This window comes from Mustela putorius, unplaced genomic scaffold, assembly GCF_011764305.1.
Source record: "Mustela putorius furo isolate JIRA1106 unplaced genomic scaffold, ASM1176430v1.1 tig00000929_pilon_pilon_pilon, whole genome shotgun sequence".
NCBI lineage: Eukaryota > Metazoa > Chordata > Mammalia > Carnivora > Mustelidae > Mustela > Mustela putorius.
In genome coordinates, this window is record NW_025421520.1 from 5,566,761 (window position 1) to 5,688,656 (window position 121,896).

General features: G+C 54.5%; 5 protein-coding genes and 1 long non-coding RNA gene across 19 annotated transcripts; 4 read left to right on the forward strand and 2 right to left on the reverse strand.

Annotated features, from left to right (window-relative positions):
* The first annotated feature begins 31,165 nt into the window (after window positions 1-31,165).
* SMARCD3 (SWI/SNF related, matrix associated, actin dependent regulator of chromatin, subfamily d, member 3) lies at window positions 31,166-60,740 on the forward strand. Of its 4 annotated transcripts, none has more exons than XM_045086370.1 (14): window positions 31,166-31,269; window positions 33,057-33,197; window positions 54,452-54,663; window positions 56,368-56,410; window positions 57,227-57,349; window positions 57,473-57,595; window positions 57,846-57,941; window positions 58,095-58,196; window positions 58,418-58,579; window positions 59,332-59,429; window positions 59,547-59,682; window positions 59,972-60,094; window positions 60,223-60,324; window positions 60,565-60,740. In XM_045086370.1, the coding sequence occupies exons 2-14, from the start codon at window positions 33,159-33,161 to the stop codon at window positions 60,616-60,618; spliced, it is 1,413 nt and encodes a 470-aa protein (XP_044942305.1). In that variant the 5' UTR covers window positions 31,166-31,269; window positions 33,057-33,158; the 3' UTR covers window positions 60,619-60,740. The 4 variants fall into 4 exon arrangements, with proteins under 4 accessions (XP_044942305.1, XP_044942306.1, XP_044942304.1 ...); XM_045086371.1 differs by having other exon boundaries at window positions 31,205-31,269; window positions 33,088-33,197; XM_045086368.1 differs by lacking the exons at window positions 31,166-31,269; window positions 33,057-33,197 and adding exons at window positions 51,381-51,538; window positions 55,710-55,812.
* Window positions 60,741-60,871: 131 nt separating this feature from the next.
* On the reverse strand, window positions 60,872-66,556 carry CHPF2 (chondroitin polymerizing factor 2). 3 transcript variants are annotated; one of them, XM_004765974.3, is made up of 5 exons: window positions 66,449-66,556; window positions 64,754-65,944; window positions 63,770-64,334; window positions 63,016-63,198; window positions 60,872-62,322 (listed from the first exon to the last, which is right to left on the reverse strand). In XM_004765974.3, the coding sequence occupies exons 2-5, from the start codon at window positions 65,038-65,040 to the stop codon at window positions 61,015-61,017; spliced, it is 2,343 nt and encodes a 780-aa protein (XP_004766031.2). In that variant the 5' UTR covers window positions 65,041-65,944; window positions 66,449-66,556; the 3' UTR covers window positions 60,872-61,014. The 3 variants fall into 3 exon arrangements, with proteins under 3 accessions (XP_004766031.2, XP_004766030.2, XP_044942302.1); XM_004765973.3 differs by having other exon boundaries at window positions 66,384-66,548; XM_045086367.1 differs by lacking the exon at window positions 63,016-63,198.
* A 6,533-nt stretch (window positions 66,557-73,089) lies between these two features.
* Window positions 73,090-87,595, forward strand: LOC101683519 (ATP-binding cassette sub-family F member 2). Its single transcript, XM_004765971.3, is given in 16 exon segments — window positions 73,090-73,245; window positions 73,907-74,105; window positions 78,976-79,188; window positions 79,681-79,863; window positions 79,947-80,118; window positions 81,252-81,347; window positions 82,175-82,277; window positions 83,663-83,758; window positions 83,921-84,040; window positions 84,128-84,217; window positions 84,581-84,691; window positions 85,340-85,402; window positions 85,605-85,667; window positions 85,670-85,735; window positions 86,409-86,612; window positions 87,309-87,595. Coding segments are annotated over 15 exon segments (1,875 nt in total). The 5' UTR covers window positions 73,090-73,245; window positions 73,907-73,948; the 3' UTR covers window positions 87,447-87,595.
* Window positions 87,596-95,315: 7,720 nt separating this feature from the next.
* IQCA1L (IQ motif containing with AAA domain 1 like) lies at window positions 95,316-108,481 on the forward strand. The gene is made up of 19 exons (XM_013063259.2): window positions 95,316-95,395; window positions 96,032-96,359; window positions 97,302-97,421; window positions 97,742-97,927; window positions 100,066-100,137; window positions 101,294-101,502; window positions 101,978-102,062; window positions 102,508-102,624; window positions 102,732-102,807; window positions 103,258-103,364; window positions 103,940-104,023; window positions 104,118-104,176; window positions 105,109-105,191; window positions 105,347-105,454; window positions 106,084-106,283; window positions 106,728-106,814; window positions 107,087-107,264; window positions 107,633-107,871; window positions 108,380-108,481. The coding sequence occupies exons 1-19, from the start codon at window positions 95,385-95,387 to the stop codon at window positions 108,479-108,481; spliced, it is 2,451 nt and encodes an 816-aa protein (XP_012918713.1). The 5' UTR covers window positions 95,316-95,384.
* On the reverse strand, window positions 101,341-109,811 carry LOC106007188. Of its 8 annotated transcripts, none has more exons than XR_006608489.1 (9): window positions 109,719-109,811; window positions 108,966-109,577; window positions 108,740-108,876; window positions 107,726-108,066; window positions 104,745-107,272; window positions 103,474-104,257; window positions 102,441-103,249; window positions 101,943-102,067; window positions 101,341-101,426 (listed from the first exon to the last, which is right to left on the reverse strand). It is a non-coding gene; the product is annotated as an uncharacterized LOC106007188 (long non-coding RNA). The 8 variants fall into 8 exon arrangements; XR_006608490.1 differs by having other exon boundaries at window positions 107,726-107,832; window positions 108,031-108,876; XR_006608485.1 differs by having other exon boundaries at window positions 104,745-106,756; window positions 107,119-107,272; window positions 107,726-108,876.
* Window positions 109,812-110,035: 224 nt separating this feature from the next.
* On the forward strand, window positions 110,036-119,966 carry ASB10 (ankyrin repeat and SOCS box containing 10). Of its 2 annotated transcripts, none has more exons than XM_004765965.3 (6): window positions 110,036-110,315; window positions 111,140-111,407; window positions 114,738-115,257; window positions 118,020-118,133; window positions 118,388-118,573; window positions 118,717-119,966. In XM_004765965.3, exons 1-5 carry the CDS (start codon window positions 110,045-110,047, stop codon window positions 118,571-118,573), a joined length of 1,359 nt encoding a protein of 452 aa, XP_004766022.1. In that variant the 5' UTR covers window positions 110,036-110,044; the 3' UTR covers window positions 118,717-119,966. The 2 variants fall into 2 exon arrangements, with proteins under 2 accessions (XP_004766022.1, XP_012918714.1); XM_013063260.2 differs by lacking the exon at window positions 110,036-110,315 and adding an exon at window positions 110,420-110,960.
* Window positions 119,967-121,896: the final 1,930 nt, after the last annotated feature.

The following is a 121,896-nucleotide window of genomic DNA, read 5'->3' on the forward strand; positions in this document are numbered from 1 at the left end:
CTAAGAGTGCAGGGTTCTACAAGCAACCCCCTTCTGGTGTATTTTCTAGAACCATCTCTACAAAACTTGAGCTGAATAGGATTAGGACCCCTGTTCGTATTGACCCATAGTGTCCTATTTCCCCTGGACTCCCTTCCCCACAAAAGCAGGGAGGGAAAGAGCAGGACAGAATTGTCCCTGCACTCCTCACCACACACGATCCCTGATGATCGTTCATTGATCTGACACGTTTATTGAGTACCTACTACGTGCAAGCAGGATACTCCATGATCTAGTGGTAGGCTGCCATCCACTAGTAAAATCTGCCCTCTATTTCTCTCTTTGGAAAGGTTTAAAGAGGGGCGCCTGGGTAGCTCAGTCTGTCGGGCAGCCGACTCTTGACTCGGCTCAGGTCAGGATCTCAGAGTTGTGAGATGGAGCCCTGAGATGGGCTCTGCCCTCAGTGCAGAGTCAGCTTAAGACCCTTTCTGCCTCTCTTTTTGCGCCTCCCCCCACCTTCTAAAATAAAAATAAAGAAATCTTTAAAAAAAGAAGAAGAAATTCCTTTTTTTATTTTTTAAGAAGAAACTCTTAAACCTCTTAAACAGAAAAAGAATCCTGTGTTAAAAAGATAAGAAGGGGCACCTGGGTGGCTCAGTCGGTTAATTGTCTGCCTTCAGTTCAGGTCATGATCCCAGGGTCCTGGGATCAAGTCCCACATCAGGCTCCCAGGGAGCCTGCTTCTCCCTCTCCCCCTGCTTGTGCTCTCTCTCTCTGTCAAATAAATAAATGAAATCTTCTAAAAATAAATAAATTAAAAAGGAAAAAGAAGAAGAGAACCATAGGCCCAAAATGAGGTCACGTAGGTTAAGGCCCCAAGGTGGTAAACCAAGACTTAAAACCTAACCCAGCTGTACTTTCAACCTCCAGAAATGTGACCTTTAACCAGTCAACATGGGAATTTCCTGGTCAGCACTAGGATAGACCCCCCTCCCTCCACCTTGCCTAAAACAATGGATCCTTTGCCAACAATTTTATTTTCTCTACTCCCTCTCTGCCTTTGAAGACCTGCCTTTTTATGTAGTCCTTTGGTACTCTTGTTTACTTGCTGGACAGGATGCTGCCCAGTTGGTGAATTGCTTAATAAAACCAACTAGGTCTTTAAAATTTAGTCCATTGAATTTTTGTTATTAAACATCAGCAATGGGGTGCCTGGATGGCTCAGTCGGTTAAGCATCTGCCTTTGGCTCAGGTCATGGTCTCAGGGTCCTGGGATCCAGCCCCGCATCCGGCTCCCTGCTCAGTGGGAAGCCTGCTTCTCCCTCCCCCAGTCCCCCTGCTTGTGTTCCCTCTCTGTGTGTCTCTCTCTGTCAAATAAATAAATAAAATCTTAAAAAAACCCAACCAACCAACAAACAAAAACATCAGCAATAACAAACAACCATAGGATTTTACCCCCCAAATTAAAATAACCCACATTTATTTATTTTTAAAATTTAATTCAATTTTATTTAAATTTGATTAATTAGCATATTATTAGTTTCAGAGGTAGAGTTCAGTGATTCATCAGTCTTTTTTATTTTTTAGATTTATTTATTTATTTCTATATTTGACAGAGAAAGAGCACAAGTAGGCAGAGAGGCAGGCAGAGAGAGAGGGGGAAGCAGGCTCCCTGCAGAGCAGAGAGCCCGATGCCGGGCTTGATCCCAGGACCCTGAGATCATGACCTGAGCCGAAGGCAGAGGCTTAACCCAGGAGCTCCCCAGGCGCCCCTCATCAGTCTTACATAACACCCAGTGCTCATTCCATCATGTGCCCTCCTTAATGCCCAGCACCCAGTTACCCCATTCCCCCATCCACCTCCTCTCCAACAGCCCTCGGTTTGTCCCATAGAGTTAAGAGTCTTCTTTTGGGTGCCTGCCGCTCCCCTTGCTTGTACTCTTTCTCTGGCAAATAAATAAATAAATACATAATTTTTAAAGAGTCTCCTTTTATTTTTTAAAGAGTTTCTTTATTTGAAAGAGAGCATGAGAGAGAGAGCCCGTGCACAAACATCGGGGAGGGGCAGAGGAAGAGGGCGAAGCAGACCCGCTGCTGAGCAGGCAGCCTGACGTGGGATTCGAACCCAGGACCCTGGGATCATGACCTTGGCTGAAGGCTGACGCTTAACAGACTGAGGCACTGGGGCACCCTAGTTAAGAGTCTTTTACTGTTTGTTTCTCTCTCTGAGTTCGTCTTATTCTATTTTTCCCTCCTTCCCCATAATCCTCTGTTTTGTTTCTTAAATTCCACATATGAGTGAAATCATTTGATAACTGGCTTTCTCTGACTTAGTTCACTTAGTGTAATACCTTCTAGTTCCACCCACGCCATTGGCAAGATTTCATTCATTTTGACGGCTGCGTACTATTCCGTCACACACGTACCACATCTTCTTTATCCATTCATCTGCCAATGGACATCTAGGTTCCTTCCATAGTTTGGCTATTGTGGACATCGCTGCTACAAATATTGGGGTGCAGGTGTCCCTTCAGATCACTACATTTATATCTTTGGGATAAATACCCAGTAGTGCAATTGCTGGGTCGTGAGGTAGCTCTATTTTCAACTTTTTGAGGAACCCCCACACTGTTTTCCAGAGTGGCTGCACCAGCTTGCATTCCCACCAACAGTGTAGGAGGGTTCCCTTCTCTTCACATCCTCGCCAACATCTGTCATTTCCTGACTTGTTAATTTTAGCCATTCTGACTGGTGTGAGGTGGTATCTCATTGTAGTGGTTTTTTTTTTAAAGATTTTATTTATTTATTTGACAGACAGACATCACAAGTAGGCAGAGAGGCAGGCAGAGAGAGAGAGAAGAAGGGAAGCAGATTTTCCTGCTGAGCAGAGAGCCCGATGTGGGGCTTGATCCCAGGACCCTGGGATCATGACCTGAGCGGAAGGCAGAGGCTTTAACCCACTGAGCCACCCAGGTGTCCCTCATTGTAGTTTTTTCAATTTGTATTTCCTTGGTGCCTAGTGATGTTCAGCATTTTTCCATGTGTCTGTTGACCATATGTATGTCTTCTTGATCCATAAACATTTAAGATGTTCAACCCCTCCAGTAGTTAGAGAAACACAAATTAACCACAAGGAGAAATAATTTGGTCGCTATTATACTGGCATAGGTTTGAAAATATCCAAGGTTGGGGCGCCTGGGTGGCTCAGTGGGTTAAGCCTCTGCCTTCGGCTCAGGTCATGATCTCAGGATCCTGCCCCCGCATTGGGCTCTCTGCTCAGCAGGGAACCTGCTCCCCACTGCCCCATCGCCTGCCTCTCTGCCTACTTGTGATCTCTCTCTCTGTCAAATAAATAAATAAAATCTTAAAAAAGAAAGAAAGAAAGAAAGAAAGAAAGAAAGAAAGAAAATATCCAAGGTTGACAATGTAGGTAGGGGCATCAGAGAAATACACATTGTCCTACTTTGTTAATGAGACTATACGCTGGGACAACAGTTTGAGGGAAAATGAAGACTCTGAAGTTTTTTTTAAGTTTATACTTCTTGACCCATTAATTCCCCCTTTTAGACTATCACTAGGACCTAGGCCTCAGCCTGCTGAGATTGTCAGGAATTGTGGAAGACTTTGATCACATGGCCCCAACACTCTCATCTTTATTTTTCATTTTCATTTTGGAAAAAATTCTATTTTTTTAAAGTAATATCTATACCCAACATGAGGCTCAAACTCCCAACCCTGAGATGAAGTGTCCCATGCACCATCAACTGAGCCCGCCAGAGTCCCCCACTCCCATTTTTAAAGAACAGGCTCTTGGAGTTCTGTTCCCGCCACGCTTACCTGTGCCAAGAACGGGGAGAAGATCAGATGCCTGTCTCAGCCACCGGTGCCCAGGGCTCAGGCTCTGCTTCTCACTCCATTTCTGTCCTCCTACTCCATCACACACACGGACACATGAAAGGGAGAAAGAGCACTGAACTTGAAGGTGACACCTGTGTGGCCCCTTAGGCTCTTGAGGACATGCCCCATTACAGGCCTCGTATCCCCTCTGTTCCCAGGGGTCAGATTAGATGACTTCCCTGAGCTCCCTCAACTTTAACCCTAGCTCTGCCCTCAAGGATCTTATAATCTAGTAGAGGAGACAGGAGATCTATCTTAAGTCATGCAATTGACATTTATTGAATGCTGCTAGGTGTTCAAGTGCAACTACCTAAGTAACACGACCTCTTTCCTCTAGAAGTTTACAATCCAAACAATGGTCCAAAGTAGGAGGTGACCATTGCTGTGAAGGAGGTAGAGAATTCTCTGCAAATTCCAGGAAAAGAAGACACATTTGTGTGAAGCTAGGAAGAAATTTTAGTTAAACAAAAATAGACAGTGGCATAGGCTAGGTGCCCAATGAACACAGGGATTAAAAAAAAAATGCCTTTGACATAATAAGCAATATATATTTGGTCTCTGTCCCCCTTCCTGGTATGTGACTTCCAAAACCTTGGAATCTCTGCAGTGACAAGTGTCTTTGTAGATGTGAAGGAGATGGCTGGGGGCTCCAGGATAAACCTCCTGATGGAGGCTGGTTGTCAGGGGAACCAACTTCCCAATGCCACCCTCCAAGATGGAGGAGAGAAGGGTTGGAAGTTGGGTTAATCATTAGTGGCCAATAATTTCATTCATTGAGCCTAGGACATGAGGCTTCCATTAAAAAAAAAAGTCAGCAGGGTGCCTGGGTGGCTCAGTCCATTAAGTGTCGGCTCAGGTCATGATCTCAAGGTCCTGGGATCAAGTCCCACGTCGGGCTCTTCGCTCAGCGGGGAGTCAGCTTCTCCCTCTCCCTCTGCCTGCTGCTCTGCCTACTTGTGCTCGCTGTCTCTCTAATAAATAAATAAAATCTTAAGAAAAAATAAGCAAGCCCTAATTGAAGGGGTTCAGAGAGCCTCTAGGTTCCTGACCCTGTGGGGATGTCTGGGTGGGGGTGGGGGGGGGGTGGGGAGGGCGTGGAAGCTCAGCACCCTTTCCCTAAGGCTGGCCCCACCCATCTTGTTAATCTGGCTGTTCTGACTTGTATCCCTTTTGAGCCAACTGTTAATTTTTTTAAAGATTTTATTTATTTATTTATTTGAGAGAGAGAAAGAGCGAGGGGGCGGGTAGCCCGATGTGAGGCTCGATCCTAGGACTCTGGGACCATGATCTGAGCCAAAGGCAGGTGCCCAAGTGACCAAGCCACTCAGGCATCCCATAAACTGGTAATCTAGTAAATATTCTCTTTCCCCAAGTTCTCTGACTCGTTCCACCAAATTAGGCAACCCGAGGAAGGGATGATGGGAGCCTCTGATGGAAAGCGAGTGGGTCAGGAGCACAGATGACAGCGTGCACTTGTGATCAGCGTCTACAACGTGATGGGAGCAGTGGTGCGGGACCCAGCCCTTCACCGGTGGGTCGAGATGCTCCGTCCAGGACTGGATTGAATTGCAGGACGCCCAGCGGGGATCACAGAGAACTGGAGAATTGCTTGGTGAGGAAAACCCACACACCTGGCTTCAGAAGGGCCACGTGTGGAGTAGTCTCCCCTTTTGGCCCACAGCCAGCCTACGAAGAGGCCACGTATTTGCCTGGCCTGAAGTATTCAAAGAAGTTTCACACAGAAGCTGAGACCGGAGAGCTTCTGGAGGGCCAGCATTTATAAGAAGCTTGAAGGTAGGGGGGCGCCTGGGTGGCTCAGTGGGTTAAAGCCTCTGCTTTCAGCTCAGGTCATGATCTCAGGGTCCTGGGATCGAGCCCCACATCCGGCTCTCTGCTCAGCAGGGAGCCTGCTTCCCCTTCTCTCTCTGCCTGCCTCTCTGCCTACTTGTGATCTCTGTCTGTCAAATAAATAAGTAAAATTTTAAAAAGAAGAAGAAGCTTGAAGGGAAGCTCTCCCATGGGCAAGGGCAGATCCATTTTGGGGGACCCTGAAACTAATAGAATCTGGGAAGTCCCTTTATGAAAAAGAATACAATGATTACAAATACGATATTAGGGCTGAAAGTAAATATCGGCTTAGAACGAGAAAAATAATGTTACCGACTTTTCAGAGTTGAAACATACTGCAAAACATAAAATCCCGAAAAATCAAAAATCAAATATCCTCATTAAGTCTCTGCTTTGAGATTTTTTCTTACAGTTTTTGGCTGTAAGTCGTTTGACTAGCTGTTCCCTGACAAAATCTGATCAGAGAAATTGGGAAGATAGTCTTTCCTCTAGCACGGTCGATACAAATTTAGCGATTTATTAATTTAGAACAGTTTCCAGCAGCTTCGGTGCCACTTACCAAGGGACTGCGGCCCAGCTCCTCATTTCCCCCGGCTGCCCGCTGTCGGGGGTCGGGGTCGTGCGGACCTGGAAATGCCGACCGCCGGCCGGCCGCCCGCTGTGCGCAGCGCTGCCAGCAGAGGGCGCTGGAGGGCTGCCGGACGAGGAGGCTTCCGTGTCCCGGTTTGGGGGCGCGTTGCTTCTGGCAAGATCCTCCAGCACCTGGTCCAGCGAGAGAGCGTTAGGGCAAGTTCTGAGGCATGACGCCTCCCTATGGATGGTCCTCTGGCACCCCAGGCCGCAGGTTTCCAGCAAGTGCGGCCGACCTGGCACCTTGGGGACTTCTCTGCCATGCACTGAGCCACGCTCTCTCGGATCTCAGCCCTGTAGAGGGACCTCTTCATGGATGCTCCGCCCCCCCCCCCAACCGCGATGGCCGCTGGCAGGGTCTTCTGAGCCCGTGTTCTTGAAGAATCCTCTTCACTTCTTCCTAGCCCATCCCTTATTACTCCTATGCCCTGTTCAAATTAATTCCTTATGTGAAACCTTCCTTGTTCAAATGGCTAGGTGGTTTCCATCTCCTGGCTGGACCCGGAGCAAGACGTCTTTACAAAGCATTGCTGGGGATTATTATCATAAATGTTAAGGATTTTTTTTTTTTTCCACATTTGAGGAAATCTCTATCAGGTTTCATGTATGAGTTCGAAGGTTGCAGTGCATTTCAAGTTATTTTTTGCTCTGGGCTAATCTTGAAGCCCTTTAAATTAATGACTCACTAATCAAGGTGTTAGGGACAGCCTCCTTGAAGGAGTGCGTAGGAGTTTTATCTTTCTTTGTCAATGTCTCCGTTTCTTGTCAAAATTAGCAAGGAAGTTACATCCTCTGGCAGTGTGTTCATACGACTCATTAACTGGATTATCAAACAATCCCCCCACCTATTCATAGCTTCTATTCAAACTTTATCCCTCCCCCTAAGTTAATTAGTGCTTTTTATGCAATCTGAAAGTTTTTTGTCACAATTTGCTTCTCAGTGTCAGAATCATTTATATTGATTTTATCTCCTTTTTATCCCTTTGGTTTCAGGTCTCACTAATTTTAAGCTGAATTTAAAGACGATAAGAGAAGGTATCCTTTATATACATACAAAATCTAGAGTCTATAAGTTCTCACTCTTTGTATTAAAATGTTCCACAACAATTTTTTGAAATTACAGTTAAAAGGCCATGTTCCTGTGTCACCAAAGACACCATTCCCAGCAAGAAAGGGGAGACATGTTCATTGCATGTCGTTGTATACTCTGCTCCAGGACTGTAGGGAGGACACATCCTAACATCGTTTGCTACAGACAAGTCAGAACTTAAAGTTCTGTCTGGGCTGAGGGACCGAAGCTCTCGTGGACACAGTAATTCCCCCGCATCAAAAGTTCTTCATCTGTCTTAATATGTCTCTCTTCACAGATCAAGGGAAATCCTTTTATCGGGCAGAAATCCCTCCTACTCTAGAAACAGAAAATGCCAGACACTCACTGTGGCAGCCACAGGCAGGCTCAGAGAAAAATCTTCCTTGGGTTAGCCACACCCTCCTGGGCCTCCGTGGGAAGCAGGTGGCTGAAGGCGGTAAAGGCTGTGTGCCCCTGACATTCAGCCACCTCCCCTTTCCAGAGGTAGCTGTAGGAGTGGTTCTGCTGGCCCCAAATGACAGAATATGGTGGAGGGAACCTTATGTGACATGCAAGGCAAGATCATACAAGTTTCGTGGACTTCTGTGCTCTCCTGGGACGCCAGCCCAAGCCAGCCTGTGCAGAGCGACCAGATGAAGAGGCCATGTGTAGGAGTTCTGGCTGACGGCCAGTCTCAGCTGTTAGACCTTATGTGATCGAGGAAGCCTCCAGATGATTCCAGCCCTGGCTGCCAAGTCCCCCAGCCTTCCAGTCTTCCTGGCTGAGAAGCAAAGACTACTTGCCGGTCTTTGCCTTGTCTGAGTTCCCAGCCCCCCAGAACCCAGGAGAATCTGTCTATCTATCCATCGAGCTAGCTGTCTATCAGGGTAGGCTCCCTGCCCAAAGTGGGTCTTCAACTCACAACCTTGAAACTGAGAGTCTCATACTCTGCTGACTGAGCCAGCCACGAGCCCTGAGAGGAAAATCTTGTGAGGGAGCCCAGGGAGCTAGAGGTGGAGGAGGGGACTTTCTGAAGGGACAATGATCCTGAGTACCCAGGCGAGTCCCCCTTGAACTCCTGTTGGGGGGACAGCCTTCAGAGCCAGCCCCTGAGTCACAGAGCAGGACCAGAAAGGACAGAGGATGAATCCAGGGGTGCGGCAGGGACACTAAGAGAGAAACCCACCCCACGGGGTGTGGAATTGAGACCGTGACCCACGTGAAATCCCCCACGGAGGGCCGAGAGCAGGGATAGCAGGTGCCTCCCCAGCAGGCTTTACTGGTGCACGCCGCACGGCACCACTGTGGGCAATCCTGGGGAAAGGCCCACGGAGCGCAGAGCTCAGTGAGAACCCCTCTGTCCCCCTCTCTTCTCTCAGAGCCTGGGCACAGCACTCACGGCAGATCTGTCAAGCTGCAGCCTCCAGACAGGAGGTTCGAGGGCTTTCTGGCTGCTCTGATGGCGGCTGCACCCACACATCTCAGAAGGAGGCGCGTGGAATACTAAAAAATTTAAGTACTGCAATCAGGACTCCGAAAGTAATGGAGCTGGAATTATTGAGGGAAATTTACAAGTTAAATAACCTAAAAGGCTGCAAATGCAAATGACACTAAATTAGCAGGAACTTGGGGGGCACAAGAATGACTCGTCCTTTCTCAAAAAAGAAAGTGGTCAGAGATGCAGTCACAAACCAGGAAGGACGGGGGCCAAGCCCCGTTGTTCCCCACGTGGCATCTGTGCGTAACAGGGTGCCTAGCACTCTGTGCTCCTTGGTTCTCATAACAACCAAAGATACCCCCTGCACACGGGCGTGCCCTCAGCACACGCGGCTGGGAAACATGAGGACTGCGTTTCCCCGGTGGAAGAGGACAGCTCTTCCCATCGCAGCCCCCTGACGACTGGATGGATGGCCGAGCTTTCCACACTTTGGGCTCGAGGCTTCTCCCACTCACTGCAGCCTCACCAGCCAGTGGTTGGTGTCGGGACTCAGTTGATCCAGTCCCTCTGTACCTCTCCCCATGCCCTTGTCCTGGGGGCCGGCTGGGGCTGAGGCTGGACAAGGGCTTCAGTCCCACGTGCTCAGGCCTGAGACCCCAGTCTTGGGGCTGCTGCCCTCTGCTGGCTGGGCCGGGACACAGCCATGGCAGGCCCGCGGGCAGACAGGCCAGCCTGGCAGGCGGAAAGCGGAAACCAGCTGATGCTTTGGGCCTTGCCACAGTTTCCTGGGGCCATGTTCATGAGAGCCCTGAACTTGAGCGGCCTAAACAGCAGAGAGATATTGTCTTCCACTTCTGGAGGCCCAAAGTCTGAGCTCCAGGGGTCCACCGAGCTTCCTTTCTCTAAAGCTGCCAGGGAGGGGTGGGTTCCAGGGCATTCGGTGGTCCCTGGGGCTCATGGCCCCAAAGCTCCTGTTTTCACGTGGTGGTCTTCCTGTGTGTCTGTCTTTCCCCCTTTCTCTAAGGTCACCTGTCATTGGACTGGGGCCCACCCTGATGACATCATGCTAATTAATCATCTGCAAAACCCCTTTGTCAAATCAGGTCACATTCGCAAGGACTGGGGATGAGGACTTTGGGGGACCCAATTCGACCCATAACAGACGGCAAGTCTGCACAGAGGTTCTAGGTAAGCGCTACCCAGCCAGGGAAGGGAGGCAGCCACTGCCTTCCAGGAGCCAGCCCTAGCCTCAGGGGGTAAGCACCGCCAGGGCTTTAGGCAAACTGAGTGCCCGAGTCATTTCTCATGGGAATTAATATTTTATTTGGCTCCAGTTCTTCTGGGATCCAGCCGCCTGCCAGGGGCTGTGTCGGAGCTCTCCCGCAGGGAGGCGTCCTGAGGACCCTGACCCGGGAAATGCGGGTAACCAACATGGAGAGCAGTGGGATATTGAACAGACACGCAGAGCGGACACGCAGAGCGGACAGAATTGCTTTTGGCACTTACATTCTCAAAGTGAGCCTAAATGCCGATCCTAAATCAGCAAGCCGTCTGCTCTGGCCCCTCCTCCACCCCCCAGCTAGACACCCCATGAGCCCCCCCACCCCGGGGGTGCTGAAGAGCTGAGTGTAGGCAAACTTCAGAGGAAAGGCTGCCTCTCCTGCTGTGAGCACAGGCAAGCAAGCAGGAAAGAGTCCTGGGTGGGGGTCCAGAAATCTGGGTTCTAAACCCAGTTCTGTCACCAAAGAGCCGCTTGACCTTGGGCAGATCCTGAACCCCACCTGACCTGTGCTCAGTGGCCAGGTGGTTCTAAGGTCCCTGCCAGTGTGATGATTCCAACTCCAGGAGGAGGGCAGGAAGGTGGTGGGGAATGCTCACAAGGTGACTTCAGTTCCCGAGAGGAACCTTTACCTGCTTATCGGGCCTCAGCTGCCCAGGGCCTCTTCGATGTGATTGGGCTCAGGCTGAACACAGCAAACGCATTGTTTTCCCTGTGGGAAGTTTCAGATAACGAGCCGGGGCTCCACTACAGCCAGGTCAGGACTGGGCTCCACAATCGGGTCCCACCTCACCTTATCTTGATATTGCAGCCAGCCTGGCCTCCTGAGCAGGGTACAGACCCAGGGTACAGATGTGACATTTATATGCAGCTTCAGGGACGTCTGAGTGGCTCAGTTGGTTAAGGGTCTGCCTTCAACTCAAGTCATGATCCCAACTTCCTGGGATCCAGCCCCGCATTGGGCTCCCTCTGCCTCTGCAGAGCCCCCCCCACTTCTCCCCCTGCTTGTGCACTCCCGCGCTCTCTCTCCCTCTCCCTCTCCCTTCCCCTCTCTCTGACAAATAAATAAATAAAATCTTTAAAAATAAATAAATAGGGGCGCCTGGGTGGCTCAGTGGGTTAAGCCTCTGCCTTCAGCTCAGGTCATGATCTCAGGGTCCTGGGATCGAGCCCCATGTTGGGCTCTCTGCTCAGCGGAGAGCCTGCTTCCTCCTCTCTCTCTGCTTGCCTCTCTGCCTACTTGTGATCTCTCTCTCTGTCAAATAAATAAATAAAATATTTAAAAATAAATAAATAAATAAATGCAGCTTCAAACATATACACCAAGAGATAGCAGCAGCTTGTGCCTGGCCCTGTGTCTCTAGTCACTCATCAGTTTGAGGACCCCCAGAACTTGTTAATCTATAGGCTTACCATATACAGTTCTGGGAAATTTCTGCATGTTTTTGCAAACTAACTTCCTTCGTATTATATTCTTTGTTCCTTATTTCCAAAACTTCAATTTGGACATCCTGGATTTATTTTCTAATTTTCTCTCTTAAATTCTAAGAATTTGAAGTCATGAAACACAAAGCATAAGGGTATTTCAGATCCTTCTACAGTATAAAATTAGACCCACTCAAAAGGACATCATCATGAGTTTTCACCATACTAAGAACAAAGAGAAGACTAAACGCTTCAAAGGTGGGGGGGATACATTTAATGGGATGAACCCTAGATCAGAATGGCCTCAGACATCTGGTCAGTAACTGAATGGTAACTAGATGGTAGGCGTGCCTTCAGAACTCCGATGGAAAGCGATCCTTAAGCAACAGTTAGGTACCCAGCTAAGTCACGAAGCATTAGGGTAAAACAGACATGTTTAAACACTCAAGGTCTCCATTGTTCACCTCTCAAGCATCTATACTCAGGAAGCTGCTGGACAATATACTTAGTCAAAATGGGTGAACAAAGCAAGAAACGAGAAGAAAAGAGATCCAGGAAATGGGCTGCCACCCCAGGGAGAGGTGGAGGGGTCTCCAGGATGCCTACGCCCCCAGGCCCTGGGGTGCCAGCAGCTTTCAGCCCCTTTAGGTGGAAGCAGCCCAGAAGGCCCTGGGAAAGAGCTCTGCAGATGCCCAAATTAATAGGATACCTAATATATTTGAGTAAACCGGGAAGATTTCGGTATAAGACAGTTATGTGAGGGAAATGCAAAACAATCATTAAATCCAGAGTAAACGAAAAGTTATGGAAGAAGGAAAAAATAATTATGGCTCGTCTGGGAATAGTAGTTAAGTACTCTGTTGCCATAAACTCTGAAAATTGATCTAACCACAAATAAGCTACAGCTGGGAGTAGATGAGTAAGGCAAAAAGGGTGAAGGGGACCGGAAGTGCAGGGGTGAAAGGTGAAGGGGACCGGAAGTACAAATGAGTGGAAGGTGAAGGGTGAAGGAGACCGGAAGTATGGGGTGAAAGGTGAAGGAGACCGGAAGTAAAAGGGGGTGGAAGGTGAGGGGGTGAAGGAGAGCGGAAGTGTAGGGGTGTGAGGTGAAAAGTGAAGAGAAGCCGGGTTGTCTTCTTCCGTCCTCAGCCGGAAACACCTGAAATGGAAAAGCTAAAACCGTAAGTCTGTTCTTGAGCGATGTGGGGGTAAAGAGTGAAAGAATGGGCTGGAAGTTGAGGGCCTGCACTGTGGAGAACAGGCGGTGGGGAGGCGGGAAATGCTCTATGCCTTCAAAATGCGACATTCTGGTAAAATTACGGAAAGCGAGACCCTGACGGGATGACCGGATGTGCCGAGTGTGGAGGCCCGGCCCACCCGCCACCCTCAGGAGGCCCCGAGAGAGCGTGGAGCTCGGAACCCCACGGTCGCCGGCCCAGGCCGTCATCCGCACCCCACGACGCCTGGCGCCAAGCGGCCCTGTCTGGGGGTGCGGAGTCAGGGGCAGAGGTGGGCCCCGGGAGGGCAAGGTTGGCCCGGGTTGCCGAAGGACCTTCCGGAGGCCAAGGCAGCCGCGGTGGGCCGGCGCGTTCCGTGTCGGGGGATCGCGCTCGGTTCCGAGAGCCGGGCTTGCGGGGCGGGCGCTCCGAGGGCCCGGGGAGCGTCCGAGGCGGTCGGGTCCGCGGCGGCCGCCAGGGGGCGCCAGAGCCCGCGCCAGCTCGCAGCCTCCTCGCCGCCGCTTCCCCCCACCCCCAATCCCCGGACGCCCAGGTCGAACCGCGCGGGAGGGTCGGGTCTCCAGGTGTGTGTCTCCGGCCCCCAGCTCGGCTCCTCCAGGGGAAGTTGTCTCTCTGTGGCAGATTTCAAGGTACAAAAGCAGGCCGGACAGTGTTCCGTGTGTCCTGCCCCTCCACCCTGTTTGTTTCTAAAGCAGATCTCAGCCCATCGGTTCCTCTGCGCGTCTCAGTTGGGAACTCTATAAAATACGACTCACAGCAAATCGCAGTCGCTGTGTCGTTCCCACGAAGGTTGAGCAAGTCCTGGATCAGGAATGCCAGGAATGGGGAGGGGGCCAGGCGCTCCAGACACCACTGGGCATGGTTTCCTTTGGGGGAGGAAGCGCCGCCCTCCCCTGTGCCCACAGTGGGGTCCTGCAGAGATGGGCCCAGTGGGCACTTGGAGGAGCGGCTGCCGAGTCCTGGTTCTGCTCACACCTCCCCACCCAGGATCCACTGTCTTCTGCCTCCAAACGTTTTCAGTTCAGCTGGCCAGTGAGGGGAACATGACGGGTAACTAGTCCCTTCTGGGCTGTTCTGTCTCATCACATAAAGTTCGGTGCTGTTCTTACAGCTTAAATTCTGGGCAAGTTTCTCTACTCAGCTGGTCCAGTGTAGCTGAAGAACTGACCAGCCCATCTCTCCTACGACCCCCTCCGGAAGCCGACCCCCCCCACACACACACACAGTGACTCAAGCCGGGGACCAGGCCCACTCTGCTCCTTGCTTGTGTCCTTTTACATCTCCTCGTTGTGTGGCCAGTCACTCCAAGGACACAGGTGGGGGTGACAGTAAACACAGGCAGTTGTCAAGCGTTGCATTTCTTCCAGGTCTCCCCCAGAACACGGCATGGAGCTGTCAGGCAGCGCCGGGGCTCATGGACCTCAGGCTGATGCCTGGCTTTGCCCGACAAGCTGGCTGACCTTGAGCAGGCCACTTCACCTTTCCTGGGTGCAAGGCGGAGACAGTGGCACCAGGGGTAGCTTTCAAGCTTCAGGGGAAGTCCTAAATGCTGAACTCAATGCCTGGCCTCTCCCGGAACCCCCTCTCTGACTGGTCACTCACTCCGGGCATCTTTCGGCTCACTCCTTCGTCCCTCTGCACAAACGTGTGTTGACCACCTGCTGCATGTTAGGTGCTGGGAACGCCGAAGTGAGCAAAACTGAGCTGATGCCCATGCTCGCCCAGCTGGGTTTGAGAAGACGCGCTCCAGTGAGGGCCGAGTGAGTTGCGAGCGGGCAGAGAAAGATGTCCCAGCCTTCAGGAGGAGCGGGGCTTTCCTGGGTGAGATGGGCTGGCGGGTGGCCCCGAGGCCAGCTCCCCAGATCCGTTCAAGGCCAGCCAGGGGCACCCATGGGATTTCTCCTAACCCCCCACGCCCCATCTCCGGGGACAGGGTATCCCCGCTTGTTCCCTGCCCCTCTGGCCCCGCTGCCCCGCTCTCCCCTTGGTCTCATGCTGCGCTCTTCCTCCAGCTCAGGTGGTAGAAAACGGGGTCCTGGTCCTGGGGGCTTGAGGCGGCTCTTTGCAGGCCAGCGAGCTGGGGAGACACGGAGCCCATCAGAGCTCCTACCCGCCTCCCCAGCCAGTCAGCTGTGGCCAGCTGAGGTCCGCTGTACTAGAGGCCACAGGCCAGACCCCCAGCCGTGAGGATGCAGAGAGAAGGTGAGTGCAGCAGGCCCGGCTCTTCTCGAAACCTCCCAGCCCACCCCGGGGCCCATACAAAACACAGATGTGGAAACCAAGGCACAGGGAGGGTGGATCCGTGTCTCGCGGCTGCTGTAACACATCACCGCAAACATAGCACAACAGAAATGTTTTCTCTCTGGAGTCTGCCCTTGGGGAGGCAGAGCCATACTCCCTCCGGAGCTGCGGTGGAGAAGCTGTTCCATGTGCCTCTCCCAGCTTCTGGTGGCCGTCCTTGGTGGGTGGCCACATCACTTCAGTCTTTAAGGCTGGCACCTTCAAATCTCTCTGAGCTCTGCCTTCATGGTACCTTCTCCCCTGGGGCACATCAGGCTTCTCTGCCCCTCTCTTACAGGACATCTATGCTTATGTTTAGGGCCGGCCAGATACCCAGGATAGACTCTGGATTGTCAAAATCTCCAATTTAATCACATCAGCAAAGACTCTTTTTCAAATAAAATAACATTTACAGTTTACACTCATTAGGACCTGGTATCTTTGGGAGCCATTATCAGTCCACCGTGGGGAGATAAGTAACTTGCTCAATGTCATGCAGCTGATTAGGTGGTAAAGCTGATATCTAAACCCTAGGCTGCCAGACTGAAAACACCCATGCTCTTAACACGTTCTTATTCCCTGGTGCTTTGGAAGTTTCTATATAGGCGCCACCATCAAAAAGGCGTGCTGGTCCTCAGTTCTGGTCACCAGCCGGTCACATGAGTTGAGGGATGCTGAGAAAGCTTATAAGGCACTTCCTCTCCTGGCCTGTTGCAGCCCAAGTTAGTAATCCTGCTGAGAGCCCAGGGCACCTGGGGGACAATCTGCAGAGCAGCGGAGGCCATTAGCTCATTCAGTCACTTATTCCTTCACTCTATAGGGGTGTATCATTATAGATCTGGAGGGCCAGGGTCAGGAAACATCCCAAATGACTCATGGGGACTGGTCTGGGGAAAACACAGTGGAATTTTGGCAGAGAGGAGCGTGAAGACACGGAGGACCCTGTCTCCTCTTCTCTTGTATCTCGAACCCCAGAACCAGAAAGGGGGAGCAATGTAGGATCAAGCTGAATAGTGAATCTATCATTGATCATCCGCATCTGTTAATATCAGCAGAAGAGGTAACCAGACTGTGTGTGTCGTCTGATGGAAGAACACAGCCCTGCCTCACTGTGGTGCAAACAACAGGTTGTCTCCCTGGCTGGGAGACCCTTATGGGGCAAGTGACCCAGTTCCTTCATAAGCATGCACACACACACAGTCAGCCTGCAGGGTAGAAAAGACTTAACAGACGAAGCAATTTTAACACGTGAACTTTATTTGAATCTTGATTCAAACAAGCAAAGTATTTTATTTTTTAAAAGATTTTATTTATTTGAGGGCACCTGGGTGGCTCAGTGGGTTAAAGCCTCTGCTTTTGGCTCGGGTATCGATCCCAGGACCCTGAGACCATGACCTGAGCCCAAGGCAGAGGCTTAACCCACTGAACCACCCAGGTGCCCCAACCTGAGTATTTTTTGTGACATTTGTGAGACAGGCATTTAAGCACTGGGCGTTTGATAAAATTAAGAAAGTATTATTAGTTTTTTGGGTGTGATGATGGTATTAAGGTTTCATATTTTAAAAACTTATATTTTTATATTTATATGTTATTTATATTTAGATAATAAATTTGTATTTATATTTCTTTTTTTTTTTTTTCCCCTTTAAGAAGTAAACTCCCTGGGTGCCTGGGTGGCTCAGTTGGTTGGGCAACTGTCTTTGGCTCAGGTCATGACCCTGGAGTCCTGGGATCGAGTCCCGCATCAGGCTCCCAGCTCCACGGGGAGTCTGCTTCTCCCTCTGACCTTCTTCCCTCTCATGCTCGCTTTCACTGTCTCTCTCTCAAATAAATAAATGGAATCTTTAAAAAAAAAAAAAAAGTTTAAAAAAAGAAACAGACTCCCCACTGGGCAAGGAGCCCAATGTTGGACTTGATCCCAGGAACTCGGAACCATGACCTGAGCCGAAGGCAGACGCCCAACCGACTGAGCCACCCAGGTGCCCCATGTATTTATATTTCTTATGCATTAAGTACATATATACATGTCTGTATTTCATGTTTTGTTATTTTTATATTACTGTATTTAAAATATTTTGTATTTTGGGGGCACCTGGGTGGTTCAGTGGGTTAAGCCTCTGCCTTCGGCTCAGGTCATGGTCCCAGGGTCCTGGGATCGAGCCCCGCATCACGCTCTCTGCTCGGCGGGGAGCCTGCTTCCTCCCCTCTCTCTGCCTGCTTGTGATCTCTCTCTCTGTCAAATAAATTAATAATTTTTTAAAAAAATAAAAAATTATAAAATATTTTGTATTTTTATCATTTAAATTTTTAAATTTGTAATATTTTATAAATAGATGTTTAATGTTTACCATTAAAATGTCCTATATTTAATTTAAAAATTTTTTTATAAAAACAAACTTTTATAGAGATACACACTGAAATATCTACAAGTGAAATAATATGAAGGCCAGGGGTTGTCTTTAAGTGAATACAAAGAGGGGCCCCTGGCTGGGTCATTTGATAGAGTGTGCAACTCTGGATCTTGGGTTATGATTTCGAGCCCCATGTAGGATAGAGTGTTTACTTGCAAGAAAATACAAGGAAGGGGCAGTGGGTAAGAGCTGTGAGTTGAAGCTGAGTGATGGCTACACAGGTTCATTAGAGGAGCCAATCTACTTGTATATGTGCTTAATTTTTTTTTTTTTATACAAAAAAGGTAAAGGTTTAAAAAAATCAAAAGCATCAGGGGCATTCCAGGGCCGCTTAGAGATGTTTCTTTTTCAGTTCTTCAAACATTCCTGCTCCTGCCCCTTCCCACAATGGAGGGCATGGTCCTGTTCCCCCTGGGGCCACTAGGAGGTGCGTGCGGAGGCCCACCAGCTGGGTTGGGGTCTGGAGAGGCCTGCTCTAGACCGGGAAGGTAGGGAGGGCAGTGAGGGTGATAAAGTCCCTCGTCACTCTCCCGCCCCACCCCCCAGCACATTCCATCCTATCCCTTCGCAGCTTCTCCTTCCCAGGCACCTTCCTGGGAGGATTCTTTCTGTCGGAAGAGCAAGGAACACCCTGATAGAGGCAGGACTTGCATTTCACACCTCTTGTGGCCAGAGAGATCCCAGTGGGGTCCAGCCCCCCTCCACAGGTGCCTTAGAAGGTTAGAAGAGGGAGCTGCTTCCACACACCAGAAGTCTCCTAAAATTTTATACCGTCTAGGTTCAGGAGGAAGGGTGGTGATGCGTTTGGAGCTAACGGGTCCCTGGCTTGTGGCCACACCCACAAGTCTCCTTGGGCTTCTGGAACAAGAGAAATTAAACAACAATTAAATTTCTCATTTGAGAAATTAATTTCTCAAATGAGAAATTAAACAGAAAGCGTCTGTCTGGAAGCTTGAAAGCCATATTCATTCATTTCAGAAGTTAGCGTGTGGGGGATACACAGCAGAGGGTTCCATGCCTGTCCCGCAGAGAGCATGGAGAACGCCCCAGGCTTAGGGTGGAAGGTGCAGAAGGCCTGGGCTGGCCTCTGGCTGCAGGAGTTGCCACACACCAAACACAGGGCAGCCTGTTCGAAGCCAGAAGCCCATCCTTGGCTGCACCAGGAGGATATGCCGATATTCTATCTGGCTGCCAGCAAAAAACTGAAACAAAAAGTCCACAGCCTCTTTTGCAAATACAATGTCCAAAACTCAATAAAAATTTCCGGACACACACACACACACAAAAAGAAGGCAAAAGATGGGAACAAACACCTGACCAAAGATCTACAGATGGCAAATAAGCACATGCAAAGGGTGCTCACCCTCAGGAGTCACTAAGAAAAATAAATGTCAATTAAAATGCGGTATCACTACACACCCACTGAAATGACTACAGCAGAAACCCTGATGGTATTAAGTGTTGGCAAAGATGCAGAGCCACTGGAACTCACGCACTGCTGGTGACATAACCACTTCGGAATACAGCCTGGTATCCTTTTTTTTTTTTTTTTAAGATTTTATTTTTTTATTTGACAGAGACCACAAGTAGGCAGAGAGGCAGGCAACAGGCAGAGAGAGGGTGAAGCAGGCTCCATGCCGAGTGGAGAGCCCGATGCGGGGCTCGATCCCAGGACCCTGGGATCGTGACCCAAGCTGAAGGCAGAGGCTTTAATCCACTGAGCCACCCAGGTGCCCCTAGCCCCTGTTTATTTAAGAGGGAAATGTGTGGCCCAGCCACTCCTCATTTAGGTATTTACCCAAGAGAAATGAAAACATGTCCGCAAAAAGACTTACACGAGAATGTTCATATCAGTTTTTGTTTTTGTTTTCTTAGAGCCCCAAAGTGGAATAACTCAAATGTCCATCAACAAGTGTATCTCCTGGGATACTGCTGGGCAATACAAAGGAACAAGCTATTGATAACAACTATTACCAGGTGAATCTGGGAATAACTACGCTGAGTGAAAGATGCCGGACCAGAGGAGAGTGCATAGCATAGAATTTGATTTATGTAAAATTCTAGAAAATGAAAACTGATCTAAAGTGATCTGTAGTGATCACTATCTGTAGTGATAGTGGTTGCCTGGGGATGGGAGAAGGAATAGAGGGATGTATTACCAAAGGACACAAGGGAACTTAGAGGAGTGTATTCAAGTCCTCCAGAAAAACAACAAATAAATATAGAATATAATATAGAATATATATAATAATATATAAAATATATTAATATATATAAATATAGAATACTTGTAAGTCTGACTCAGGAATGGTCCTGAAAGACGGTGGTGAAGGAAAAGCCTCTCAGTAGATACATTTTGGCCAATCTGATAGTGTGCTTTGGAGGTCTACACTACCTAATGAGTTACAGGTAATAGATTCACAGGCTAGTCAGAAAACCTGGATGGTCAAGACCAGGAGGCTTGGGACCAGAAAACTCTGGGAAAGAGGTACATGGATGGAAGCCCCAGGATGAACATCATGTGAAGATCCCAAGGCATCATGGATGTTCCCATCTGGGGCACCACTGCAGAGCCCCCCAAGCAGAGGTGCTTGATAATCAAGCTGTTGAAATGGTCAGTCTACCTGTGAATGTCACTCAACCCATTTCCTCTGTCACCCCTGTGCATCCTCAGTAAGTACCCTTCACTAGGGCTAACAGAGATACCATCTCCATTGAGTTCCCAAATGGCTAACTACTAGCAAAGACCATCACCAAATCATCTATATTGGCACCTTCCACTGGGGGGTCAGGCCTACCACTTATATTACTCCTTCGCGGAGAGAACCAGCAGTCTGCTGTCTTAGGAAGGGAGTCCTGCTCCGATACAGACTTGCTTTCTCCACTTGGCAATACTTCTGCCAGCACCACCCCTTGAAGGTTTTCAGAAAGCCCTATTCATTGTCATGGTAACCCACACAACATCTCCAACCAGGGAGCACATTATATAGCAGAAGGCTTGGGGAGCTGAGTTCATGCCCGTGGAATTCACTGGTGTGTGCATAGTTATTGAGATACTCGAGCAACTGTTCGAATGGACTGGGGAGTGGCCTGCTGAGGGCTCAGTTGTGGCACCAACTGGAGCTACCTTCTTCAGGAGATCACCACATCAGTGTGGTACTGTTTCCCCCGTAGCCAGATTACACAGGTTCTCTTCTTTGACAGGGTATCCCTAGAGACGCAAATCAGTCTGGAGTGTAGCCTGGGGCAGAAGTGTTCGAGATTTGAAGACAGAGAAGATGTGACATGATCACTTAGGTTTGTGGACGTATACAAGGACTGGGGTGGAGTTGGAAGTGATCTCTCACGATTTCACCAAACAACCCTCTTACAGAACATGTTTCCCCCATAACGTTGGACTCTAGGTTTGGAGATCCTAGTGCACATGAAGGAACATTCCCTGGAGGACACAGTCTTGAACCCATTAAACTGGAAGCTCAGGTTTATGACTGGCCACTTTCGGGCTTCTCATGCTGCTGACCCAGCAAGCATTGAGTGGGGTTCGCTGTACTGGTCGGGTAGGACAAAATGGGGGCTAGGAAGCCCGCATCTGAGCCAGAGGATTTTCCACAAAGTCTAACCCGTAATCAGTACCTGATGAGACTTGCTGTCTCCTCTGGGTAGAGGCCACCGATTTTTTTCCTCTAAATAAAGGGCAAAAGCTCTCTGATTAATTTTCCATCCCTCCCTTGCCTACTTTGTGCCCAGGAGGCTGACCACTACAGACTGCATCATCCTGGCTTTCTCATCTTCCGGCTTTCAGTTGTATTTGACCAAACGGCACCCAAGCAGGAGATTGTAGGTTTGGAGGAAATGTAGGCGAGGGGATTTATCACGATTTTGACTGGTTGCTTGCCCCTACTGCTCCTGCTGGGCTGACTCTTCCACAGGGTTATGATAGCACCATTCGTCTGTCGCTTTGGTCTCCTTTTGGTGCTAGTGTCGGTGTTTTACTATTTTCCCTTAGCTGTCCCCATGTCTCATAAAGAGGCCCTTCATTAACTTTCTTAAATTAAACCTTCTTTCTGTGCTATAGACTTCCTGCTGGTGGCCTCACTGATCCTGGGACCTTTAGTTAATTCACCTTCACTGAAACATAAAGTTCATGGTGAGAGGAAATGGTAAGAAAGGAAGTTGTACAGGAAGGGTGATCAATTATGACAAGCATTGTATACTGGGGTAATGTAAGCTTCATGTGGCACTGAGCAAACGAACCTCTTTGTGCCTCTGTTTTATCACCTATAGAATAAGGATAATGACAGGAACATCTTTTGGATGACTGTAAAACATTTAAAACAGTGACACAGAAAGTGATTAACATAGTTAAGGACAGTGAATCCCTGCAAGGTTTTAAGCAAGCAAGTAACCAGGTCAGATTTGGTTATTCAAAAAGGTGTTCTGGAGGAAATGTGGAGAGGACAGAGCCTTTGTCAGTCATCAAGCCGAATGGAATAAGACTAGAGGCAGGAATACCAGTAAGGAGACTACTGCAATAGTCTTTGCAAAATAAGTGTGTGTGTGTGTATATATATATACACATATGTATGTGTATATATATATATATATATACATATATGTATATATATATGAACACATACACACATATGGAGCCTGGGTGGCTCATTTGGTTGGGCTTCCAACTCTTGGTTTTTGGCTCCGGTCATGATCTCTAGGATCATGGGATTGGGCCCTACGTTGGGCTTCACACTCAGTGGGGAGTCTCCTTGTCCCTCTCCCTCTGCCCCTCCCTCCCCTCTCAATTAATTAGAGCTTTTATAAAAATAATATATACATACAGATTTTTAAAAAATAAATATGTACATACATAATAAAACTAGGATGTACCATCCAAACAATTAAACTAAGGAGGAAAAATTACATAAGATGCAAGAAATAGGACTTACCACACAATACTAGCTAGGGACCTTTAGGTAATTCAGGTTTGCTGAAACATAACGTTGCAAGGTGAGGGTCATGGTAGAGATGTTCCCACTCCAGCTGCACACCTACACTGACTGAGGTCAAGAGAGAATCCTCCTAGCTTGCTGTCACTCTTCCACCACCACTCCCATCTTAATTCCTGATGACTTGAATATCCATATACAGGATACTTCCAAGTACGCTGACCTCGGTTGCTTCAACTCCTCTCCTAAAATGACTCCTCCACCCCCACCCCGCCCCAGACCATTTTCATGGTCTCACCCCTAGACCTTATTACCTTCCCATGCCTGAGTCACCATATCTTCTCCTCGCTCCCCCCCCCCCCAGGATCTCCTCCTTCATGCTCAAGATTAGCTGATGAGCATGCCCCTCATTTCACTGAGGAAATAGCAGCAGTCAGCAGGGAGCTCCCATAAGTTCCTTCAACTGTCCACATGCTTTTCCCTGCGGTTCTCTGCCAGCTCACCCCAGAGATCCCAGCATAATCTGCTGGTTGCAGCCTAGGCATGGGGGTCTTGAAATGTTTCCTGGATGATGTTTACATACATCCAACATGGAGAGCTGCTACTGTGGATGGGTGGCCTGTGCTTTCCCCCTTTACCTATTCCAGGAGAGTGTTCCTGAAGTCCTTTCCCTCCCAGCATCATTGATTTTTTTACCCTCTCCTGGCAACAAACATGCTGTTAACTTCCCCAATTTTTTTTAAAAGATATTATTTATTCATTTGACAGACAGAGATCACAAGTAGGCAGAGAGAGAGAGAGGAGGAAGCAGGCTCCCCGCTGAGCAGAGAGCCCGATGTGGGACTCTATCCCGGGACCCCAACATCATGACCCGAGCCGAAGGCAGTGGCTCAACCCACTGAGCCACCCAGGCGCCCTAACTTCCCCAATTTAAGGAAAACTTTTCAACCCCATTTCTTCCTCCAACTACTGCCCCACTTTTCTCTCTCTGTTAGAGCAAAAATTCTCTAAAGCATTGTCCATACCTGTGTCTGTAATTCCTTTTCTCCCATTTGCTTTCCAGATTTTGCCCCACAGACCTGCCAAAGCTGTTGTCCTCAAGTTCACCAATGGCTTCTTCATTGCTATTGTCGATGGCCAATGACCAGTCTTCAACTTTAGTGGCTATCAGCAATATTTAACACAACTCACTCCTCTCTCCCCTAGAATCCTTTCTTGACTTGGCTTCTAGGATACCACATTCTTCCTGTCTTCCTCCTAATTCGAGATGGATACATCTCAGCATCTTTTCCTGGCTTCTCATTATACCCAAGCTCTTAACACTGAACCCACCCAAGGCTCAGGATTTGGACTTCCTCATTCTCTTAGGGCACTTGTCTCACGGCATTAATGCTCCCTAAATGGTGACTCCTAAATGTCTATTTCCAGCCTAAACTCCAGAATCCTACGTCCAAATGCTACCTTGACATCTCTCTTGAATGCGTAATCTGTCATGTCCAAAATGGGGTTCCCGATCTTTTCCTCCAACACTCCTCCCAGCCTTTCCCAGCCTTCCAGCCAGGCTCAGGCCGATCCTTGTACCCATCATGACTCCTTTCTTCCTTCCTACCCATGATCATTCTGAGAACAAATGCCCTGGACTCTGCTTTCAAAATATACTCAGAATGCAACCTTTCCTCACCATCTTGATTACTACTTTGTGTTCAGACCTGCCATGGCCCATCACCTGAATGACTCAGATAGCCTCCGAGCTGGTCCCCCTGCTTATGGCTTTCCCCATACAGTGGTTGCTCAGCATGGCAGTCATATTGGTCCATTGTGTCCGTCTTTGCTCAGATCCTCCAGTGGTTTCCCATCTCATTCAGAGTAAGACACAAAGTCCCCAAAATAGCCTCCAAGGCTCTTTATGCCTCCCCACCCCCCGCCCATACACACAAATACCATTACCTCTGTGACCTCAGAGCCTCCCGCTACAGTGCAGCTCCTCTAACTCACCAGGCCCATAAATCCAGGGACTAAGGGGGGCCTTGGTGGTCCCCCTGCTCCCCATGGCAAACTTCTCATCTCGCTTCTCAGCTCCTGGGGTTTGTTTTTTTAAGATTTTCTTTATTTTCTTATTTTTTTTAAAAGATTTTATTTATTTATTCGACAGAGAGAAATCACAAGTAGATGGAGAGGCAGGCAGAGAGAGAGAGGGGAAAGCAGGCTTCCTGCTGAGCAAAGAGCCTGATGCGGGACTCGATCCCAGGACCCTGAGATCATGACCTGAGCTGAAGGCAGGGGCTTAACCCACTGAGCCACCCAGGGGCCCCTATTTTCTTATTTTTAAAAGATTTTATTTATTTGACAGCACAGGAGAGGAAATACAAACAGGGCAAGTGGGAGAGGGAGAAGCAGGCTTCCCGCTGGGCAGGGAGCCCCATGAGGGGCTCAGTCTGGGACTCCAGGATCAAGACCTGAGGCGAAGGCAGCACTTAACTGACTGAGCCACCCAGGTGCCCCAAGCTGTTGGTTGCTTCTTTCAATGAAAAAAAAAAATTTTTTTTTTTTAAAGTAAGCTCTGTGCCCAGCATGAGCCACGAACTCACCACCTCAAGATCAAGAGTCTCCTGCTCTTCCAACTAGGCCAGTCAGAAACCCCTAAACATTTTATTTGGGATAATTCTGCATTCACATGAAGTGGTAAGCCATTATACAGGGAGGCCCTGTGTATCCCTTATCCAGGTTTCCCCAGTGGTAACATTTCGCAAAACTATAGACAATATCGCAACTAGGACATCGTTGTAGGGGTGTATTAGGTACCTGCAGGTACTATGACAATCATCACCAACTGGGTGGCTTTCAACAATAGTAACTTATTCTCCCACATGTCTGGAGGCCAGAATTTCTAAATCCAGGCATAGGCAGAGTCCTACTCTCTTCAGAGGCTGTAGGGGAGAATTCGTTCCTTGCTTTTTCCAGCTTGCGATGTCTGGTGGGCGCCATCTTTCTCTGCTCCGCCTTCACATCACCTTCTGTGTATGCGTGTGCAACATCTGGCCTCTCTCTTACAAGGCCACTTGGGATGGCATTTAGAGCCCACAGGGATAATCCGGGATAATCTCCTCATCTCAAGATCCTTAATCTAATTGCCTCCGCAAAGATGTTTTTTCCAAATAAGGTAACACTTACAGGTTCCGGGCATTAGGATGACATATCCTTGGGAACCACCAAGGTGTGGCACCTTTGCATCATCCTGGAACTCCTCAGATTGCCTTTTCGCTGCTGAATTTTCTGGGAGGCTTTTTCTGCATCAGTGATGTGATTGTGTGATTTTTCTTCTGTAAGAGCTTCTTGATATGGTAGATTACATTGATCGAATACTGGACCAGCCTTCGAGGGCTGGGATGAACATCCCACATATTTTTCTTACCTGTTGCTTGTCCTTCCCATTTGAAGGTAAGTTCCAAACCTTTGTTCTGTGGTGTTCTTTGCTGTATCTCAGTACCTGTCTGATGAGGGGATTACAGAACAGTAGAGGGGGAGGGGAATTCCCAAGATTGTATTGAAAGGAAATTCCAGGATAAGACTGTGGGCGACTGGTCCAGACTGAAATAGGTCAGAAGGCTCCAGGAGAGCCTATAGAATCTGAATGCCTTGAGGGGACTTAGATAGTCCCTCGGCAGAGACTTGGGGTTGACTTTATAAGTATGTAGAAAACTAAGGAAACAATTTTTCAAAAAGAGATAATTGTTAGTGTTACAATGCCATAGTCTATTATATATATTTTTAAAAGATTTTGTTTATGTATTTGACAGAGACACAGCGAGAGAAGGATCACAAGTACGGGGAACAGCAGAGGGAGAGGGAAAAGCAGGCTTCCCACTGAGCAGGGAGTCTGATGCTGGGCTGGATCCCAGGACCCTGGGATCATGACCTGAGCCGAAGGCAGAGCAGCCACTTAACGACCTAGCCACCCAGGTGCCCCATTGCCATATTATTCTAAAAAGAAAGGAGCTATCAAGCCACAAGAAGAATACAAATGGAGGAAGCTTACATGCATATTACTTCCAGAAAGAAGCCACTCTGAAGGGTACATACTGTATGCTTCCAACTATGTGGGAGTCTGGAAAAGACAAAACTGTGGAGATCAGGGGTTGTGGGGAGGGGGGGAGGAATAGACAGAGCATAGAAGCTTGTTAGGGCAGTGGAATTATTCTGTATGATACCATGGTAGTGGATACGTCATTATACATTTGTCCAAATCCGTAGAATGAACAAGGAAAGTGAACTCCAATGTCAACTGTGAACTTTGGCTGATAACGATGTGTCAGTGTGGGTTCCCTGGTTGGAACAAATGTCCCATTCTGGTGGTGTGCCATTTCTGTAATGGGGCGGGGAGGGGCAGGGGTATATGGGAACTCTCTGTCCTCTCCACTCAGTTTTGCTATGAAACTAACATTGCTCTAAAAAATCATTTATTTTAAAAAGGCTAATCCTGAACTTTAGGGAAAACAAAAGTTGTCCGAGAAAGGAAGAGCACTCCCAGTTCAGGATCTGGCTCAGCCAGGACCAGACCGAGGTCTGGTCGAGCCCAAAGCTTAAACAGGATATCTTGAGGTTGGCAGGGCAGGAGGACTCTTGAAGAGAAGAAAAACACCAAATCAGAAATAAATCTAACTAAATCTCAGAGCAGTTTTTGGAATCTTTGCATTTTCCCTGTCCTCATGGGAGGAGGGTAGGGAGGGGTCTAGTTAATGATCACCTCCATTGTTAACAATTTCTTTTTTCTTGAAATGAGAGCCTTTAAGATCAACTCTCTTAACAACTTTCAAATATGAGATACAGTATTGTTAACTGTAGTCAATGTCTTAAACATGATAACCCCTATTTTTACGTGCTTTAATTGTAGTGAAAAACACACCACCTAAAATGTACCATCTTAGCCATGTGTAAGTGTGCGGTTCAGTGGCATTAAATACATTCACACTGTTGTGCAACCGTCTCCACCACCCGTCTCCAGAACTCTCTTCTTGCCAAACAGAAACTCTGTCCCCATGAAGCACTAATCACCGCCCCCCCCCCGCTGCCCCAGCTCCATTCCACGTTCTGTCCCCTCCAGCATTGGGACTGGCCTCTGTGATTGTACTCCAGCCCTTCTCCCTGGCATGGTGAGTTGTTTCCATGCATCGATCCCCCATCCAGTCAAGAGGTGTCTCATTCATCCCTGTCCACAGAGCCTAGTCCAGTGTTGGACACACCGTAAGACAAGCTGGGGGCAGAAATGCAAAACAAGTAAGAGAAGGTTGGCTTGCCTGGGAGGCTCAGATGGTTAAGCATCTGCCTTTGGCTCAGGCCATGACCTTGAGGTCCTAGGATTGAGCCCTGTGGGGGGGTCCATGCTCAGCGGGGCGTCTGCTTCTCCATCTCCTTCCTCTCCCCACTGCTTGTGTGCATGCGCCATCTCTCCCTCTCTCAAACGAATGAATAAAATCTTTTTTTTTTTTTTAAGATTTTATTTATTTATTTGACAGAGAGAAATCACAAGTAGATGGAGAGGCAGGCAGAGAGAGAGGAAGGGAAGCAGGCTCCCTGCTGAGCAGAGAGCCCGATGCGGGACTCGATCCCAGGACCCTGAGATCATGACCCGAGCCGAAGGCAGCGGCTTAACCCACTGAGCCACCCAGGCGCCCCACGAATGAATAAAATCTTAAAAAGAAAAAAAAAAAAGAACTGATGAAGAGTCCCATATGGGTTCATGATCAAAGGCACATAGCTCTGTGGCCTGATCTTACATAGTGGGTGCTCAGTGTAATTTGAAAGTATAAATGATGATATGGGTGATTTCTGTAAACTTTTACTTCTAAATTTAAAAGGTAAAAAGGAATACACAGTGGAAAGCAAGCCTCACTCTACCCATCCCACACTCCAGATCCTCACCAGAGGCCCTCCTTTCGTACCCTTCTAGAGGACTATATGTTCATATACATACGAACACACCAACACACACACACACACACACACACACACACGAGCCTGCTTTACGCAGTTCCGCAGGTCTCACTTTTTTCCACTTTCCTTATCTTCGAGATCCTGCTCTGTCAGTATGTAGAGAGCTTCCGCATTGTTTGATAGCATTCACTGAAGGATGTATTTATCTTGTCACCTGTTTATCCTGTCTCTTATCACCTGTTTACACCTGTCACACAATTTATTTAATCTGTCACCAATTGGCAAACATTTAGGTATTTCCAAGTTCTTCCTCTATGAGCAGTGCTGCAGGCAACAGCGGCAGGTCTCACGAATGGCTGCATTTGGCCCCTCATTTCCGGCCCTGTCCCACCCCACCTCTGGCTCAGCCTCTCCCCTGGCCTCCTAGGCCTCCACTGCCAGCCCTCCTGTGGCCAGAGCCGCCTCCAAACATTTACTAGACCTTCCTCTGCACCGGGCTTGTGCTAGCCCGACAACCCCGAGTCCCACTCTCCTGGAGATCCCAGTCCAGAAGGAAAGATGGACAAGGTATCAGTGACCTACAAACAAGGTATTAATACTGAGATAGAAACATGAAGCCCCACCTACCCGGGAAGTCGTAAAGAACAGCCAGGGGCTTAACCTTTGATAACTTTGTCCCTGATGGACAGACCGTGAGTAGGAGGAGGAAAAAGGGGGGCACGCAGGGTGTGGGCACAGGTAAGAAGAGGTAGGACTGCCCAGCTGGCCACCTGCATTGTCCCCTCTGGCCAGGCCTAGGCCAGCACTCAGCCTGCGCACTTGAGGCTGCCTCTCCCTGTGTCCTGCCTGCCTGTTCTCCCTCTGGGGGCCTCCTCTGACACACACACCCAGCCCCCCAACACACACACCCTCGTGTAGGAACCCGGTCACGTTGCCTCACTTTCAGAACGAACTACTTGTCCCATAGAAGGGCTTGTTGCACCAAGTTAATAACTGGTGGTGGGAGGGGAGAGAGCTTTTGGGGCGTGGGGGCGGGGGTGGAGACAGGAGGGTGTGTACCACCTCTGAACAGACTCCTCTGCCCACAGGAGTGAAGGTTCCAGCACTAACCTCAACACCAAGGTCTGGGTCATGGGAGGTCTTTCAAGCCCCTTCAGACCCCATTATCCACATGGCTTTCCATGTTCCCTGCCCCCGAGGTCACTGAGCAAATCCTTCCCCGCCTCAAAATATCCACTGCTCCTGTCCTTTCCCTGCATCTCCAAGAGTCCCTTGTTAGGAGATAAATGTTCCTAGGAAAGACGCATGGAACTGTTAGCAGGGACCCCGAGGTCCCTTCACTAGAAAGAACACACAAATACATTTGATCTAGCACATTACATAAGCAAATGTGGGTAGAAAGGCCACAGTGGGTCTGCTGAGTAGCCAAAGGTCTGCTGTCCTCTGGGGAAGGGACCTGAAAATAGGATGACAGGTGCTGAGAGGGGCTGGGAGGCGAGTATGTCTTCCCAGGCTGCGTGGGAGTTTCTGTCTGGTTCAATGGCAACCTGTTTTAAAGGGGGTGTAAGCAACATTACCCATGGAGAAACGAAATGTGGTTGACACCCATCCATAGGTTGCACCCATCCACGCAACGGAAGCTCGCTTCACCTGAAGAGGAAGGCAGTGCTGACACCGGGGACGGCGTGCACGAACCTAGAGGACGTGCTGTCCGGTGAAATAAACCAGTCACAAAAGGGCAAATGTGTATGAATATATTCATATGAGGTACCAAGAGTAATCAAAGTCATAGAAACAGAAAGTAAAACGACGGTGCCCAAGGTCTGGGGGGAGAGAAGATTTGTTTAATGGGCAGAATTTCAGGTTTCCAAGATGAAAGAGTTCTGGCGATGGTTTGCACAGCAAGGTAAATACACTTCACAGCGTTGACGGGTATACTGAAAAGTGGTGAAGATGGTGAATTTTGTGTTCTGTGTAGTTTAACACAATTAGAAAACAAAAAACAAAACCAAAAAAAGGCAGAGGTGGAAAAACCTCCAAGTCAGCTCATGTCAGAGGCAGCAGAGGCCCAGGCAGCGCTTGGAGCCCAGAAACCCCAAATGCCTCCAGTGCAAGGAGTGGCCCAGATGGGGCCAGGCTAGGCATCCAGGGCAGAGGTGGAATCTGAGGGGGCAGGACCCCACTGACCCGGGTTGCTATCACAGCTCCACCTCAGGGCTGCCAGGACTCTGCCCCCAAAGTCCTCACCTGCTGGCTCCTGCCTACGGGGGCTCCCACCAGCTCTGGACCTTGCCTAAGGCTCATCCTTTTTAGCAGGTCAGAGCTGACCCCCTACCAAATGCCAGGCGCTGTGCTAGCTGCAACTGGTGCTTCGACAGTGACTCCTGGGATACCCCATGGGGTGACCAGGGTTGGCTCCTGTGACTGCATGTGGGGCAAGGGCTAGTGCGTAAAGGTAGGAAGAGGGGTCGCCAGTCAGTGCCTGGCTCTGAGCCTGGAGTGGAACCGAGCCCCCCCCCCCCCCCCGCCGTGTATGTACAAATGCGCCTGTGAGCGCGTGTGGTACTGTCTGCGGTCACTTAGGATGCTCCGACGGTCTGTGTGGATCGGTGGGCGCCTAGGGGCCCCTACAGACCTGAGGATCATATGTGCACGGGCCGAGGATCACAATGGACTTGGCCAGGGCGGGTGGCGATGCTCCCAACGTGGTGATCGCACATTCGGATGGATGGGCGACGCTGCCTGATCCGATCCCTAACTCATTATTAAGCTCCTCGCTCTTTGCAGACGCTCCCTGCGCCTCCCCCGCTCCGGGCTGCAGCGGCGCAGGCGCCGGGCCGAGCCGAGCGCCGAGCGGGGAGCGGGCGGCCGTGCTCCGGGGCCGGGGTCCCGGGGGAGCAGGTGAGCGACCCGCGCTGCGCGGCCCCCAGGCCCTTTCGGAGACGCCGCCCGGCCGCGCTGCGCCGGCGCCCCCGCCTTCCCTGCCTGGCAGTACCCGTCCTGCCTCTGCTGGCATCATCCCTCCTTCCCCTGCCTGGCATCCCTCCTCCCCCCTGCCTGGTATCTCCTCTGCTCCCGCCTGCCTGGCATCCCTTCTTCCCTGCCTGGCATCCTCCTCCCCCCTGTCTGGCATCTCCCCCCGTCTGACATCCCCCTCCGCCCCCCCTGGCCTCTCCCGGCTCTCCCCACTGCCTGGCATCTCTCTGGTCTCCCCACTGCCTGGCATCCCTCCTCCCCCCTGCCTGGCATCTTCCTTCTCACCCCTTCCTGGCACCTTCCTCTTACCTGGCACTTCCCATTACCTGGCACCCCCCCCCACCGGCGCCTGGCATCGCCACCCCCTCCTCCTCCCCTGATCTCTCCCCCCCCCTCACGCTCTTCCTCCCCCTGCCTGGCACCTCCCCCACCCTCAGCCTGGTTCTCGCTTCCCCCACCCCCTTTCTTGCACCCCTTCCATGACTGCCACACTCCCATCTTACCTCCTCTCGGATACCTCCCCCGTCTCCTCTCTGCCTGGCCTCTTTCCTTCCTTCCCCTACCTGGTACCTTCCCCCCTCCCCCCACCTGCATTTCCCCTCCCTCCCTCTGCCTGGCACTCCTCCGCCTGGTACCCCTCCCTCACGTCTGGCACCTTCCCTCCTCCCGATCGCCTCCACCTACTCCTCCCCCTCGCCTGCCACCCCTCCCTGCCTAGCACGTTCCCATCCTGCTCCTGCCTGGCATCCTCTCCCTCCTACCCACTCCCCTGCCTGGCACCTCCCCTCCCCTGCCCTGCCTAGCACCTCCCCTCCTTCCCTCTGCCTGGCACCTTCCCTCCTCTCCCCTGCCTGGACACCTCTCTCCCGTTCAGGTTGTCCCTCTGTCCTCAGCCTTCCTGCAGGGCAGCCCCCCACCCCCGTGGGCTGGTAACCTCTCTCCGTTCGCGTCTTCCTCCTCTCATTGCTGCCCCCCCCCCCCACTGATCTGAGTAGCCTCCTGGCCGACACCGCCCACTGGGACCCTGAACCACTCTCGGCCGCCCCCATACCTGTAGCAACGCCTTTTCCTCATCCCCCACACTCCACCTGCTCAGGACTTGAGTTCACAATTGGGTCCTGAGGCCCCCCTGTGGCCTTGTGGCTGCTGCAGGAGGGCCGAAACCGCAGGGAGGGGCAGCGAGGGGCTGGGGGGGGGGGCCCTGAGCATGGTGGAAGGATTGAGAACAGGCCGACTCCAGGTGCCTGCCACCCTGGGATGCCCTCGGATGTCCCTTCTGGGACCTGAGCCATCCAGGTCCCCTCTGGGCCTGACCGTCATGCCCAGTGCGTCTGAGGCCCAGCTCCTCCCCTCCTCCGCTTATCCCCCAGTCCCCAAACCTTGCCTCCCCTGCCAGGCCGGGGTCTTGCCTGGGTTCTCTGCTCTGTCCTTCCAGCTCAGTCCCTCAAGACCTGGTCTTCGCTGACCGCTTCCTGCTCTCACACTGCTCCCGCCCCGACCTCCCCGCGAGCCCTCACTGGCCCTTGCCTGTCCCCTCCATCCGGGTCTCTTTCCACACATCTCCTGTTTGCTTTCTCAGACCTCCTTGTCACGGAGTTTGGTCCTCCCGGCCGACCCCCTCAGGCTTCCTCCCCAGCCCTCGGAAGTCCATGTGGACTCTGCCTTCGGGCCTCGGGGTCTGGCCGTGCCCTCCCACTGCCCTCTCCTTTCAGATTCTCCTCACAATGGCCCTTGGTGCTGCAGGCGCAGTGGGCTCTGGGCCCGGGCACCGAGGGGGCACTGGATGACTCCCCTGCTGCAGGACCCCGCCACCTATGACTCCAGGCCTTCAGCACCCACCCGCCGTGGTACAGGTAGGCGCTGCCCTCCCCCCCAAACCCAGGAGCAGGAGCCCTGGGACCCCACTGAGAGGTGCTGGCTCTTGGCCTCTGGTCATAACCAAAGGCCCCCTCTGGGCATTTCTGCCCTGCCCAAGGCAGACCTATGACAGTGCTTCTTCCTATCCCCTCCCACCGCTGGGGCCACCCCCGCCCCCAGACCCTGCTGACATCTTCCACCCTTGCACTGCCTCTCCTGAGGGCCCGTCTCCTCCCGGCTCCCTGGGTCCTGACTATCAAAGCTGTTCTGAGCCAGGAACCTGGTGGGCCTGATACCAGTTTTGGGGTCAGGTGAAAAGGGCCAGGGGCTCTGGGTTATTTCATTTCCTCCCATTCGCAGGCGCACAGACACACACCTCCCCCATTCTCACCTGCGTGTGCACACGCTCGCTGCTGGCCCAGGGGGACCCCGCTGATGCCCAGCACAATTTGGGCTCCCGAAACCTAACCCCAGACCTGCTTTGGCAAGCTTCTAAAATCCTTCCAGAACCCAGACAGGGGTTTGTTCTTCGCGGGAAGGGGAGGTGGTCTCGGGTGGGGGCCCCCAAGGCAGGCCTGCGACTCAGAGGCGCTCCAGGCCTGCGACTCAGAGGCGCTCCAGGCCCAACACAGGCAAGCTGGATGTTCCTGGGCCTCCTCTTGGCAAAGTACAAAGAGTGTGGCCAGGCTAGTACCACATCGGTGCCCCTGGTCCAGAAGGAAGCACCGAGGGCCTGGGTGGAAAGGCTGCCGGCCTCAGAGCCCCGTTCGGCTGTGGGGAAGGGCAGGAGCCGGGTCTGAGGCCTGCCCAGCCCCATGTGTCATCCTGGCCACATGACTAGTGGGAGTCTCCTGTGACAGACTGGGTGCTGGGGGGACCTAGTCCCTGCCCTCAGGACCCGAAGCCTGTGGGGAGCGCCCCAGTGGACCATTCAGGCCCCAGGGCTCTGAGGAGGGGAGAGACCCCCGAAAGGGGCAGCCTGTGGTGGGCTTTCAGGGGGCAGGGCTGAGTGAGATGCCGGTGGCTCTCCCAGCTGCTGCTTCCTCAGAAAGAGCGGAGGAACTCTCTTCTGCCTGGGCAGCTGGGGGAGCCCGGGGCTGGCACCTGTTGCTGGCCGCTGGGGGAACAGAGTCAAGGCCACGAATAAAGGTCCTGCCTCTTCCCCACAACCTGACCACTGCCTCAGGTTAAGCTTGGGCAGGCTCCCCAGCTTGCAGGGGTCGGTTTTTTAAAGCAGAGTCCTAAACAAAAGGTGCAAGCCGGTGTACTTCTGGGCAACTCGGAAGTTCTCAAAAGTCCTCCGGTGTCTCAGGGTGGAGACTTGTGGAGCAGCGGGGGTCCCCAGGGAGTCCCCTAGAGCTGGGGCTCTCCCGCATGGCGAGTCCTTGTGAATTGCCGCTGATTTGGGGTGCATTGAGCTGAGCCCTAAGCCGGCTCCCCGGCAGCAGGAGGTCGGTGGCCAGGGTTGATCCAGACCGTGCCTGAAGGAGGTGATCACCCCAAAGGATGGGCCGCAGGGGTGGGGATCCTTGGCAGGCGGGGGGGGCGGTTGGAGGCTCTGAGGGCTTCAGGTACATCCTGATGACACATGGTCACAAGGTGAATGGTCCTGACGCCACAAGGTTGGTCCTGACGCCCCCGGGGGGCCTCCCCATGTGAGGGGGGAAGGGGAAAGGTGCTGGAAGAAGCTCCTGGCATTTTGTTCTGGAGCCGCATTAACATGAAATTGGGCTTCATTCAGCATGTGCAGTCCCCGGCATGGAGCCGGCTTTGACGCTCTGCGGCTGGGGCACGTGCTGTCATTTGGATGCTGACAGGCCCCGTGCTTGCGTCTAGACAGCGCGGTGGGCGCGGGCCCAGGCGTGCAGCAGCTGGAGGCTGTCTTCACCCGGGCGCTGGCAGTGTGATTGCGAGTGAGAGCTCGTTATTAGGGAGCGTTAAGTGGTGGAGGTAATGAGCTGAAGGTGTCACCGGGAGGGGGTCCCGGGAGGCGGTGTCAGGAGGTGTCACGAGAGAAGGCTGAGTTGCAGACTCGGGGGAAGAGTGAAGGGCCCGTGGGCATGCAGCTGAGCGACTCCGGGGGAGGCCGGGGCTGTGGCCGGTGTCTCAGTTGGAGAGGGCTGCGCAGAGCATTGGTCACTTGCGAAGACCCTGCGGGAGACTGGTTGCTCACTTCAGCCTGGTCCACCTCCTGACCAGCTTCCCAGGCCGTGAAAAACCAATGTCTTGGTTACCTAAACTTCCAGGAAATCTGAGCATGTGTCTTAGGAGCCTGTGTCCCGCTCACGCCTTTCCTGGAATTTACAAACTTGGATCATCTCCCATGTCAGCCTTCTTTCCAGACCGAAGAACATTCTGGGGCCTGGAGCGAGGAGCCGCGTACCGTGGGGAGGGGAGGAGGCAGAGACAAGAAGATGCAGGAAAGCATGCCTGGGCTTCAGCTCTCTCCAGAAAGGGTCAGAGGCACTTTGCAGAGACACCTGTAGTGAGGAAATCAGGGCACTGGGAATACAGGGGACAGAATATATGTGGGAGCTGAGAATGACGTTAGTGCACAAAACACAAGCCTGAGGTCCCAAGATCCCTTCTGCAGTGAGAAAAATGGGCACACGTGTCATTTACACTGCCCAGAACGCCAGACCATTTGCTCAGAGACACTGTGATTTTGGGCACTTTGACCCCGAGAAGTGTCTCCTGTATGATGACGTGAGGGGCACACTGGGCGACAGAGCTACGTGCAGGTTTCCCAGGCCAAGGGAAAGATCCACGCAATAGTGTCCAGCCATGGCAATGTTGCTGGTCATGGTCAATGCCAAGATGTAAGTTAGAAGGACTAGAGGAAGACACTGCCCGCCTCAGGAAGAGCCCTACAAGCTAGTATTTACGATAGTTTTGAGAACTGTCAGACATCAGGAAGGTCTGTTTAAAATCGGGGACGAAGTAGAGTCACATTCCTGGGGAAGGGTCATATCCTCATAGGAACAGAGAGACCTCACCCAGCACCATGCCCAGCAGCGAGTCTGGGTAGAGGGCGGGTCCAGCCACTCGCCTTACAGCTTAGTGAGGGAGCCCGCTGAGAAGCGGGTCCTCGTGTCAGGGGCATCCCAGCTTCACTGCAGGGCCCACCGGGCTGGAGAAAGAAGCTTGAGTGTCAAGCTGGGATGCAGCAGGCGACCCTACACCCTAACTTGGGTTTGCTTGTCTGGGTTGTGGGATCAGGTAGAAAGGGGCTCCTTCCTGCCAACAGACGCAACCTAAAGGGAAGGGCAGGCTGCGGGGGCAGCCGTGAAGTCACTACCCCCGAACTAGAAGAGGAACTTGTCCAATAAATGTCAGACCCCCCACCCCCGCCCTGGGCCACCTCCTCAGGCAAGGAGACCCTCCCAAGGGGTGGGCAAAGTGGCAGGATTAGTCCAGAGTCTTCTCCCCGGAGGAGCAGAGTAGAGGGCTCCCCGTGAGCACATGATGACAAGAGCATGGGGTCCCCTCCCTGGTGGGGCTGGGGCTGGCCACAGTGCTGACAGCCGTGCAGAAGCTCAAGCCCATTCGACCCTCCCGGTTCCTTCTCTCTCCACTGGAACAATCCTCTCTTCCTTTGCTCTGACTTGATTTCCTAGACACATCTCAGTTCCATCCGCTTAAGTCTCAGTAATGCCGCTGTTGTCCCCTGCCTGGACCGCGGAGGGGGCCACTGAGTGGTGCCCAGCTCTCAGTCTGGGCCCCTCCTCACCGCCCACTCCCCCACCCCCCCCCACCACGCTTCCTGCTACGCAGACCTGATCTCTTCTGTCTTCCGTGTCCTCTCGGGCTTCAAGTGCCTGTCCTCATTCGGGGCTTTCCCACATGCTGTTCCCTTGGCCCGCAACACGCTTCCAGCTCCCTTCACCTGCCCAGATCTGCCCATCCTTCAAGTGTCGACTCAAATGCCACTTCTTCCAGGGACACTTTCTCCTACCCTGATGAGATATGAAGTCCCACCTACTTAGAGCTTGTAGCATGTACCCCAAATGGAAAGATTTCGTTGTAGTGCTCCTTAAAGGCACAGACCACATCTGTCTTGTTCAGCACAATTCAGAAAAATATTTCGTGTATGAATGAGGAAGGGGTGGGGCAGGCAGGAGGTACCTCTGACAGCTCAACTTAAGAGGACCCTGAGGAGCACCTCAATCAGTCAGTCCAACACTTGATTTTGCTTTGGGTCATGTTCTCAGGGTTGCGAGATTGAGCCCCACTTTGGGTTCTATGCTGGGTGTGGACCCCACTCAGGATTCTCTCTCCCTCTCTCTCTGCTCCTACCCTACTCTCTTGCTTGTGTGCTCTCTCTCTCTCTCTCTACCAAAAAAAAAAAAGAAGAAGAGGACCCTGAGACCCTGAGATCCTTCTTTTTTTTTTTTTTTTTTTTTTTTTTTTAAGATTTTATTTATTAATTTGACAGAGAGAAATCACAAGTAGACAGAGAGGCAGCCAGAGAGAGAGAGAGAGGGAAGCAGGCTCTCTGCCGAGCAGAGAGCCCGATGCGGGACTCGATCCCAGGACTCTGAGATCATGACCTGAGCCGAAGGCAGCGGCTTAACCCACTGAGCCACCCAGGCGCCCCTACCCTGAGATCCTTCTGTATGGTTGACCCTGCCCTCTCTACACCCCACAACCCAATGGTGGGCCATTTTTCCTACCCGCCTTGGCCTGCTGACACATGAGTCGCCCTTGGCCCATGCCTAGGCAGCAGTCCCTTTCCAAAAGGACCTATTCCCCTTGTTCACAGACACTCCTAAACAAAATTTAGTTGTTTGTTTTGTTTTGTTTTAAAGAGTTATTTATTTATTTTCGAGAGAGAGAGAAAGAGAGCGTGCCTGGGGGAGGGGAGGCGGGAGGGGCAGCAGGAGAGAGAGACTCTCAGGCAGACTCCCCACCAAGCACAGAGCCTGACACGGGGCTTGAGCCCCCCACGCCCCGCTCTGACCCTGGGATTGTGACCTGAGCTGAAATCAAGGTGGGACGCTTTACCGACTGAGCCGCCCGGGCGCCCCATCCGTAGTTGTTCTGATGGTGAGCGCAGTCTAACCTCCTGTGGCCCTGCTCTTGCCCGTTGGAGTTCTAGAGAATAAACCCCTTTCCGCTTCCATGACATCTGACTGCCTCTGAGAGGTGGTTGTCCACACTCCCTGCGTCTGCTCTCAGGTCTGGAACATTCGGGTCTGGCTTCCTCAGACGTTCCTCACCTGGAGGCCTGGGCAGGCTGTTCTCGCCCTTGGTGCCCGCTGGGAGAGCCGGAGTGGGGTAGGGCTGCCGGGTGCAGGCAGACAGGCTTTGGGGCTCCCCAGGCTCTGTTGGAAGGTGGGCTGTGCCCCTTAACAGTTAAGCAGACATGGGAAGAGGCACGTAGTTCTCTGAGCCTCAGTGTCTCCTGTGTAAGGTCTTGATGCCCCTTCTGGAAAGATCCACAGGGATGCTAAATACTGAGCACCCAGCTCCACACCCAGCACGTGGTGAATGCCAGAGCGCCCCTCGTTGGCCTGTGGGGTAAAATGTGGTGCTCGGCGTCCATGCGTCATCTGCAGACCCTGTAACCGTGTCCTCCCTGGTTCCAGGCCCAGCTTCCGTTCCCACCGCCCTTACACTGTGGGCTCATAGGGCCTGGAGTCAGCGAGCAGCCCCTGGGCCGTTCCTCCCCCCAGCTGAGAACTCCACTCTCCCTGCTCCCACGTCGTGAACTCAGGTGCAGAGTTGGGTGGTTAGCTAGAGCCGCCCACTGTCCAACCCTCTCTCTTCCTCAGCAGTCCCCCGAGACTCCAGAGCAGCTTGGGCGGGATGGAGACGAGCCAAGCAGGCCCTGGGCGGAAGGATGGCAACCAGTGTTGACTGAGCTTGTTGCAAGTTTTAGGAACTGTTTTAAGGACCTGTCATGGTTTAGCTGATTTATCCTCACCTCGAGACGATGAGGAAAATGCTAGTATTTTCATCATCATTTTCAAGATGAGCAACTAAAACACAGAGAGGTTGAGTAATTTCTAGTGGTTAGTGCAAGAGGCCCAGTTGGGCCACATCCAGCCCCCAGAGGTGTGTGGCGACCCAGACCAGATGGGCCTCAAAGAGACAAAGCAGCTAGCCCTGGTACCCCAGCACCTAGACCCAAGGTCAAAGACTAGTTGTCCTGGTGCTTAAAGCTCACACCACTCATTTACATTCATTGCTGGGTGCCTAGGGCTTTAGAGTTTGCAACCCCAAAATGGGGGGTGGGGGGTAAATTGGAGAAGTCCTGCCACTTCAAAAAGGGACAGCCCCTCCCCGATTCCATCAGATTGTTTCCAAGTATATCAGTGGGCTTGTGTTGCCAGATTTCCTTTTTTTTTTTAAAAGAGATTCTGGAAATCTGGCTTTTTAGGTGAAATCTCTCAATTCTTAAGATTTTAAAGTTTGGGGTTTTTGGTTTTTTTTTTTTTTTAAGATTCTCTTTATTTATTTGACAGAGAGAGACACAGTGAGAGAGGAAACACAAGCAGTGGGAGTGGGAGAGGAAAAGCAGGCTTCCCTCTACAGGGCTCGATCCCAAGATCCAGGAATTATGACCTGAGCCAAAGGCAGATGCTTAACAACTGAGCCACCCAGGTGCCCCTTTAGGATTTTTTTTTAAGATTTTATTTATATATTTGACAGAAAGTGAGAGATCACAAGCAGGCAGAAAGGCAGGCGGGGGCGGGGGGAGCAGGCTCCCCGCTGAGCAGAGAGACCGATGTAGGGCTCAATCCCAGGACCCTGAGATCATGACCTGAGCCGTAGGCAGAGGCCCAACCCACTGAGCTACCCAGGCGCCCCTCCCTTTAGGATTTTAAAAAAGTGTTTGAGAAAGACACTGTGTGGGCTACGCCAAACCTGTCGCTTTGCAGCTTCCTCCTTGGGCTCCTCTAATGCCGTCACCCGCCTTCGGTCTGCTCTTCTAGCCCTCAAGCCCAGAGCCCTAAGTCAGCGCTGCTATCCTGGAGAGCTCCAGGGTCCCAGCATCACTGGAGCCCAGGCTGAGAAAGACTGCATTGAGGTGGGGTCACTTTAAGCAGTCTCTTGTCATCGGTGAACTTTAAACAGAGCGCAGAGAGTCTTGTCAAAAATTTGAGGGTCCTCCCCCAGGTAGAAACAGGGATCCCGGTGACATGCTACTAGCCAGAAGGGCTGGAGGTAGAGCCCTCGGTTGCAGAATCCCCCTCAAAGACTGAGTGTTAAACCCAGAACAGTGGCTGGTGACAGAATTCAAGGCACTTTTGACAATCAACAGTGGGGACTGGGCAGTGGGGGTGGGGCAGGGGCACAGTTCAACGTCAAGCTGACAATAGCAGTGACAGTTGAGATCCTAACACGGTGGTCTGAGCCCCGCTTTTTTTTTTTTTTTAAAGATTTTATTTATTTATTTGACAGAGATCATAAGTAGGCAGAGAGGCAGGCAGAGAGAGAGAGAGGAGGAAGCAGGCTCCCCGCCGAGCAGAGAGCCCGATGTGGGGCTCGATCCCAGGACCCTGGGATCATGACCTGAGCTGAAGGCAGAGGCTTTAACCCACTGAGCCACCCAGGTGCCCCTGAGCCCCACTTTTGACACTAGTTTCCTGTCTGGCTCTGAGACAATCATTAGCCTCGTGTTCCTCATCTTTAAAATGGGTATAGTGGGTACGGTGATATTCAGCCCTTTAACTTCTGGGATGTTCAAAGAACTGAATTAAATAATGCAGACGGCACTGTTTGGTAGGCTATGAAAGCTCCGTGAAGATGTACGTGTGAATTTGGAGGTGTTTGACAAAGTCTCTCCCAATATCTTGAGCGTGACACATGAACGTGGGTGAATGTGCGGGTAAATATTTAACAACTGGCTCTTGACAGGGTGGGAAGGGGGAGCTGAAATCTGATTTGTATTATTTGCCAATTTCCCTGGTATAAATACTCCTACCACGGCTGATTTTAAACTCCCAACGTGACACTCCAGCTCATCACTGCCTGTTACTACCACTGAGTGAATCTGCTGCCAATTGAAGACTCAGCCCAAAGGTTGTAGATTGTCTGGAGAGAGGGCTTTGTCTGTCTGTCCCTTTCTGGTACGGTCAGCATGAACCTGGATGAAGGGAGAAGGTCGCGCTCATGGATCTATGAATGACTCACAGCGGGAAAGGATGCAAATGTATCAGATAGCTGAACTGAGACTCCCAGGATCCCACGCTGGGATAATGGGCTGATGCCTACAAGATGAAAATCAGCAGGAGTCAAACTATACGTCACCTGTTCTTGAATCCAGATAGGCAGCGTTAGAAATAGGGAGCGGGAGACCCGTCTCGGCACAGTCAGAGTAGAGAGGGAATGGAGGTTTTAATGGACGGGGAGTTCAGTCAGAGTCCAAAGTAGGGAGAGTGTTTGCCCAGGAGCGACGTGCTAACTAAGCGATGGCTTCGTTGGGGCCCCTAGGACTTAACAAGAACTCCTGCACGTCTTCCCCGCCCCCCCCCAATGTTTTGCTGCGCACAATAAGCCGGTGAGAGTGGAAGCGGCACTGTACCCATTTTACAGATAAACAGACTGAGGCGAAGAGAGGTTGATACAATGTGGCCCTTTTGTATTCCCGTCAGTCAGTGGTGGCAGAAAGACTCGAGCTCAGGAGGTCTGGCCCCTGGCCGGGCCCTGCCTTGTGCTTATAAGCACGTTGTTGTCAGCACCATGCTTTTGGTGGTCCCAGGCAGACCAGGGGATGCGAGGGGACAGGTGGGTGGCCCTGGGACAGGTGGGCCGGCTACACGAAGACCAACACAGGAGGAGGGAAGGCAGTGTTGGGAGGTGGGTGAGTCTTCTAGGGCTTCCTTAGCAAAGGAGCCAGCTTGGGGGCTTCAAGCCTGGAAATGTATTTTCCGGAGGCTGCTGGAAGATAAGGTGTCGGCAGCGGGCTCGGTTCCTTCTGAGGTTCCTTGTGAGGGCAGATCTGCCCTGGGCCTTGCTCCTTGACTTGCTGATGGCTGTCTTCCCCCAGTCACACATCTTCCCTCTGTCCCTGTGTCCTAAATTTCCCCTGTCCTAGGACACTGGTCATATTGGATTAGGGTCACCCTACTGACCTCATTTTAACTGCATTACCTTTGTAAAGACCCTATCTCCAAGTAAGAACACGTTCTGAGGGAGGGGGTTTGGGATTTCACCAAACAAGTTCAGTGGGGTAGGGGGGAGACACAATTCCACCTGTGCCAGGGGGACGATGATGGTGGCCTTTGGGATCTGAGCCCTGTCTCATGGAGGAGCGAGAAGTTAAGCTCTAGGCAGCTAGAACATCTGGGGGGGACCCAGGCTCATGCACCTCGAAAAGACCGAGGTCTTCTCGGTCCCTTGGCCTCTGGAACACGAGCCCCTCACGCGGCTGTAGCTTTCCCCACATGGAGCTGCGCGGAGCCAGCAGCACTTGGCACTGAGTGGTCACACAATAGGTGCTCACTAAACGTGTGGCAGGACAGCAGAGGAGGAAGGGGACAGGTGCGGGGGGAGGCCCAGCTTCTCCTCTAGATGCCTCAGCCCCGGCTTCTGAACCTCAGCTTCTCCTGGCCCGGCGGTTGCCCTGATGGATCCTTAGGTGTGAGTTCGTGGGCCTCGGTGCTTTTGGTGGCTTCTGAATGTCCCCTCCTCCACCTTTCCTGCAGTCCTTACCATGTTTGTGGGCCAGACACATGAGCTTCCCCTGTAGGACCTGTCCTGCATATCAATGCCACTTCTTGAGCTCAAGGAAGCTTCTAGGAGTTGGGGTAGAACGCAGGCTCTGCATGGGCTCCCAGAGTCACCAGAATTAGCCACTGTGAATAACTGCCCAGCAGAGCCCTCAGAGGTACCCTCGTGGTATTTGGGATGGTCCCGCACTGGTGGGCCTCTGAAGGCTCCCTGTTTTCACCTGTCTCCTAGGTGGGAACTGTTGGGCAGTAGGATCAGACCCAGAGATAAGGCAGGGCAGTGACAGCCACACCTGCAGGGTCAGAAGGGCTCAGCATCCAGGAGCTACTAATCGTGGTGAGGACTAAGTGTCTCCTCTGGGGCAGGCCCTATCTCCAGCTCTGCCCGTGCACGATTGCGCGCTAAGCCTCACATCTACCTGTGCATCAGGTGTAGGGCTTCCTGTCTTAAGAACAGGGGAGACGAGGCTCAGACTGGTGAAGGGACTTGTGCAAAGGTAGGAGCTGAGTGTGAACCCAGTACCGTTAGACGCTAGATCAGTGGTCCTCCACCCAGGGCATTGGCATCCTCCAGGGACAAAGGACAGCGCTGGGAGATATTTTTGTTTGTCACACTGGAGGATGGGGGAGGGGGGTGGGTGTGCTGGTTGAATTTCCTGGGTAGGGGTCGGGGATGGTACCAACGTCGCTATGTGAGACAGCCGCCGCAATAAAGAATTATCCAGCCCCAGATGTCAGTGGTGCTAAGGCTGAGAAGTCCTGTTCTGGAGTCTAAGCTCAGAGTCATCACACTGTGGTGCCTGTAGAGACCCTACCCAGGGCAGAGGGTTCAGGACCTGGGGGAGGACAGGACCCCAGAAGAACTGGAGTGATGGATAGGGCGTTAAAGCCTCATTGTCACAGCCCTGTCCTAAGACAGACTAGGTTGCAATGGCCAAAGCAAAAGCCCCGATCTGGGAGCAAGGGCAGGGCGTGAGGGTTAGCTAAAGGGCTACTGGGTGGGGACTCATTATGGGGGGGGGCACCAGCTGGCGTTAATTACAAAAGATTGTGGAAGCAGGGGCTGTGCACCCAGCAGGTCCCGAGACCATCGTCTTCCATCTGCTCCCTATTGCCTCCTCCCCGCTGAGTCTTCATGAGGCTTCTCGGCCATTGCCACAGCTCTTTGAGCCCAGGCGTAAAGGGTATGCTGTGTGGAGACACGGGAGAGGCTGAGCCTAGCTTTGAATGTGAGATCCTTGATCACACACCAGCCTCGAAGATCATCTCCTCTTGATGCCACGCACTTTGGGCCCTGTTTCCCCCAAGAAACCTGCAGTCCTCTGCACGTAGATGGGGCCTTCTGCCTTTGGCTCAACTCACCTCTACCCTTCCTAGGCCAAGTCAGGTCCTCTGAGTTCTCCAGGCTAGAACTGGAACTCAGTGCAGTGAGAGAAGCAAGGGCATCAGCTGGGAGAGGGGAGGGGCAGCAGATGTGGAAACTCGCGTGGGGAGCACAGCGGACAGGGTGTGCTTGGCGGAGGGACAGCCGGACAGCTGGGCAGCAGGAAGCCGGTGAGGCCGGTAGAACTGGGTGCTCCTGGACAGGGAGACCCCGTCAGGGGGCTTATGTGTGTCTCTCCAGTCACATTCAGGTGCCAAGTACAGGGCAGGAGTTGGTGAAGCTGGATTTGACTCTTAAGTAAGAGACTCGAGGGTATATGCAAAGGAGATGAAATGGTGAATTTGATGTTATGTTTTATCCTAATTTTTAAAAAAAGAATCATATGTAATGCTGTAGTTGTGATGAGGGCTATGAGTCAGAGAAATAGACCAGAAAGTTCCAGGGGAGTCACAGGCTTTGGGGATCAGGGAACGGGACAGAGGGCACTGGAAGGACAAGAGATGGTGGTCGGAGTGGGGTGCTTAAGGCTGATATCGGGGTGCGGGGCTGCAGCTGCTGGAATGACAAGGCCCAAGAAGTAACTTGGAGCAAATGGCTGAAGGAAAGTGGGGGGTGTCTAGAGGAGAGGTGGCCGAGGAACAAGGTGTGGCAAGGGCCATCCATGAAGATCCCGAAAAACAGCTAGAAGAAGATGGGTCTCAGTGCCAAGGCCAGTGGCAGGGGTGCTCTGGGGAAAATAGTGCCACGGCCAGTGACAGTCCGGGGGTCAGTGGTTTCTGGAGGGCTTCTCTCACAAGAGGGCAATGGGTCGTTCTCAGAAGTGGCCAAGCGGATTGGAAATTTTATTTATGACAGACCACACAGGAGAAGGGTTCGGATTGGGAGATGGGAGAAGAAGGGGTGCCCCACAGAGGCTTACAGGGCTGGGGATGCAGCCAAGGGGAGTCCGGGGCTTCTGTAGGGCCAGACACATTCCGGGAGGGAGGTGCACTCAAGGCTGACCACCGGGAGATACCGGTGGAGGGTCGAGCCAGGAGGGGAGGGTCAGGACGCTCTTGGCCCCCACCCAGGCAGCGTAAGAGCACCCTCAGACCCTGTGGGCGGGGCCAGCGGCCCTTGACTCACCCGGAGTTGCAGGGACCTGGAGGACGGGTCCCCAGGGGCTTCCAGGCAGGTTTTGTCTATGCATTCCCCTGCCAGCTGACATTTGGTTTGATTTCCCAGAAACATCCGTCAAGGAGATGTCCGTGAATTTTTTTCCTGCCCATTTTTCTTCACTCAGGTGACATCCCAGACCTCAGAATGTAGTGGTGGGCAGAAATCCCTCTGACCACCCAGTCAGAGCACTCGCTGAGGCCTCAGAACTTCCCAGGGGTGACATGAAGCCAGCCGGAGACTGTCCCAACACTGGCCATGAGGGAGCGCTGGGCTGTGGGGGAGACAGGAGAGGAAGGGCCTCCAAGGTGTTGGGAAGGGGCTTCTTTCCGCTGAGAGAAAGGAGGGGCGGGGCCTGGGAGCTGTGGGGTGCAGGCGGCGCAGGAGAGATGGCTTCAGCCAGACACAGGGCATTGTGGGATGGGTGGGTTTCCTGGGCCCTGGCTTGGGGGGCGGGGGAGGGGAAACAGCTAGGAGGCTGGTAGAGGGAGCTCGGTGGTGGGAAGGAGAGGTTTGCTTTTCCTTGTTCTTGACAGTGTGTGGTGGCTGAGACCAGGGAGCCCTTGCTTTTGGCCCTGCAGCTAGCTAGACGGCCAGTGTCAGTCCAGAGGCAGATGGGTGGGGAGCTAAGATGGTTCTACGGACAGATGGTTCTGTGGACAAAGATGGTTTGGCCCTGCACCAGGCCGAGCCGTGCCCCGTCCCCTAGGCTGCAGGACAGGAGCTGGACAGTGAGAGCATCCCTCAGGATCCCATATAAACACCTCCCCACTGGCCAACCCCATCCCAGCCAGAATGGGGAGCAGGTGGCTTATTGTAAACTGTCGGGCTTGGATTGCTAGAAGGAACCATCATTAATGATGGTCATGAGGGGAGAATGCAGAGCTGCAGCCAATCCAAAATGGGCCTCCCCTCTGGGCTGGTGGGTGCTCAGGTCCCCGGTGAGCTGACGTTTGCAGGTATCATGGGCATGTGAGCCAGTGGTGAGGGGCAGGGAGGGGGCACAGAGCACCCCCATAGACTGGAGAGCCCCCCCACAGAACAAGAGAGGAAGGATTAACTCATTCCACTAGCCTTTATCATATACCTGCTTATTGAGCAGGACCCTGGGGACCCCAAGGCAAGGCCTTGCCCTGCTCCCAGGAGGCTGACTGCACAGTGGTGAAGGCTTACCGGAAGCTCGATTGACAAGGGCCAGGCTTCACTTCCCGTTGGCAGCACCCCTTAAACAGTGTGGGCCCATCTCTCTATGTCTCTGTCTCCCTCTCTTCCCATCTCGCCTGCCTTGGTTCCTGTCTCTGTCTCATGGAATCCTTGGATTTCAGGGCAGGAAGGCCCTAGGAATCATCCGGCTATCCCCCTCCCATTACTCCTGAGAAAGCCAAGGGGCGGGGACATACAGTGACTTGCCCAAGGTCACACAGTTATTTTTGATGTCCTAGTTTATCTTTGTGTTTTGCTTCTTTCTATCATATTTGTCTTTCTTGTGTGTGTGTTTGCAAAACTGACACAGAAAGGTGATGTCACACAAAAAGACAGACGACACCCCCCGCCCCCGGCTAGTAGCAGAGGGTGTCCAGGTACAGAAACATTCTCCCACAAAAAGGGAGGCACCCAGCTCTGCTCTGGCCTGGGAAGAGTAGTGGGGGGAGCCAGGAGGAGGAGGAGGATTATGTCATGATGTCCCAGGCCTGCCAGTGTCCTGTCTGCTGCCTGGAGGAAGCCCCTCACCAGAGGCTGGGGAGAGTGAAGGTGCAGATTCCCTTCCACCCACTTCTGGGGACTGGGCCTGGTCCCAAGGTCTAGCTGGGGTTCCCTGGGGGCCTGGGATTTAGGCCAGGTGGGTAGGCTGGGTCAGAACTGCTTCTGGGACCCCCTCCCCACCCCCTGCCACGCATGCCTTGGGGTTTAGTGACCAGTTGGGCGCAAGCGATGGACCAGAAGGTGGAAATCAGGGGTCCTCAGCCGGAGAGCTCCAGCTGGTCTCTCTCTCTCTCTGTGTCTCTCTGTGTCTCTCTGTGTGTGTCTCTCTCTCTCTCTCACACACACACACACACACACACACACACGCTGACACCCCAATCAGTGAGGGTGATTTCATTTCGCTAAGGAAAGCTTTATTGCTGGGGGCACACGGAAAGGGGGCAGCGGAAAGAGGTCTCCGCCTTCAGTCGGGATTCCTTTGTTCCTCCCTCGCCTCCTCCCTCTCCCCTTCCCGGCTTCCCTCCTCTGCTCTAGCCTCCTTCTTCCCTTCTCCCTGCCCGGCCCCTCCTCCCCCATCCCCCAGAGCTGGGTCCCCGCAACAGGACCGCCACTGAAGGCGGGGAGGTGGGGGTGGGGGCCGCGGGCTCCGGCCTCAGCCTCGATGGCCATCTTCCCGCAGGGAAGGAGTTAAGTCTCTCCGCTGCATCCCTCCTCCCTCCTCTGCCTCCCCCGCCGCCACTGAGTCCTGCAGCTAGGCCCTGGGCTGACCTTCACCGGGAGGGAGGCCGCAGTGCGCATGCCCGGGCCGGCTGCCGTCCGGCTCCAGCCGCTGCCCCGGCCCCCGGCGGGCGAGGGCGAGGGCGAGGGAGGGCGGCCGCGGGCCGGGACGTGCCCCTCGCGCCCGGCCGCCCTCCGCTCCCGCGCGGTGGTGGTGATGCGGTGGGGGGCGGGGGACGCCGAGCCCGTCCCGCCGGCCGCGGCGCATCTCTCCCTGAGCGGGGAGAGGCGCTTTGCCATTTGGTGCTGGTGGTGCTTCGGAGGGAAGGAGAGATGGGGGGACGGCAGGGGGGACTCCGGCTCCGAGCCGCAGGGCGGCCGCCCTCTGCCCGGACACGCGCACGGTCTGCCCGGAGCACGGCCTGGGCCGGTCGGTCGGCCGGGGCTAAGGGCCCAGTTGGGCTGGGAGGAGGGTCCCCCGCCAGCGGGAAGCGGGGCTTTCCCTGGGCCTCCACCCCACCCCGGGTCGGGCCGGAGCCTGTGGCAGCAGCACTGCCGGGCGCTCTTCTGGGGCTGAGCCACTGGGGATCCTGGTCTTTGTGAGGTGGGAGTCCCGGCTGGGGTGCCCACTCCTGCGCCTCTGCTTTCTGGTCTGAAGGCCCCCCTCCCGTCCCGTGTCTGCACACGTCGGGCTGCCCCTTTAGAAGCAACAAGGAGATGCGCCTGCTGGTGCCTTGTCAGTCGCACCTTGTGGGTGGGATGTGGGGCTGGTGGGGTTAGGCCGGTGCATGCAAATCCCTGTGGCTCCTTGTCCCTCTGGCCTTTGCACTGCTGTGTGTGCCTGAGGGCCATTCGTGCACTATGGATCCGTAAAGAAGTCTCCCAGAGAAATGGCTGGGAGGTGGGGGGAGGCCCCCCAGGCTCAGGCTCCAAGGCTCCAAGGCTCCGAGCGAGGCTCAGGCTCCGGTGGCCCAGGAGGGAGTGAGCTGTGGTCTTGAGTGATGCTCACCAGCTCCCTGGGTATCACCAGAGCCTTTGGTCCAACCACCTCCTGCAATCTCCTCCCCACCAGGACCAGCCCCTCAGGAATGCGCGATATCCCCACTGCCCTTCACCGCACTTCCTCAAACTTGCTGTCTTCTTTACCCGAAAGGGCTCTTCGAGAGTTGAGAACTCTGAGCTTTATACAAAGCCTAAACGTGTCTGCCCCTGCCCCAGCCCCCCAGAACCTGTAAGGTCCGTGGTTTCACACATGTCCATGCTAGAAGCACCCACCGTGGGTGGGGATGCCCATAGCGACTCACGCCTTCAGGTAAGTGGCAGAGTATGAGCTCTATCCGCTGGCCCACTGAGCTTTGGGTGGTGGCGTTTGATCATAAGTCCCCGTGTCCCAGGATGGGGGGTGGGGTGGGGAGGACAGTGGGGCTTAAAGACTAGTTCCTGATGTCAGGGGGCCACATTTAGGAAATCAAACATAATATCTCAGACACTCGTCAGGCAAGTGCCAACTCATGGCGTAGATGGCAATGCGTATTCAAAGAAGAGAAAAAGTTGGTGCACAGGAGTGGAATTGGGGAGGGCTTCCTGGGGGTGGTGGGGCCCACACTAGGCTTTAAAGGATGAATGTGATCTGGATAGGCAGATGAGCAGTAGTAGAGGGATTCCAGGCACAAGAATAGTGGGAGCAGAGGCTTAGACATGGGAATGAGTGAGGGGTTTTGGAGGTTAGCAGACAGACTAGAGGTAATCTCCCCCAGGTCACCAGTGGCCACCTTCATGGCCTGTGGCAGCCACCCCCGCCCCGTTCCCACCCTGCCAGGACCCAGCTTCTGCATGGGGGAATGTGGGGGGAAGCTGGGTAGAGATCTGGTAGAAAGAGGACCTCTGGGTTCCTTGCTAAGCCAGCAGAAAAGGAGGGTTATCGTGGGCCACTCTGGCCTTTTGGAGGACTGACAGCGGGCACCCACCTGCAGGGAGACAGCACAGCGAGGGCCCAAGGAAGTCAGGCTGTAGGCAAAAGGACTCTCCGGGCAGAACACTGCCTTGGTTCTTTGTCTGCACTCTGAAGGCATGCTGGAGGGGTTCCCCAGTGCAATTCTGGGTCTTTAAGGTGTAACTGCAAATAAGTTTTCCAACAAATTCCCCCAGGCATTGCCCGGCCCTCACCGGGATGCCGACAGGGAAGCCCCAGGAGGCACGTAAAACTTGACCCACTCTCCTCTTCCCAAAGCCCTTGGGCTCTTCCTCCAGAAGGAGGAGAGAGGAGAGGGGTGTGGCCTTCAGGGGGGACTGGGTGGCGCTGTGGTTCCCAGCCTGGGGATCTCAGGATTTGCCCCTCCTGTTTCCTGTCCCTCCTTCACCCCAGGGACTGCCAGCTCCCTCCACACTGCCTCTTCTGGGGCTCCCTCACAAACGCACACTTCGCCCTGATTTCTTTGGGGTCTGGAGGATGGCCCTCCCGGACCCAGCAGCCCCAGCATCTCACCCCTCCCATGCCCGGTTCCAAAGCCGGGAGGCTCTGCTCGCCTCCATGCCCCTGCCCATCCGCCCAGGCCCCCACCCCAGCCCCTCGCCTTCCCTCACATTTTCTCTTCCTGTTCTCAGGAGTCGGATCCACGCCTCTTTTCCGAAATACTTCCCCTCTTGCCCTCACTTTCTCACATAGAGACAAACAAAGACTCCCATACCCAGAAATAGACTCACAGGGAGCTGGGAGACACACACAGGCCGAGTCCTGCCACACACGCACCGGCGGGCGCGCATTCGCACCGGGGCCCCGGTGCAGGGAAGCACACAGAGAAGGCGTTTGTCCGTGCACGCACACAAACACCCACACCCGCGGCCACCGCGCCGTGCCCACACCAGGGCGCAAACACACCCGGCGGCCGAGACAAGGGCGCACACATCTGCGGACGCGAGGGGACACCGCCTCCCCGGGCACACCCCCCCGCGGCCGGCCTGGTGCAGGAGCAAGGCCTCCTCCGGGCTCGGCTCCCCCCGGATTCCTTCCAGCGAATGTTTCCCTACTTGGCCTGCCCGGTCTCTGGGGAAAGGGCCTCAGAAATGCGGCAGGAGCCACTTGGGGGACAGCTGGAACGGACTGTTCCCTGCCTGGCCCTGCCGGCGAATTCCCTAACCGAGAAACTATTCGTGGCGAGAGCCCGGGTGGCCGGCGAGCCCCCCGCCGCCTCTCCCCGTCCCCTCCCCGCGCCGCCTCCCCGCGGCCCTCCGGCGGCCTCGGGCTGCAGCGCCGCTGCCCAGCGCCCCGGAGCCGGGCTGGCCGGCGAGCCTCGCCGCTTATCTGCGCTGTTTGGACAGCGAGGGCTGGAAAGGCAGGCGTTTGTGTCCCCGCCGAGTCAACAGGCAGACCCCGGGCCGCCGGACTATTTCTGTCTTATCAGTGCAGGAATGCGGCAGCCGCGGCGGCGGCGGCGGCGGCGGCGGCGTGGGCCGTGGGCCGTCAGGGCAGCCCTGAAGGGGCCCCCTCCCCACTCCGCTCGAGTAGAAGTGTGAGAGAGCCCAGCAGGACTCAGAGGGGAGAGTTGGAGGAAAAAAAAAGGCAGAAAAGGGAAAGAAAGAGGAAGAGAGAGAGAGAGTGAGAGGAGCCGCTGAGCCCACCCCGATGGCCGCGGACGAAGTTGCCGGAGGGGCGCGCAAAGCCACGAAAAGCAAACTTTTTGAGTTTCTGGTCCATGGGGTGGTGAGTGGGGGAAAGTTAGCGGGGGAGGGTGAGCGAGCTGGCGCGGGCTGAATGGAGGGATGATCGGGAGGGGCCGGGAGGGGGCTCCCGCTCTCCCACCCTCTGGCAGGGGCGCCACGGCCCGCGGCCCAGCCCCAGGACGGTGCCGGCGCCCTGGCTTTCGAACACGTCGTCAGGCGGCGGGCCGGGGATGGGTGCCCGGGCGGGGAGCGGGACGCGTCTGCAGGGGTCCTTGTCAGGGGCTGGGGGTGGGACTTGGGGACTGTCCCCCCCCCCCCGCCAAGTGTGTGTGTGTGTGTAGGGGGGGTCCCCTCTGTACCAGACGCGTTGTCTTCTGTTCTCTTCCTCGTGGGCCCAGGTGTTCCCCTGCCCTGGGGGTGGGGGTGGGGGACACGGCAGGGGGTGGGCTGGGTTGGCTGCTCCTCGCTGGGACAGTGTCTCTCTGATTGTGTCTCAGGGAGCAAGGAGCAGGTGACCCTGGAGGCACTGCGAGCTGCAGGCTCTTTGGCTGAACAGCCTCAGCATCCTGGCTGGAGGGCTCTGGGGCTTTGCTGATGGCCTCTGCCATCAGGGTCAGAGAGAGACCCTCTCTAGGGACAGGTCCCAAGTGAAGGGGTCTGAAGATCCCCTTGGCCGACTCAGCCACCAGAAGCTGATGTCCTTAAATCCTCAAAGGTGTGAAGGAAGGCCTGGAGTCAGGGACGTGAGGCCTAGAGGCCAAAGGGGCAGGGTGGCCCCTTCCTGCCAGGAGCAGACTTGGAAGGCCCACAGGGAGCCTAAGGGAGCCCAGGGTGACCTGAGGGGATGGGACCTCAGGCTGAGGCAGCAGGAGCCAGGCCGGGAGAGGCGTGGAGGGCAGTGGAATGGGAGAGGCAGGGGCTGTGGGACTTGAAATGGCTACTGGGTTCGGAGCTGGGTGCAGAGGAGGCAGTCAAGTTGACTATGGCCAAATTTGGTTGTGACCCCAAAGAAGGCACGTTCTCAATGAGGGAGGCCAGAGTGCCTAGAATCTTGGTCCTTCGTTGGGGTGGTCCGGGTAGCTGGCACAGCCTTCTGGGGGCTCTGGAAACTTCTCCCTTGGGGCCTCTTCAGCAAATCAGCAAGTATCGATGGCCTTGAAAAATGGGAGAGCAGCTGACTAGGTAAAGGGGCTTCACTGGGGCAGCTTGTCCTCCAGTCCCAGAGATTTCTAAGGCCACTTCCCAGGGGTGCCCTTGTCAGTCAGCCAAGTTGCCTGCCCAGCCATGCTGCTTGGTGAAGTCCCTTTAAAAAGGCTCATCCAGGGGAGAAAGGGGGCTATCCATGTGGGTTGGTTGGTTTGTTTATAATTTAGCCAACTTAGAGCTCCAGTTCTTGGGTGGCTGTGAGTCCCACGGCTTCACTCCCCATACCCAGTCTGTACTGCAGTGGGGCCAGGCTCCATGCTGGGCCACCCCGCTGGAGACATGAGTGACGGGGTCAGGTGGGGTGGGGGAGGCAGACACACGGAAGGGCGGTTTTTGCTTTGGGAGAGATGGACAGAGACAGCTGGCCCGCTGGGAGTTAGGGACCTAGCTCAGGGCGAGCGGGACTGGAGGGAGAGTTGGCAGTTAGAAGGAATTCACCCAGCTCCTGCTCAGGGCTCCTCCGTGTGCCTGGGGCCATCTGCACTCTGGGAGACAAAGTGGGTAGCCTGTAGAAGGTAAAAGGGGCTGTGTCCCTTGCTCCCTAATGTCCTTCCTGCTCTCTTTGTCCCCTTCACACCTACCCTCCACTTTATAGCCCCTCCGGGGGCCTTCCCCAATCCCAGTTCTGGGATCTGGACAAGTGGGGTTTTGAAAGTCTGTGAAACATTTCACTCAATGAATTTGCATCTCATCTACATCCCATCTGAGGTGGCAAGGGAATACACCTGCCTCATCTCGCTCCCCATGGCACCCCTTTGAGCCCTGACTTCCTACCTCGCTGGGGCGGGGTGGGAGGGAAGTGGAGGAGTTCTGTAGGCTGGAACCCTCTCTGGTAATGCTGGCAGACAGGAGGGGAGAGATGGATGGAGGAGGAAATGCCGCTGCCTCTGAGCTCCCCAAGCCTCTGGGCAGCCCACCTCCAGCCCAGCTGCCTCCGGTCAGGGAATCCTGGTAGGGTGTGACCTCACTGGCTCCTGCTGCCTCCAGCCTTCACCTTAAGGGCATATTGGGGGGGGGGGCTAAGACGTCAAAAGCCCTGGGTGTGGAGGCTTGGCATCAGCCAGAGGGGGTGTGGTGGGAGCTGAAGGGTCAAAAGCAGGGGCCCAGAGAGAAGGGCGGGTTAAGGTGGGGAGCGCAAGCACAGGCCAGGACAGCCCAGGAAGTGGACTTGAGAAGCCGGGAGTGGAAAGAGAGACAGAAGTCCTAGCAGAGAGCGGGGCCTCTAACCCAGGTGAAGCTGCAGAGAGCAGACAGTCCGGGCCCCTCAGGAAACGGCGGTTCTGTGCTGCCTCTGCCAGGAGGCGCTGCGTGACCTTGGCTAGGTCGCTTTTCTCCTTGAGCCACGGTTGCCTCATCTGTCAAGTGGGGTGGGAAGAACCCCCTCAGTCGGTCTTGCGGAGGAACCTGTGGATGTGAACATCCTTTGAAAAGGTTGAAAGGCGCCATTAATATTCATTTTCGCGGTACCTTCCGCAGACCCGAGGCTGGCGATGCCCGGTGCAGCTGCCTGGCTTCAGTTAGCTTCCTGCAGCGAGACGCAGAGCCCCCTCCGCCGAGCCGCGCGGTGGCGGCGCCCCTGCCCCTCCCACCCCTCGCTCACGCTGGCGGCATCGGGGTCACCGGCCGGGGGGCTTGGGGTGGGAGAGACGCGGCTCACCGCGCCTGGAACCGGGGCCCTGGTCTGACCGGCGGGCGCCTGTTTCTGCTTCACCTCCGCCCCCGCCCTCGTCCCCCCCCCCCCACCCAGCGCCCCGGGATGCCGTCTGGAGCCCGGATGCCCCACCAGGGGGCGCCCATGGGCCCCCCGGGCTCCCCGTACATGGGCAGCCCCGCCGTGCGACCCGGCCTGGCCCCCGCGGGCATGGAGCCCGCCCGCAAGCGAGCAGCGCCCCCGCCCGGCCAGAGCCAGGCCCAGAGCCAGGGCCAGCCGGTGCCCACCGCCCCCGCGCGGAGCCGCAGGTGAGTGGGGCCCAGCGCGGAGGGGGCGGGCCACGGGACCCCAGGGACGGGGTGGGTGAGGAGCGGGACTGGAAGGAGCGAGGAAGAAGGAGCGAGCGGTCCTGGGTGGGATGCCCTCTGGGGAGGTGGGCCGAGGGGGCACCGGTCTGGTTCCTTTGTGTGCCCACCGTAGAGACTGAAGCTGCGGCCGTCGCGCCCTTCTCCTTGTCACCTGCCCCCTCCTTCTCTCCAGCCCTTGTCCCCAGGTTCTGGGAGACGCTTCTGTCTTTGGGGTGGGGGTGGGGCTGGCGGTCGGACTGAGGGCTGAGCTTTGGGGACGGTTTCCCCAAGTGTGGCTGTGCAGTGCACCGTCCTCGGTCCCCTGGCTGGACTGTTTAAAAGCCCCACTCCAGGCAGTCTCAGTCTGACTCTCTGGTCAGGGGGGTGGAGCCTGGGGATTTGCCCTGTGGGTGGGTGGTCTGCTGCAGAGTCCTGCTCTCAGGGGATTCCTAGGCAGGCAGAGGATGGGGAGCTGCCATCATCTGTCCTGGGGACCAGGTCTGCCCCCCCCAGCCAGGAGAGGCCAGCCCGTTCCCCTGTCTGAGCCAGCTGGGGACACCCTGAAAGCCCCTGCTGGTGTCTGGCAAGAGAGATGCCCCTCTGGGTTTCACTATTTAACCAAACACACATGCTTCCCTTTGCACACCAGATGGAGTCCTATAAAAAGAGTAATATGGATTTTACCTCATTATTAAATATTTTTTTACACATCAAGGAAAATTCACCATTTATAGGATTCCCAAGATGAATTCTTTTGCAAAGTGAATCATCCTTTCATACAGTAAACAAGTTCCTGATCTGTCTTGTGTAGATGGAGAGTTTCACATAGATAATTTCTTCAAAACAAATCAGACCTTTAATGAAAGGGGCTCACCTGGCCTTAGAAGAGACTCTTGGGCAGGAGGGGGCAGTGGCTGTCACCACACACAATGGTACAGAGCCATCCTCCAGGCTGGGTTTTAATCTCAACTTGCCATGGATTTTCTGGGGGTGTTTTTGGGAATCAGAAGCAGCTAGCAGGTCAAGAAGAGTCCCAAGTCCCAGCTGCCACCCCAAATCCAGCCTGCGGTCACACCCCCACAGGAGAAGCCTCTCTCTGGACCTCTCTGGGTGTGTTTCTGGACCCTGCTGGCAGGGTGATCCGAGGGCCTGCCAGCCTCCTCTTCCAAGCCCATGGTGCCAGGGTTGCAAGACCTCCCCAGCTTCACCCATCACTTCCTGCTCCAGGGATGGGAGAGGGTGTCTGCTTCTCTGCCTCTGAACTCAAGCCACCTTGGACTGTGTACCTCAGCTTAACAGAAAGGGAGACTCCTCAGAATCCCTCCTCCTCCTCTGCCCTCCCCCTCCCTAGCTTTTCTCAAGCACTTTTGCAGCTCCCCCCCCCCCGCCCCAGCCCTTCCTAAGTCTAAATTTCTCTGGCCTGAGGATGTGGTGGGGTGGAAAGGGGCACCAGGGCTAGAGAAAAGGACGGGGCCACGTCTGCTGCCCACAAGAGGACATAGCGCCATGCCATGCACCACTGCCGTAGCCCTTGGGCGGGCAGACGAGCGGGCTGTGGGAACCCCAGCCAGGCGGGTGGAGATGTCGGGATAATTTAGCAGGTGGCCTCGTTACTCCCAGATCTGTCGCCATGGTAACCTGGTTTTTTCTTTAAAAAATGTACAGTGCCAAGAGGAGGAAGATGGCTGACAAAATCCTCCCTCAAAGGGTGAGTGCCTTTCACAGCAGCCCCCGGCCCTCCCCCCACCCTGTGCTGCTCTGCCTCCTCTCCCCCCACCCCACCGCCCTGGACCGCTTCCCCTCCCCCCTCAGGAGCAGAGCTTCAGCGTCACAGCCACTTTCACTTTTTGTTTAAAAAGCTAATTAAGAAGTGGGGCTCCCTGGCCAGAGGGAGGGGGTGGGGTGGAGGGAAGGAGCAGAGCCACCGTAAGAGGTAGGGTCCTGGGCCCGGGGTGAGGCCCTGCGGGACTGAGCTCCTGCAGTCCACAGACATACATAAAGGTGTGGGACAAAGAGGTCACAAGAGCTAGGGGACCAAAGGCTGGCCAGGGAGTGAAGGAACTGAGGCTGGCCAGAAGGCCTGGACATCATCAGTGAACCGAGGCGCAGCGAGGCGTGCGGGGTAGCACGGCTGAGATGTGAGTGGAGCGACAAGGTGGGTGCCAGTGGAGAGGGAAGCAGCAACATCCTCTGTCTCAGGCACCCCAGGAAGGTCCAGAGGCCATATGACAAGGGCAAGGACTAGATGAGGTGAAGTCCCACTTGCTGGGCTCCGTGGCTGCGGCCTCCCCTAGTGATGAAATGCTTCTCGAGGGAGAAGCAGCTTTTTGTCCCTACATGCTGAGGTCTTTTCTGCTGGGTATGCAGTCCTGGGGAGAAGGCCCCGTTTGCACTCGAAGTTCCGTGCCCGGAACGTGGCCAGCACCCCTCTACACTCTTTGTATCCTGGGACCACCTGACATGCACGATCCCCCTACAAGACTGGCTGAGCCCCTCGTTCCCTGCCTTCCTCCTGCTATTCCAGATCCGGGAGCTGGTCCCGGAGTCCCAGGCTTATATGGACCTCCTGGCATTTGAGAGGAAGCTGGATCAAACCATCATGCGGAAGCGGGTGGACATCCAGGAGGCTCTGAAGAGGCCAATGAAGGTGTCTTGATTTGGGGGCAGGAAGAGGGCTCTAGGTCGTGTTCAGAGAATGAAGCAGTGGGATTGCCCCAGGGAACTGGGAGCATGCCGCATGGGCTCTATACTATACTCTTTATTTCTACAGCAAAAGCGGAAGCTGCGTCTTTATATCTCCAATACTTTTAACCCTGCGAAGCCTGATGCTGAAGATTCTGATGGCAGCATTGCCTCCTGGGAGCTTCGGGTGGAGGGGAAGCTTCTGGATGACGTACGTCCTGGCCCAGGTCTCTTCAGGTGCCCTGGGGTGGGTATGGGGCTGAGCTGAGGACAGAAAGAGATGGATGCACCATGGGTTAGGGAGTCAGCCCTGGCGAGGGGTGGGCGGCCTGAAGAGACAGTCGGGCGCAGAGGCCTGCTTCTAACCGTGCTGCCCTACCCGACCAGCCCCACCCACCCCCGGCTCGTCCTGCCCCCACGGTCCCTGTCCTGCCCCCACGGTCCCTGTCCCTCTCCCACAGCCCAGCAAGCAGAAGCGGAAGTTCTCTTCCTTCTTCAAGAGTTTGGTCATTGAGCTGGACAAAGACCTTTATGGCCCCGACAACCACCTCGTTGAGGTAAGACCCAACTTCTGCCTGGGCAACGGCCACTCTGCCACAGACCACCGTTCCCTCAACCACACGGATCTGGATCAGGGACCACCTGAGAGCCCTTGGCCCCAGCAGCCATGATGGGCCTGTGAGGTGACCCAGCTCTCCTCCCCTGGGCAGTGGCACCGGACACCCACCACCCAGGAGACAGATGGGTTCCAGGTGAAGAGGCCAGGGGACCTGAGCGTCCGCTGCACACTGCTCCTCATGCTGGACTACCAGGTCCGTGCCCCTACCCCAGACGCCGCCCCACACCCCTTCTCTTAGGGCAGATCTCAGCTTCCGGGGAACCTACCCGGGAGACCCATTTTCTTCCGTACCTCATCTTCTCCAGAAGCATGGTTCCCAGGAGCCCGATTATCACGTCCCCCCAGTCCCCAGCTGCCTGGCCCTGAGTTCTTTCCACTCCCCTCTCTTTTATCTTCACGGCCGTCTTTTCCCAGCCTCCCCAATTCAAACTGGACCCCCGCCTGGCTCGGCTGCTGGGCTTGCACACGCAGAGCCGCTCGGCCATCGTGCAGGCCCTGTGGCAGTACGTGAAGACCAACAGGCTGCAGGACTCACACGACAAGGAATACATCAATGGGGACAAATACTTCCAGCAGGTACCCTCTCTCGTGACCTCAGGGATGTGGGGGGCGGGCAGAGGTTCCAATAGGGGAAGTGCCTCAATGAGGTTCAAAGGCAACTCCCCCACCCCCACTTCTAGATTCCTGGGTGCTAGCGCACACCCTACCCTACTGCTCCACGCCGCAGCCTGTCCCTTTAGGCCAAGCCAGTTTAGAAAGTTCCGGAACCTTAAAAGGCTGACAGTGTGGGGAATGTAATATTCTTGGCACTTGGGAGTTGGGACCCCTGGGTTCCAGTCCTGGATCCAGACTCTACCAAAGTAGAGATTATTTGTAAAACTTTTTAAATAAACACAGCAGATAAGCTTGAGGCGTAAAATAAATCGACGTTTATTGAGTGCTTGCCGTGTGCCGGGCTCTGTTGCAGGCGGTGTGGGCTCATCTACTTAGTTTTCCCAGCCTCCCTGGTCATTACCATCCCCACTCTGGACACGAAGAAACCAAGGCCTGAGAGCTTAGGGGATTGGCTCGAGGTTGCCAGGTTAACGGAAGAGGCAGGATTTGCACCTCGGTGGCCACAGACCCCAGGCCGATGCTTTCGGCCGCGGCACCGCACCAGCCCACGTCCTTCTCCACGCTCCGCCACCTGCAGACACCCTCCTCCCCACTCCGGCAGCAATGAGGACTTAGACTTGCTCCTCTTGTGGCTGTCCCAGAATGGAAGGATCAGGGCTGTCCACACTCTTCTCAAGCAGATGAAACTGGTCTCTCTTTCTCTCCTACTTCAGATTTTTGACTGCCCGCGGCTGAAGTTTTCAGAGATTCCCCAGCGCCTCACAGCTCTGCTGTTGCCCCCCGACCCCATTGTCATCAACCACGTCATCAGGTGAGGCCCCGACTTGCTCCCGAGACCAGGGAGTCAGGGCAGTCCTGCCCTCCCTCCTCCTCCCACCCCCCACCCCTGCAACTGCCGCGGGTACCAAGGGCTGGACTTCCCTGGCAGCGTGGACCCGTCCGACCAGAAGAAGACGGCGTGTTACGACATTGACGTGGAGGTGGAGGAGCCACTGAAGGGACAGATGAGCAGCTTTCTCCTGTCCACGGCCAACCAGCAGGAGATCAGCGCTCTGGACAGTAAGGTGGGGGCCAGAGCCCAGAGCTGGAGTGGGACATTGACCCAGAAATGGCAAAATGCAGACAAGAGATAAGAGTACAGGCCTGTGGAGAGAAGGGGGCAGGTGGCCTTTCCCTCGCTCCTTGGAGCTCTGCCCATCCCCCTTCCCGGGCACTGCAGCCGCATCAGGGACCTAAGGGACTGCCCTTCAAAGGAACAGCAGCAAATCCCTCTCCCCCACGGCCCCCGTCCTCCTGCCCCTCCTCTCCCACATCACCATGGCCAGGCGAAAGCGTCTGTCTTTCTACCTGTAGATCCATGAGACGATTGAGTCCATAAACCAGCTCAAGATCCAGAGGGACTTCATGCTAAGCTTCTCCAGAGACCCCAAAGGCTACATCCAGGACCTGCTCCGCTCCCAGAGCCGGGACCTCAAGGTGAAGGGGACTCCAGGAGCACTGGTTGGAAGAGAAGCATATTGGGAAGACAGTAAATGTTGTTATATGACGGTGAGGGTGGGGGTGGGTGGTCCAGGCTCGAGGCTGACCCCCCTGCTCCCTCCCAGGTGATGACAGATGTGGCAGGCAACCCCGAGGAGGAGCGCCGGGCTGAGTTTTACCACCAGCCCTGGTCCCAGGAAGCTGTCAGCCGCTATTTCTACTGCAAGGTGCGGAGGGGCTCCCTGGACCTCAGAACCGCCCCCTCCCCCCCGCCCCTGCTCCCTCCAAGAGAAGCCTCCCTTCCCAGCCCGGCCAGTGGCCCTTGTCACTCCACCAACCCCCTCACCACGGAGCCCTCCCTGGGAGCCCTGCTCCCAGACGCTCTTCCAGGGTGGCCGGGTGGTTGGGATTGTCCTGTCACTCACCAGCAACAGTGTGACCCTGCTACTGCTCTCATTTCTCTAAAGATCCAGCAGCGCAGGCAGGAGCTGGAGCAGTCGCTGGTTGTACGCAACACCTAGGAGCCCCTGTGAATGAGCGCCACTGTGGGCCTCCGGCCCGGCCCGCCCCCAGGGGGACTCTGCTGTCACTCCCGTGACACCCTCCGGGTGAGGCGGGGAACGATTAAAGGTCATGCATCTGAGAGCGGCCTTGTGTGTCATTGACAACTGGGGAGGAAGGACCAGGGGAAGGCGGTGGGTCCCTCGGGGAAAATTCCCCACCCCCTCCCCCCCATGCTTCTCTTTCCTCCGTTTTTCCTAGACCTAAAAACAGTTTGGCAGAAGACACTTTTAATAGCGTTTTTTCTTATTAAAAACAATACAGCAACAAGCTCTCCCTCTGTCCATCCGTTTCGCCTCGCCCTTCCCGGGGCTGAGGCGGGAGGGGGAATCGTGGAGGGGCAGGCCCGGGCTGCCCTAGGTGCTGTTGGCCTGCTCGGGCTCGAACAGCGCCATGGCGAGCTGCGCCCGGGCCCCCAGCCCCTCCAGGCTGCTGAGCCGGCAGCGGTGGTAGAGCTCCTCGCTGAGCCGTGGGCTGCAGTCCCGCAGGGAGAACTTCTGCACCAGCCCTGGCTCCACGGCCCGGAAGAGGTGGAGCCCTGAGAACCGGAGGAACACATCCATCACCTCCAGCCCCTCCAGGGCTTCCTCCTCTTCCTGGCCTGCCAGTTCCCCGGCCAGCCGGGCTCGGGCCGCCAGGTAGTCCGCGTTGTAGAAGCAGCCCTCCGCAGACGCCTGTCGGTCAAACCTGCCTCCGACGGAGGGCCCCCGGGCGGGGTCAGCCCCAGGAGGGGAAGGGGGGTCAGGGCCAGCGCCCGGGGACCCTGGGGCAGGTCTCTGTGGTGCCAGGGCAGGGTTGAACTCCTGGAAATGCACCGGGAAGAAGGCCTGCCAGCCAGAGATGGCGTTCATTCGGCAGCGGTTGAGGACTTCCGGCCCGGGCCTGGTCCACACGGTGGTGAGGAAGAAGAGTGTGTCCACGGGGTGCTTCTTAGAGATCACGTCCATGAGCCGCACCTGGGAAGGGGCCTCGGCACGCACGGCGAGCCAGGCCAGCCTGGTCCCCGGGTACCGCCGCTCTAACTCAGCCGCTGCCGTCTTCACCCCCAGGAACGGGTCTGGGGCCCCTCGGCCGCCTTCCCGAGGTCCGTAGACCAGCAGCAGGGTGAGCAGCGCATGCTCTCGTGGCTCCAGGACCCCGGCTGCAAAGGCCTCGAGGAAAGCCAGGGCCGCAGCGGCTTCGGCCGCCAGGAGCGGCAGCACCAGCTGCACGCGGGTGGCCTCGGTGACATAGGGCATGGGCAGGATCTCTACCCGGCTCAGCGGCCGCAGCAGGCTGACCCTGCGGGCCAGGGCCCGCCGGTGGCCGCGCTGCGTCACGGCTTCCAGCAGGAGGTCCAGCGTGTACTCCATGCCCCGCGCTGGGTCAAAGCGCCGGTAGCCATTGAGCAGCCGCCGCTTCTGGAAGCGCAGGCGGGGCTGGTAGCGGCGGTTCAGCTGCTCCAAGGCCGTCTCCACGGCGTCGCCCACATCAGCCCTGCTGGCCCCCTGCAGTGGGCACTTGGGGGACCCATCGGCACAGGAGAAGGTGTGCTGCTCTGTGAAGTAGTCCCAGCCCAGCACCTCAAATCGGGAGTGTGGTGTGAAAGGGGCTGGGAGCCCGATGGGCCAGCTCAGCCCTGCCTCGCCCTCGGGGGTCAGCACGGTCAGGTTCTGGATCTGAGCCTGGGGGGGGGCAGGGAGGAATGCAGAGTTAGTGTCCTCTGGGGAGTCAGGGCCTGACCCCGCTCTAGCATTCTGGGTTCTGAGCTCGGTCCTGACTCTCAACACGCAGCGAGGTGCCCCTGGGCTAATCACTTAGTCCCCTTTCCGTTCCGGTGTGTAAAATGCAGAAAGCATGTGAACCACACGCACCTCACATAGCCGGTGCGAGAAGGAAGAGGGGGAAATGTGCTTTTGCGGCGGTTGAAGCCCCACAGCCTCGCTCTCCCACCCGCGCAGAACACCCTCTTCAGACGGAACCTTCGCTTTCACTTGCTTTCCCCGCCTCACAACCCCTAGGATCCCCTGGAGCGTTCTTCCATGTCTACCCGTGGGCTTTTTAAGGACAGCGCTAGAAACTCAGGGACTTCCAGGCTTCTGCTTCTCCAGTGGAGGGGCACTACAACAGCCGTGTCTAAGCGCGGGACTGAGCTCCCGTTCTCACAGTGCACCTGCAAACTCTTTTCGCCGCAACCAGGTCGGGCTGGGAGCTTCTCTTATGGTTGACCTGGGTCCCCTCTCCTTGGAGATGCGTACACCGAGGTAGGGTCAGCCTCCTCCTACCCCACCCACCTCCCCGCTCGCTTGGCCGCCCCCTCGCTGGGCGCCCAGACAGGGGACGCTCCGTCTGACCGCCAGCAGCGGGCCGGGGCTCACCTGCAGCTCCTCTATCTCGCTGTACGCCCGCTCCAGCTCCAGAGCGCTGAAGCGCTTGTGAAGCCTGTACATGAGGGCTCCCTCGGAGACGGGGTGCACTGCGAAGGCACTCAGGAAGGCCGAGCTCCCCTCCTTCTCGGGGTCCCTATTTTTGGCCAGTTCAAAGGAACGGTACTGCTGCCCCTAGAGGGACCAATCAGATCAATCAAAACCATACCCTGCCTGTCCCTGCCACCCTTACCCGGACTAGCATTCACACCTAGTGGGGAGAGCCGGAGCCCACTCCGGGGTCCCCTTAAACTTGGCCTCTCACCAGATGTGGGAAAAAAGAATGTAAAGTAGGCCATTAGGATGCCCTCTTTGCCCAAAGAACCCCACTGTTTCAAGAGAATGAAACCCATGAGCCAGAAAATGCTCCCACTACTCTGGTTTACCTTACTTCTCCAGGGCAATGGCCACCTCTAGGACATTCCCAGATCAATTATGACTGTGCATGTCATAAGGAGGAGGGGGCAATGGGCAGGAGGGACAGCTGGCAGGAGCTGGTGAGCAGGGACACTTTCCTATCTTGCCCAGGGGGTCCCTGACAAGTTGCCACTTTTGACAGCCTGAGAACTCAAAGTTAGGGTCAGTGGCTAGGAAGGACAAAACCCCAAGCTGCTGCTGGGAAGGAGCCAACAGCACCCGCCCTGGAGACAACTGCTCAGGCGCTATGAATTGTTGGGGACCGAGATTGACTTGAACGGGCTGTCACCTGGTGCTGCGAGACACAGCCGATGCCCAGAGAGTCGATGAGGCAGCGGCCAAGCCACTCATCAGGACGGGCACTGAGAATGTCTCCTCGGCAGCCGTCCAGATGTGGCCGCAGTCGAAGCAGGAGACTCCGTGACAACAGGTAGCCAAAGCCCCCGTGGCAGTACCGGGCCTGCTCGCCTGCGCCAATAAACTCCTCGGCTCGGCCCAAGTACAGGTCTTGGTTGATGCTGAGGTGGCCAGCGAGGGCGGCCAGGCGGGGGGCCTGTACATACGTGTCATCCTGCATGATGAAGAACCAGTCGTAGTCGGCCCCAAAGTGCGTGTGGAGATGGCGCAGGGTCTCTGACATGAGCCAGGCTGGCCGTTCGTCCCCATGGGAGACCACCTGCATTCCTGCAGGAGTCCGCGCCCCTCGCTGCCCCGTGAAGTACAGTAATCGAGGAAAGTGGTGGGCCACCGTGCGGTTGACAGCCACAGCCAGAGTGGACAGGGTAGCCCTGGAGGTCAGGACAGCCACCAGCAACCGCTCCCGAGAGCCCAGCTCTGTCTGGATATACCGAGTCCTGCGGAGGGACCAAAACACCAAGGGTCAACTCCTTAAGCTTTAGGGGCCCAGTCTGTCCAGCACAGACGTCGCTCTGGGAATGAAGAGGAGGGACCTCCTCATCGATATGAATGAGCTACTACAGAGAGCACCCACAGACACTGGAACTCGTTTGGGGAGGGGTCTACTACGGATGGGTTAGATAATTAGATGGTGAGATGCATTTCCTGCCCTGTTGAAGAATATCCAACACCAATTTAACACCAATGGGGGAGACTTTCTCAAACCTGAGAAGGAAAAATAGGAACAGCCCGTGATGGGTAATAAGGCAAAGAACTGCTCTAGCAGCCCAACATGGACTATCAGTGAAGGCAGAGGCAAGGCCTTCGAGCCGCGTGGCAGTGGGGTCTGGGGACCATGGACACACACAACTCTCACCTGAGCACCTTCTTGTAGGGCTTGTTGGGATCCCGGTAGTAGGGGACAATCCGGGGTTTGAAGTCTTCATCACTTTGGTCGAGTCCAGCTCTTGAGTCTGGATCATGCGGCACTCCCGGGTCCCCCACAGCTTCCACACAAGGATCTTCTCCCTCACCCTGGATCCAGGAAACCCGCAAGAGGCTCAGGCTGCATCCCAGAGACAGCCCTAGGATGAGGGGCAGTGCTGGCCGCAGCAGAGCCAACAGGGAGCTCAGTCGCATGGTGGGAGGCCCTACCTTATGCATGCCCCAGGGGGCACGGCCTCAAGGATCAATGGGCGTCAGGCCAAGCAATAGCAGGCCTACAGTTTTAAGCAGGAAACCTGGGATCAGTGAAGTCAACAATAGAGCGAGGTGTGTTTGCTGCCAGGCCCAGCATCCCCAGGAAGCACGGGGCTGGGCTTCAATCCTCAAGGTGCCCAATTTAACTCTCAGTCTAAAGGGCAATACATATTAGAGTCGATTTCACCCACTAATGGGATTATGGTCTGTCTTCTAAAAAGAGGGTTCAAAACTTAATCCTACCAAATCTAACCCAAAGAGATCTACACACATCTGGAGACCTGATCTAAGTCCATACAGGAGCAGCTGATAAAGAAACGGTTGGGGAAAAGCAAAAGCTCCATGAAGAGAACAGCCCCAACCACAAGAGCCTTCATCCGTAGGCCTTTTCCAAGAGCCCCTGGCTGGGGGCAGGTTTCCACTCAGCTTCCTGAAGGGGCTGCGGACTGGCTATTGAAGGGCAGCACAGCAGAAGGGCAAGGGGCCTCTTTCTACTCTACTCCTGAGTCTTAAGAAAACCCACAGCTACTAGAGTTACCCCTCCTCCCAGTCCAGAATGGTCAGGAGCCGCTGGCATGGTGCACAGCTCTGCCCACCCACATGAGGTGGACAGACAGGGCGACTCAGCACTGAGAGCCTCTCAGAGGAGCACGATGGCTGATGGAACCATCCTGCGGGGCAGTTCTTCTCTGAACCCAGCTGCCGAGAGGCTGGTGCCGTCCACCTTCTTCTGAGAGGAAACAGGAAGCAAATGACAGTAACTCTGGCTGCGTAAGAGCAGTTCGGCGTCTGGTTTTACCGGGGCCCCAGGTGCCCAAGCCAAACCACCGTGGGAGGACGAGAAGCAGCCAGAGACGCCACCGGGGTCCTGTGAAAGCAAGCGGGGGGCTCGGCTGGCTTCGGACGCCACCGCGGCCAGGACCAGCGCCCCCGCCCCCCCTCTCAGCGATCAAAGACCAACTCTAGTCCTAGAAGGCAGGCCCGAAGCGACTTTTAGCTGTTAGTCTCCAAACAGAAGTAAACCCGGCTGCGTCACGGAACTGTCGAGGAGGGGCCGGGGGACCGAGGGAATGGAGGTCGCGGCCGGGGCGGAAGGCGAAGTCCCCGTCACCGGGCCCGTCGGCGGGGCAAAGGCCCTGCCTGTGCGTGCGGGCGAGGGGCAGCAGGTACGCCCGCGTCCCACAGCGCGAGGAGGCCCTGCAGCAGGGCCGGGGAGGCGGCGGACCGGTAAAGGGCAGCCAGGTGTGGCCGACGCGGCCAGCGCCGTCCCGGGGAGCGGGGCGAGGGCGTGGGGGTGGGACCTGCACCTGCCGACGCGAGCGGCGCCCCGGTCGCCCCTGGGGGGGGGAAGGGCGGGGAAGGGGGAACAGACCCCAGCGCCCGGCCGAGGCGCCGGCTCCGCCGCTGCAGCCGCTGCCACCTCACAGCCCGGCCCGCGCCTTCCTCTTCCGCTCGCCGTCGGCCCCGGTCTCTATGGTGACCGCATCCGGTCGCTCGCCCCGCCTCCGCCCGCTGGGTGGTCTCCCCGCCCCCTTCCCCCCACTGCGCAGCCGCCGAGGGGATGACGTGGCAGCCCCGCCAGGCACCCGCCCCCGAGAAGGAGCGAGCGCCCCCCTGACCCTAGTAGCCGGGGACCGGCGGGCGGGCAGCATCTCCAGCTTCAACTGTCGTCTTCCTCGGAAATAAAATGTCCTTCTCAGTGGGCGCGCCTCGGCCTCTGCCTCTGCCTCTGCCTCCGCCTCCTCGACGACTTCTCCCAGTGGCCTCGGAACCCCATCGTCCCCTGACGTATTTCAGAAACGTGGTTTGCCCACCCAGTTGCAGGCCGGCGTTCCAAGTGTTGAGTGAGGGACGCCTGGGGGGCTCGGTCATTTAAGCGTCTGCCTTCGGCTCAGGTCGTGATGCCGGGGTCGTGGGATCGAGTCCTGCGTCCGGCTCCTTGCGCAGCCGGGAGCCTGCTTCTCCCTCTGCCTGCTGCTCCTCCAACTCGTGCGTGCGCGCTCTCTCCCAAATAAATAAAATCTTTAAAAAGAAAGGGAAGGGGAGGAGGGAGAGTTGAGCAAACAAGTGGTAGGTGAGGTGGGCATGGTCCCTGCCCTCCGGGAGCTGAGGGTTGAGGGAGACACAGTAAACACACACTGACATACCCAAAATATAAACAGGTAGAAATGGAATCACAGCCTGTCATAAGTACCACTGCAGAAAGTAGAGCCCAGCGGAAAAACAGGACGGGAAGAATTAAATTAGATTGGGAGTTTGGGAATGCCAAGATCAAAGATTCGGTAAGTTACTTTGGCAAAAAGTGGAGAGGAGTTTTCCGGGCAAAGAGCAGAGCACAGAGGCCCTGAGAGAGGAAAGATACTGCGCCAGAGAAGAACTGGGGGGTCAGGGCCGGCTAAAGCCCGATGACAGAGGAGAAAACAGCGCAACGGGAGGCCAGGGCTGGCGGGGCCTTCCAAAGACCACAGCGCGGCCTCCGCCGGCAAGGCACAACCCTGATAGGCAATTTGCAAGTGTATGGGGGCCACCCTGTCCTGTGGTTGAGGGGAGGAGCCCAGAATGTTCCAAATCCTGCACTTTGCAAGACAGAGTCTCACAAGAGGAATCACGCAGCCCATATGGCTTTCAAATGTTCTCCTAAACTTTCGTTATGTGGAAAACAACAACAACAACTAATCCTTGAGCCTGTGTTTTATTTTTTTTAAATATTTTATTTATTTGGCAGAGAGAGCACAAGCAGTGGGAACAGCAGGGAAAGGGAGAAGCAGGCTCCCAGCTGAGCAGAGAGCCTGATGCCGAGCTCAATCCCAGGATGGCAGGATCTTGACCTGAGCCCAGCAGGTGCCCCAAGAGCCTTTGTTCTATATATAAAAACAAAGTAACTTTGTAGGGTTGTAATATGTGCTGAATCTTCAAGGAATGTAACTATCATGTAAATGGAAAGAAGATAATACTTTGTTTCATTCAGGAAGACTAAGAGTTACTATTTTGGAGAACTGTATCACAGACAGTGTACTCACTGTGTTCGGTCTGTATTTGTACAGTCATATTCAAGGTAATTCTATATACAGGTACAAACATATGACTAATTATGTTTTCTAGCATAACGAGATAACAATTATTGGAAAGGCTCTCCTTTTCTTCTGTTATGGTTAAGACACTACATATATTTATATATATATATATATATATTTTTTTTTTAATTTACGTGTGTAGTTAGGTTATATTTCAAAATAGTAAAGGAGGTGTTATAAAAAAAAAACAAGTTTGCTATTAGAAGAGAATATTGGGGTTGGTAGAGTAAAGAACCACCATTCTAGGAAGTATATAAGATAGAAGTTACCAGCATTTGTTTTCCTTTACTGTGCTTTGGTCTTATTCTCAGTTAGACTGCAATTTGATTTCCCCTGAGCAATGGCACATAATAAGGAGTAAGTGAATGATTTGTAAGACTAGGAAGTCTAACTCTGGGAAGCAGAGTAGGGATGCTCACTTAGACTCTGGAAGATACAGGTTCCAGACCAGCATTGTCCAACAGGAATATAATGTAAGCTGTATAGGTAATTTTATATTTTCTGGTAGTCACGTTAAAAAAGCAAAAAAGAAACAGATTAAATTAATTTTACTAATTTGTTTATTACAGTATTAATCATACCAAATTATAATTTCAACATGCAATCAATATAAAAAATTGAGATATTTTAATTTTTCCTCACATACAATCATTTTATTTTTTGCTTTATTTTTAAATTCTAGTATTACATATAGGGTTATATAGCTTCAGGTGTACAATATAGTGATTCAACAATTATATACATTACTCAAGGCTTGTTATAAGTGTACTCTCCTTTTTAAAAATTATTTATTTATTAATTTGAGAGAGAGATAGAGAGGGAACACAAGCAGGGAGGAGGGGCAGAGGGAGAGGGAGAAACAGACCCCGCACTGAGCAGGGAGCCCAATGTGGGGCTTGATCCCACGTCCCGGGGATCATGACCTTAGCTGGAGGCAAAGGCCCAACCCACTGAGCCACTCAGGCACCCCTTTTTTTTTTTTTTTAAAGATTCTATTTATTTATTTATTTATTTAAGAGAGAGAGATAGTGAGCGAGAGCATAAGCAGGATAGAGGGACACATGGATGAGGGAGAAGCAGGCTTCCTGTTGATAAAAGAGCCTGATGGGGGCTCAATGCAGGGCTCGATCCCAGAACCCCAGGATCATGACCTGAGCCAAAGGCAGATTCTTAACGATTGAGCCACCCAGGTGCCCCCTGATAAGTTTACTCTTCATCCCCTTCACCAGTCTCACCCATCCCCCCCCACCTCCTCTCTAGTAACCACCAGTTGTTTTTGGGGTTTTTTTTTTTTTGTTTGTCTGTCTCCTTTTTTCCTTTGTTCATTTATTTTGTTTCTTAAATTCCACATAGGAGTGAAATCATATGGTATTGTCTTTCTCTGACTGACTTATTTCAGTTAGCATTATACCCTGGGATCCATCCATGCTGTTGCAAATGGCAAGATTACATTCTTTTTTATGGCTGAGTAATATTCTACAGTTCATCTGTATCACATTTTCTTTATTCATTCATCTTTCTGGGGACACTTGAGTTGCTTCTGTGTCTTGGCTATTGTAAATAATGCTGCACTAAACATAGAGGCACTTATATCTTTTCATATTAGGGTTTTTGTTTTCTTTAGGTAAATATCCAGTGTTGGAATTACTGGATTGTATCGTAATTCTACTTTGCATATTTTGAGAAACCTCTGACTGTTTTCCACAGTGCTACACCACTTTGCATTCCCACCGACAGCCCACAAGAGTTTCTTATTCTCCATGTCCTTACCAACACTTGTTTCTTGTGGTTTTGATTTTAGCCATTCTGACAAGTGGGATGTGGTTTTGATTTGCATTTCCCTGAAGATTAGTGATGTGAAGCATCTTTCCAGGTATCTGTTGGTCATTTTCTTTGGGAAAAGTTCTGCTCATATCTTCTGCCCCTTTTAAGTTAGATTATTTGGATTTTTTGGGGTGTTGAGTTGTGTAAGTTCTTTATATAGTTTACTTATTAACCCTTTATTGGAGATATCATTTGCAAATATCTTCTGTGGGTTGTCTTTTTGTTTTGCTTATGGTTTCCCTTGCTGTGCAGAAGCTTTTTTATTTTGGTGTAGTCCCAATAGTTTAATTTTGCTTTTGTTTCTCTTGCCGAAGAAGACATATCTAGAAAAATATTTCTATGGCTAATGTCAAAGAGATTACTGCCTCTGTTTTCTTCTAGGAATTTTATGCTTTCAAGTCTTACATTTAGGTCTTTAACCCATGCTGAATTTATATTTGTGTATGGTGTAGGAAAGTGATCCAGCTTTTTTTTTTTTTTTTTTTTTTTTTTTTTTGGCATGTGGCTGTCCACTTTTCCCAACACCATTTATTGAAGAGACTGTCTTTTCCCATTGCATATTCTTGCCTCCATTGTCTCCACATGCAGTCTTTGAAATTGATGGTTATTTTACACTTACAGAACATCTCAATTCAGACTAGCCACGTTTCAAATGCTCCATGGCCATATGTGGCTAGGGACTATCACCTTGAACAACAGAGTTCCAGTTGGTCACTAAGTTTCTAAGTAGTTCTGGATGAGACATTTCCTTCTTTGGGTCTCCCAGTTTCTTCCTATTTTACTTTATTATTTCCTTCTTTGGGTCTCCCAGTTTCTTCCTATTTTACTTTATTATTATTATTATTATTATTTTTTTTTTTTAAGTAGGCTCTACACCCAATGCAGAACTTGAACCCATGAGCCTGAGGTCAGGAATTGTACATTCCACCAACTGAGCCAGCCAGGCGCCTCTTTCTTCATATTTTAAATAAAGAGCCCAGACCAAATGTTATTTTTTCCAGCACTGACCTGTGGTATTTCAAACTTAACCAGTTCTTTTCTTCTCCTCTCTACCCACATCTCTCTCACTCTCCCGCCCATTTCCCCAGTTCTTTCTCCCCCCATACCCAGGTCTGTTCCCTGCAAAAGATCAAAACCGTAGGTGAGAATGGCAGAATTCCTACACGGCCAACAATTTTTTTCTAAGCTTCTCTTGCTGTGTTGAGGGAGACTCTGCCCAGCAACTGTTGATCATGGGAAATCATGGATGTGATTAGTTGCTATGTGGGTGGCTTCAGAGAATTCACTGGTTAGTCTTTCTCAGACCATGCCAAGCCATTTTACAGACCAGAAAATTCCACCCTCAAATCCTGGCACTGTCTCCTACCAGAAGTGTTGTCTTATTAACAACTCTGTGCTTTTGTTTCTAATATGCAAAATGTTAATACCCCCCTCAGAGTTTGGAGGGTGGGATAAATGGGATAGCATAAATGTAAGAGCATAATAAATGTTAGTTCTCTAACATTTAAAGAGTTCATTCTCTAACATAACCTGCCTGTAACCACACATTTTAATGAGGCTGGGAGAGGGAGGCATATTGTCGGCAGTACTCCCAAGAGGCTAAGTGCTTGGATGAGTGATTTTATGTAACCCACAACCATATATAACTTCTCTGCTTCATGAAGAAAGGTTTTGCAGGGGTGCCTGGGCGGCTCAGTAGGTTAAGGGTCTGCATTGCGACTCAGGTCATGATCTCAGGTTCCTGGGATTGAGCCCCACTGCAGGGGCTCTCTGCTCAGCCAGGAGTCTGCTTCTCCCTCTGACTGACTTCCCCCCTTGCTTGTGAGCATGGGAGCTCTCTCTCTCTCTGATGAATAAATAAAAGATTTTTTTAAAAAGTTTTTAAAATAAACGTTCCTTCTTAATTGTGAGTTCCCTGAGGTCAGGGAATAACTCGTCTCCATTAGAACTCCAGCATCTAGCTCTGAGCCTGACATATAATGGCCACTTAATTAGTGGAGGATATTCTAGAAAAAGCTATCCTCAAGGTGTGAAAGCATGAAATAGCAAGGCTTACTTGACATACACGTAGAGTCTAGTGGAACATCAAGTTTGAGGAGGAAAACTAGTTCCATGGTGAGAAGAGTTAGCTGCTTTTTTTTTTTTAACTGCGGGGGTGGGGGGCACTTTTGCAGAATGCGCTGGCACTTTTGGAGAAGGTGCTCAAAGGGACTAAAAGCTTCATTTGCCTCTCTCTAGCTGTGTCACTGACGGTGGGGCGCCGCTAATCCGAAGCCTGGAGAAGTAACAGGGATCACAAAAGGTCTGCCTTGTATTTGAGGCTGCAAATTTGGGATTTACAGTGTGGGCGATGAGAAGTCCGTGAGGGATTTTAAACAGTAAGACTCAAGAGAAAAAAGGCAAGGTTACAAACCTACCAGGTGATACAGCTCAACTCAGGAAAGATGTTTTTGTTTGTTTGGTTTTTGTTTTTCTTTAAACTTCAGAGCTCTTGCCACCAGACTTACACGGCTTTGACGGAACCTAACCATCCTGGAGTGTGGGGGCTACGCGGCCAAGGTTCGGGGACAACGTTCGGCGACAACGTTCGGCACCCTCTAGAAGTGTGGTTAGCACTGGACTGGCAGCTAAAATCTCGGTTCCATTAAACGAGGACGTCTTTCTTTCAAAGAGGAATTCTGTTCTTCGCAGCACCTCCGTCGCGACGCTCCTTCCTCGGCCCTCTCGTCCAGTCGCCTCGCTCTTCCCCCCCTCTTTCCTCCTCCTCCTCCCTCCGCCTCCCTCCTCTCCTCTCCCCATTGTTTCGACCCACTCCCGCCCGATGCATGCTGGGAAGTGTAGTCGCTCGCCCCGCTGTTTGAGCCGGCTGGGCGGCCCTATAAACACAGTACCGGCACAGAACTCATCATATTTTTTGGGAGGCGGGGTAAAGCCTGGAAGGCCCAGCCCCTTATCCGAGGAGCAGTCTGGGAGTCGCAGTTTCCAGGGACCAAAGTGGGCAGGTCGGCTGCTGGCTCCGGGACTCTAATCCCCCCTCCACCCTCGCGCATCCTGATGACGTCACGCGAGCCCGCGAGGTCCCTGCGATAGGCGGTAGTTCTCAGAAGACGTCTCTGCCCTGGCCTCCGCAACTCGAGGACAACATTTCCCAGGAGTCTGCGCGGCGGCGCGCCGACAGCCGCGCGATGCCGTGATTGGCTGGTGAGCCGGCCGCACGCGGAGGAGCCCAAGGAGCAGCTCTGTTGCGACAGAGGCCGAGCGGCGAGGCCCAGTGAGTTGGGGGAAGGGGCGCCGGGGGGAGGGTGCTGGCCGGTGAGGGGGGAGGGAAGAAGAGAAGAGGGAGGAGGGACGGGGTCGGGATGGAGGAGGCTGCGGAGGAGAAGTAAGGGCCCAGGGAGAGACGCTGACGGGCGGGGGCCGGGGAGAGTCCCGGGGGTGGCGAGTGAGGAGACCCGGAGGGGACTCACCGAGGGGAAGAGGAGTGCGTCCCGGGAAGAAGCTGGGCCCGACGGCTCGGCGGTGTGGAGGGGGACCAGGGAGAGGAGGAATGAGGCAGATGGGAGGAGGAAGCCCGGGAAAGCGAGGCGGCCGGCTGGAGCGCCGAGCGCCAAGTTGTGGGGAAACCGGAGACGGGGACCTCTGCCGAGGGGGCAGAACCCGGTCCCTAACTGGAGGCCCCGAGAGGAGGAGCGTTTCCAGAATGAGGCAGTCCGTGAGGATTGGTGGACAAAGCCTCAGGGAAGAGATGTTGAGATTAGAAGAGCGGCCCAGGACCCGAACTGGCTTGAGACGCCCTCACACAATTTGGAGCGGCTGGGCAAGGGCGGAGCAGGGTGTCCGAAGCTTGAGAGGAAAATTCCTGAGCGGGATGGAGCAGGGCCCAGGCATTCTACCACAAGTTCAGGATTTTGGGGGTGTTTGCCTTTCTTCAGGCTCCCTGTAAGAACAGTTTCGTGCCCCTCTGGTTCATCACCATGCCCTCTGACCTGGCCAAGAAGAAGGCAGCCAAAAAGAAGGAAGCTGCCAAAGCACGACAGCGGCCCAGAAAGGGACACGAAGAAAACGGGGACACTGTCACAGAACCACAGGTGGCAGAGGAGAAAAATGAGGCCAACGGCCGAGAGACCACAGGTGAATTGAGGGAGACGTGGGTTCCTGGGATGGTTGCTACAACCTAATGGATGCCCAGGCTGGAGTCAGAATCCTGATGCCGGCGGGCACTGGAGACAAATGTATCTGGTGCCACCAAACTTTTCATGGTGAACCAGACTGATAGAGTCGGAGCTTATGCCCTCTTGTTCTTGATCAGGAAAACCGAACACTGGGTTCTCCCCTACCTAGTGGCAAACACACGTATGCTGTTGTGCTCTCTTGGTGCTGTGCATGCAAGCCCGAGGAGGAGGTCAGTTCCTTGCCCTTTTCTCACTTTCCATTTCTAACACATGGTGGTCAGTGTGCCAGGTTCTTTGCCACATCATACCTCTGTCCTTCCAGGGGTAGTAACTTTACCAAGAGGGAAGCTTATGAATTGCATTTTTGGATTTTTCCTGGGAAAAGATGCTTTTCTGTTACTTATACTTCTTCGGAAGTATTTATTGAGCACGTCTGGAGTGCTAGACACCGTGCTACATACTGATGTACTTTGAACTTTCTGCTCTCTGATAACTTACAGCCCAGCTGGGGAGACACGAACAGAATTTTCTAGGCCCTGGGAGGTCTCGTCCCAGCCTTCTTTCCTGCCCCTCTGAAAAATTCCCCAAACAGACCTGGTCCAACCAGATGATTGCTGTCCTTTGCCTAGCCATGACATTTTTGCCCTTATACACTAAGTTCTAATACCACAATTTTTGTGCTAGCTGTGTTTGACATTCTCTCGGGTCCCAGCTCAGGATAGCAGAACTTTCCCACCAAACCTGACCTTTAAAATAGTACCATCCACTATACCCCTGTGCTGTCGTGTAGTATTATTTTTTATGTTGTGTCTTCTGTTTCTTCATCTAAATCGTTTGATTTTTGAGTGCAGGGATCATGTTTCTTGGGTAATACTTTTTTGTAGGTCTGACCTTGCAGATGGAGATACTAAGTAAATGTTTGAAGAGGAGAGCAAAATGACTAATACAAGTCATAACAGATAGGAATTCAGAAAAGGGAGAGAGAAAAGTGATTGAGAAGACAAAATTGAGTGGTAGGAATTGTGTCCAAAATGAGAATTATGGGAGAAAGCTGGTGCGGTAAGATCAGGCCACGTGGAAGTTTTATTCCCCGTCAGTGTAGTGGAGGATTGCCAAGTTGAAAATGATGGGAATGAATGAGGAGGCTGAGTTGTGATCTCTAAAATAGAGAGGTGGGGTCCCCTCCAGGCAACCATGGTGAAGCAGTGTCTGTCATCAGCTCTCTCTGGCTGAATTGGAAAAGTAGCAAAGTGAATCCTCCTTGAGACTGTCGTCCATGGTTCCCATTACAAGTTTCTTGTTCACTTTTGCCCCTAGGAAAATGGGATTTCCAGGGAGCCCAGCTGTGCTTTCCCCAGCTCAGTTATAGGAGAGCTTTGGTTTTCACCTTGCTTCCTCAGGCAGCTGCTGTTCTGAAATGTGACATCGGTTTTCTTTCCAATCCTCCTCAAACATTTCTTATTGTCAGGGACCCATGTCATTTCTGCTCCCTCTCCCACGACGGTCCTTTCTCTTGAGTTTGAGATTACTTGATGTTCCAGGTCATCATCCTCCAACCTTTACTGATTGCCACTGTCACACAGTCTGTCTTAGGTACTAAGGTATGGAAAGATCAAAATAAATACCAGAGAAAGTGACCTCTGACAGCTTAACCTTCTTTAGAACGTGACACTCTTCAAAACGGACACTGGAGTTCAGCCGGGCCTTTTGTTTGAGGAGTGAGTAGAGAGGGACTTCTTGTGACGTCTGTGGTATTCTCTTGGATGAAGTTTATTCCAGAATCCCTTTTTCATCTCTTCAGTGCTCTCACTTTTCTTTAAGTGGCAACTGCTTCCTGGGATGCTGTGGGCTAGGAAAATGAGGTCTGTTTTAAGTCTCTTACTTTTGAAGCTTGGAAGGTGACTTAGATCCCAGATGCTGTAAGCTAAAAGAGGTCAAGAGAAAAGAGTATATGGCTTTCCCTTCATTTTGATTTTCCTCTTGCCTGAACAGATGGAATTCTAGACTAGGGATCAGCGAACTTTTTCTGTAAAGATGCAGATAGTAAATATTTGTAGCTTTGTGAGCCATATGGTCTCTTGCAGCTGTTCAGCTCTGCCATTGTAGTGGAAAGCAGCCACAGACACTCTGCAAATGATGAGTGTGGCTGTGTTCCAGTAAAACTTTATAAAAACAGGCATTTGGCCTTTTTTTTTTTTTTTTTAAGCTATCCCCTTCCTAAGCTAAGAATGTTTTTTTACATTTTTTAAAAAATGGTTACATTTCAAATGTCTTGATTTTGTCACTTAGCCCCTAAACCCTGAAATATTTAGCATCTGGCCCTTTAAGAAAAAGTTCACTAACTGCTGATCTAGATCATAAACAACTCCTTACGCAGCATCTAGAATAGGGATTGGCATGAAGTGGAGTCGTGGGAAGCCTGATAACTCAACCACATAGAAAAGAGACTGAAAGTTCCTTCACTCAGTGGAAACAAAAACTTTGATCTCCATTCAAAAAGTGTTCATCAAGCACTTATTTATAACACACTGTGCCGGGAGCTGAGGTGGATATGGAGTGCCTGCCTTCTGTCTAGAGGAGCAGTCTGTGCCCTCAGTGTTGACTCCTTGAAGGTAGAGCAGGGTTAGCCCCAGGGTGCGTAATGGCACCAGCACTACTGATCACCTAACAGGTTGGGGTATTGGAGTGGCCTGAGACTAACCACCACTTGCCCCCTCTCTCGGAGTTGTTGTCCCCAAGGAAGGAGCTGTCTCCGTTCCCTCTACCTCATCTTTATTCCTCCTGAGGACAAGCACATAGTCTTCTCGCATTCAGGGATTCTGTAAAATCACTAAGGGCACATAGGTAAGGATAACAAAAACTAAAAAAAAAAAAAAAAAAAATCAGAAAATTCCCATAGTAGTGGTACCTCATGTGTAATTCCTGACTCCTTCCCAAAAAGGTAAATAAATAATTTTACTCTCTTTTGGAAGAAGCTTACCAGGACTCCCTTTGCCCCCATTTCTGTCCATTTCAATAATACTTCAAAGTGGGCACCTGGTGGCTCATTCGGTTGGGCGTCTGCTTTCAGCTCAGGTCATGAGCCCAGGGTCCTGGGATCGAGCCCCACATCGGGCTTCCTGCTCAGTGGAGACCCTGTCTCTCCCTCTCCCTCTGCTGCTCTGTCTGGTTATGCTTTCTCACTCTATCTATCAATAAATAAAATCTTAAAAAAAATAATACTTCAAGGGCACTTTCCTTTCTGTAAAGGTACTATAGTGACATAGGTAAGATCACCTGGTTCAAATTCTGGCTCTGTCACTAACTGGTTTTGGGGGGGTTTTTTGTTTGTTTGTTTGTTTTTACTAACTAGATTTTTTTCACCTTGGCTCTGTAATTTAACCTCTTCATTATAAAAGAGACATTATAAGTATATACCTTAATCACCTTGGCTGTGTAATTTAACCTCTTCATTATAAAAGAGATATTATAAGTATATGCCTTAAGAATTAAGAATTGTAATTGTGTTGTAAGAATGTGTTGTAAGAGTTTAAGTTATATGGAGAATGATGATACAGCACAGTCTTGGGCACAGAGTAAACTCAACATTGATTAGCCAATAATATTAATCATTCTTCCCAGGCTAAAGATGTACTCATGCCTGAAAAACCACAGCGGCACAACAGCTCGTGGTCAGTTTGCATCTCTGAAACCCTCCAGATTTGGGAACCTCTGGTTATCCCAGCCTTAGCTCTGCGTGTGTTGATCTCTTTATGCGTTTCCTCACACTGGTCCCTTTGCCACTGCTGACAAGCACGTGTGAAATACGGAATTCCACTAGGTCGTGGAATAAGAGAATTGGACTTCTGTAGTTCCTGCTTTCTTTTGGGTTTGAGGAATGACTCTTTTAACACATATATATGAAGGAAAATTGGGAGTTCGAGCCATTCCCCTCATGCACTTATGTTGCTTAACAAGAGGTGTTAGAATTAAAAGAACAAGTTGTGAGGGGAAAAAATAGCCCATGAAAGGAGGGTATTAGGATACATCTGTACACAGCGTCTGCGCTCTGTGAACGTCTGTACGCAGCGTATGCGCTCTGTAGACGTCTGTACGCGGCGTATGCGCTCTGTAGACGTCTGTACGCGGCGTACGCGCTCTGTAGACGTCTGTACGCGGCGTACGCGCTCTGTGGACGTCTGTACGCGGCGTACGCGCTCTGTGGACGTCTGTACGCGGCGTACGCGCTCTGTGGACGTCTGTACGCGGCGTACGCGCTCTGTGAACGTCTGTACGCGGCGTCTGCGCTCTGTGAACGTCTGTACGCAGCGTACGCGCTCTGTGAACGTCTGTACGCAGCGTACGCGCTCTGTAAACGTCTGTACGCAGCGTACGCGCTCTGTAAACGTCTGTACGCGGCGTACGCGCTCTGTAGACGTCTGTACGCGGCGTACGTGCTCTGTAGACGTCTGTACGCGGCGTACGCGCTCTGTGGGCGTCTGTACGCGGCGTACGCGCTCTGTGGACGTCTGTACGCGGCGTACGCGCTCTGTAGACGTCTGTACGCAGCGTACGCGCTCTGTAAATCTTGTGAAACATCTGCGTGAGCTCCACTTGGTCTTGAACCCGGGTCCTGCAGGGCATGCCTTTTTCAGCGTTATGGGCCTTCGTATGATAACATTTGGTCCCCTAAGTAAGGGGCAGAGACCACCAGTGCCCAAACAGGGACTTGAACGCTGGACACTCAGTTCAAAAGTTTGGTTCTCTACTAACTGAGCTGTCTGAATGCTCTTTGAGTGCAAGGGCGGGGTCTGTCTTACCCTTTTCCCAAACTTCTTTTCTGTCCGCAGAAGTGGATTTGCTGACCAAGGAGCTAGAGGACTTTGAGATGAAGAAAGCTGCTGCTCGAGCTGTCACTGGTGTCCTTGCCTCTCACCCCAACAGTACCGACGCCCACATTATCAACCTCTCCCTCACCTTTCATGGTCAAGAGCTGCTCAGTGACACCAAACTGGAATTGAACTCAGGCCGCCGTTATGGCCTCATTGGCTTAAATGGAATTGGTGAGGCCCTTGGAAGGCGAGGTGGGAGGTGTCTCTCCTTGGCTCGCCTGTCACTCAACAAGTATTTACTTAGCACCAGCTATGTGCAAAGCAAGGAGTTTACAGTATGGGTGGGAGACCACATATGTCCAGGGAAAAGGAACTAGCAGTACAGAGCAGTATGTGGTAAGTACCACAGGAGGAGTCACAGACCGTAGGTGCTGGAGAAGTGGGTGGGGGGCAGCGGTGGCGGTGTGTGAGGCCACTGTAGGTGAACCGACTTCACGGAGGGGTGGGACCCGCACTGGAGGAATGTCGGAAAGGCAGCCCCAGAAAGCAGCGGGGGTGGGGGTAATTAATAGTAGGCTCTGACTGTATGGAAGGAAGGAAGGAAGGAAGGGCCTCAACAAAATGGTGAGGTCATGGTTTGGCTGGAGTGGAGGGACGGATAGAGGGGACTCAGACCGACCCGTGCTGAGTGTCCTCTTCCCCTTCTGTGCCCGCTCTCCTCAGGAAAGTCCATGCTGCTCTCTGCTATTGGGAAACGGGAAGTGCCCATCCCTGAGCACATTGACATCTACCATCTGACTCGGGAGATGCCCCCTAGTGACAAGACACCCTTGCAGTGCGTGATGGAAGTCGACACGGAGCGGGCCATGCTGGAGAGGGAGGCCGAGCGGCTGGCGCACGAGGATGGTAGGGCTCCAGACCTAGGGGTGGGGGTGGACCTCCTCCCAGGGAAGGCCCAGGGAGCCTCACAAGCCATTCACTGCCCACAGCGGAGTGTGAGAAGCTCATGGAGCTCTACGAGCGACTGGAAGAGCTGGATGCCGACAAGGCGGAGATGAGGGCCTCGCGGATCTTGCATGGACTGGGTTTCACTCCTGCCATGCAGCGCAAGAAGCTGAAAGACTTCAGTGGGGGCTGGAGAATGAGGGTTGCCCTGGCCAGGTGGGTTCCTTCCTCCTTCTCTACCCTCTGTAGCTCCCCATTGCCCTCAGGGTTGAACGCTTACTCCGGTAGAACTTGAGAACAGAGGCCAGCGGTCAGTAACAAGACACGACTTCAGCGGGATGGAGGGGGTGGTATGCTTGGGCTAATGAGTGAGCTTCCTGCCTGAAGTGATCTTTGTTGGGTTTCTGGCAGTGTTTGGGAATCCTAGGATCAACCCTAGGTAAAACGGTAAAGTAGGTCCGTTTCTTTCTTCCTGACTCCCGTTCTTTTTTGTGTTTCAGTCCTTCTGATCCTTGCTACGTAAAGATAGAATATTAGGCAGCTATTAAGAACTCTGTCCTTCCCTCTTATGACCTGGATCCAAAGTGAGTTTGTAGAGACCATCATTCCCTCAGCAGTTCCCCCAGAAAGTCTCCAGTTAAATAGGTGGCTCCCTCACCCCACAGTTCCCTGCCAGGGGAGTTGGTGAGGTTTGGGGCACTGCTTTAGCGAGGCTGCCTGTGCGTTCCATGTGAACCATGGCTCCACGGGAGAGAAGGATTAGCTACCTCTGGTTCCCTTGAGGAGCTCTTAGGAGTACAAGTTTCCTGGCCTCCTCTTCATATCTGTCCAGTTGGAATCCTGGCATTTGGTGCCCGGAAATCTTATTTCTAAAAAGCTCTGCGCTGTGGTGACTGCAGGTCTAGGAAGCAGTGCTTTGGCCTCGCTCTTGCCGACTTGAGAGTCCACCTAAGAAGAGAACATTTTCTGGCCTCCTTGCTAAAGTCTGGCAACCCCATCAGATAGCTTTAGCTTGAATACTTTCTGCCTTAATAATTGATATCCTCTATATTTTTGTCTTCCCGATGGTCATCAACTTCAGTGTATAAGACTTTCCAGACTTGTAAGGACTTTTACAGCCTTGTCCTCAAACTGTGCCGTCCTCGTGCTGCTTAGCCCCATTTTCTGCCCTTTCATCTCAGTTCTGGTTTCTCTCCTGGTTCTCCCCTTTCCTCCAAGGCAGAGACCCTAGAAGAGATTTCAGGACTGAGGTCAGGCCTGACCAGGGTTGTAGGTAGAAGGCAAGGCATTGTCCTCCTGTGTAGCCCCCAGCAGACTGAAGGCGCTCTGTCTCCCTTCCTGTCCTTCAGAGCCCTCTTCATTCGCCCCTTCATGCTGCTCCTGGACGAGCCCACCAACCACCTGGACCTCGATGCCTGCGTGTGGTTGGAAGAAGAATTAAAGACGTAAGGGGCTGGGGCTGGGGGTTGGGAGAGGGCCGGTTCTGGAAGGGGAGAGTTGAGCAGAGTCTAAATGAAATGAATGGCTGGAAACTGCAGGGATAGGAGAGCAGGGGGAAAAGGAACTGAGGCCAGGCCGGTTGGAGGCCAGATTGAAAAAACGGTAAGCGCCTTTAGTGCAGGCCATTTCGTTTGATTGGTTGTTTTTAGTCTGAAACGTGCCTGTTGTTTTTCTTTAACTTTCTTGGTTCTTCGCATTTGAAATACAACACCTTTATACTTCAGACATGTCTTCAGATAGTATTTTTCTCTTAACCATATTTCTATGCCTCATGTAAAGAGGGGACTCCCACTTAGGATCACGATACTGTGACATATGGCTAAAGAGCTGAGTAATGGGCATATTGTAGCAGCTCTGAGGGCAGGCTCTTAGTGGTCTCTGCCGTGACTTGGTATCATCTTTCAAACAGCCGAGTGTAGTGATTTTATTGCATCTGTTCAGTTCTGCCCACCCACCTATTAGAGACACTTACGGATTTGTTTGTGGACATACATTTATTTTACCACCATGTTAAATGACCGTCTCTGCTCCATTCTGCTGAAAATTAGAAGATTGATGAAACTCACACTGAAAGGCATCAAAGTGTCCTGGCAGTGGCTTGTGCGCTGGTGGCCTGGCTGGTTGCTGGGAGCCCGGAATGGGCTGTAAAATCTAAAGGGTGCTCTAGAGTAAGGATGGCAAAAGATGAAGGGTTTCTGGGTCTCTCTGCTCCACTGTTGTGAACCAGCACAGTTTTGCACACCTCCCTGACTGGTTTTCTCTGGCTTTACAGTTTTAAGCGCATCCTGGTCCTCGTCTCCCATTCCCAGGACTTTCTGAATGGCGTCTGTACCAACATCATTCACATGCACAACAAGAAGCTGAAGTATTACACGGTGAGTAGGCCCCAGCTTCTCCACAGCAACCTCTGTGCTTATCAGCTCCTTAAAGCTCTCCTTTAAAAAAAAAAAAAGACCAACATTTAGTAGCCCTTTTCTACCTGTTGCTATAAAAAGATGTGGACAAGGAGTTCTGCAGCCTATTCTATTTTAGTCTGAAAGCAGTTGTGCTCAGATTGTAGGCCATCGACTGGCAGCCTGTGTACGTGGTGCGTGTTTGCCTTATGGTAAGAAGGTGGGCTTCTCGTGGTGCCCAGGCAGGCCCTGTCACTCCCTGCCTTCTTGAATGACTACTTAACTCTGCTTCACGATAGCACTTCTACCCCGCCACCCATGAAGAATGGGAGTCAGGATCTCAACAGCCCACTTGTCTGCCTTTCCTTTTCATTTTCTGTATTTCAAAAAAAGAAAGGAGTCCTTTCCATTCATCTTACACTCATGGTGGGAGTATTAATCATTTCTTATATGGCCTTCCAGAGATTCCATGTATACTTGCAAGGATTTTAGAAAATTTCCTGTATACATATGAGAGTTGTATTGTTAATAGTTGTTCTCTTTTGTAGGTTGCTTTTATATTTTAATATGTCTTATACTACTTTCCACATGAATACGTATGGAGTAACCTCATTCTTTTCAGTAATTGCATGATATCTCATTGTGTAGCTATCTAGTAGCTTATTTGTCAGGCCCTTTTTTTTTTTTTTTTAAAGATTTTATTTATTTATTTGACAGAGAGAGATCACAAGTAGGCAGAGAGGCAGGCAGAGAGAGAGGAGGAAGCAGGCTCCCTGCTGAGCAGAGAGCCTGATGTGGGACTCGATCCCAGGACCCTGAGATCATAACCTGAGCCGAAGGCAGCGGCTTAACCCACTGAGCCACCCAGGCGCCCTGTCAGGCCCTTTTTGATGAATATTTAGGTTGAGTCCAACTTTTTACAGATAGAAACCATGACAGTCCAACTGTGCTGTTTGCTGGGTCCTCAATCTGATTGGTCTGCTGTCTTCCTCTCTGGGTGCAGTTTCTGTAGCCCACGTGGGGCTTCATCCTCGAAGCAGGGTGGGGAGCAGTAGGAGGTGCTCTTGGAAGGCTGTGAGCCTCGTGATGTCCGTACAGTCAGGACCACTGCCAGCACCGTGGGTGTCTTTATGGCTAACCCGAGGGTTTGCTCTGAGTCCTGCTCTGGCTAAGCTAAGAGTGAGAGGCATACAGTTTGAAAGAGCTCAGATTCTGGGTTAGGGTATGCTCTGTTAACGTACTTCCTCTTTCTGTACCGCACGGGCTTATAGCCAGGGCCAAGTGCGATGCCATCCCGTACCCCCTAAACCCTGAGAGCCGGGAGCGAGGTTAAAGCTGCCTGCCTTGCCTGGCACATTTCTCTGCAGGGTAATTATGACCAGTACGTGAAGACGCGGCTGGAGCTGGAGGAGAACCAGATGAAGAGGTTTCACTGGGAGCAAGACCAGATCGCACACATGAAGGTAGAGCTGAGCTCATGTTCTCCAGGAGAGTTGGATGAGGGTATCTGGGGAATTTGGGGGAGCGGGAAGCCCGAAGACGTTGTCATCCGTGTTTACCCCACATTTAGAACGAGTCGTTTGGCACCTGCCCGTACTCCAAGCCCCCTTTGTGGTCTCTTTCAGAACTACATTGCTAGGTTTGGTCATGGCAGTGCCAAGCTGGCCCGGCAGGCCCAGAGCAAGGAGAAAACACTACAGAAGATGATGGCATCGGGACTGACAGAGAGGGTCGTGAGCGACAAGGTGGGCTCCGCTTGGGTAAAGTTAGTGGCCTGTGGTGTGGCGGATAGGACACAACCTAACTTGATAAGCACCGTCTCCTCTTTCTAGACACTGTCGTTTTATTTCCCACCGTGTGGCAAGATTCCTCCACCTGTCATTATGGTGCAGAATGTGAGCTTCAAGTATACAAAAGATGGGGTGAGTACTCCTGTGTGGTCGGGAGGCTGGGGTGCATTTTATAAGATAAGCATCAACTGGCTGGGAGAGTCTGCTGCTCTTTGCTGAACCCGCCTGCTAACCCGTGCGGTCACGGGCTGTTTCAGGCGTGGTAGCTCGGGTGCCACATCCAGGCTCTCACAGCGACCCCTCTTCAAGTACTTGGGAGGAAAACTGCTCAGCTGAGTTGGTGGGTGGAGGGTCGGGGTCTGTTGTGAGAGCTGCCTTCCTCCTCCACGCTCCTACCTCCTCGGGTGGTGACTGGGCACATGGCGGGGTTGATCTACCAGCCAGATGGGTGGGTGACCTAGCCTCGTGTTCCTTTCTCTCTCACACCCACCTCAGCCTTGCATCTACAACAATCTAGAATTTGGTATCGATCTCGATACGCGAGTGGCTCTGGTGGGGCCCAACGGAGCAGGGAAGTCGACTCTTCTGAAGCTGCTCACTGGAGAGGTACGGTGCTGAGTTGGGGTGTGGGATTTCGAAGAGCAGGTACTTAATGTGTGTGCGGAAGAGGGAGGGGTTCGGGCTACTACGCTTGGAGGGGCTGAGCACGCCGGTGGTGAGTGAGCCTCTGGCGGCCAGTGAGCTGGCTTCCGGGGTGGGGGTTGTTGTCACCAGCAGTGCTGAAGTTTGGAGCTGTTTTCTCAGAGGGAGGGAGGGAAGGAGGATCTGTGCGTGTGTGAGTGTGTGAGTGTGAGTGTGAGAGAAAACATGCGTCCCAACATTTTTCCTGTCTCTCAGTTAGAGCCTTTAGAGGAACATGTGCACTTAGAGATAATGTTTTTGTTTGAGAAAACCTATGTTGTGGGTGTGTCCAAGTCCTTTGTTTTACAGGTGGTGCATTCTGTAGTAGATATTTAATGACTAAGTAGACTGTGTCGTATGTATCTGGTTCGCTAGAGAACATCTGTTTCAGTGGAACTTCCTAAATATTTTTAGCTTGGCCAGATTAGCAGTCTGTGAGGGGGGCTAGATTCTGTTTAGGAAGTTAGACATCTTCAGTGAACATATGCTTATTTTCCTGCTCTGCCGTGTCTGCTTCGGACCGAGTTTCCCTTTCTGTGTGCTTATCTTTCCACCTAATTCTCTTCTTTCTAGCTACTACCCACAGACGGGATGATCCGAAAACACTCACATGTCAAGATAGGGCGTTACCATCAGGTAAAGGCCAGGCCTTGGGGTACAGGGTGGTGTCCAGGCTGTGGGAAGGGGGCTGCATGAGACCAAGTCAGCTTTTGCCTGCTTCTCCTGAAATCTTGAACAGGTGCCTGGGCAGAGGCAGAGTTACTCAGCATTTAACCCAGCAGGGTTCCTTTTGAAGTGGAAAGCCAAGCACATCTGAGTGGGTTCTTTTTTCCTGTAGCATTTACAAGAGCAACTGGACTTAGACCTCTCACCTTTGGAATACATGATGAAGTGTTACCCCGAGAAATCAAGGAGAAGGAAGAAATGAGGAAGATCATTGGTCGATACGGTCTCACTGGGAAGCAGCAGGTCAGCTGAGCAGCCCCAGATAACTGGGAGATCGGGCTGTGTGGTCCCGGAACACTGTCCTGGTGACCTGGGGTTGGGAGCTATCCCAAAAGTCGCTTCCCCCCCCCCCCCCTTTTTTTTTTTTCCCTTAAAGTAGGTTCCACAACCAGAGTGGGGTTTGAACTCACAACCCTGAGATCAAAAGTTGTTTACTTTAAAGTGTCTCCCTTTGATTCCAGCATCCAAGAGAACCCACTAGCTTTCCTTTGCCCTAGGTCATATGTATTTTAGGGTTCATGTCATCTTGTGGGGGAGGGGCAGGGATAGCTCGCTTGTCTCTGACATTCCCTGGCCCCAGACCAGCAAGATAAACCATAGTGCTTGAGGGCAAGCGAAACTGGAACCTAGAAAACGAGTTCCTGGATTTAGGTCTGGATTGAGGACCCACCAGATTGTTCCAATTAGTTACCATTTAAGTGGTGAGAGAGAGCAAGAGGATGGCCTTAGTAATGGCAGGGGCATCAGGCTTCCACGTTTATTGCTACAGGCCTCGAGAGACTGGTAGCTGTGTCACCATCTCGCTCCGTGATCTTGGGTCTTCCCTTTTCGTTAATGGAGAAGCGTGGGGAGGGGGGGCCCATGCTCCTGTGGTGGGAGTAACAGCAGGTTCTATGAATGTCATGGTTCCACTCAGGTGAGCCCAATTCGGAACCTGTCTGATGGGCAGAAGTGCCGAGTGTGTCTGGCCTGGCTGGCCTGGCAGAACCCCCACATGCTCTTCCTGGACGAGCCCACTAACCACCTGGATATCGAGACCATCGACGCCCTGGCCGATGCCATCAATGAGTTTGAGGGTGGTATGATGCTGGTCAGCCATGACTTCAGACTCATTCAGCAGGTGAGGCCCCCGGCGGGAGCGGGAGTAGAGCAGACGGCGTCCAGGAGAAGCTTGGCTAGAACGGTCATAGCATGGGCGGGGGGCGGGGGGGCACTTAATACACGTTTATTGGATGTAGGAAACGGTCTTGGTGTAAACAGGGTGATGAGCAGTTTTTATGGCTCTCTGAGAAACTTAAGAGATTCTTAGTAGAAATACTTCATGATTTTCAGTAGTGATCTGGGAATGGTAGCCCATTTGGTAGTTAGCCAGAACTGGTGAGGGAGCTGGCTGGAGAGCAGGGTGCTTTACTATTGCCCCAAGATTCTTTAGCACAGAAATAGTATTATACTGAGGAGGATTTGGATTAGTCAAAGGCTTACCACCAGTCACTGCTGGAAAAGCTGCTGGTCATTTCCCTGAAGCTTCGGAAAAGGTGCGGTGGAGAAAAGGGAGCTGGGAGGGAAGCCTCTCAAAGGGTCTCAGCCCTGCGGGGGAATGGAGAGGAGGAGACACAGCAGCTCTTGGCTTGGAAGGCTTTCAACCTGCTAGCTATAGGACCCTGGGTTCGGCCTCACAAAGCACCTCGAGAGGGTGAACCTGAGCTAGATATGGGGCCGGGTAGGGGGGTTCTTCCTGGATTCGCCTGACAGTGGTCTTCTGGGCAGGGACGGGGAGTGCTGGCCAGGATTACTAAGCCTAAAATTTGCCTTCTAGGTTGCACAGGAAATCTGGGTCTGTGAGAAGCAGACAATCACCAAGTGGCCTGGAGACATCCTGGCCTACAAGGAGCACCTCAAGTCCAAGCTGGTGGGCGAAGAGCCCCAGCTCACCAGGAGGACCCACAATGTGTGAGCCCCTGCCCGGGCTGGGCTGGGCCTCTGGGGCCACACTCCTGCATTGCTGCAATACCCCTCCCCAGCCCCCCCCCCCCCGCCCCACCTGCCTTAGCTGCACTCTGTGATCTTATCTACAGCTGGACAGTACCTGTCCGTTTCCTGTCCTTCCAGTTACTTTTGTCCATGTCTGGACTCAGCTGGCTCTTTGGCCAGCTCCTTGCTGGTTACTGACCTGATAGTGATGCAGCCAGAGGCACCTGAGGGTTAGCCCAAGGGCCCACATCCTGGGCTGGCCTGTGGAAGAGCTTAGGGTCCTCGTTTTCTGGGTTTTGGTGATGTTGGAGGATACCCCCCAGCCCACCGCCCCCCATTCCTTTCTGCTTCTGGTTTGGAGCTCTGGACCAGGGCTTTAGTCCTGGTCGGTTTTTAAATAATTATTTAACAGTGTAACTTTTAGACCTGCGTGACATCTACAAAGTGTCCAATAAAGAACGAAGAAGCCATGGTCCCTACCTTCCTTTTCTGGTCTCTGGGCCCTTTACTCGCCTCCTCCCCGCGGCGCCAGCGCCCCTCCCCGCTGGCGTGGATGCAGACTTAAGACGAGTCTTTCGGAGCTAGAATAACTCTCCTTCCTTTGATCTGAAATCGTGCCTTAGGCCATGGTCTCACAACGCAGCACATCAGAATCATCTGGAAGACTCATCAGATCACCAGTCACTGGGTCTTGCCTCAGGGTTTCTGGTTCAGTAGGTTGGGGGGAGACCAGGAATGAAAACATTTCTAGCAAGTTGCCAGGTGCTGCCGATGCTGCTCACCTGGGGGCCGAACTTGAGACCCACTCTCCTGGGGCACGTTTTTCAGAGTGGTCTGAGGCTCCCTTGCTGCCACCTGTACCCCATACTTGGGGCAGGTGGTGCTTGTTAAAGTGCAGATGCCCGGCCCCGACCTATTGATTCCATCTGGTTCGGTGAGAGAGATGCAGGAATGGTCAGGAATCTGCATTTTCAACAAGTTTGTGAACAACCATTCCCGGGGGGGGGGCTGCGGGAAGTCTTGTTACTTTATCTGTCCGTGGCCTTCATTTTTGTTAGTATGACCTAATTTACTGACCGGCCAAGGGCTCTGCATGATCGATCTGAACTCGACTAGCACTTGCCGCCTTGGTCCACCAGGCACGCGGGTGGCCGCCGTAGTGATGCGGATTCATCACACCTCAGCAGCCGTCCCTATGCGGAAACATACACAGCCATGATTTTTCAGCGCTGATTATAGTACGTCTAAGACTATGTAAAACAAAAACCAGTCCCAGATGGCGTCTTAAACCCCCAAGGAGCTCACGATCTAATGGGGAAGCCAGCAGTGACGAGAGAACATGACAGGGCATAAATCAGATGCTCAATTGTGACTTGTTAGGATACACAGAAGGATTCAAAACTTGGGGGGGGGGGTTGTCTTGTGACAGCTATCCAGAAAGGATTGGTGCTCTAACTTGAACGATGAAGAGTGAGGGCGCCTGGGTGGCGCAGTCATTGGGTGTCTGCCTCCAGCTCAGGTCATGATCCCAAGGGTCCTGGGATCAAGCCCCGCATCGGGCTCCCTGCTCAGTGGGAGCCTGCTTCCCCACCTCCCCCCAAATTCCCCCTGCTTGTGTTCCCTCTCTCCCTGTGTCTCTCTGTGTCAAATAAATAAAATCTTAAGAAAAAGAAAAGGAAGAAAGAAAGAAAAGAAAGATGAACAGGAACTCAGATGGCCCTGAAGTCCAGGAGCTGTCCAGGGCAGGCGAACGCGGAGCGTGCAGGGGAAGTCAGCGGCTGCGGCTGAGCCCTTGGCTGGAGTGAGACCGACTCCAACGCTAAGGGGCCTGCCTTTGTCGCCTTGTGCCTCAGTCAGTCCGAGCACCCAGAGACGGGTGGCGGGGAGAATGGCCTTGAGAATGAGCCACCGGGAAGACGGGAACAGAGGAGAGCTCCTGCTACCTCAGAAAGGGAGACCCTGGGTGTGTTTGTACCAGTTGCCTTTGAAGTCCCTCAGGGTGTCCCAGGTGAAATCCTCGGGGTGCTAGGCGGGGCTTCAGAACTGGGAGAATCAATCGTCTACGCAGCTCGCCTCTCCCAGCCACCCCCCAAAAAAAGCCAATTTCAAAAACTTCAGGAATGCTTAAAAAGCCCACTATATATATTTCTACAAAGGCCTAAAATTAGCAGTGCTTTTTTTTGGCTTAAGAATTCCCTCCTGGTCCTCTTAAACCTTGGCAGGAAGATGCAGCCAGACGGCGGAAGCGGCTGGAGAGGTGAGCGAGGCGCGGCCGGCTCGGGCTTGCCTTCACCCCACTGGCAGGTGCGGCTCGTCTTTACCCCCCTCACCCACCTCTTCTGACTGGGAAACCCTCTCCCCCCCACCCACCCCCCCCCAGCCCGCGCGCTTCTCGTGCTGCTCCAGCTTCCGTAGTCACAGCACTTAACTCACTTAACTCGCAGTATCGTTCACACGTAGGTGCAAAGCGAGAACCACTCCGTTCAACAGCTGCTTCTTCCCTTTGTCAGCTTCCCCGGGAGCCCACAGCACCCAGTGCGCCCGGCTCCAGCTCCTCCAGTCCGCCCCAACGTCCTCCCCAGCAGGCCCTCCCAGCCTGTGGCTTCCTGCCGCTTGCCTCTGGCCCCGGCCCCGGTTCTGCCTTCCGTCCAAGCCGCACTGCACTCAGCACACACCGATTCCACTCTGCTTTCCCCACGGACCGCCCTTCTGTCCCCCACAGTTACACCGTGCCCCTCCCACCAGACCAGCACCAAATCCCCATTCCTTCCATGAAGCCATCTCTGGCTACTGTAGCCCTCACTAGTTTTCTTTTCTGTTTTTAGGATTTTATTTTACTTGTTTGAGAGAGAGAGAGAAAACAGGCAGTGGGGAGGGGCAGGGGGAGGGGGGGAGAGAGGGGAGCAGACTCCCCACTTCGCAAGGAACCCAATGCCAGCCTTGATCCCGGGATGCAGAAATCATGACCCAAGCCGAAGGCAGACAGAGGCCCCCCAGACACCCCAGCCCTCACCAGTTTTTCTTTCCTGAACTCTCTTCCCTAGGCCCCCTCATTAGTGCCTCCACTCTCTTTGCTGTGAGCCAGTCCGGCCTCCCCAGCTGTATTGTCGGGCTCCGTGGGTGGGGGGGTGGTGCCTCGGGTTCCTCCTGACACTCCCCTGCATTTCAAGTCTTGGCGAGGACCAGGACAGCCGGTGCAGAGTGATCTCATGGCACAGCTGGGTGGTGTGGCAACTCTCCCAAGTGTGTAGTCCACTGGGAGATGGTCAGCTGGGGAAGGGCCCTGGGGGAGGGCCGCTCATTCAGAGGCAAGAAATCACTTGGGGGAGAGGTGGGAGCCATTGGTCTCTTACAAGATTAGCCCAGAGCCTGTTCAGGATAGGGATGGGCGAGGCTCCTCCCCTCCCGCCCCCTCCCTCCCAGGTGCTGGCCCCCAGCCCCACCTGGTGGGCAGCGGACTCCATAAAATGCCCCAAGGAGCAGGAGGCAGCCGTTAGGAGGAGCCGCAGGATGAGCTCGGAGCATGGCCAGCAGCCGCAGCCGGGGGGCCGAAGGGGCCGTGGTGATAAGAAGTCCAGAAGGCGAGGCCGGCGCAAGAAACCTACTCAGTGTATATCTACAAGGTGCTGAAGCAGGTGAGAGCGGGGAGCCCACGAGGGTGTGCGTGCGCGTGCGGGTGTGTGGAGCGCACTGGCAGAAGAGCCTAGAGAGAGCACTGGACAGAGAGTCCTACTCCACTTACTCCTGGCACTGCGGTGGGTGGCCTCAGGCACACCGTGCCCGTCTCGAGGTGGCCTCGCTCCAGTTCAGGTCCCTACAACCGCTCAGTGTGTGTCGCGCCCCAGAGATGGGCAGGAGACCTTTAAAGCACGCCACCACCGCCCAGAAGCTCATGGGGCTTTGGGCGGACAAGATGATGATGGGTGGGACTAGGTGGGACATAATTGAGACAGGGAGGACTGTAAGAAGTGTGGGGCCGAAGGGTGATCGAATCCCAAACCCAGTACGGTACAAACAAGCAGCCCTAGCAGTGGGGGCCTGAGCACGGAGCCACGCGTGTGAGCTGAAGTCCTGGAGAAGGCCTTCCAGCCACACAGCACTCGGGCCCTGAGGAGCTACAGGATTGGTCTACTGCCCAGACCTGGAACACAAAGTCCATAAAGGCTCAGTGCATCGACTGAGTCCCGTGAGCTGAGAGCTGCAGAGCTCAGCCCCCCCCCCCCCCCGGCTCTGAGCAAGCCGGTCACCTACTTCGGCTTGTCCTGTCTCTTAACCCAGGGGTACTAGGGATGCTTGCTGTTCCCAGCCTCGCAGAGCACCTGTGAGAAGCGCCTACTCCCGGCGCTGGCTCACTGACAGACATTTGGGGGCATCAGCGGGCACCCGACTGGTCAAGGGCACCAGGCACCCTCGCCTCCCAGCCTCTTCCCCACTCAGCAGAACCAGGGCCGGGAGCCGGCAGAACAATGGTCTTGGCTGCCTTGCGTCTCTGCCACCTGCTGGAGTCTTACCCCTTGGTGAGACTAGATCCTAGACGAGGAGTCTGTCTTCAGTCGTTGTCCCAGTAGCAGTTTCAGCGACCTGACAACTTGGGTCTCTGGGAATGCTTTTGTGGGGTCAGGGTGAGGTTGGGACCAGCACTGTCATAGACGGGCCGGAGGGCAGCAGCAGAGGACAGACTCCAGCGACCGGCAGAACGTGGGGGTGGGAGGGAGCACTGGTGAGCTCGGCTGCATCACCTAACCTTGGGGCGCAACTGTGAGGCGAGGGTTGGCCCTGGGTTAGACTGGTGAGGGAGAGCTACTGGGAGACTCACCCATAGGCTGTGAAACTCACTGTGACCCCTCAACCCCAAAGAGAAAAAGATGTGATGACAACGAGGGGTTCAGGCTCGGGTCCCCTGCTGCCGGTGACATCCAGAGACTGGGGAGAGCCCGAGTTCCACTCCTGTCTCCACCACTGGCCTGACGTGTGTTATTGGCAGTGACCGCTCCCTTCGGAGGGAAACACCTCATGTCTGCCCACTCTCACGTTCTGATTGTTATCAGGCCCCTACCCCTTGGGTTATTGGAGGTCACCTAGTTCAAAAGCTTGTGTGACAGAGGGGGAAACTGAGGCACAAAGAAAAGCGCCCCACTGGAGGTTGGGCAGTGATGCACAGTAGGGCCACAGATCCCTGGTGTTCTGACCCCTAGTCTGGTGCTGGGATCGTGTCACACAAGCGTGCTCTCGGACCATTATTTGGTAATGCCGACTTACGTGCATAAACCCTTGGATGCGGTGGCAGTCCCACCTCCGGGAGCTTTGCGGCTAGGAGTCCGTTTCTGGGGGTGACGCTTTGCAGATACACTATAGGAGAAAACCAAACGCTGTGCAACTGTTTCCATTTCCCAAAGAGTGATGCTGACATGTGGCTCCTAGGAGGAACATAATAACATTACTTTTTGCAGTTGGGAAAAACTTTTAACTGGGATATAGTAGTAAGAAACCCATCCCTGTTTCGGTGGCTTGGCCTCCGGAGAGAGGCTGGTGAGGCAGCCTTGCAGTCCCGAGCTTGAGCCCGGGGCTGGGGCCCGCAGCGTCAGGCAGAGCCTCCTCCTTAACCGAGCGGTTCTGCTGCTTCTCCAGGTGCACCCAGACATTGGTATCTCTTCCAAGGCCATGAGCATCATGAACTCGTTTGTGAATGATGTGTTCGAACGTCTGGCTGGCGAGGCTGCCCGGCTGGCCCAGTACTCGGGCCGAACCACACTGACCTCCCGGGAAGTCCAGACGGCCGTGCGCCTGCTGCTGCCCGGGGAGCTGGCCAAGCATGCTGTGTCTGAGGGCACCAAGGCTGTCACCAAGTACACCAGCTCCAAGTGACCCGGGGCCGAGCGTTTAATAAAGAGTGAACTGCTCCCGTGCACTGTGGTGATTTGAAAAGGGGAGGTGTGGTGTGCGGCAACAGTGTTGTCACTTTTTATGGCTACAGGGGGAGTAATACTCGTAATTTTTAAATACTGCTTTCTGAGTGTGGCCCCTGGGCAGCACAGGGGCAAAGTTGTAACTTGAACTTTAGCAGGACTTGGGATCTGGATTAGAATCCCCGATCCGCTGTGTGTTAACTCTTATAGCCCACAGTTTGGTGATGCTTTTTCTGGCAAGCTGTCATTTTTGCCGTGTGTTGGGCACGGGGACCACATAGATCTTATCTTTCAAGACACAAAAGGGAAGGGTTCTCAGGAAGCTGCTGGGATCTGTAGGATGTGTTCACTTGCCCCCATGTTTTCTTCCCCCTAATTTCAGAACAAATTGGTAGGAATATTTGAGGCTCCTCTCTTTTTGGAAAAATCACAAGAAAGTACCAAGAGGAGCTATATATCGTTCACCTACCATTTGTTCACACTTGCTTTTTCTCGCCCATTCGGCCTCTGCTCTATCTTACAGGCCCATGAGATAAGCTGTGAGGCAGTGGGGGAAGGGGGTTGCACTCAGTGAACAAGTCCCGAATCCTTTCTCTTCCCTTTGCCACTGGATAGACCTAGCTTGTCCCCTTCATGTACCGAGCGGGCTGGCTGCAATGCGGGCTGGCCACTGGATGCTGTCCCACACCCTTGACACCTATTTTCTCTCGGGAAAACCCTAACCTGGAGATGCCATGAGAGGAGAACCAATCACCCGCAATTTAGTTCCGCAGCTAGAAAGGGGAGGGCCCCGGAGACCGGGCCCCTGAGCCCTGGCCCTTCCCCACTCCCACTGAGTTTCCTGCCTTGCTGCGGTGTGACTCAGAGACCCACGTCCGATCGTGGAATTAGCATCTGCATTTTGGACAAGATCTCCGGTGACTCGCATGCACACGGAAGCCACGGAACGCCTCTGCTCTCGCTCCCCCTGCAGCTCTCCCCTTTCCCTTTCCTCTGCTCTGCGCCTGACTTCTTCACACGTCCCGACTTGACACTGAATCAAAAAGTCACCCCTGGGGCGCCTGGGTGGCTCCGTGGGTTAAAGCCTCTGCCTTCAGCTCAGGTCACGATCCCAGGGTCCTGGGATCGAGTCCCGCATCGGGCTCTCTGCTCAGCAGGGAGCCTGCTTCCTCCTCTTCCTCTGCCTGCCTCTCTGCCTACTTGTGATCTCTGTCTGTCAAATAAATAATAAAATCTTTATTAAAAAAAAAAAAAAAGTCACCCCCAGCTGACCAGAGTCCAGGCGCTGCTGCTGCTAGGTTTTGTCGTTTCCAAAGAATGGTCTCCTGAGCCTGTCGTCCCGATGGGGTAAGCCACAGACGGCCCAGAGCGAGCCCCGAAGACCACAGAGTCCCATTTGCTACTGTCTCTAATGTCCTTCTTCGCACAGGCCTAGCTCGCGTGAACCGTGGGAAGCGCCATCAGACCCCAGGGAAACACGTGCTCATGCTCATCTGAAGGAAAGTCGTGACTTCGCAGCCCGAACCCAGGCCTTCTGACCCCAACTCCAGCACCCCTTCCCCCTCACGTCACACCTGCCCCCAGGACAGTCCTCAGTTAGAGCTAAGGAGGCTGGCTCTGAACAGAAGAAGCAGAGGGTTCCTCCAGCTGAGAAGGGTGTTGGAAAAATGGATGCCTTTAGGACTAACCTTCACCCCGAGCCTCATGGCTCCCAGGGTGGCTGCAAATAGTGACTCCTCTTTTATATGACCCTCACTCGAAAAGAAGCCAAGGCTGACCCCACACTCTGCCCCAACCTTCCAAGGCTTGCTTCCGGAACATTCTCTGAGATAAGGGTCCCCAGTCCTGTACCTGCTGCCCTCACCCCCCACTCCTGGCCTTAGAACATCGAGACAATGGGACAGAACTCTCGAAATTGGGCTGTTCTGACTTCCGGGGTGTGGAGTCAAGGTCGAGCCATAGGTTCTGCGGACTGCATGACCAGCTCACAAAGGGAACTGTGAGAAGTGGGCACCATGTCCGAGGGGTGAGTGACGGGCAGGAGCGGAGCCCCCAGGGCTGGGGCGGGTGGGTGGGGAGAAGAGATGCCCGGAGAGGGAGCTTGCGTGCTGGGCCAGCCCTGGCTGCGCCCCGGGCATTCATGCGGCTGCCCCGGCGGCTCCGTCTGTGGTCAGCTCTTCCTCTTCAGACTCTCCTGGAACTACTTATTCCAGAATCAGAGGAAGGGACCCTTCTCTACCCTCATCCCTCAACCCTACTTCCCACTCACCATTCTACACCCCTGCAGCATCCCGGGGCTGCACCCTCTCCCTGGAGGGGCCGACTGTGGACTCCACAAGAGGCTTCTTCCTTACAGGGAGCCGCTGAGGGCTGTGCCTAGCCTCCACCCTCCCCGCTAATCCGTCAGTGGATCCCTCAGTGGATCCCTCCTCGCAGCCATCCCCGCCTCCCACCTGCTCGAAGCCTGGGCATGTCTCCTCACTACCACCTCACTCCCCCTCAGGACTCCTCGACACCACGAGTAACCTTAACTGCACACCTCTGGAACCCCGACTTCACTCTCCTCAAAAGGCTCAGCAGAGCCCATCCCCCCCACACTGTCCCCACTCCTCTGAGGCCCAGATCACCCCAGACCTGCAGCCCTCTCTCATTTCCTCTCCAGAGCTTACCAGCGCCTCTGGGACTCCTCCCACGTGACCCTTCAAGAGCTGCTGGACCAGGAGCAGCCCCTGCTGGAACCTGTGTCGCCCAGGGAGCGGCAGTCCTTCCAGTACAGGCTCTCGTCCGTCTACCTGTGCTACCTGGGGCTGATGCGCCGGTTCGACACCCTCTACGACCAGATGGTGCAGCCGCAGAAGCGGCGGCTGCTGCGGCGCCTGCTGGACAGCGTGGCCGGCCGCGTGCTGGAGCTCAAGGACGACCTGGTGCGCGCCGACCTCAGCGAGTACCACTGCCTGGACCGCGTGCTGCAGGACCTCAAGCTCACCCCGGTGCGCTGCGGGCGGCGGAGCCACGCCCACTCCAGCGGAGGCGGGGGAGGGGGAAGGGGGCGGGGCGTCAGGTGAAGAGTAGCCGGTGACCTTGACCTCCCACGGACGTGGAGCTAAGTGGGGCAGGACGTGGCGGAGAGGCTGGAGCTGGTCCTGATCCCCCAAGGACAACCCCGGTGTTGGGACCCCTGCGAGGGAAGGGGGGACGGCGCAGAGCAGGGGATGGGTTTCTGGAAGACCGGGTGCGGCAAGCAGTTGCGGGATGGCTAGAGAGTCAGGCTGGAGGCTCCGCGGGGCTGGGAATGCCCACCAACGGCAGGGATTGAAGACCACCCCCACACCACCAGGCTTGCTTCTCCAAGTCTGCTTCCTGGACCAGCCCCATCAGCCGCACCCAGAACTTTAATCAGAAATGCAGAATCTCGGACCACACGGGGCTAATCTGCTTCTGCATTTTAACAAGCCCCTGGGGTGATGTGAATGCGCTCGCCGCCAGGCGCGCGAGGGCTTGGTTCGCTGCTCCTCATCGGAAGCAGTCTCAAAGTTTCCAAAACCCGCTGCTTCAATAGACTCAGCTGCCGACTTGAAAAAACAAACTGATAAAACAGATTCTCCAGGCCCTGCCACTCAGATGTGCTAGTCTGGGGAGGGCCTAGGAGTTTGCATTTTAAGAGCTTCCCCGTTCATTTTGATGCACAGTCAGGATTGGAACCACTGCCTGTTACATTTCTCCATCCTCCGGAATTCAGCTCCGGTTACACGGTGGAGCAGGGCAATAGAGGGATGAGCTTAAGGGGATCCGCCCATAACCCATGAATCTCCCGTCCTGGGGCTCTAGGATGAAGGAAGCCAGCACCAGGCTCAGTAAGCAGAAGATGGTAGTATCAGCCAGACGCCCTGGATTTTGAGTCCTGACCCTCCTTCCCCTGTGTTGCCCCAAAGGCAGACCTGGAGGTTCCAATCCCCAAATACTTTCTGTTGGAGCAGTCCACCGTTCTGAAGGAGCGAGAGCTGATGCTGGCAGAGATCCTGACCAGAATGAAGCCAGTGACCTCTGAGGTGGTAAGTCAGGGAGACACCCTCCCAGATTCCTCTCATACACCCCGCCCAGAACAGAGATGCCATCTTCCAGGACACAGAGAGGACTTGTCCTACCTATACCCGCCTCAGAGTGCTCCTTGGGTAATCCCTGGCCTGCTTCAAGGATGCTCTCATGCTCCTTGAGCCCTTCTGACACCGAGCTAGAGGACGGGACTTGGGCACTGAGATGCTCTGGGAGGACCGTGTCCCCAGCATGTCCTTGGATGATGGTCTCCCCGCTGCTAGCCTAAATATAACCCCCTTCTCGTCTTCTCCTGCTCCTTTGCCCCTACGATGGCCAGGGTATTCCAGAAATGCACCGGACCGAGGCCATAATCCTGCTGCAAAGGGCTGAGCGGGCCAGGCAAGGACGGCTCCGAGCCACCTTCATGCGGGAGATACGGAGAGAGGAGGAGCGGGATCGGAAGATTCGAGAGGACGGTTGGCACAAGTTCGATCAGGACCAAGCAGCTGTGACCATACAGAAGGTAACCCACCCGCCGCCCCCCCAGCACCCAGGAGGAAGGTCAGAGTTGAGTCACCTCTTCCAGGAAGGCTGCCTGGCTTAGCAATTGAGGACAGAGGTGCAGGGGCTTGGATTCTGTTTCCCCCACAACTAGATCCTTAACTCAGGACCTAAGCAGTTAACAAGCTTCTTTCTTGTGCTACATCTCATAAAAGCCCCAGAAACAGAAAGATCATTAAGATTAGAGGAGAAAGATCCAGAATAAGGTAGCAGAATAGAGTAGATGATCATTCCAGGAACTCATAAGACTGTTAAAGATGAGTCACTAAAATGAATCCCGAGACTCCTGGCAGCTGAGGTAAAAGGAATGGTGACAAATGAAACAGTTTGAAAACTGATGTGATCCAGATGTCCTCAAGGCTGGTACCATCTGGGTCACCCTCTACTTTACCATGGAAATGACCTAATCGCAGCCCATCCGCCCACTGCAGAAAACCCAGCCCCATCCCTAGGTGTCTCTGCCTTCTTACCATTCCTGTGGTCACCCCCTCTCCTGCTCTGGGTGGCCATTCCGTACCTCTCAGCACTTGCTGTCCCTCAGTGTATGTGTGTGTGTGCGCGCGCGCGTGCCTTCGCTCACTGAGTCCTGCTGACACAGGCCTCCTCTGTTTGGTACTGGTTACCAGCTTAAGAAGACTGGAGACACCCTAGGAAAGAAAAGTCCAGTGCAGAAAGGGAACCCTTTGCTCCTACAGCATTGTACCCCCTGAGGCCACTGTCCTGTCCTGTTGTAGGACGTCCCTTGCCACCTTTATTTCCAGAAGCAGGCCCAGAACTGTGAACATGGGGCTGGTCTTTCTGTCTCCAGTGAACATCTCCCAGCTTCTCCGTCAAGTCCCAGTGCTTCAGAAACTGTCCACTGGCCCGAGAGAGGGAACTTAGAATTCCTTTCCACCAAAGCCCAGAAGCAAACCAACCAACCAACCAACTAATAAATAATGACTCAAGAGGATATATGCCCTCCAAATGGGATATGCTTTTTTATTTTTTAAAAAGATTTTATTTTTTTATTTGACACAGAGAGAAAGTGCACAAGCAGGGGAACAGCAGAGGGAGAGGGAGGCTCCCCGCTGAGCAGGGAGCCCAACAGGGGCCTCCATCCCAGGACACTGGGATCATGATCCGAGCTGAATGCAGATGCTTCACCAACTGAGCCGTGCAGGCACCTGTAGATTTTTAGGTTTTTAATCAGTGAACAGAGCATGTGCATCTGAGTGCCTGCCTCTGGCTGACTTGCTCATGTCGGGCTGGCCCAGGGATGAGAAGGCCCTGCTCCCCCGGGGCTCACTAAAGCAAGAAGTTCTGCCCCAAAGAGAGAGCCCCGCTTCTCCCATGAAAGCCAAAGCAAGTCCTTGTTACCAGACAAGGAGAATGTGGAAATAGTGCAGACAGAAGCTGCTCTCTGAGGCTCTGTTATGGAACAGAACCCACCTGGCCAGGCCCGGGTGCTGCCTCCCCCTGCTCGGTGCCCTGTCCCTACCCCCTTGGCAGCCCGAGGCCTGGGAGAAGAGCACTGGGCAAGGAGTCAGGAACCCTGGCCCTGTGTCAGCTCTGCCCGAATGGGCTCATAGACCCAGGAGAGGCCACGTCCTCTCTCCTGCCTCAGTTTCCTTGGGTCAAAACTATAGGAATTCATCAGGGGAGCTCCTTGGTCCTTACAGCACTGATGTCTACGTGACTATATGCTGGGGGAGGGGAGGTCAAGTGTGTATTCCAAATACTGTGGGAACTCTGAGTCGTGAGAGTGGGGGTGCTTCTGGGAGAAGGTGGTATTTGAACTTGGCCTCAAAAGATATAGCAGATTGGAGGGTGGGGATGAGAAGGAGGGAATACCTAGGGGCCCCTGAGGGAGCAAAGCCTTGGAGCTGGACCACATGTGTGCCTACTGGCCCCATGCTGTCCTGGGCTGCTCCCGCTCAGAGAGTCACTCGTCCACGAGCTGCCCTGGAAGGTGTCCTCGCCTCCCCCACCTCCTGCTCCTAAGCTCCCCTAGCCAGACCTTTCCCTGTGAGGGGCTGGTGCATCTCCCTGGGGCTGATCGCATGTCGTAGCCCTACAAAAATGCAGTGTGGGGCGTGTCTGGGCCCACGTGTCCCCCAGGTGTGGAAGGGTTACCTGCAGAGGAGACGTACTCAGCAGGACCGGCGAACGGAGATGGAGTTCATCGGCATGGTAAGCCCCCGCCTCACCTCAGGCAAGGCCTTGGGGTGAGCTAGAACATGGGGTCTCCTCCCTCTGTGTCCCCATACAGCTCCGCACTGCCCACGCCTCCCGCCACTCAGGACTGTGTTTAGCAAGTGTGGAGGGGTGCGGGTCGGGGGTTCAGCATTTGGGAAAGAATGAGAAGGACCAGAAACCCGGGACCAAGCCCCATCCTTTGGTACCCCTCCCTCTCTAAAACCCTTGGAAGGATCTCACACGTGGGGCGGGATGAGGGGTCAAAGCACAGAGAATTCTGGACCTCATGTTCATGCCCCTGGCTGGAAGGAGAGGCTGAATGGGTGCGCCCAGCACAGGGAGGAGCCCCAAGGCTAGTGGGACCACCCCTCTCCCCCGCCAGGGCTTTTACAGCCTCTGGGAGAACCCCGGGGGCCAGGGTGGGAGGGAGGGCGTTCGTATCCCTTTCACAGCAGAGCGTTTCAAGCCACAGTCTCCCCATTTGCTCTGAGGGGCCCAGACTGGCTTCTCTTCCGCACTGCAGGGGGTCTAGCTGAGTGTCACCCGGGTCCATGAGCCCGAGCGTGCACGTAGGGGAGGTCAGGCTTGGGGGTTTGGAGAGCTGGACCCCCAGGAGGCAAGACAGGCAGAGAGAGGCCAGGGTCGGGCCTCGGGGGTAGGTTGGGGGGGGCATGGCGTGGCGGTGGGTGAGGAATGAGCCTGGCCGCCCGGGCCCATCGACAGTGTGAGCTCAGCGTTTTCAGTAATTGTCTCTGCGCAGAGTGATATTTAAAATACATTTGGGAGCCAATGAGGCGGGAAAGTGGCTGTGAGAGCGGCTGCCAACACGGGCCGCTGGGGCGGGGGTGTGGATGGGGGCTGGGGCCGGCGGCCCACAGGGGAGGGTGTGCTGCGGGGAACGGGCAGGGGGGGCCAGCCCAGATGTATCTAGCAAAGTCATTATCAGAGTAATTTACACAGGCGAGTTTGAGCTCCAAACACAATTTCTCCTGATGCAGGCATGCCTGTTGTTCCGTGTGCGCGTGTGTGCGGGGCCGCGCGTGTGCGGGAGAGCTGGGGAAGCCGGGGGCAGGGGTGCGTGCCGGAGGCCGGGGCTGGGACCTCCCCACTCCCACTCCTGATGCCCTGGGCCTCTTCTCCTCTTCGCCAGCTCCCCTTGCCACCGAGCCAGGTGGAGAATGCGGGCGTCATGTACCAAGCCGGCCTCAGGGAGGATATCCGGAGGGTCCGCCAGACGGAGAAGGAGGAGGAGTTCCAGCTGGCGATAGAGAAGACCCGTGATTCTATCAAGGAGACAGAGGGGCCTGACATGAAGGAGAAGTTGAAGGAGCAAATCCGACAGTGGTTTATCGAATGCCAGTCAGTGTCCCCAGCCTTCAGCGCCGCTTTCCCTCGTCACCACCGTGTCCCCACATCTGTTCTGTTCTCTAGTCCGGGCTGGGCCGTTCTCCACCCACTCCCACCCCCTGCCCTCGCTCCCACCCCCTGCCCTCGCTGCTCACACCCTGATTTAAACCTGGAGCCCCCGACCACAGGACCGTCTCTGCGCATGACTTCTCATTTCCTTGGATGGAAGAGAAAATGCCGAATCTCGAAGGGGAAAGCATCCATGGGTGCCTCCGGAGGGGTTTCCGGTTTTGTTGTGCAACTCTCTGCTCCTTCCCTCCCATCCTCCACCCGGAGTCCTTCTTCTTTCTTCATCCTTCCCTCTATTTAGCTATGTATCCATTCATCCGCTCTGCCACCCCCCCCCACCCCCCCAACTACCCATCCACCCATCCATCTGTCCATCCACTCACCTGTGTATCTCTCTGACCATTTTATGTTTACTTAGTGCCCTTACTGGTCGATTCCCTGATTATCCAGATGATTCTGTAGGTGGATCCTACGTGATCTTTGCAGACAAGACTCCAGAACAGGTACCCTACAGGTGGAGACAGGAGACTTTCTGTGGTGGGGGTGGGGTCTGAGGTTACAGACAGTACTGAGGGTAAACTGCGGGGGAGAGGTCAGCCTCCGCAGAGGCAGATGTGGCTGGAGGAAATATGTGTAGCTAGCAAGACAGCAGGGCGGGGGAGGCAGTGCCTGTGTCTGGAGAAGACATCTTTGGGCATGGAGAGAAAGCATGTCTGGTGAGATTCTTTGGGACTTCAAATCTCTATGGGCCAAGAAAGAGAAGCAGTTCTGATCAGAACATCTCTTTCTTCCTGGACACCAGTGAGGTCTCTGAACTTTCAGCTATGGATCCCTCGACCCCTGGACCCCGCGAGTGACCCCCGTCAACCCCCATCTCAGACCTGGGTTCTTTTGCTCCTGTAGAATCCCACTGGTCTTCTCTGAAATGTCTTCCATCATTGGTCACAGGTAAAAATGGAACTGGAGACAGAGATCCAGGAGAGCAAAAGAAAGGACCAAGAGAAAAATAAGGAGAAAAAAGAGAGGAAGCAGAAGAAAGGAAAGAAAGACAAGACCAGGAAGGGGGTAAAGTTCCTCTTGGTCTGAGGAGATTCCCGGTGGGAGGCTGGTCTGAGGGGAGGAAGGGGCAGGGACCATGAGGGGGTTGAGGTCAAAGGATGTTTCTTTTCTAGGAAGCAGACACGATGCTGAAAGTGGGGCCATCCAAGTTTATACCTGTCATCAATGCCGGCCATGAGGAGTACATAAGTAAGGCAGGAGCAGGCTGGGGAAGATTGTCCAGGCCCTGTGAGGGCCTTGGGGTGACCCAGGGTCCTGGGGAAAGTGAACACATGCTCTGTGGACGATGAGAGGTAGTGTGGGTGTGCGGATGTGGAGGTCGAGAGGAGAATGCCAAAGGAGGACGCAAGCGTGGGGTGCCATGCGATTCCCTGGGTGGGGGGAGTTCTGCCTTTGGCCTTGGGGTCAGGCCTCCATGATCTAGGTAGAAGCAATGCTGGACAGCCCTGTGAAGATGAAGGGACCAGCCTGGGTCAGGTTCCTGGTCCATGTAGGCATGTGTATGAGACAGACAGGTGCAGAGACGGAGCAAGAGACACGTGGACCAGCCTGGGTCAGGTTCCTCTGCCAGGTTTCTGTGAGTGTGTGGGTGCCCTGGGACTCTGAACTTCATTCTTCTGTCCGTCTGTCCCTGGTTAGATGTATGGAAGAACCGGTATGAGAGCATATACCCGAAACAGAGTTTTGACCCCGAGACGCTCCAGGTGGAGAAGAGGAAGGAAGTAGAGCAGGAGATCCGGATTCAGGTGCGTGAGCTGGCTCAGGGCCGCCCTGCAGCCCTCCCCACCTCCCCTACTTGGGCTCTTCCCCTCAAGGCCCCTGCCCTGCCCCTCTTCTGTAGCAACCTCTACACACCGCCTTCTGTGTCATTCTAACTCCACCTTCGTCCATCTCGGTCCCCTTCCTCCTCTGCGTCTCTCTGGTCCCTCTCTCCCTGGGCTGCGGAGGGGCTCTGGGCTGGGGTCACACCCACCATTGTGCCCATCAACCCTTCAAGAGCTCCTGCCCTGTGGCCGCAGGGTGTACCTAGGAAGAATTAGATCATGTGACCTTTCCAATATGGCCTTTCCACCCCCTGAGGTGGGCGCCGTGATTGTCCCGATGTGAGACAACACGCTAATTAAGTCCGGCAGCAGCTCACATGGCACAGACTTTAAAGGGTGGGTCTGGGGCTTGAGCTGAAAGCCATTGACTCTAGCTAGGAGCTTCTCCCCACATTGGTGCCAGGTGAGGGCAAGGCTCCTGCGTGACCAGGGTATGGATTAGTATTGGGAGTGGACCGGTGCAGGGACAGGGACAGCACTCTCTGCTGTCCCCCCAGGTGGACGAGCTGATGCGCCAAGAGCTGAAGAGCCTGCGCCTGGTCGTGGACAGGGAGGAGGGGAGACCCTTGAAGCGTGCGAAGGCAAGATGAGGGGTGAAGGCCGGGACCCGGACGCGCACACAGCGGGGGAGGCAAGGACCAGAGGATGACAGCCCGTGTGCTTGTTTCCAACCAGAAAAAGACTGGGAAGAAAGCCGGGAAGAAGAAGAAGGAAAAAGATCTGACCCCAGACAGGTAGCAGACCCTTTACCTTATCGTGGGAGGTGGAGCAAACCCGGGCCCAGAACCGATCTGACTTCCGGTCCTCGTTCTGTTCTGTGTGACCCGGAGAGAGTCACTGAACCTCTCTGACTCCCTGTCCTCGTTAACCGAGCACCCGCCCTGCCAAGCCCACGAGATAGCTGGTGATGAAACAGAGCAGTGCTTGGAAAATGATGGCGGGCAGGCGGATGCCAGTGGAGGCTTGTCCTTGGGGCTCCCTCCCTCCTGCTCCCCCCTCCAGCCTTTTTTTTTTATTTTTAAGATTTTATTTATTTATCAGAGAAAAAGAGGGAGAGCGAGCGCAGGCAGACAGAATGGCAGGCAGAGGCAGACGCAGGCTCCCTGCTGAGCAAGGAGCACGATGTGGGACTCGATCCCAGGACGCCGGGATCATGACCTGAGCCGAAGGCAGCTGCTTCACCAACTGAGACACCCAGGCGTCCCCCGCTCCAGCCTTTTGCCTTAATCAGCTCTGTCCCTACCAAAGCCATCTCCCCCCGGACACCTCTCTGGGCCCTTGGGGAGCTCCCCGGCTACTCACTTCTTTGGTGAAGTGAGTCTCGAGCACACTGACGTCAGCTGCTTCCAGGAGCCTAGACGTCAAGTGTGATTTCTAGAAAAATGGTCATATGTTGGCCAAATGACTGGATTTCTGATGGCGGGACCTGGGGACCTGAGCAGACTGATGGAGGGAGGGCTGCAGAGGGCGCGTGTCCTCCTAACGCCCTGCTCAACCCACGGAGCCCCACCGTGGGCAGATGGCGTTCTGGCCAGCGGGTTGGCACTGTGGCTTCTGATGCTGGCCGTCCAGTGGTACTCTGGGTATTTTTGTCCTCAAGCCTGTCACTCATCTCCGTCTCCACTTCCCTTCGTCCTTGGGGACCCCTCTGCACTGTCCTCTGCAGGTCCGTGGACTCTCTGTTTGAGGAGCTCGTGGTCTCCGGCTTTCTAAGGAAGTGCGAGACGGTGGCCTTGAAAGATTACATTGGTGAGACCCCTGTCCAGCACCGGCTCCCAGGCTGAGGAGCGGTGCCCTGGCCACGACCCTCCTGTGGCTAACTACCACCCTCTGCTGGGAGCCTTCTCCCCGCGGGGCTCTCTTTCGGCCCTGTGCCAGCAGATGCCACACACTTGTGCCCCCAGGTGACTACCTCTATCTTGGATCCGTTCTGAACCTGGCGAACAAGTCGCCTTCACCTTCCTTGTTTGACATAAGACAGAATGTGGCCTTGTATGGGGTCCTTCGCCTTGGTAAGGTGCCCTGGGGAGCAGGGAGAACCAACACTGGCAGGTGGCTCGTGGGGGAGCCGAGGTGCCTGTCAGGGCGGTTGAGGTGGGCATGTCCCCGGTGCCATGGGCCCCTGCTGGACTCCTCCGGTCTTCCCCAGGCCCTGCCGGAGGTCACACCCAGATTGGGCCACCCCAGAAATCATGTGGACTCTTGGCCTACCAAGGAATCTGCTTTTCTGGCCCCTTTCCCAACCCCAAGTGATATCCCATAGTCTGTCTCCTTCCCAGAAGACCAGGATCTTTCTGGAGCGGTTGGCCCCAGGCCCTTTAATTCCACCCCTTCATGACCCAGAAGTGGAAAGAGATGGTACAGAAAACAGAAAGGGTGTTGGAAGGGGCTAGAAGGCTCCCTTTTGACCCTGTAGAGAACGCTTCATAATTGTACCTGGGAAGTCCTTGGAAGCCCCCTGGGCTGCCTCTCTCAGTAGGCCTGCCTGGAGATGGGGCCCCCCACACTGGGGGTCGGCAGGCCCCTAGGATCCAAACTTCATCCCACCCTGCCTTGGGCCTTCGGCCTCACCTTACACTGTGGCTTCCACCCCCCCCCTACTGTCCTACTGTCTTCCTCTGGCCCCTGTTTCCTCTCTCAGGCTCCCCAGATATACACTCCATGGCCCCCTTCATCCGCTCGATCCTCCTGGTGGGCCCCTCTGGAATGGGGAAGAAGATGCTGGTCAAGGCGGTGTGCACAGAAACGGGCGCCAACCTCTTTGACCTGTCCCCCAGCAACCTGCAGAGCAAATATCCTGGCAAGACGGGGACACAGATGATCGTGCATATCGTCTTTAAGGTCTGGGTCCCCCGACTTCAGCACCTCTCGTTCTCGGGCTGTGCCCACAGGGCAGGGTGTGCTTTACACTTAGGAGATCCCTCATCTGCCTATTCGGTGTGATGTCTGGGGCTGCTGAGGTCTCCTTACCAACCCCTGGGAGGACCCTGTGGATTTCTGAAGCCTTGTGGATGGGGAGCATGGCGGGCAGTGGGGAGCAGAGCAGTCTCTTTCATGATAGGTTTTCTTTATGATGAGGCTTAATACGCAGGGTCCCCACATGGCGGGGAGGGCGTGAGTCTGTTCCTAGGGAGGTGTGGCGGATGGCAGCAGGCTGAGAGGAGGGGTGGACGCTGCGTGGGAAGTGGGGGCCGGAGCTCCAAGGTCAGCCTTTGGACCAGACGGGGGAGGTGACCCTTGCCCAGGGACATCCGACGTCAGGTTTTTATTCTCTGACCTGTCCAGGTGGCTCGGCTCTTACAGCCCTCTGTGATCTGGATTGGGAATGCCGAGAAGAATTTCTATAAGAGGGTCCCAAAAGAAGAGAAGGAGGTGCGGGACCTGGGTAGCAGCCGGAGCCAGGGGCAAGGCCGGCGTGGGCTTGCTCAAGTCAACTCCAAACCTCACCCGCTGTGGGGCCTTGGACAAATTCCCTCTTCTCCTGCTGCCTTGGACTTATCCTAGAAGCAGGACAGGGGCCTCCTGGCCACCTCCCTGGATCCCTCCCGGGGTCCACTGGAGGCTGGGTGTGGACACGCGCTCCGAGAGAATGCAGAAGCCCATACAAGTCACCATGTTCCCGTCCCCACCCTGCCCCAGAGCAGATGGACCCAAAGCGAATAAAGAAGGATCTCACCAAGGCCTTGCGACTGCTGAGCCCAGGAGACCGCGTGATGCTGATAGGGACGAGTGACCAGCCGCAGCTGGCGGAGATGAAGGGGCTGTGCCGGACCTACGAACGGATCCTCTTCATGCCTCGGCCCGATTACGCTTCTCGCTTCGGTGAGACCCTGCGATGTGAGGACGGGCCAGATCGGGGATCCAGGGACCGGCCCTGCCCGAGCCTCCTCACCCTTCTCCCCCTCCCCACTGGCGCTCCGAGACGGCGCCTCCCATGGCAAGGAAGGGGAACTAGACAAGCAGCCTGGCGGTGTGGGTCCTGGCCTGGCTCCGTGGACACGGCAGGCCCCGTAAGTCCTCCGAGTCTCATTCCCTCGTGTCACGTGGGGAGAATGAGTCCCACCTTCCCGGGAGAGGAGGCCCTGATGAGCACAGAGCCACTCTCCAGACGCAGGGACCTCGTGTCTGATAGGGGCCGAGGTGCTCACTGCGGCTTCTCCCTGTCCTGGGTCCTCCCCGGCTGCCTGCAGTGCTCTGGAGGCAGATGATAGAGGCCCAGGGGGTCCAGGTGACCCCGAACCTAGACATCAGTGCCCTGGCCAAGGTTTCCGATGGCTACACACCTGGTCACATTCTCCAAGCCATCCACTCCGTGCTGACTGAGCGGCGGGTCCTACAGCTGTCCAAGCGGCCCCTGGTGGCCTCAGAGTTCTTGGGGCACCTGGCCAAGCTGGAGCCGGTGTACAGGGAGGAGGAGGAGTCCTTGAAGGTGAGGCTTGGGGGTGTGGGGGGAGGATAATGGGTCGACACTAACCAGGGAGTCAGCCCTCTACGGCCCCCTTAGACACCTCCCTCTGCTCCGCCCTGGAGTCCAGCTAGGAAGGGGACGAGAAATCCAGGAGAAGGGCCTGTGGCAGGACCAGCTTACCTGGTGTCCTCAAGGGCTGGAGCCTAAAAGTGTTACCTGGGTTTTAAGAGCCGTGGTTGGTCCTGGCACCAGCGAACACCCACATTCCCCTCCTGAGTCACCACCCACCAGTGCTCCATGGGGGCAGGATGGCCACAGAGAGAGGGCTTGCCCCCTGACAGTGGCTGACCCCATGGCCTAGAGTATTTGGTGGAGAGCAAGGGAAACGGGGACCCTAGCAGGACACCTGAGCTGGGGAAGAGAGGGGGACCAGCTGCTGCGGAAAGGGGAGGACAAGTTCGGGAAACAGAAGCGGGGGCGGTGGGGGGGGAGCCAATGCCCTCCCCTCTCCCCCTCCTCCTCCCACCAGGACTGGTACTTCAAGACTCCACTGGGCAAGAGGAGGGTAAAACTCCTCAAGGACCAGGACGCTGGGGAAGCCAAGCTGGCGAAGGAGAAGAAAAGGAAGTGATGGTTGAGGCAGGGTGCTCGAGCTGGGCAGGGGCCTGGGGCGCGCCCTGCAGGTGAAGGGCCTGGGGCAGAGGCATAAACGTCCAGGCAGCTCAGCTCGGGAGCAGCTCTCTCTGTCCATCTCCGTGCTTCTCACACCTGCTCTGTGCCCCCTGCCCGTGCCCAGACTCTCCCTCCCGCCGCATTCCTGCCGGCCCTCCGTCCTCACCCACTCACAGCCTACACCCTCAGCCCCCAGAGCCCGGTCCTCTGACCCCACCTGCGTTTTCATCTCCTGTCCGTTCCTGTCCGCGCTCCCCAGCTCTCTTCCTGCTTGGGGTTTTTAAGAAAGAAAAAAAAAAATAGGAAAAGAAAGAACAGGAAAAAGCGAGGGGAGAAGGAAGGTCTACGGGAAGTCTGGAAAAGAAAAAAAGCAAGTGTGGAAGTCAGCGGACGCTGGTGTTAACCCCACCTCGGCACTAACTCCTGTGCGATCTCACACAGACCTCTCCTGTGTCTGGGCCTCAGTTTCCTTGTAAAGCGAGGAGAGATTGGACCAAGGTCCCTGGTACTCTAGGGCTTGATGATCCTTACAGGAGTGTGTCAGGGTTAGGACTCTCAGGCGGTGGCGGGGTGGAGTAGACGGTTCTAGAGAGAAAGGGTGTATAGGTGGCCAGCACAAGGGACAGTGGGGGGCCGGGTTTGAAGTTCTCTTTCTCCTTGTTATCCTGCTTATCTTCCCAAATGTAAGTAGTCTTGTTACCCCAATGTGCCTGAATGGGCCACTTCCTCCTCCTCACTCCCCACCTGGGACCCCTCTAACATTGGCAGGTAAGGATGGGAGATGGGGGGGTCAGACCCGTGGTGGGCACGGGGAGTTTCTATGGCTGCTCGTGGGCTGAGCCCTCTCTCCCCAGGCCGAAGTCTGTCTTCTGGAGAACACCTAGAAGGAAAGCCTCGTGGAATGGAGCCTTCTTAGCCATTCGCTCCTACTGTGGACCCTTTCCTTGGGTGTGGGAGGCAGAAGCTTGACCGGTGGCATTTGGGAGGGCAGGAAAAATCGCCGGGCACCCACAGGCCCTCCCTGTGGGGTCAGAGCCCAGGCCGCCGGAGCCTGGCTGGGTGAAGCACACAAGAGAAAACAGAGAGAAGGAAATGGCAGCCTGAGATCCACCACCCCCGTTCTAGTCCCGGCTCTGCCACAAGTGCTCACACCTTGGGCAGATCACTTCCCACACCTGGGCTCTGTGCTCCTTTACCTGTGAAACTGCAGGTTGGCTCCCACGACCTGGGCGATCCCTTTTCAACCCTGCGGGTCATCAGCTCCAGGGTGGGCTCAGTGTTGGAGGGCTCGAGCCTCACTCTGTTTTCCAGCTCTTCCCTAATGCCCACGCCGGCCTGAGGCCGCCTTCCTGGGACAGACAGCGCAGCCAGCCCGGGCTATTTATGGCACGGCCTGTGTGTGCTCCCTGCTCCTCCCACACCAGGCCTCTGCCTGCCTCGGGCCCAGTGCCTGCCTGCCCAGTCGGCCGGTGACATCGCCCTGAGACCCACTTCTTCGGCCCCTCTCTCCCAGAGATTGGCCATGCCTGGGAGAAGGAGCTCCCCTCCCTGCTGGGGAGGCCACCTGGGGTGCCTTCCTTTGGCCCCAGCCTGCCGGATCTGGGAGTCCCAGTCCTGCCCAGTCTGGGAACCGACCCGGCGGTCGCCACTGCTATGCCGTGACATGGCCTTGCAGAATGCCCTGTACACTGGAGACCTGGCGAGGCTGCAGGAGCTGTTTCCCCCACACAGCACAGCCGACCTGCTGCTGGAGTCCCGGGCCGCCGAGCCTCGCTGGAGCAGCCACCAGAGGGGTGAGGGACTGCCAGGGGCGGAGGGCTACGGGCAGGGGCCTGGGCTGACCCAACACGACACCGAGTTACCAAGTGCTTGAGGAAAAGGAGAAGCCCCTGGCTACTTCTCCCCTACCCAGAGGCTTGCCTAAGCCTTGGCTCGGGAGCGAAGTCATGCGGAGCCCAGAATAGCTTCTGCTGAACCGCGTGGCCGGGTCAGGCTTAGCTCAGGGACACAGAGACCCTCTCCGTCCATCTGTCCGTGCTTCCTTCCCCCTCCTCCCCCCTCTGCCTCTGACCCCCAACCCCAGCTTCCCCCACTCCTCTTCCCACATGCTCTTACGTACTCTGTCCTCATGAGCTGGTCCCCAGAAGAGTGCAGGGGGCGGGGAGAACCCCCCAGTGACAGACACGCCCTCTGTGCCAGGCTGGTGGAGAAGCCCAACACAGGGTCTGCAGAGAACCCGGAGTCTGCCCCGAGACCCATCGTCACCCGGGCGGCCTCGGGACCTGCCCTGGCCTTCTGGCAGGCGGTGCTAGCGGGGGACGTGGGCTCGGTCTCCCGCATCCTCGCAGATTCCAGCACTGGCCTGGCCCCGGATTCCATCTTTGATACCAGCGACCCGGAGCGATGGAGGGATTTCCGCTACAACATCCGCGCTCTGAGTACGGGCCTGGGGCACGGGGCGGGGGGGCGGGGAGGAGGCCGGGGGTTCTGAGTGGGAGAGGGGAGGCTGGCGGTGGAGCTCTAGGCTCCCTCTTGCCAGCCTCCGCCCACCTCCTCTGTTGCCTGGTGGCTGTCGGCTTCCCTGCAGGGTCTGAGACCCCCATTCCTCTCTCCCTAGGACTCTGGTCTCTGACATACGAAGAGGAGCTGACCACACCCCTGCACGTGGCTGCCAGCCGGGGCCACACAGAAGTCCTTCGGCTGCTGCTGAGGCGGCGGGCACGGCCTGACAGTGCCCCTGCGGGCCGCACCGCCCTGCACGAAGCCTGTGCTGCAGGCCACGCCGCCTGCGTCCACGTGCTGCTGGTGGCAGGAGCGGACCCCAACATCCCCGACCAGGATGGAAAGCTTCCCCTGCACCTCTGCCAGGGGGCCGGCACCCTTGAGTGAGTAACCTCTCAGCCCTGTCCCCATCCTGCTCTCAGCGGAGGGACGGGGGTCAGAGCCAAGACCCCAGGGAGGATGAGCGAGCAGGTCGGGGCGTGCGGGCTGGCTGAGCTCGGCTGGGCTGGGAGTCAGGAAGAGGGTGCTCCCTAAACCACCCTTCCATTGGCCTTGGCCCTGGAACTTTGGAAGGGCCCGTACTTGGGATGGTTTTTGCTTCCCCAGGGGTGTAAAAGGACCATGGCAGGGACCCAGATGCAGAGCCTGGGCTGGGAAGTTGTCTGGATTCATTGTGGGCAGCGGGAATACTATAAAGTGTTCATTTTTCTGACCCTGTCCTGTGCTCCAGGCCCTGTGCTAAGTACAACAGTAACTGAGACATAAGCCTGCCCTCAGGGAGCTGACTCTCCAGCAGTGTTCCAGATTGTCTGGAAAGGAAAGCAGCTCCCGGTTAAGGCATGCATTGATCCCTGTGGGCAGGTCTTGGCATTTCCCTAGTGGTGGCTAACCCTCAGATAAATGGGCCTAGGGACGGAGCTCAGCTAATTAAACTCACAGGAAACTGATAGACCCATCTTTTTAAATAGATTTTATCTGTTTATTTGACAGAGAGAGAGAGGAGGGCATGAGCAGGCAGAGAGGCAGGCAGAGGGAGAGGGAGAGGAAGAGGCAGGCTCCCTGCTGAGCAAGGAGCCCAATGCGGGACTCAATTCCAGGACCCTGGAATCATGACCTGAGCTGAAGGCAGATGCTTAACCGACTGAGCCATCCAGGCGCCCTCTCACTCAATTTTTTTGATGACTGTGGGATCCTGGCAAAGGGAGCCTTGGCAAATCCATGAAGTACCTGTACGTGCAATAGAGGCCCTCCCTCTACTGACCGCACACCTGGTGAATTTCACATCTTGATCCTGAACGGGGCCAAATTTCTATCCTTTCCATCACAAGCTACTTAACCTCCTGTTAACCTCATCATCCTTCTGCACACTCCATTGATCTATTATGTTCGAAGATGTACTCTATACCAGTATGTCCCAATAGAAACACAATGTGAGCTGCGTATGTAACTTAAAATTTTCTAGTAGCCTTATAAAAATAAAAGAACATGGGGCACCTGGCTGGCTCAGTCAGTAGAGTTGGGACTCTTGATCTCTGGCTTGTGAGTTCAAGCCCCACATTGGGTGTAGAGATGATTTTAAATATAAAATCTTAAAAAAAAAAAAAAAACAGAAAAAGACGAAATTAATTTATTAAATTGTGGTAAAATACACGTAACATAAAATTTACCACCTTGACCATTTCTGAGGGCACAGTTCAGTGGGACTAGGCAAGTTTACATTGTCAGGTGACCATCACCACCATCCCTCTCATGAACATTTTTAATCTGATAAAACTGAAATTCAGGGGCACCTGGTTGGCTCAGTTGGTTAAGTGTCTTCCAGTCAGGTCATGATCTCAGGGTCTTGGGACTCCTGGGGCTCCCTGCTCCATGGGGAGTCTGCTTCTCCCTCTGCCTCTCCCCTTCTCTCCCCCTCCCCGTGCTTGTTGTGTTCACACTCTAAAATAAACAAAATCTTAAAAACAAACAAACAAACAAACAAAAAACCAACCTGGAATTCTGTCCCCACTAAACAACAGCTTCTCATTCCTCTCTCCCTCCAGCCCGGGATAGCCACCACTCTTCTGGGTTCTAGAATTTGACTATTCTAAGTACCCCATATGAGTGTACTTACAGGACATTTGTCCTTTGGCGATGGCTTCTGGCACTCAGCACCGTGTCCTCAGGGTTCATCCCGGCTGCAGCAGGTATCAGGATGTCCTCCCTTTTTCAAGCTAAATGAGACCCCATTGTCTGAAGATGCTACATTCTATCCATGCACCTGCTGGTGAGCACTGAGACTGCTCTCATAGTTCGGCTGTTGTGAATAGTCCTGCTGGGAACATGGGTGTGCAAATATCTGTGAAACAAGTGAAATTAATTTCATTTTTAAAAAAAGATTTTATTTATTTGACAGAGAGGGAGAGATCACAAGTAGGCAGACAGGCAGGCAGAGAGAGAAGGGGAAGTAGGCTCCCTGCTGGCAGAGAACCTGACGCGGGGCTCGATCCCAGGACCCTGAGATCATGACCTGAGCCAAAGGCAGAGGCTTTATCCCGCTGAGCCACCCAGGCGCCCCTGTGAAATTAATTTTAATAATATCTTTTATTTAACCCAGTATATCCAAAACATTGTCACTTCAACATGTAATCAGTATACAGAACTAATGAGATATTTTTACTTTCTCTTTTTTTGTACCAAGTCTTCGAAATCAGTGTGTGTTTACACTCATGGTGTGTCTCCATGAGGCATGGTCATAATCCAAGCGTTCAGGAGCCACGTGTGCCTGGTGATCACCGAATCAGACAACACAGCTCTACACAATCCCACATTTTTGGCTCTGGTCACGTTCTAGCCCAGCCATATGGAGACCACACCTGGTTGAGAATCATTCTGCCCTTTCCCAAGTGAACAGAAGTATTTTTAAAGTTATTATGGATAACTTTAAGCCTATAGAAAAGTGGGCAGGATAACATGATGGGCCCCGTGACCCATCACACTCACTCTCCCTGCCAAGGGCCGCTGTCACGGCCTTTCCAGGAATTTTCTCCTGGGCCGCTCACAACTTCATTCGGTCTAGGTATTAACAATTATCCCTATTCTACAGATGAGGACACTAGCTCCCAGAGGCTAAGTTCCCTTCACCTTGAATTTCCGTGTACACAGTCTTACAGGCACGCATGACCTTCTGAGAGGGCTATCTTGGAGCAAATCTGGCTGGCCAATTTTGGTTTTGTTGTTCTTTTTCCTATGCCCCCAATTCCGTCTGCACCCATGGCCAGGCCCCACGTCTCCCTTCCTCCACCAGCCCCGGTGTGCGCAGCCCTCCAACTGCCCTGCAGGTCTGAATGCCAGACGCTCTCTTTCCTGGCTGTGCAAACGTGGGCCAGGTCCTCACACCCTCAGGGCTCAGTTTCTGCCTCAGGACCTAGGAAGAAACAAGTGAGTTCATGTAAAGCCCTCAGAAGGGTTCCTGTTCTCAGGGATGAGGGCCCGTGTGACTCTCACCCCCACAAAGAGTTTAGGGCAGCACTCCTGCCGGGGGCAAGCGGGCTTGGAGAGAAGCCTTGCTGGCCTCCAGGACATGGCCGGGATGACTAGTGACCGCGGGATGGAAGGGGAGGGGAGGGACAGAAGCCGGAGTCACCCCAGTACTCCCCACGGGTTTGCTCCGCGCGGACTGGTAGGAGTGGAGGACTCTATTTCCCTCCCCACCCCCACCTCGCCCTTCTCAGGTGTGCCGAACTGCTTCTGAGGTTTGGGGCCAAAGTGGATGGTCGGTCTGAGGAGGAGGAAGAGACCCCTTTGCATGTGGCCGCCCGGCTGGGCCATGTGGAGCTGGCAGACCTGCTTCTGAGACGGGGGGCATGCCCTAACGCCCGTAATGCCGAAGGCTGGACCCCGCTGCTGGCTGCCTGCGACGTCCGCTGCGCGTCCCCCACCAACGCGGAGGCCACCACCGCCCGCTGTCTCCAGCTGTGCCGTCTGCTGCTCTCAGCTGGAGCCGAGGCTGATGCTGCGGACCAGGACAAGCAACGGCCTCTGCACCTGGCCTGTCGCCGTGGCCACGCCGCCGTCGTGGAGCTGCTGCTTTCCTGCGGCGTCAGCGCCAACGCCATGGACTATGGGGGACACACGGCCCTGCACTGTGCTCTGCAGGGCCCGGCTGCAGCCCTGGCCCAGAGCCCAGAGCACACGGTGCGAGCTCTGCTCAACCACGGTGCCGTCCGCGTCTGGCCGGGGGCCCTCCCCAAGGTATGGGGCTGGGGCCAAGGGGAGGGCCGTGAGGGTGAGGGGGCCATCTGGGAGCCTCGGACCTGCCCCCGCTCACTCTAGATGCAGCCTCACACTTTTTTTTTTTTTTTAATTTTTATTTATTTATTTGACAGGCAGAGATCACAAGTAGGCAGAGAGGCAGGCAGAGAGAGAGGAGGAAGCAGGCTCCCTGCGGAGTAGAGAGCCCAATGCGGGGCTCGATCCCAGGACCCTGGGATCATGACCTGAGCCGAAGGCAGAGGCTTTAACCCACTGAGCCACCCAGGCACCCAGCCTCACACTTTTTGATTCATCACATCAGCAGAGCCCAACAGGGGGCAAAGGCAAGGACACAGACCAGCAGGAGGGGTGTGTGTGTGTGTCCACACATGTGCTCACACGTACATAAACACATGTGTACATACATGCATATGCACGTGCGTGTGCATGCACCAGTGTGTGCGTGTGCGATGAAGGTGGACGGAGGGCAGGAAGGCAGATAATCACGTACCTGGAAAGCCAGGAGCCGGGACTGATGTGAGTGTCAGGGAGTTTTTTCTTCGTCAGGGGAGTGAGCTGATGAGAAGAGCACGTGGGAAACTCAGCCTGGCGGTGGGATCCGCTCAGTGAGACACTCTATGCACGGGAGAGGCTCCCCCAGGGCAGAGCGATGAGCCTGAGTCATGAGGTTCAAAGCCTCCAGACCTTGTGCAGACAGACATTGTCCTTGTTTCAGAAAGCTTAGCAGGACGGGCATCCCCCAGACCAGCAGCCGCTGTCCTGGCACCAGAGAAAAAGCCTTTCACCATGAATTTCCTGGCTGTCTCCTATTTTATTAACATAAAATATTCCCAAAGTAGATTCAACTTGAAGACCTATGCTCCTAGATGCCCTGTCCCATACTGCATCATATCTGGAGGGGGCCATATAATGTCGCCGAGGGTGCTGGGAGTGGATTGGGGACCCCTTTTCTCTGAGGAGCTGGGTCAGAACAGTTATAGGGCAGCAAGCTGTGGGCAGATCCCTCTGGGCCATCTCGGGTCTTGAACTGTCCAACCCTGCCTGATTCTGGACACTCCTCTCCTGTTCCTGCCTTTCCCCTTCGCTCATAAACCTAGAAGCATCTGTCTAGATTCCTAAGCAAGACCAAATAATTAAACAGCCCGAGAGTTCGGCAGATTGGTCTCCCCTTTGGGAAAATACAAGAAAATCAACAATTAACACTAATTAATCTCCTATTAACACCAGATAATTAGGAGACGAGCAATTCCCTGTAATCTGACGGTGGCTCTGACAGCTAATGATTTCCCCTTCAGGGAGAGGGTGGGAGGAGGAGGCAGAGCAGTGAAAGGGTTTCCCGAGACCCCACTGCCCGCCCCCCGCCCCCAGCCTCGATCTGCCTGGCCTTAGGGACTAGTACATCAGTGGGGCTGGTAGAGCCAAGTGCCGCATTCCTCCCCTTCGTCTGGGTGCTGCATCCCAGGTGATCGAAAAGTTCAGGAAGGAGTCCCCCTCCGTCTCCCACAATCCGGAGCAGATCCATGCTTGGCTGAGGTGCCGTCTCCCCGCCAGGAGTCGTCTGTGATCACTGCCGGCCTCAGCCAGCTCTCCAGGAGCCACTGGGGGCTCAGGAAACCTGGAACCGGGGTCTGGTTTGATGCTTGTTCCTGTGACTATAGGCAAGTCACTGGAACGCTTTGAATGCATGTTCCTTGCATGTAACACAGTCTCTAGCGAACGGTGCTGAAAAGCTGCAGGAGCCTCCTGGGTGACAGTAAGAGGGAACACAGCCCTGCCCACCACCAGACACTATTCTATGGTGTGATACCTTGGAAGTAAGTGACAACCACGAGTGCAGGCTCTGGAACCTGGCGCACAAGCCTCATGACCCTTGGCAAGTTGCTTAATCTCTCGGGGCCTCAGTTTCCTGTGCATGACACAGGGACGTAAGAGTGCGCCTGCTTCATAGAGTTAGTATGAGAACTGAGCTCATACACATCAAGCCCTTGAGATGGGATCCTAACCTGGAGCTAGCGATCAATCCCTGTTAGCTCATGTTCTTCTAAGTTAAGTAACGTGTGGGAAAGCTGCTGGGCAATATCCCTAAGTAGAGGGAGAGAGAGATGAAATTTGAACTACCGCAGGAGGCTTCCGGGAGTGGAGGGGACTTGGGATGCTGGGATGCGCTGGGCTTGGAGATGGAGGAGGAGTCAGTCCCAGACCTGCCCTGGGCAGATGGGGTGGGGCAGCGAGGCTTTTCTAGACCACAGGACAAAGCACCCTCCCAACACACTCAGTCCCTAGCCTGCCTGGTTTTCATTGTAACAGCTTATCTGTGGTTGATGTGTTTTCACTGTTTCCTCCCACTGGAATCAAAGTCCCCAGCTGACAAGGACCTGTCTGTCATCATCATTGCTGGGTCCCCAGAGCTCAGCCCATAGTGGCCCTCAGTAAATATTTACTAAATGAAGAAATAAAAGAATGAAAATGGCTCCAACTCGATCCTACCAGGCCTCTTCTGGCCTTGTCCCTTCTCTCTGAATCCTCTCCCCAATGGCCTCACTTTAACTTGATCACAACTGCAAAATCCTAAGTCTTGAGGTTATATTTATATGTACTGGGGATTAGGACTTCAACATTTTGGGGGGGGGCAGAATTCAACCCACAGCAGCCGTTCTATCACCATCTGGCCATTCTACGCAGACTGGCTGGGGACCTGCTGTGGGGGGGAAGCCCAGAAGTGCTATCTCTGCCTTCTCCAGGTGCTGGAGCGCTGGTGTGAGTCTCCGAGGACCATTGAGGTCCTGATGAACACCTACAGTACCATGCAGCTTCCCGAGGAGGCCGTGGGCCTGGTGCCTCTCGAAACACTGCAGGTCAGATTCCAGGACCCGGAACACACACACACACAGCCTGCCTGTCCCCAAGGGACTCCCGCTGCCTCCAGGGAAGCTCCGTTCCTTCCCCCAACCCTGCCCCAGAGAAACGACCCAGAGACCCACTTACGTCCCAGCAGAAGAAGACCCACAGGGTGAACACCCAAAACTCCAGCATCCCCCCGCCCCGCTCTAGGAGGAAAGGGTGCCATTTGTCCAAGGCCACCTCACTGAGCCCCTCATTCTGTCCCCAGAAGCACCACCGTTTCTATTCCTCCCTTTTCGCCTTGGCAAGACAGCCCAGATCCCTGCAGCATCTCAGCCGCTGTGTGCTCCGTGCTCACCTGGCAGCCCACCTGCCCCACGCCCTGCCCCGCCTTCCCCTGCCATCCCGCCTGCTCCGCTACCTGCAGCTGGATTTTGAGGACGTGCTCTACTAGGTAAGTCCTGGGTTCCGTGGGTGGCCCCAGCCATTTAGAGGGATGGGTCGGAAGCAAGAGAAGAATTCAGAGCAGGGCCTTGGCCAGAACCAGCCAGCCTCCTGGACCATGGGACCTCTCTGAATCTACACCTCTCTTTTCAGATGTCCCCTGCCTTTGGGGAGACCTGAAAGCAGATACCCCAGGGGGGGTCTGGTGCTCACAGCTCCCCCAACCGAGGACTGAGTTGAACTGATTTAGGCCCGAGGTGACTGTGTCAGCAGGACGACCAACTTCCCAGGCAGATGTTGGTGCTGCCATTCTCACCAGGGAGAGACGCAGACAGAGCATGCCGCCAGGTGATGTCTAACGGAGACAGCTGGGACTCATGGCAAGGGATGCACTCCTGTCGGTGGTCTCCTGAGGCACCCCTCCGGCCTACCTGGTCCTGGTGTGAACATTAAAAATCTGCTCGCCTGCGTTGTTTGGTGCTGTGTCCAGCAGGTCTTCCTCTGAGCTGGTCACTCAGGGGACTCAGGTTGGGCAGACTTATGCCCCGCCATCTGCCCCGTGGTGCCAGCTGTGTCCTCGTCCCCCTCTGGCATCTACCAGCTGTTGAGCAGTCCAGGCAGACTTGCCCAGTGGCTCATGATGTGACACAAGGGCCAGCAGGTGAGACCGCGTCCGGACAACCAGCCAGAGGAGGGGTGAGCAAACAGGCTTCGGTAGAGAAGAGCTGCCGCAGGGATGAGGCAGTGCGGACGGCGGGACGGGATGGGAAAGGCGGCCTCGGGGCAGGGCGCTGAGGTGAAGAACAAGGCGGCCCGCGAAAAGGGAGCAGGTGTCCGCCATCAGGGAGGGTCACCGTGGCTCAGGGAGAGCGGAAGATTCAGGTTTGGCATAAACAACCCTCGCTACCTGTCGTCTAGGTCAGGGCGCGGCCGACGCACACCTGGTCCTGCCTCTCTCGGATTTAGCTTTGGGGCAGCAGGAGCTGAGCTGAGGGTTCACGTGCCGGGGGTCCCCGTCTCAGCTCGGCCAGTCGGTAGTGGCACTTAGATTTCTTCCCCTCTCTGGCTCAAGTCGCTCACATCTGGAAGACAGGAAAGGGGAGAGTCCCTGAGGGCCTTTGCAGCGCCAGGATTTTAAGACCTCGCAAGTGGCCCGCACGCAGGAGTCAGAAGGAAGATGGAGTTGACGGGGACGCAGAGCAGCCAATCAAGTGCACTGTGATCCGTGACGTCACGGGTCGCCGGACAGGTTTCCCAGGGCCCCAGAGGGCGCACGCGCAGGTGTTCACGCCTTTCCCGCCAACTTCTGGACCGACCGAGGCTGCGGTGGGCGGGGTCTGAAGGACGCAGGCGGCAGGGGCGGGGCCGGCGGGGCGCGAGGCCGGGGAAGGCGTGGAGGGAGAAGCCCGGGAGGAGCGGGGCGGAGGTGAGTGGGCCCGGGGGCTCCCACCCGGCCGCAGGGGCCTTGGGCTGACCCGCGCTGTGGGGCGCGACAGGAGGACCGGACCGCCAGACGGAGCTCCGGCCGCTCAGCTGTGGCGACGCGGGGCGGGTCCTGAGCGCGCAGGCCCGGGCGCGGGGTGGAGGGGGTTGGGCAGCGGTTTCGGCGGGGCTGGTGCGTGGGTGCGGGGGGCCTCTCCGGCAGAGCCCGTCTTGTGTCGGGCGGGGGCCTGGGAGAATGCCCGTGGCCCACCCGTCTGTTAGGCAAGGGCTTACGTGCCCCTGGGCCCGGGTGCCGCGCGCACAGCCCTGGCTCTCCGGTGCCCGCCGGAGTACCTTCTAGTGCGGGGGACCCTAAGCAAACGGGCGGCAAGGTGCCTCCGTGCTGAGCCCCCCGAGGATTCACCCGGCGATTACCAGCGTGCTTGGAGCGACTGGAGACCGGGGGACAGGGAAGCCGCCTCTTGGAGGAGGTGACATTTGACCTGAGGCCCAGGCGCGCGAGCGGAATGGGGACGAGGCTTGGAGTGCCATGAACTGATGTAGCTTTGAGAAGCTCTCCGAATGGCTTAGGGAGAGGCCAGGGACAGTCCAAGACCGTTAGGGGCTTCTGCCGACATCCAGAGACCCCAGAGACGGGCAAGCAGTTTGGGACCCCCTTTGGAGACTGGAGGTGACATGCTGATGGGCTGGCCGTGGGGGCTGAAGGAGAGTAATCCCGGATGACTGTGTTTCGGCGGAACAACTGGGTGGGCGGTGGCGCTGATTCCGAAGGCGGAGAAGATGAGCCAGGGACAGGCGGTGGAGGAGTGAGACGGCCAGTCTGGGACACAGGAAGTCGGAGCTGCCTGTTACACATCTGAAAGAGGCTATGTCACAGGGTCATTTAGATCTAGGAATCTGGAATTCGGAGACAAGGGCAGGTCTGGCGGTATAAATGGGATCGTTGGCATCAGAAAGATGCTGAGAGCTCTGTTCTAAGAGAATCCTGACTCCAGGGGATGACTTTCCTGAGAGAGTTATGTATGCACTCTGACGGGAATTTTACTTAATCCCAGTCGCATCACTCATTTTGCACCTCCTAGATCTACAGCTGTGAATGAGACCGGTTCTGGCCCTCAGTGAATTTCCCATCCAGTCCGAAAAACAAGTGTGTGAATCACTAGTTCAACTACAAGGGGCAGTGAAGTGAATGCAAGACTTGTGGGAGCAGAGGCTGAGGGCATGTAGGGGGCAGGGACCTGGGAAGACTTCCCAGGAGGCGGTTGCCTCTCCCAAAGTGTTAAGAAGGGAGAAGGATTTCTGACCGTATCTGAGAGTACTGGATCCTTTGAAGGATGCCTTATTATTTTTTTTTTCTTAAGAAGATTTTATTTATTCACTTGACAGAGCAAGCACACGCAGAGCGAGCAGCAGAGGGAGAGGGAGAAGCAGGCTCTCCACCAAGCAGGGATCCAGGGCTGGATCCCAGGACCTGGAGATCATGACCTGAGCTGAAGGCAGACACTTAACCAACTGAGCCACCCAGGCGCCCCTGAAGGATGCCTTTTTAAGGAGGATAGCAGTCAGGGAAGAAAGACCATGCAGAGTGGTCAGTGTGAGGGTCTGCTGCCGAACTTCACGCGTTCTGCCATTAGCAGACAGTGGTAGGCAGGTCCTTTCTGGGGTTAGACATCCACAGACACTCTTGCAAGCCGGGGAGCTTCCTCCCCAGCCTCCTGGCTGCGGGTCCCGCGGGCCCAGAACCTCTCCCCGGTAATTGCTTTCCGTAATGTGTTTGCTCCAAACCAATTTCACGCCTCCGTGAGGACTCCGCCCTGCACTGGAGGCGCGGACCTCCCCACCACCAACCTACCCACGTGTAACGCGTGCGCAGACACAAATGGCACGCAT

Coding starts and splice junctions, on each gene's coding strand:
- ASB10 (XM_013063260.2), top strand. CDS start 110,651: ATGAGCTGGTCCCCAGAAGAGTGCAGGGGGCGGGGAGAACCCCCCAGT. Junction 111,408..114,737: donor CAGGGGGCCGGCACCCTTGA/GTGAGTAACCTC, acceptor CGCCCTTCTCAG/GTGTGCCGAACTGCTTCTGA. Junction 115,258..118,019: donor GGCCGGGGGCCCTCCCCAAG/GTATGGGGCTGG, acceptor TGCCTTCTCCAG/GTGCTGGAGCGCTGGTGTGA.
- SMARCD3 (XM_045086368.1), top strand. Junction 59,683..59,971: donor TCAGCGCTCTGGACAGTAAG/GTGGGGGCCAGA, acceptor TTCTACCTGTAG/ATCCATGAGACGATTGAGTC. Junction 60,325..60,564: donor GCCGCTATTTCTACTGCAAG/GTGCGGAGGGGC, acceptor ATTTCTCTAAAG/ATCCAGCAGCGCAGGCAGGA.
- IQCA1L (XM_013063259.2), top strand. Junction 100,138..101,293: donor AGATGGAGTTCATCGGCATG/GTAAGCCCCCGC, acceptor CCTCTTCGCCAG/CTCCCCTTGCCACCGAGCCA. Junction 107,265..107,632: donor CGATTACGCTTCTCGCTTCG/GTGAGACCCTGC, acceptor GGCTGCCTGCAG/TGCTCTGGAGGCAGATGATA.
- CHPF2 (XM_004765974.3), bottom strand. CDS start 65,040: ATGCATAAGGTAGGGCCTCCCACCATGCGACTGAGCTCCCTGTTGGCT. Junction 64,335..64,753: donor CCCTACAAGAAGGTGCTCAG/GTGAGAGTTGTG, acceptor GTCCCTCCGCAG/GACTCGGTATATCCAGACAG. Junction 63,199..63,769: donor GCTGTGTCTCGCAGCACCAG/GTGACAGCCCGT, acceptor TGGTCCCTCTAG/GGGCAGCAGTACCGTTCCTT.